The sequence below is a fragment of the Notolepis coatsorum genome, assembly GCF_963971535.1.
Source record: "Notolepis coatsorum genome assembly, chromosome: 19".
Classification (NCBI taxonomy): domain Eukaryota; kingdom Metazoa; phylum Chordata; class Actinopteri; order Aulopiformes; family Paralepididae; genus Notolepis; species Notolepis coatsorum.
The window spans coordinates 85393638-85537816 of record NC_140183.1 but is presented as its reverse complement, the minus strand read 5'-3'; the positions used below and the strand labels follow the sequence as shown (position 1 = coordinate 85537816).

Below are 144179 nucleotides of genomic sequence, written 5' to 3'. Positions count from 1 at the left end.
TCCTACCCAGACTTCGTGGCTGAGCTCCGCAGGGTTTTCCACCACCCAGCCCGTGGCCAGGACCCTGGAGCCCGGTTGGGTACCTTCCGGCAGGGCAGTGGCGGGGTTACCGACTACGTGCTGGAGTTCAGACTGGCGGCTACGGAGAGCGGTTGGAACGATCAAGCACTTCGTCTTACCTTCATGAGGGGGCTCAACGACGCAGTCAGGGACCAGCTCGCGACCCGTGAGGAACCTGAGTCCCTCGAGGACCTGTTCAGCCTCGCCATTTGCATCGACGGACGCCTCCAGGAGAGAAGACGTGAGAGAACCCGACAGGGACCTCCAGAGGCACTCCGGACCCCCCGTACTCGTGACGGTACTGCTGGTCGCCCTGCTCCCAACACGACTGGTGGCTCTTTTCCCTCCCGTTCGGTGCCCGAGGAGGAACCCATGCAGCTGGGACGTTCTCATCTTAGCCAAGCTGAACGGGAGGCGAGGTTCAGGTCCGGCCTTTGCCTCTACTGCGGTCGGGAGGGACACCGTATCGCCAACTGCCCCACCCGGCCAAAAGACCAGGCTCGCCGGGACCCCGGGAGATCCTGGTGAGCCGTTTTTCTCGTTCCCAGAGCCGTGCACCACCTGGCCATCTGATGAGCGTCACCCTGGCCTGGGCGGACCAACGGGCCATGGTGGAGGCACTCATTGACTCGGGGGCTGACGAGAGTTTCCTAGACTTCGAGTTTGCTACCCGGGCCAACATTCCACTTGAGGACCTAGTGAGGCCATTGGAGGTATTCGCATTGGACCAACACCGCCTGGCTGACATCACTCAACGCACCTGCCCTGTCCTGCTCACCATTGCTGGTAACCACGTTGAGAGACTCCAGTTCCTTATCACCAGATCCCCTCTTGTCCCAGTAGTCCTGGGCCGGCCCTGGCTCGCAATGCACAAGCCCCACATCGCCTGGTCCTCCGGTACCATCAAGGGTTAGAGCTCCTCCTGTCATGCCCAGTGTCTTCAGGCGGCGTCCTGTCCCTCGCTCCGGAGATCCATTGGTGAGCCGCCTCCGGACCTCTCGACCATACCCCCTGAGTACCACGACCTCATGGAGGTTTTCAGTAAGTCCAGGGCTCAGGCCCTTCCGCCTCACCGGCCTTACGACTGCGCCATCGACCTCCGCTCAGGGGCTCCCCTTCCCGGCAGCCGCCTCTACAGTCTGACCGTCCCGGAGAAGGCAGCGATGGATCAATACATCTCTGAGTCCTTGGAAGCAGGACTCATTCGGCCTTCCTCCTCTCCTGTGGCGGCCGGTTTCTTCTTTGTTGGGAAGAAGGACGGAGACCTTCGACCCTGCATCGACTATCGCCAGCTCAACGAGATCACCATTAAGAACAAGTATCCTCTACCTCTCATGAACTCCACCTTCGAGCCTCTCACCCAGGCTACCGTCTTTACCAAGCTGGACCTCCGGAGTGCCTACCATCTAGTCCGTATCCGAGAGGGCGATGAATGGAAGACCGCCTTCAAGACTCCCAGGGGCCACTACGAGTACCTGGTGATGCCGTTCGGCCTCACCAACGCTCCGGCGGTATTCCAGGCGCTCATGAACGACGTCCTTCGTGACATGCTGGAGGAGTTTGTGGTAGTATACCTAGACGACATCCTCATCTTCTCCAAGACCCTCGAGGAACACATCCAGCATGTCCGCCGTGTGCTGGAGCGCCTCCTCCACAATCGGCTCTTCGTCAAGGCGGAGAAGTGCCGATTCCACTCCGACTCCGTCGATTACCTGGGCTTCATCGTGGAGAAAGGCTTGACCCGAGCTGATCCTCGCAAGATCCAGGCCGTGGAGAAATGGCCGGAACCCACCTCTCGGAGGGAGTTACAGAGCTTCCTCGGGTTCGCCAACTTCTACCGAAGGTTCATCCGGAACTACAGTCAAGTGGCGGAACCGCTTACCAGACTGACCTCTCCCGCCCTGCCGTTCGACCGGTCCCCAGCGGCGTGTGCTGTGTTCCGCTCCCTCAAGAACCGTCGGTTCCTCCCTGCCGAGAGGAACTATGACATCGGCAATCGGGAGCTGCTGGCGGTTGTGGCTGCCTTGGAGGAGTGGCGTCATTGGCTAGAGGGGGCCGAGGAGCCGTTTACCATTTGGACGGACCACAAGAACCTGACGTACATCCGTGCTTCCAAGCGCCTCAATGGCCGGCAGGCAAGATGGGCCAGCTTCCTCAGTCGGTTCGACTTCTCACTGACGTTTCGCCCTGGTTCCCGCAACACGAAGGCCGACTCCCTGTCCCGGTTACACTCCAAGGGGGCTCCAACCACTGAGGACCCGACTCCCATCCTCCCAGAGGCCAGGGTGGTAGGAGTCGTCACCTTGGGCATCGAGGGGGTGGTAAGGCGTGCCCTACGCTTCCATCGCGCTCCAGGCAATGTACCGGTTCATCGTCTCTTCGTCCCCGACTCGGTCCGGTCCCGGGTCCTCCAGTGGGGCCATACCAGCCGGTTCGCCTGCCACCCGGGCGTTCATCGCACGTTCTCCTTCCTGGCTCGTCGATTCTGGTGGCCCACCATGAGGAACGACGTCAAGGAGTTCGTACTGGCCTGCGCAGTCTGCGCCCGCAGCAAGGCCTCCCACCAGGCACCCTCCGGGCTATTACAGCCACTTCCCATTCCGAGCCGTCCTTGGTCACATGTGGCGCTGGACTTCGTCACGGGTCTTCCCTCCTCCCAGGGGAACACGTGCCTTCTGACCGTGGTGGATCGGTTCAGCAAGGGGGTTCACCTCGTGGCCCTTCCCAAACTTCCCTCGGCGGCCGAGACGGCGGACCTCCTGACACGCCACGTGTTTCGCCTCCATGGTTTTCCCCAGGACGTCGTCTCGGACCGGGGGCCCCAGTTCACTTCCCAGGTATGGCGGGCTTTTTGCAAGGGATTGGGGGCAACGGTCAGTCTTTCCTCTGGTTATCATCCCCAGACTAACGGACAAACGGAGAGGATGAACCAGAGCATGGAGTCTGCTCTTCGGTGTGTGGCTGCCGAGAGACCAGCTTCTTGGAGCCGTTTCCTTCCCTGGGTCGAGTACTCCATCAACTCCATGGTCAGTTCCGCCACCGGCCTCTCACCCTTTGAGGTATCCCTGGGCTACCAACCCCCTCTTTTCCCTGCACAGGAGACGGAGGTGGCAGTTCCCTCCGTACAGGACCACCTCGACCGGTGCCGTCGGGTCTGGGAGATCGCCAGGACCGCGCTGCTCCGGTCATCTGAGCGCGCCTGTCGTGGGGCTGACCAGCGCCGGGTTCCTGCGCCGACGTACCACCCTGGGCAGAGGGTGTGGCTTTCCGCGAGGGACCTCCCACTTCGGTCCTCGGCCAAGAAACTTAACCCCCGGTTCGTCGGACCTTTCGAGGTTCTGAAGGTACTCAGTCCGGCGGCGGTGCGTCTTAAGCTTCCTGCGTCCATGCACATTCACCCCGTTTTCCATGTGTCCCGGGTTAAGCCTGTCTCTCTCAGTCCCCTGATGCCTCCTGCTCCGGAACCACCTCCTCCCAAGATGGTGGACGGTCACCCCCAGTGGCAGGTCCGCCGGTTGATGGGCGTTCGACGGCGGGGTCGGGGGTTCCAGTACCTGGTGGACTGGGAGGGGTACGGTCCGGAGGAACGGAGCTGGGTCTCCCGCCAGCTCATCGTGGATCCCGGCCTGATCACCGACTTCCATCATGCCCATCCGGGCGAGCCGGGTCGGCCTGGTCGCCGGGTGGCTCCCGTGGAGGGGGGGGTACTGTGAGGTTTGGTCCGCTCCCCACCCACACGCTCCGTTCCTTTAAGGTATTTTGTTGATTAATTGCATTCCCCGCCACACGCTCCGTTCCTGTAAGGTGCCGTGTTGATTGGTGCTCTCCCCACCACACGCTTCTGGAGCAATGATCAATTTCATCCCGCAGCTGTCACAGCTTGTCATCAGCGCCCTGTGGCTTTATATACCCTGATCCCCCTAATATCGATGTTGGATCGTTTTGAATATACTCCTGCATTTGCCTGTCTTTCCCGTTGCTGTTCCCTGTCTGTTGCTCCCCAGGACTTTCGTGAAGTAATCCCTGTGGAGAACCTGATTCCCCGTACGAAGCTGCGCCTCGTTTATCTGCCCACTTTACGCGTTGCGCTCTGGTGAGTTTTTGGAAACAGTTCTTTTTGGATCACCAGTTTTTTGTGTGTTTGTGAAACACCGAAGAGATCCCGTTTTTGTTATACTGTTCTCACCTATTTTTTGTGTTGGATTTACACTTTGGATTACCGTATTGTTTTTTCTCTGGACTCTGCTAACTGTGTGTATCACACCGAAGATCAAGTCACTTGGATATTTATTTGGATCAGTCACCTCTCTGTTTCTGTTGTGCGCTGGGCTAACTCGGATTTCTCTCTCTCTCTCCGTTTCCACCTGGAGTGAAAGCTGGGAGGATCTGCAGAGCGGCTTCAGACGTCACAAGCTAATTCCTCTCCACCACCTACTGGGAGAATCTGCAGAGCCGCAACAATCTTCACATGCCAGATTCCCCGTTTGTTCTGTTGCTCAACTTAATTCAACCTTGTGACTCTGAGAATAAATACGCCCTTGCTTTGGCTAACTCTGAAACAACTCTCTCTGTGCCGTTGCGCTTGAGGTCAGTTACAAACCCTAACACACAGAATCAGTACTTAGCTCGGGGCTTCGCAGAGACGTGTGTCTCCCTGCTCCCTCCCTTGCCAATTTATACTGCATGCAACACGTCTAAACAAGGAGACAGACTGTAAACCGAGAACCTCGCTATTTTAGCTTTGTCACAGGTGGTTCATTTGTGAAGGACAGACTGTGGGTCGAATTAGTGCATTTCTATATGGCCATGGCCTGCTTTAATACAGTAAACAGCATATTTTGTAATAGTATACATATTTGTAGATGGTTGTCTATACATTCTTACAATGGATAGATGGAACAATAGATTGATTCTTATAGCATATATTTGTGAATACTGTAACTAGTTTATTTTAGTAGGCCAAATCCTGCCTTCTCTGTCTGTGCTTCCTACCAACAGCTGCATGGCCTGGTCAGAAATAGCTGTTGGTATTGCCACTGAATAGAGACGATTACAACACATAAGAATGATAGAAGAATAATTGTATTTAAGGGTGACAATCCCTCCTTTCACACCAATTTTATGGTGTGAACAACTGAAAACCACAAAACTACCATAATAATTACCAAACCATAACAGAAGTTAATATGATATGCCAAATCCTCCAACCCTATTGTATGAGAGCGAAAACCCCTGCGGGACAGTACGATTTGGTCAAGGGGAAACTCTACTCACCATCTCTCTGTCCAGACGAAGGTATTTTTTAATACACAATGGGTGAGACCGCATAGGCAGTAAAATATAAGGCATAAGCTTCTGACATTGGCGTATGGTTGGCAATTATACATGGTGTAATAACTAATGAAAACATCAATATAAACAACCGTATATTACATCTGCAGTATAAAGAAATAAATATGTGGTGTTCCACACAGAAAACACATCTGCAGCATGCCAACAATGCATTAGTCACATCTAGTAATATCACCAAAAAACGCGGAAAAATGTGAAGAAGGGATGTCGTGCCTGGACGGTCACACTCCATCCCTCCTTTGCGTAGTGCGCGAAAATATAGCAATAAACGTACGAAAAAATCTTCTTATTGCTGGACCCATCTTCTTCACGTGAGTGATCTCGGAATTATTCGGATAATAATTAGATTCTTTGCATTTTATCATTATCACCTTCCATACATTCCATGTCATTCACTCAACTCGTCTTTCATTTTACCAGTAGGGCAAGCTTGATTTGGAAACAATGGCCCCGATTTATTCACTTCCCATCTGGTGTTCTTTCATACTGGTGTTCTTTCATACTGTTTCAACAGGTTCTAGTCATGTTATTAATAATAATAATAATAATACATTTGATTTACAAAGCACTTTTCAAGAACCCAAAGACGCTGACCGTGAGTAAAAACAAAGAAACAAAGAAACAGAGAATCACAGGGAATGAGCAACAGTATGAGGACAGAGGACCTTCAACCACGGGTAAACAAGTAACAGATGCAGAGTCCAGTAGGGGAAACAGTCAGGGAAGTAAGGAAGCCGAGGGGAAGGGGAAGGTGAGGGAGAGGAGTAGGGAAGGGGAAAGGGAGGTGGTAGGTTGGAGGAGGGTGGTTATGGGTAGGGAAGGTTGTATGCTTGGGCGAACAGGTAGGTTTTGAGTCTGGCTTTAAAGGTGGAGAGTGAGGGAGAGTCACGGACAGTCTGAGGGAGGGTGGTCCACAGTCTGGGTGCAGCTCATGAAAAAACCTGGTCACCAAAACCTTTAAGTTTGGATGATGGGACAGTGAGGAAAAAAGTGGAAGAGGACCGGAGGGAAATGGGTGGGGCGGTAGGGGAGAAGGAGATCCCATTATCAGTCAGGTAGGGGGGGGGGCAGGCTATGGAGGGCTATGTTACGTGAACATGCTGATAAACAGGGGTCTTTCCTGGTGATACATGAATACTTTCCTGAATACGGAATGAACGGTGGAGGTTGCTGAGCCCTTTTGACAGGCGGAAATAACAAACTGAGTGAGGTACAATTATAGACGATGGCTTAGTGGTATATCTTCTAACAGGTTAGTTATCTTCTGCATTCCCTTATGGGGTTTAGTGAACCACCAAATCTGGGAAAAGGAAAAGGGCGTCTGGCATGGTCCTTTACAAACGCACTTTTCCTTTTCAGAGAAAACCTGGTCCTTGCCAAAACAAGGAGCTATGATACATGCATCTCTTTTTAAGGTTTGTGTTTTACCCACCCCATCCCAATTGTTATAGTAGGTTTGGTTTCCCTATTTTGTCTTGCTGAAGGGGTCTCATGCTTTTCCATCAAAATAAAAGGCTAAGCCCAAGAGGCCTGATATCACAGCTAGGGCTACCATCCATTTTCCTTTAATTTGCATGACTGAATCTATTGAGGTACAAAATTGCATAACCCAATATGATCGTTAGTAGGCCAATTGTCAGAGACCACATAAAATCCAGTACTATCTGGCTTTGTCTTTTCCCGGCCTGTTGGTCGTGTTTTGTTTGGGGAGGGGTGAGAATTGTGAATTGAGTTATGTCTAAGGTATCTACAGACTCAATATCGTCCGTTTGCGCTGTTTCTGTTAGTTCTTGATCAAGTAGCCAAATTGTCATTACTTTGATTGTTCCAGCACAGCCAAATCGGTTCTAATCTCTCCGACTGTTCGAGAGGGTGCCTGTGCAGGTACACAGTGTGTGAGGTGGTGCCAATGAGCTCCTGTTTTTCCTCTAACTTTCAGGGCGTGGGATGTGTGCTCAACCACTTCCCAAGGCCCTGTCCACCTGGGTTCAGTCCACTTTCTTTTGTGAACTTTAACCCGTACCCAATCTCCAGGCTTAACAGGAGTCTTATCTGCTTCCTCCTGATCCTCCTCGGATCTCTGAACCTGTGTAGACAAGACTTGAGTGATGTTAGTGAGGGCCTTTAGGTAATCTTCCACCTCTATCTCCCATATGTTCAAAGTGGGTTCACAAACTCCCTCTCTAGGTGGGCCTGGCATTGGTCTCCCTGTCATTAACTCATGAGGGGAGAGATGAGTTTTCTCATTTTGAGAGGATCTCATAGACATCAATGCAAGAGGCAGGGCATCCACCCACTTCAGCTTTGTCCCATGACAAGCTTTTGCTATCTTCCTTTTCAAGGTCTGATTTGCTCGCTCGACCAAACCTTGTGAGGCAGGATGGTATACTGCGCCATATTTGTGTTCTATTCCTAAGTATTTTTCCACCTCACCTAGCTTTTTGCTGGTGAAATGACTCCCATTGTCGGACCTTATGAGCCGGCGGACACCTTGGAATTAGTTCGTTTTTTAGCCACTTAATGACCGATCCAGCATCCTCCTTTTTACAGGGGATTGCTTCAACCCACCTGGTGAATCTATCCACCATCACCAGTATGTATATGTAGCCCCTTACAACGTTTTCAGCCCCCATGTCAGTGTAGTCAATACAAATTTCCTTAAATGGTGCATCAGGGACAGGAAACCTTCCCATGGGGAGCTTGTATGTTTTTTTGTTGTTGTATGCATTACAAGTGTCGCAATCTGTAATGTAGTTTTCTATCATGTCCTTCATGTAAGGGTGCCACCATTGTAGTTCTACTTCCTTGGTGGTTCTCAGTCTGCTGACATGGGTGGGGCCATGGGCCTGTTTTATGAGTAGCTGGCATAGTTTTGCGGGAGCTACTAGGCGGCCGTCATGTGCCCTCCAGATTCCTTTTTCACATTGGGCTCCTTTCCTTGCCCATTGATTTTGTTCATAAGGTCCTGCTTCTTTTTGCATTTCTCTAATGCTGTCTTCAGTTAGATCTGGTCTGTTTTCTTCCTGGAGGCTCACCATCTGTCCTGTGTAACCTCCTGCTTTTTTGGCCGCTTTGTCTGCTGCATCGTTTCCCAGGGCTATGGGTGAGGTCGAATTCTGATGTCCTTTGCATTTTATAAGTGCTACCTCTTGGCGGAGCAGTACAGCCGCTAACAGTTTTCTGAGTGCTTCTGCATGTTTGACAGGTGCTTTCTGGGAGGTGATGAAACCTCTTCTTATCCACTGGGGTCCATTGACATGAACGGCTCCATGGCCATACGCTGAGTCTGTGTCGATGTTTACTCTGGCACCTTCACTTAATTCCAGTGCTCTGGTTAAGGCTTTGATCTCCGCCAGTTGTGCTGAGGCTGGTTGTGGTATGATGGCTGCTTCCAGAGTTATTGTTTGGGAACCTTTTTGTTGTACCACTGCATAGGAGGCAATGTTTCCTGTTTCACCCTTGTAGCAGCATCCATCACTGTACATGACCTTTTCTGGGTTTGGTAGTGGTTCCTCTTGTAGATCTGTTCTGATTCTCAGATCTTTCTGGGCGATGTAACTATAGTCATGTGGTTCCAGGTCTTTTGATGTTAGTCCGGTGGCTATGTTCACTCTTCCTGATTCATAGCTGATGTGTGGTTGTGTGAGGGTCTCAGAAACCTTGATTCTTCTGATTGGCGAGAAGGTGAAGGCTTTGGAGCTCAGGAATGCGACTACTCCATGAGTTGTGTTTATTTTGAGGGGGTGGCACATGACCACGTGAGCTGTCGTCTCAATGGCTCTTAGCGAGTGCCGCCAGGTGTCTTGTACATCCTGCTTGACCTTTTTCGATGTTGTCGAGTTTTGAACTATGATATGTTAGTATCCTTCGTTCCCCCTCCTTTTTCTGAAACAGAACTCCGTTTACCACCCCCTCTGTTTCAGAAACATCCAAGTAGAATGGTTGTGAGTAGTCTGGAGTGCACAGGTGAGCAGCCTGTGCTAGGGCTTGTTTGGTCTGGGTGAATGCTTCTTCTCCTTCCAGTGTCCAATCCAGTACCGTTCCTGTTGCCAGCTTCTGTAATCATGTCCCTCAAGGCCTGAGTTAGGGACACATAGTCAGGTATATGGGATCTGCTGTAGCCGGTCAAGCCCAAGAAAGCCAACATCTGTTGCACTGTTCTTGGTTTCCCATGGGTGAGGATGGAGGTTCGTTGAGATGAGGACAGCGTCAGGCTGTTTGCTGAGATGAGCCTTCCAAGGAAAGTAACAGTTCGTCTTGCTATCTGGGTTTTCTCCTTTTTAACCTTGTAGCCAATTTTGGCTAGGAATATCAACAGATCGGAGGTGGCTTTTAGACAGGTCTCACCAGAGGGGGCAGCCAAGAGCAGATCATCCACATACATAATCAGAATGACTCCTTCCGGCAGTGCCAGGGTGTCTAGGTCCTTCTTCAGTGCTTGGTTGAATAGTCCAGGGCTACCCTTGTAGCCTTGCGGCATCCTATTGTAGGTGAGTTGAAGTCCTTTATAGGTAAAGGCAAACATATCTTGAACTTCTGGATCGAGGGGCAGGCAGAAGAATGCATTTGCCAAGTCGATGACGGAGAAGTGGGTATGTGACGGATCAATGTTCTGCAGCGCCACATAGGGGTCAGGCACAGGAAGGTTTTTCTGTTACTGTTGCATTGTTGACTTCTCTTAGGTCATGGACCATTCTCCATCCATTGTTTCCTGCTTTGGGTACTGGCAGTATGGGGGTGTTCCAGGGAGATGTGGTGTGTCTTAAGACTCCAACTTCTAGGAGTCCTCGGATGGTGTCATCAATTCCATTGATCTGTTCTGGTTTGAGTTTGTACTGGGGCCTCCAACAGGGGGTTTGGTCTGGCTTGAGGGTGACTGAAACTTCTCTATTGGCCACTAGTCCCACATCATAGGGGCCGGTGTTCTATAACGTACGTGGGACGTTCTGCAGCCATTCTTCCGTGTCTGGATGGTTAGTATGTTCTCTTCCATGGTCCCGTTCTAATTCCTGTTTTTCCAACTGGCCTTGATCAGTGCCGTTGTGAAGGATTCTCCACATGGTGCCTTCAGGATTGACGAAGAGCTTGGGTGACATGGTGGGTAACCATGTGCTGGCCAGGGCTTTTCTCATCATATGGCCCAGTGACCTTGCTTCTTGTCCCACTGCTACCGCTAGGGTGATGTGTGGGGTGGCTTCTTCATCCAGGACATACCACTGTTGTTGTTCTGGGGTGAGTAGGCATTGTGCAGCGACTCCTTGTTGTCCCACATAGAGGTCTGATATCTGTATCTTCTCAGTATTATTTTCTTTGTCCTCTTCCCAGGCTTGTTGATGCTCCTCATCAGGTCGTCTGAGGTAGTTGTAGGTAAGATGAAGGGGGTCTATCGGGGGCCCAAATGCTCCCAGGGTGTTTATCCAAGGTTTCCATAACATGTAACATCTTTGTATTTCTGGGGTGTCAATACCAGTAGTGAGTAGCTTACTCCAGTAGACTTGAGTGGTTTCTTGTGGGGTGTCCGGAGTTCCCAACATTACTATCCTTTCTCCACTGCTGTGGGTTTTCAGCGCTTCCAGGGAGGCGCAGGATAAGGCCATCTGGAGAGCAGAGGATTACAGCTCCTATTTTGACCAAAAGGTCTCTTCCTAATAGGTTGACGGGCATTTGGGTGCGTGGAGGAAGGAATGGAGGAGAGTTTGACAGCCTACTGTGGTGACCAATGGCATGGTATATTTCTGCATTTCAGATTTTCCCGAGTATCCAACTGTGTTGAGAGTCTTTGTGGAAAGTGGTGGGGACTTTCCCTTGAGGCTGGTGATAACTGATACTGCGGCTCCGGTGTCCACCATGAGCTGTATTCTTTCACCCTCAATTTCACAGGTAACCATTGGTTCTTGGTGGGCCGGTACCGCTATACCTGTGGTTGGATCCTTTGGGCATCTTCATTGTGGTCCCCACTCTTCAGTCTCCCATGCTGACATAGGCAATTGGGAGGCATTCAGCGGGTAGCCTCTGGATCCTTCCTGTTGCAGAGGTCCTCCTCTTCCTCTGGGGCTGTATCCTCCTCTAGGGTTGCCCCTCTGTCCGCCTCTGTTCTGTATGTTCTGACTACAGTCCCTGGCCCAGTGGCCACCATGTCCACAGATGTAACATCCAGTTGGTTGTGGCGGTGGATTGAACCTCCCATTTCCTCTTCCTCTTGGTGGCCCTCTGTTCATTGGAGGCCCGTATGCCTGGTATTGGTATGGGGGTGGGTACGCATAGGGAGCCATGGGAGTGGGGTAAGCGGGCCACTGTTGCTGTGGTGGTGGCATGGGGGAGGGTACAGTGGCTGGAGCTTCCACAGCTTCTTGTTGCATGGGTGGTCCCATGTGACCCATCAACATTTGTTTTTTTCCTCTCTTTACCCTGTTGGCCTCATTCTCACCCACTTGCATTTTCAACAGTCTCTTTCCCAATGTCTTTATCTCTTCATCATTGTCGTTTTGAATTTTCTTGTGCTTGTTGTCATAATGGATGAGGTGGGCTTTCCATTCCTCGTCGTCTTTTGTATCCAGACCCACAATGTCCTCCAATCGGTCTTGCACTGCCTGGGGAAGGGCATGTACCACTGCGTTTCTCCACAACATGGTGGTGGCTTTGGAGCTATCATGTCTTTCTCCTGTGCTTTCCAACCACACCTCTTCACACTTTTTCAGGAAGGCATGTATCTCCTCACCCTGTTCCTTCTTCAGACTGGCTAGGGAGGAGAGAGTCCTTGTAGTGGGGTATACATCTCGGACCCCAGCCCAATATAACTGTCTGTGTTGATTGAAATTATCTTCATCTGGGGAGTTAGTGCAATTTGCCTGGGTATCTATGGTTCTTGCCTTTAGTCTTCCTTCCAATCTTCCCATCAGGGCCCTGAGATCTCCCAGACATAGAGTATCTCCGGCAGTAAATTTCTCAACCTCCATTATCCATCGCTGCCCTCCTTTGGCCAGCGGGGGTAGCTTCGCCACTAAGGCCTCCAGGTCCCTGTGGCACCAGGCCTGGTATACAGTAAGTCCATGATGAGTGGCCACCAGAGGGCACATGGTGTAACCGGCTGCTCCTTGTCCATGATGAGAGGTCACCAGGGGGCACATGGTGTGACCGGCTGCTCCTTCCTCCCTCTCTCTGGCTCTTTCTCTTGCTCTTGTGTGGTGTCCCACTGGCGTGTGTTGTAATAGCATTTCTCCACCGGCTATCTCCAGGGATTTTCCTCTGGGGCTCTTCTCATCACCTCGTAGTTTCAGTCGTCCTTCTAGCACTATGACTTTGTCCACCCCCTCTTCTTCTTTGATGTCATTGTTTCTGTCCCATGGCTCTACATCAGCCGCGTATCCATTCTCTTCTCCCCCACTTTCTCCAGATGAGAGCTCCTTTGAAGCTTGACTAGTACCTGCGCTGGTCCTGTCTGTGTCGCTGACCGGACTGTAGCATGTCCTAGCTTCCACCTTTTTCCTCCTCCTTGCATCTACATTCTTTGGTGTCATGTTTCCTTTTGGGCCTGACAGTCCCTCCTTATCGCTGGAGCTTGCTTGCCCTCCCCTGCAGGCCTCTATTATTTCAGTGGTATTATGGTTGAGGGCTCGGATATCATGGATCAGCTGTGTCAGCTCCCTGTCCTTACTGGTCTCTTCTACTTCCAGGACCCCGTTTGTTATATGGATTATGGGGGCCTGTGTTTGTCCAGGGAAAAGGCATGCATTGGTGGGGGGTGTATACTCTGGGGGTGTTCTGTCTAATAGGTTGGCTAGGTCAGGGTATAGTTGAGGGGCAGAGGAATTTGAGCTTGGAGTGGAGCAAAATTGAGGCTGTAAGGGGGTGAAAATGTCTGACCTGTCTTCTATAGAGACTGGACAGACAGAGACTGGACAGACAGAGACTGCTGACATTGGGGTCACATTTTTAAGGTGTAATAGGAGACAGGTCACTCTTGCCATCTGCTTCAGGGCCTTGTCCAAGGCTGTCTTGGTGGGTCCCATTCTGTGCCTTCCCCTTTTCTCCCATGCAATAGTCCTCAAGGAAAGCTCCCCTTGCTCATGGTTAAACACATTTAGTCTGTCTGCCCCCGAAGGAGCCGGTGCTTCGTTCTGGGGGATGAGGTTCCTCATCTGCCAATTCTTTATCAATTTCTCCTTCCTTGTCTTACTTCTGTCTTGGGGCTCTGTGGTCACATCGAGCCGTAGATACATTTTCTGTAGTACAGATTGGGTGGTTTCTTCAACATCCGCCATCTTGGTTTGATTGGGACTAATGTTGTATACTGCAAATGAGCGTGTGTGGGATATATTATAAGTAAGACTGTGTGTGTGTGTGTGTGTGTGTGTGTGTGTGTGTGTGTGTGTGTGTGTGTGTGTGTGTGTGTGTGTGTGTGTGTGTGTGTGTGTGTGTGTGTGTGTGTGTGTGTGTGTGTGTGTGTGTGTGCGTGCGTGCGTGCGTGTGTGTGTGAGTGTGTGTGTCCTAAATAGCACGTGCTAGACAGCAGGGGGTCTCCTCCTACGTGTGTGTGTGTGTGTTTTATAAATAGGATTTGTGAGACTACAGATGCCTGTTGTGTTTAGATAAAAGTTCTCTGTGTATGTTTTTGTAAAAAAGAAAACTTGTTGAATATCATAAGTAGTAGGGTGTAGTTTGTCAAATATATAGGTCTCAATTAGTTAGTTAGAAATACTATTTATACACAGCCTATGACCGTTGTAGGTCAAATACTTTTTTCCTTGCCAACCCTCTCTGTTTATTCAATTTTAAACTTCCGCGCCAGTCAGCTAATTCTAAAGATTCCCACCCCGTCCACAGTGTAATCTTAAAATTCTTGGATGCTTTTGACTTATTCCATTAATATCTGAATAGTTCAAATAGATCAGGAATGTCTCATTTCATCCAAGTATTTTGTTAAGATCAGCCAAATTTAAGCCACCCACTTTTCCCCCAGATCACTACCTAAACGGCCAGCCAGATTGTATTGAAATTGCATTCAGTCAATCAGCCTTTTTCTGAAAACCTTTTTTGTTACCACCGCAAGGTTTCCATAAGGTTCTCAAAAACATGGACACCGTTTAGGTTTAAAACACACTGCTTTGAGCTACTGCTCACACAATCAAAACATAAATGAAATATAACACCTACCCAGTACTTTTTCCTTTATTCCCTAGTCATGCAGTAAAAATTAAATAGGTTTACAACAGTCTAAGCTTATTTTGCAGACTTGAATTGCAGTGATCCTGAGACAATATAGGAGACTAGTGCCAGGACAAGACAAAGGTAATATTAATCCATATGTCCGTAATCTGCCCATAATCGGTCCTGCATTCAATGTTTGTCTGCCCAATAACTCTGTCTTTACAGGCAGGCCTATATCCTTCTAGGACTTTGGTTTACACTATGTCTTCGGTTTACACTATGGCATATATCTGTCTTTTCAGGCAGGCCTATCTTTCTAGGACTTTGGTTTACACGATGTCTTCGGTTTACACTTGGCCTCTCTTCTAGACCTTTTTAACATATAATACTATTCAGGTATAATCCCCGGCCTTACAAAAGGTCTTCTGGCACTGTCCCAAGAAAATACATATCAGCACATCACAGGGTTATACAGTATCAGAATATAATATTGATTATTCACTCCTTTAGGAAAATGTCAATCTGACTTTAACCAAATTGTTATCCAAATGTTTTGTGAATATAATGGAGAGAACACTCACGGTTTCAGGCACTGGGAGACACTCATACTATTGTTAACCTATGCAGATTTCGATATAACAGGCTATGCTTACCTTTTCTGACGGATCCGTTTAATGAGTGCCGCCCAGCCGCCCTGTCCACGAGTGCCGTCCCGTTCCAAAAGCCAAATACCCGTATTTCGGATATACAGAAGCTACAGTTAAAACTCAAACTGCATATGATCGGTATGATGGTCCACCATGAATGCATGGGGGGGGGGACGTCGTTTCTGATTATTGATTACCAATAACCGCGTTAGCCTCATTAGCCTCATTCGCTGATCGGGTGGTTGGCTATCATAACAAGCCCTGATCAGCATGTAATTTACGTGAAAAAGATCTTACCGTGGGCCGGTTGGATCCCCCAGAGCATTTCCCAGTTATCGATCGCCATCTGGTAGATCCATATGTCCATTGGCTGATGATATATTCCTTTACTGCATAGTGAATTCGGCGTCGCAAAACGTATTCCAAGCTACAGGCTGCACATCCAGAATCCAGCTAACTGGAAACTCCATTGAAAGTCAAAAAAAGAGTGCACCGTTCTGCCACAGGGCACACTGCATTATCGAGACAGCGCCCCTAAGAGGATCTGGCCGGTAATGCACTTTTCAGAATTCGAAGAGGAGGGTAGATCTGCAGTGCAGCTCGGTGACATCGAGTAGATTATTACAATGGAATAAAAGCCAAAACAACCTTGCCACGGACATGTCCGTGGTTGGTCCTCAACCGTTGGATTCGAAACACGGATTTATACGTGGCCGGCCCCGAATGTGTTAAAGTGGAAATGAAGCAGTGCGATAAATACATATTCATAGCATCACATTAGTATTTAGATAAGCCACAGAAGAAATCACGTTATAAAAATAAGCAGTTTCTAAGAAAAAACGATTTGTTGTGTGCATTTCTGAAGCATTTAGCATTATGGGCGCGGCCATTTTGTTGCTGACATCATGGGGGTTGTTTGGTGTACACTGCTGGTTAGCTGCCTATAGTGAATGGGTCAGTAAGTAAATAAAATGTTGCCTACAAAACAACGGGACCGCGGTGGTTCTGTTTGTATTGCTCCTGGCTGTTCAAACTAATTTTACCATGTGAGAGAGAGGAAAGTTGGTTAATTTCCACAAACTACCAGTGAAAAAAACAGTGTTTCAAGTTTCAAGTTTCTTTAATAGTTGTCATACAGAAGTACAGAATACTTTTGTACAAAATGCTTCTTACTGTTGCGCTCCAGAGACTGTGCATGACAAGATAAGTATGAAATAAAAACATAGTAAAAATTAGAAGAAAAAAAAAAGAGGTCACAGTGTTCAGTTTAGACATATGTACAATGTTCGTAGACGTAGTTACCATACAATATACAATACTGTGCAGTGTACTAATATACAATACTATATAGTGCAAGGCATAAATGGACGAGGTGCAGTTTAGGTACAATTCACAGTAGGTGTACGAGTTGTAGTGCAAATCCTTTATCAATAAATATAAAGTGTAAGTGTGTTTGTGTGATCTAAAGTGTGGAGAGTGGGTGCTGCAGTGTGTTGTTTGTTTGAGTGAGTGTGTGTGTGCGTGTGGGTGTGTGTGCTGTGTGCATTTGATGGTTGTTGCATAGTGATTATTGTTCGTTTAGCGATTATTGTTCGTTTAGCAGCCTGATGGCCTGGGGATAGAAGCTCCTTCTGAGTCTTTCTGTGCTCGCCATAAGACTCCGGTATCGCTTGCCTGACGGCAGCAGTTCAAAGAGGCAGTTGTTCGGGTGGCTCGAGTCCTTAATAATTCTCTTAGCCTTCCCCTTGCACCGCTTGTTGTAAATGTTCTGGAGGGTGGGAAGCCCCCCTCTAATTGTGCGTTCGGCTGAACGTGTCACTCTTTGTAGTCTGCTACGGTCTTGTGCAGTGCTATTCCCAAACCAGGAGGTGATGTTGCCGGTCAGGATGCTCTCTATTGTACATGAGTAGAAGTTCCTAAGGATCTTCTGACTGACTTGGAACTTCCTTAGGCGCCTGAGGAAGTAGAGGCGTTGTCGTGCCTTCTTCACAACACTATCAATGTGTGTGGTCCATGTCAAGTCCTCGGATATGTGGGCTCCGAGGTACTTGAAACTGTTCACTCTCTCAACTGGTGCCCCGTCGATGCTGACGTCGTTGTTGGCATGTTGGCTCAGGCTGGCTGCACTCAGGCGGCGTGATCAGCCTGTTGGACAGGGAATGAAGATCCCCAGAGAACACTTCATTGCCTCGGATTATGTTGTTGGGGGTGGAAGGTTTGTCCAGAAGACCACTAATCAGCTGAAGCCTGATGCGGTTCCCTCGGTCTTCGACAGACAGACCGGCGTTAGCTCTCGGGAGCGATCGCTAGCTAGTTGGCACCAGCCGGGGACCGGCGTTAGCTCTCGGGAGCGATCGCTAGCTAGTTAGCACCAGCCGGGGACCGGCGTTAGCTCTCGGGAGCGATCGCTAGCTAGTTAGCACCAGCCGGGGACCGGCGTTAGCAACCGGGAGTGATCGCTAGCTAGTTAGCACCAGCCGGGGACCGGCGTTAGCAACCGGGAGCGTCGCGGAGCATTCAGCCTGCTGGCTACCTAGATCCACTTCAACCAGCGTCACGGAGCATTCAGCCTGCTGGCTACACAGCTTGTCGGTGTGCTAATAGCCTCTGCAAGCTAACGGTAGCTGGCTACACAGCTTGTCGGTGTGCTGGAGCCTCTGCAAGCTAACGGTAGCTGGCTACACAGCTTGTCGGTGTGCTGGAGCCTCGGCAAGCTAACGGTAGCTGGCTCCAGGCTATTAGCACATCGACAAGCTGCTGGAGCTCCCGACGCTCGGCTGGTTGAAGTGGATCTAGGTAGCCAGCAGGCTGAATGCTCCGCGACGCTCCCGGTTGCTAACGCCGGTCCCCGGCTGGTGCTAACTAGCTAGCGATCGCTCCCGGTTGCTAACGCCGGTCCCCGGCTGGTGCTAACTAGCTAGCGATCGCTCCCGAGAGCTAACGCCGGTCCCCGGCTGGTGCTAACTAGCTAGCAATCGCTCCCGAGAGCTAACGCCGGTCCCCGGCTGGTGCTAACTAGCTAGCGATCGCTCCCGAGAGCTAACGCCGGTCCCCGGCTGGTGCCAACTAGCTAGCGATCGCTCCCGAGAGCTAACGCCGGTCTGTCTGTCGAAGACCGAGGGAACCGCATCAGGCTTCAGCTGATTAGTGGTCTTCTGGACAAACCTTCCACCCCCAACAACATAATCCGAGGCAATGAAGTGTTCTCTGGGGATCTTCATTCCCTGTCCAACAGGCTGATCACGCCGCCTGAGTGCAGCCAGCCTGAGCCAACATGCCAACAACACTGTTTTTTTCACTGGTAGTTTGTGGAAATTAACCAACTTTCCTCTCTCTCACATGGTAAAATTAGTTTGAACAGCCAGGAGCAATACAAACAGAACCACCGCGGTCCCGTTGTTTTGTAGGCAACATTTTATTTACTTACTGACCCATTCACTATAGGCAGCTAACCAGCAGTGTACACCAAACAACCCCCATGACGTCAGCCATGACGTCAGCAACAAAATGGCGGCGCCCATGTTGAAAACAGGGATATTATATTTGATTTTTCAGACAAATAAGATAGATTTCACATTTGATTATAGAACCCTGTCTTACACAAGGTACACAACAAACAAACTAGGATCACATTGCTCACTGCTTCATTTCCACTTTAAGGGTGCAATTCCCACAGCGCAATCTATTCTTAGTGTATCCCGCCCTGTGTGTGTCCTCGTTCCCATTTAGACCAGCTTTTATGCATACGCCATCCAGGGGTTTCTGCCACAGTCTTTAGTTACCATGACAATCCCAGCCTTTCGTCAAATATCATGATTCATTTTAGTGGTGCGGCTGGGTAGCGCAGTGGAGAATGCACTCGCCTACCACTGCAGAGACTCTGGGATCGAATCCAGCTGTCAGCGGTACCTCCGGCTTGGTCAGTCGTCCCTACTAACACAATTGGCAGTGTTAGCGAGTGGGAAGCCGGCGGGGTATGTGTCCTGGTCGTTGTAAACTGCGGTTCCTACTGGTCGGTCGGGGCGCCTGTTCAGCAGGGAGGGGATCGGGGGGAAATAGCGTGAACCTCCGCACGCGTTACATTCCCCCAGTGAGAGTCCTCGCTGTCAGGTGAAAAGAAGCGGCTGGCTGACTCCACATGTATCGGAGGAGGCATGTGGTAGTTCTACACCCTCCCAGAATAGGTGAGAACAAAAAAATATTTTTAAAAGAAATTAAATATCATGATTCATTTTAAACATCTTTAAAACTCCTATTTCACGGGGGGTGCGAGCAAGAGCATATGTGTGTAGGGTAATAGATAGCAGGTATTAGGGGTATATCTTGTATAAGACATTTATCTAAATGGTGATTTCATTGGATGTGCACTTAATTAATTAATTAATGCTTGTATATCTAATCTTGTGTCATGTTTGTTTATGTGTTTGTTTAAAAAATAATAAAAAAATAAAATACAAAAGAATAAATAAAAAAAATTCCTATTTCACCTGCAAATGCTGTGAATTATAATTTGACACAAAATCTAAATATCCTATATAGACTCTGGTGAAACACAAAACGTAACACTTGATATATGTTACGGTGGGGCATGATAAATGGTGGATAGAGAGGAACTCATCTCACCATCCACGCCGACCTCCACAAACAGCACGTCTCCTCCTACCATGATGCAATTCAAGCTGCCAAATCTGCCCACTACTCCACCATCATCAACAGCAGCAACCGCAACCCCCGGCCCCTCTTCTCCACTGTCAAGAAACTCCTACAACCCCCGGACAATAACTCACTCTCCTCCTCTGACCTCTGCAACTCGTCTCTCCTCTCCTTCAATAACAAAATATCTCAAATCAACAGCTCACTGACTGCCCGCATCGCCAACTCCCCCACCCTCGCCCCCCCCCCCCCCCCCATCATTTTCCCTCCACCTGACTCCATCCCTCCCACCCCTTTTACTGCCTTCGCCCCAGTCGACTCCTCCTTCATCATGGACCTCATGACCACCTCCAAGACCACTACCTGCTCCCTTGACCCCCTCCCCACTACTCTCACCAAGGCCTGCCTCCCTGCTCTCATCCCCCACCTCACCGCCCTTTTCAACCAGTCACTATCCCTAGGCCACGTCCCCTCCCCCTATAAACTCGTCGCTGTCACCCCTGTCCTCAAAAAACCCACTCTCGACCCATCCAACCTCTCCAACTACCGCCCCATATCCAATCTCCCTTTCTTCTCCAAAACACTCGAACGCATTGCTGCCTCCCAACTCCACTCCCATCTCCAGTCCAACACCCTCTACGAACCCCTTCAGTCTGGCTTCTGTCCTGCTCACAGTACAGAAACTGCACTGGTTAAAGTCATCAACGACCTCCTCATCTCCGCTGACTCCGGTGCCCTCAACATCCTGATCCTACTCGATCTCAGTGCAGCCTTTGACACAGTGTGTCACTCCATCCTCCTCCAAAGGCTGCACCAACTGGGTGTTGAGGGCACAGCACTTGACTGGTTCTCCTCCTACCTCACAGACAGACACCAATTCATCTCCCTCTCCGGCCACACCTCTTCCCCCTCCCCAGTCACACAGGGGGTCCCCAAGGCTCAGTCCTTGGCCCCCTGCTCTTCATCTGCTACATTCCCTCCCTTGGTCACATAAATACCACCTCAACTTCCACTGCTACGCTGATGACACCCAAATCTACATTAGTACACAATCCCCCCACAGCCCACCCCTCAGTCACATCGAATCCTGCATTACTGAACTCGAAACTTGGATGACTCACAACTTTCTCAAATTAAACAGTGACAAGACGGAACTTCTCATCATTGGCACCAAAACCACCCTCACCAGATCCGGACCCATCACACTCACCATCAATGACTCCACCATCACCCCCTCCCCCCTAGTCCGAAACCTTGGTGTCCTCCTCGACCCCACCCTCTCATTTGACCCCCACGTCCGCTCCATTGTAAAAACATCATGCTTTCACCTCTGCAACATTGCTAAAATCCGTCACTGCCTCTCCCCCCCTGCTGCTGAATCCCTCATACACGCCTTCATCTCCTCCCGACTGGACTATTGCAACTCCCTCCTCACTGGCATCACCTCCCGCTCCCTCCATAAACTGCAAATGGTCCAAAACTCAGCCGCCCGCCTCCTCACTAACACCCGGTCCCGTGAACACATCACTCCTGTCCTCCACTCTCTCCACTGGCTCCCGATCAAACACAGCATAAACTTCAAAACACTACTCCTCACCTTCAAAGCCCTCCAGAGCCTGCCCCCCCCCCCCCCCCCTACCTGACTGATCTCCTTCTTCCCTACCGCCCCACCCGTTTCCTCCGGTCCTCCTCCACTGCCGCCCTCACTGTCCCGACATCCAAACTCAAAAACTTTGGTGAGCGGGCCTTCTCTCGCACTGCACCACGACTCTGGAACTCTGTCCCTCAGTCCATCAGAGACTCCCCTACACTCTCCACCTTCAAAGCTCGCCTCAAAACCCACCTGTTCTCCCTTGCCTTCAACCCCCCCCACCGATAACCCCCCTCCTCCAACCTGATTGATGTCTGTCTCCTGTCGCTCTGTCTTCCCCTGTTCCCCCCATGGTCTCATGTTCCTTTTGTTTTTGTTTCTTTGTTTTTGTTTCTTTGTGTTTTGTTTCTTTGTTTTTACTATGTTCCTAACTACTGTCAGCGACTTCGGTCATTGAGAAGCGCTATATAAATAAAATGAATTATTATTATTATTATTATTAACCCAGGTGCAGACCAGCAGAGGATAGACGAAGGCAGGTGTTGAGTATTGAAAAGTGAGCAATGCTCCTTTAATGACATAAAGAGTAGCTCAAAAATACAGAGGTAGAGCAATCCTTCTCATGAGCTAATTGCCCTACAAAACAAAAACACTATAAAAGAAACTATCCTCTGTGACAGGAGCGATAGAGACTTTGACAGGAACAGATCATTTACTTACAAAAAATGTGAACAGTGAACGGCTTGACAACACATGAACAACACGACAGGAACAAGGTAACATGAGTAGGACGCGACAGGGAAGACAGGGAACTCACAGGCATACAGACACTGATTGACACAGGAGGGTAATTGGGTAATTAGACTCAGCTGGGAAGAACAGAACATTACATGGTTGAAATATAAATACACACAAAATAACAACACTAAACTAGATCACAAAACCAACACAGAGAGGGCCGAGGGAGACATTAGACCAGGAAGTGGAACATCACAGACAAGACAGACATCAAATGCACAGACAACAAATCGATAAGGATCACATGGAACAAATGAATAAATAAGGACATGAGCTGCACCACCTGAATTAGTCCATTAGGTGGCGCAGCACCATGGGGAACATTACAGATATATAGACTCTGGTGAAACACAAAACTTAACACTCAAACCACACATTGTGGCTCTCCCATGTTTTTATCCTGGGGATTTACAGCAGTGTTTCATAGTATTCCTGTGTTTTGTTTATTGTGTGTTGTTTTCCTTAGATGGGAAGCACCTCATAGACCCGCAATGTGTGTGTGTGTGTGTGATTTTCCAGTACAAGCAGGTGGAACAGTACATGTCGTTCCATAAGCTCCCATCAGACGTGCGTCAAAAGATCCACGAGTACTATGAACATCGCTTCCAGGGAAAGATGTTCGATGAGGAGAACATTCTTGGAGAACTCAGCAAGCCACTGAAAGAGGTAATATATTTACAGACAGACACGCACGCACGCACGCACGCACGCACACACACAATTGACCTATCTCAAACCCTGCCCTCTTTTCTTAATCTTCCAATCACAACTGAGAAACTAATAGGGAGGCAGCAGTTGAGATCGGAGGATCAAGAAGAGAGGGCGGGTTTGAGATAGGTCCGTTAGACAAACATAACTCCCCCGGTGAGCAATAGAGGGATTCCTAGTCTATGCATCATCAGCCACCTCAAGAAAGACGGTCCAGAGATGGGATATGGCCACAGGTTGTGGGAAAGATGAGTGGGCCACATGGCCAGTGTACGCCTGTATTTCTGGTGCATAATTGAGTAACGTTTCCAAACAAACTGCCAAATAAGCTCTCTGTGACTGTGTGCACCAGTCATCGTTTCACAACCCTGTATTTCTTTTGATCCACTTTTTCTCCCATTTTCTATTTTTCTCCCATCCTAATTTTCATATCGTCCAATTCAACCCTGTCTTCGAACGTTGTTTCTTGCCTCCCACAAGCCGGCTGCAATGTGGACTAAGTCATACATAGCACGAGTCCCCTCCGATACTCGAGGTAACAGCCGTCGCATCTTTCCACCTGCGCGGCTCGATCTTTCAGCATCGGGGGTCTGGGCTTTGGAGGGGCCCCGCCCCCGTCGCTTCTTGATTCTACTGCGCAGGCGCACCAACCGACCTGTAGGAGTCGCTGTCCACAACGCCCGATCCCCACCCTTCAGTTTCCAAGGCCAATGTGTATTACTGTGGACGACCAGCTAAACTGAAAGCAATGTGGAGAGCGGGGGCATCCTGTTCGAGCCTAGTCTCCAGCATTCGTTGCGAGCGCCTTGCCCACTGCGCCACGTAGCCGCCCCACAACCCTGTATTTATAGTCAATCTCAATGTCAATTCCAACATACACCAACAACCGCCCAGTGCCATCTGACCTCCAAGCAGTCTCTCTATCTCTCCTTCCTCTCCAAAGTTCAAGTTTTGTTTTTATTTGTCACATATAAGGTACATGTGCATTACAGTGAATGTGCTTCATACACTAAAAAAAGTAGAATAAAGACCAAACACTATACAAAACTAAAGTACAAAATGCAAACAAAATGCAAATATGACGTAAGAGAGGTAGTGCAAATCTTTTAGTAATACATGTATCAAATATGGTGTGGTGTTAAAAAGTGTTTAAAGTGTATGTTGATGAGTGTGAGTGTTTAAAGTGAGTGTGTCCTCTCCTCCCTCCTCTCTGCCCTCCGCTCCAGGAGATAGTCAGCTTTAACTGTCGCAGCCTGGTGGCCAACATGCCGCTGTTCGCCAACGCCGATCCTAACTTTGTGACCGCGGTGCTGACCATGCTCCGCTTCGAGGTGTTCCAGCCCTCCGACTTCATCATCCGCGAGGGCACCGTGGGCCGGAAGATGTACTTCATCCAGCACGGACGCGTCAGCATCCTCGCCCGTGGCAACAAAGAGACCAAGCTCAGTGACGGGTCATACTTTGGGGGTGAGTACAGAGATGTGGGGGGGGGGGGGGGGGCTGTTTAAAAGGATCCCCATTAGCTGTCACCTAAGTGGCGAGCTAGTCTTCCTGGGGTCCACACAGAAAGACAACAGAAAACACAAAACATAACAACATAAGGTGGGGTTCTCACTTTATTCACACGGCCACCATATTGGCACACTCCTACGCAGAGCTGTCTCTACTGCCTCCCCCCTGCCCAAGAAGGGCAAAGATTGTTACCAAATCGGGACATCCGAGACCAAATTAGTTTGAAAGAAGATATGGCTGTATAACATTGAAGTATCACTAATAACCAAAAATGTGGCTTGTCTGAATATGTATTAATTGAGTTATGCAGTGATGTAGTCATCAGAAAAGTAAACGGACAATCTTTTCTGCATGAGGAAACCATTACCTTTATGGCTGCGTTCATCATTGTTTCCATGGACACAGTGAATAAACAAGACTGCACAGACACTGTGAAATGTAATTATTGAACTTTTTTCTAAAATAATTCAGTTCTTATTTACAAAAGAGACATAAAACATAGGGAGAAGAATAATATGATATTATTTATTCAATATGTTGTGGGAAAATCATACGAGTAAAGGTAGCACCGGTTAGTTCCTCTTACTTCCTGTTTGGGCAGAGATGTTTGACAGTGGAACATTGTCCAACCCTCTGCCTAAGAGAGTGCCATATTGGTTGATCGTGATGTAATATTGTGTGTGGAAACGCCTATTTACTTCAATATTAAAACTATGATAAAAGTACCACTTAGAGAACAATAATAATCAAAACAACAGACACACTGTCATAATTATATCTTAATAGTGAATTCTGATCTGGCATCAATGAGGGTTCAGGTCTATCATATGCACAGCACTGTTTCTGCTATTACTTTGGTTGTGAATGACATTGTCAATGCCTTGGATGAGAAGAAACATTGTGCTGCCATCTTTGTGGATCTCTCCAAGGCAGTTGGACAAATTCCTTGCTTTTACATATTTTACGTTTATTGTTGTTTACTGTTTAAAAGGATCCCCATTAGCTGTCACCTGCTAAGTGGCGAGCTAGTCTTCCTGGGGTCCACACAGAAAGACAACAGAAAACACAAAACATAACAACATAAGATACATATGACAATCACAATTAACACATTAACTGCCACAGAGTTTGCCCGTCTCATACCACTCTCTGCCACCACTCTAAGCCTATGGAGATGTTTACCTTCTTCGCAGGGCTATAACTTTTTAAATTGTATTGCTAAATTGACATTACTATGGCCCATTCAACATCGATTATCTATCGTTCAGGATGTAGGAACGTTATACTTTTTCATTCATAGATTCATACGAAAATACCGTCTAGAATATAAATATGTTTTTATCGTTTTCGGCAGTAATTCCTAGAACGTGAGTTATAGGCATAAACGCATATATAGATTATCAACTGCCCAGTGGTGGCCGGTGGGTACTTCGCCACTAGGGGCGCTATACCAAACATTTTGCAAAATGCAAACATGTACAGTACAGTACCACGCAACAGACTCATGGCAAGACGTGAGCGATTCGACTCACGCTCACGGCAATGAATCGGCTCTTATGAACGAGTCGCTCAGCTGTTACTACAACAACACACAACCGGCAAGACGTGAGCGATTCGACTCACGCTCACGGCAATGAATCGGCTCTTATGAACGAGTCGCTCAGCTGTTACTACAACAACACACAACCAGTCAAATAAAGTATAGTCTAGACTCTAATTCACAACTTGAAACACAATATATAAATAGAAAAGTTAGAAACAAAACTCGCCCGTCTCCAAACACAGGCAGATCTCTCCCTCTCTCCTTCTCTCTCTCACACACAGCGCGACGTGGAATCGATTCGTTACACAATCAGACCTATTATATACCAAGAATAACTTCAGTATGAGTACAGGGCTGTACACATATTTTGCATATTGTTAAACGAGCCAAGGCTAGCTATTAAACTATCGATATGAATCGAAAATCTGGGACCCTGATGTAAACAAGACAAACGTCTTTCTCTGGTCTGCATCCCCTTAACAATTGTGTGTATTGAGCCGTACTGTATTGTACCCATTCTGCAATCTGTTAATAAAGTTCTCATTCATTCATTCATTCAAACATAGACGATATTGAACAAGCCATAATCCACGTATTTTCAATCCGAGAGAGCTGCAGTAGTTAAATCAATGAGCCATCGACATAGTCAGTGTGGTAAGTAACGTTATTATTGCATCCAAGATTGATACACGGCTGGCTAGGCAGTTGGTAGTCATAGTCTTGTGTTATAAAATAAATAAACAATCAGCAATGTCTCGCTTCATGAATGGCCAGCAGTAGCCTAACAGTACTGCTCCTAAAAAAAACTATTTACAAACGTTAACGTTAACCACAGAGAGAGAGAGAGAGAGAGAGAGAGTAGCTCGTTAGCACAACACAAGTACATTCCTTTGTCCATTTCCGCTCGAACAGACTGCAAACTACCTGGCGTTCTATCGCCATGCTCTAAGACAAACTCTAACCTTAACCAACTTTGAAAGAGTGTCTAAGCTTAACAGTCTAAAGAACTTGCAGTCACGGCACGCTCTAAGACAAACAACCTAGGACCAACCTAGGAACCAACCTAGGAAGCTAGAAGCTAGAATTGGAACATTAGAAATTGGGATTCGGCCAATCAGAGATCGTCTCTGTGAAATTCTGCTACGGAAAAAAATACTGGTGTCGGCCAATCAGAGAGCGTCTCCGCGAAATGCGGCTACAGATATTCTTGACGCTACTGGCTAGACCGCTTCAAATCGCGCCCGGATTCCAACATAATAGTCATATTTCAACGCACAACGCGTTATGCACTGATTGGCTGTGACGGATACAGCGATCAAACTGTGACGCGCACTCAGAGCGCTATCGCGTATAGCCCGGGCCGAGAAATACGAAATTTTTTTAAAAATTAAAAAAACGTGATGTCACTTCCTGCTCTGGAAAACGAGTGTTTTTTAATTGCGATAATAACGTTATATTGTGCATTGGAAATACAAACATACTTAAAATGAGTAAATATTATTCATTTTAAACATGTTTATATTATTTATAGGGCTATAAAACAAAAAACTAAAAACTTATTTTTCTTGTTCTCTCATATAACCAGGGTAGTTCCTGAGGGGGGGCGGCGCCCGAGCGCCCCTAGTGGCGAGCCGCCACTGCAACTGCCGTTTGTTGCCGATACACGCTATATTAAAAATTTCAACTGTACATGATCCTAAACGTTATGACTGATCATGCACGGATGAACGGGGGGGGGGGTCGTTTATAATTCCGTGATCGTCAGTAAATGCTTTATGTAGTATGGGTGATATATTGATCAGAGCAGTTTGCATTAATAATAATAAACAATCACGCTGAAAATGACGTCAGCGTCCTCTTACCGTTCGCCGATGAGACTGGAGGAAAAAGATCCCACTTATTTGACGTGGATCGACTAGATCCATTTCCGGTTTGTATAATAATAATAAACGCCCAAATCATATCGATTATTGAGTTATGGCAGCGATCCATATGTACGGATGTGTGTCTAGAGTCCCGCAACAATATGTGAGTGCCGGACGCATTTCCCCGGTGCACGGAGATCACCAGAGATCCATTTCCGGTTGTAACTCGCCCGATCACCACCAGGCGGCAGTATTGAAGCGTTGCAGAGTTGTGCAGGCTCCCATTGTATCAGCCGAGGCTGGGTGAGGGCATTATGAATACCATGGCGAAAAAATGAAATATGATCTCAATAACGTCGTACGCCGTGGAATGGCAGAATTAGCATGACCTTGAAACACGTTGTACGACGTTATTGGCGCCAGATGTGTTAACAATGATAATCTAAAAACAGTAAAACATTGTAGACATCATTATCAACATCATAATATTTTGCTCACATATTTAAGTAGTGCATTCTCAGGTGGTATTTGAAAGACACTTTACTATTCAATTTACTTATGTTCAGTGGGCAGTTATTCCAATGATTGATGGCACGATAAACAACAGTCCTCTTTAAAGCATTTGATTTTGGACGTGGTAACATAATCTGTCCATCATCAGCTGACCTAGTAAAATAAGAATGAACCTGACTGCATCTGACAATTAGTTTGTATAAGAAAACAGGTTGAGACAAAAAGACAGTGTTCCTGAAAAATGTAACTGTGTTGAAAACCAGCCTATTCTCTACCGTTAACCATGAGAGTTGCCGGTGCATAGTGATGGTGTTTGTTCTCATGGAACAATGTAAAACTAACCTTGCAGCTCTGTTCTGGGCAGTTTGCAATTTATTTAGTTGACCTTTGGATGCAGAGGACCATACTGGTGCACAATAATCTAGGTGACATAAAATTAAAGATTTCGCCACCTGTCCCACAATATATGTAGGGACATAAGAAAGACATTTCCTCACCATGGAGATACCACTCCCCATCTTCTTCACTATGGTATCAATGTGTTCTGCCCATGACAGCTGGCTATCAATTATTATGCCCAGTAATTTTACTTTATTTACCTGTTCTATGGGTTCGTCAGACATATATATATATATTACATCATTTTAATTCAAGTGTTTGTGCATGGTTCCAGAATTACCTGTCTGATCGGCAGCAGTCTGAGTTTTTACCAATAACTAAGGGTGTTCCACAAGGATCAATTCTAGGTCCAGTTCTTTTTACAATTTCTATTAATAATATGAACTAATCTCCTTTATCTCAAGCCAACTTGATTACTGTAATGCACTCATCACCGGCCTCCCAACAAAAACACAGAAACAACTCCAACTCGGCAGCTAGGCTACTAACTACAACCAAGAGGAGAGACCACATCAGTCCAGTATTAGCTACCTTCCGGTAACATTTAGAATCGATTTCAAGGTCCTCCTCCTTATATACAAAGCACTAAATGGAACAGGACCAAGCTACATTGCAAATTCTCTAGTCAACTATGTGCCTTCTAGAACATTGCGATCATCTACTACTGCTCTATTGAAGGTTCCAAACCACAGCCTAAAGAGAATCTGGCATAGTTTGCAAACTATGCACCAAAGTTATGGAACACACTACCTATGGACATTAGGGAAGCTAGATCTCTTAATATGTTCATAAATAAGCTAAAAACGTACCTCTTCACCATAGCCTTTTGCATACACTCTGCTGCTGATTGTACTGTAGATTGCACTATTTTACTCTGTCCATTCCATTTTACTTTGTATTGCACTGCACTGTTGCATAATTTTACTGTCTATTGATCTATTCCAGGAGTAGGCAACCCTAGGCACGCGTGTCTGCATAAGGGGAATTTTCATAGGCACAGGGGGCAGCTTTGAAATATTATAGTGAAATATTTTGCACTGTTGTCGCATTTATCTTGTTGAAATCCTCCCACAGGTTATTTTTACTACCACATATTTAATTGAGACCCTTTATTTGTTTATTATTTCAATTTAGCTGGAAATACATTGCTACATCATTCAGTAACATTTGCAGAGCCTTATAACAAAAACATTATTACGGTCACCATTGTGACCAGTGGGATTAATCAACAAATTTTATTATTTATTTTTCTATTTCATTGAACATTGCACATGTTAAAAGCCATTTTTTTTACTCAAAATGTGAGTATTACCAAGTCAACTTGTGTTCTTAAAACAATGACAATAAACATAGTTTTATTAGGTTGAAATAATTTGGTTGTGTACTTATTTTTCTGTTAACTTATTATGGATTGAAAACTGAAAACCTTAATGCACAGTAACTGAACTCAATATTTTTAAGTTCTGGTAATTTATTATTATTTATTTTTTTACAGTGTAGTCTTGCAATCAATTATTTACACGATATACCTCACATTCACCCTCCATTCACATCCTGGTGTTCTCCATTAGGCCTGTAGGTGGAGCTATGACAGCACACGTACATGTGTCCAAAAATGAATGGGCAAATGTGAGTGAAATGGTCGCACTGTATGCAGCTGTTTGTCTGCATTGCATTCCCCCCCCCCCCCCCCAAACTCAGATTTAGGGTTGATACAACCATCATAATAATATTGTTAATAATAACAATAACAATAATGATGTAATAATGTAAAAATTATCATTAAATAGACCTGATTATGAGAAAAAAAAATTACGATGCATGGCATATTGTTGAGGCACACTAGTTACAACTATATTTCAAACAGGCACTCCATGTCAAAAAGGTTGCTGACCCCTGATCTATTCTATTCTACTATTTTATTGCACTGCACAAAAAGGCAGCTAATTAGACCCAGGCAACTACCGCCTTGTTTCTATTCTTACCTCCATCTCGAAATCTGGCTTCAGAACATCCCACTCCACTGACACATGCCTTCTCTATTTGAACGACCACATCAAACAAGAGGTGGACGCGGGCAAATACTGCGGCATGGACTGGTCATGCTGGACCTACAAAAGGCCTTCGACACTGTCAATCACTCCATTCTGATTGACAAGCTAAAAGCAATTGGTTTTGATAGTTCATCAGTGAGCTGGATGCAATCCTACCTGGAGGGGAGAGAACAGATGGTGGAGGTAAACGTAATACCCCCACCCCCCCCCCCCCTCCCAGTGAGCTGTGGTGTTCCACAAGGAAGCATACTAGGACTGTTACTGTTCCTAATTTATGCAAATGACATGTCATCAGCTTATGACTGCAACTTGTTCCTGTTTGCGGACGACTCAGCCCTGCTGGTCTCTGACAGGGACAAGTTGCAGGTTGAAAAAGCCCTCAGCTCGGAACTCGGCAGAATCTGCACCTGGCTCGCTGATAACAAACTATCATTACACCTGGGTAAAACAGAGTCCATTCTCTTTGGATCAAATAACAAACTCAGAAAGGCCAACGGCTTCTCTGTTACAGTGGGTGACAATATTGTCACAAGGAAAGATGAAATTACATACCAGGGCCCTCATTTATCAAGTTTCCTCAGAAAATGTTCTATTTCCACACGTAAGCACAGAATTTAGAATGTGTGCACGCACAAAAAAAACGGGATTTATCACACGTGCGTACACAGGTCCTACGCACACCTGTCATGATAAATATCACCTTGCTTCTACGCTAAGGCTCGTGCACACTTTCACGTATTTGCATACCAAAACCGCCCCAATTAACCATATACGGTAATGGAACACCCCCATGAAATGTGGAAAAATGGACTAAACCGAGGGAAGCGTGTTATGAGACAGGCTGACAGACGTGTACACGTACGGTGATGTCGGATATGATATCTATTAACCATTGCTGCCTGGGCAGCGCAAACACTAATAAAGACCGTGCTGGAATATGACTGCCTTTTTCCGTTTTGTTTGATTAATACCCAGGGATTAAAGTTCTCCTCAATTTTATTCCAAATCGCGATGGATTTTCCGTCAATTTTCTACCTGCTGCATATGATTTCTAGAGGCATACAATCTATTTTGATGTCAGTATTGGGTAGCCTATCTAAACAATAATACGAGAGCATATACAAGAACAATGAATCTCACTGCCATGTATGATGTAGCCTGCCTATGTGATCAATACAAACTGAATTCCATCATGTTTGTGTGCGGGAGCTCACAAGGCTGTTGTCACAATGGGTGGTACAGTAATAACAGTCTACACAATATCACGATGGACCATGCCATGTAGCCTATGTTCTATTATGACATGATCTGTGACGACAAATGTTCTAGAATGTTTGATTATGACACCATACTCTGACAGCATGCCTATGATCAATAAAAACGCGAACTTGAATCCCATCATCATATTTACATAGTCTGTCCACTATCTTTATTACTTTGTTATTCATCTATGTAAAGCGACCTTGCATGGGTCTCTTGAAAGGCGCTATGTAAAATGAAGCTATTATTATTATTATTGTTGTTGTTATTATTATTATCATGTCTGTGTGCTGAGCTCAGTGAAGTTTCAACGGAGCGAGGTAATCTATTCTAATCAACAAATTGAAGTAGAAAGCATTCCGTTGTGGCCAATCTTATTTGGAAACATGACACAAAATAATAGTATGTCGCTTTTTATTTGAAACAATATTTAATCGTATGATTATAGATATTTTTAGAGAATAAATAAATCCAATGAAGTTGCCAAGTTCACAGACAACTCTGCGCTCTAATGCCTATTATGTGCGCTCGTCATGAGCCCGTTCTGGTCAGAGTCATAATGCCTTCAGTGGATAACTATGATCTGCATTTAAGTGAATATGAATGAGACTCCGGCCACCGGCACATTATCAGCCAAAATGCGCATCGCAGATTATCTGTACATTGACCAAGTGGAATCCCGTTCACATTACTGATTACTGATGGAGCAAACTCTGAGAGATTGTTCACAGAGGCGCTGCCGAACCAAGATATAATATGATGTGTATAATATAATGTGTGTAGAGGCATATGATACAATCTATTTTGTTGTTGGTATTAGGCAGCCTATATGAAGTACATATAATAGCAGCCAGCCCATAGCCTACATTATGCAACAGTAACTTGCGCATATAATAACACACAGCCCTGCGAAGCCTGCATACAGTAAACTAACTTGATCATTAATCTAGCTGTTGTATCTTTACGCTTATGAAAACATTAAATAATATGTATAGGCTATAGGCCGTCGCTTTAGCCTATATTTTCAAATTGCATTTAATGGCTGAATGAATGAATGAATGAAAACTTTATTTAACAGATTGCAGAATGGGTACAATACAGTACGGCTCAATACACACAATTGTTAAGGGGATGCAGACCAGAGAAAGACTTTTGTCTTGTTTACATCAGGGTCCCCCAACTCGAGTCCTCGATATCCTCGCGGACGGACCAGTATACCTTTATATCATATCATATTCATATTCATATCATAGTTTACTCTATCAGCCTACCAGCATGTAATACGTTCTTTGTTAGAACTCAACTCGTTATTATTTTGCGCATAGATTGCAGAAATACGGGGACGTTTTGATTTAGGCTTTGACACAGAATAAAAGTCATGATATCACCCACACGATATATGCTCTGTGTCCAGAGCATGTATGCTTTTCAATCATTTAAGAGACATTTATTGCAAGGGTTTTGTATACACATACACTCAACAAATAACCTCTGTCTGTTCTCGTTGCAATGCGTTTATATCGTGGGTGTTCATATGACTTGTATTCTGCTTACAGCTTCGGGGTTCCACTTATTACGTTTAACAATGGCAAAGCCTTTTAAATATAATCAAAACGTTCCCGTATTTCTGCAATATATGCGCAAAATAATAACGAGTTGAGTTACGCGGAGCGCAGTCAGTGCTTATTTCCGCGTTGTAAAAATATTCTACCACCGGGCGCCAACTACGCATGGTCTGACCTGTGCTTAAATATACGCACAAAGTCAAGCACAAGTTCAAATAGATAAATCCCACACTTTGCTTAGAAATGGTCGTACGCACGGATTAAGCACATATCCGTGCGTACGTCACGTTGATAAATGAGGGCCGGGTTCCATCCTAGAGGCAAATCTTTCCTGTGACAAAATGGCAATCAATGTAATAAAAAAAAGTCAAACAACGAACAAGATTATTGTACCGGATCTCCTCTCTGGTAAACAAGAATACCCTGAAGACTCTGGCAGGGGCACTCATTCAAGGGTACTAAGACTATGCTTGCACCTCATGGTACCAAAGCACCTCAAAGGCACTAAAAACAAGATTACAAACATCACAAAACAACCTGGTCAGACTACTGCTTGACCTTACTCCTAAAACCCACCTCACCCCTGCCCATTTTGACAACCTAGGATGGCTTAGACAGAGTACAGCACCTTGCAATGGGCCTGGTCTACAAGATACACTACACCACTAAGGTACCCATGTACATGTCGAAATACTTCCCAAAGGTCAGTGAATACCACGGCCACAACACCAGAGGGAATTCCACAAATCATGTTCAACCCAGATTCTGTCTAATTGTATATTTGTATATCTTGTATGTCATAAATGTCTGGACATAACAGTACTGTCTGTATATCTGTGTATGTGTATGTCATAAATGTTATGATGAATTGAAAATGGGGGACCCTGATGTAAACAAGATGAAAGTCTTTCTCTGGTCTGCATCCCCTTAACAATTGTGTATTGAGCCGTACTGTATTGTACCCATTCTGCAATCTGTTAATAAAATGTTCAATCAATCAATCAATCAATCAATCAATCTATCTATTGCACTATTTTACTCTGTCTATTCTATTTTACTCTTTTTATTATTGTCTATTTTTTAAACTGAATCAAACCATAAACAAGGTGACCTATTGGGATGTTAGATTTAATGTGAAAAACTGATTTTATTTGTCTGCACTTTATGTGCTTATTTTGTCTTTTTTCTGTTGTGAAGCACTTTGAGCTGACATTTTTGTATGAAAGGTGCTAGACAAATAAAGTTTATTATTATTATTATTATTATTATTATTATTATTATTATTATTATTATTATTATTATTATTATTATTATTATTATTATTATTATTATTATTGTATTGCTGATTCTGCTAAGCTAGTTGTGGATAATTACTTTAACGTCCTCCAAGGTGCAATTAATGTTCTTAAACGTGTATTGAATGCACATACAGTTTATGTTGTTCTCTAGAGCTAGAAGTATTGGTAGCAAACACTTTTATATTTCTTTAATATTGAGAGAGTTACAAAATATGAATACCTTGGTATCTGGATGGATGACAAATTCACATTCAAATATCATACATATAAACAAATTATTGAAGCTGTGCCTCTACTCTTAAATTAAGCCCTTGGATGCTGTTTATCATTCTGCTCTCGTGTTTATTATTGGTGATGTTTATAGCAGTCATCGTTGCATCCTGTATGAAATAGGTGGGTGGTCTTCTCTGTCTGAGAGACGGGATAGACATACAGTATGTATTTGTTTATCTACAATGCCCTTATAGTTGACCTCTTATATCACATCTATGCTAGATTGGTCCTCTGGTCCAGACCACACACACTTTCACTGCAGGTCCCTCACGTTAGTATTGACCTTGGAAGATCTGCCTTTAGTTAGTTTCTATGCTCCGACCACTTAGAATTATTTACAAGACGCCTTACAAATGCTTTGACACAGAATAAAAGTCATGATATCACCCACACGATATATACATTGTGACCCTTGGTCATTCTAAATGTCTGTTTGTACCCGTTTTAATAGATTTTTGTATCTTGTATATTTCATTAACTGTTTTATATCCTTGTTTTAATTGATTGTTTTCTTTATTTTGTATCTATCTAAGTTATTTTAAACTGTCTCAACATCGTTGTAAATGAGGGCCAGCCTTCAATTATATTTTTGATAATAGATTATGGCAATATGTATGTATGTTCATTCAATCTTTATTTATACTCGAGAAATACACTGAGTAGTTCAACTAATTTACAGTGTCGTCGAGATGTTACATTCACAAGTGTCACAGTGCGTTCATAAATATAAAGACATCAGACAATCAGAATAATTAAGAGCACATTTTAAAATACATTTAAAAAAATATTTTTTAAATGTAAATAGCAAAAGATTAAAACAGAGGTAATCTTTTAAAAACAATTACATGTTGTGGTGACCTGATTGGTCATTAAGGTTCTACCCATAGACACTACAGTGTCTAGTTTCAGAGTTTTCTGCAGGGTATTCCATGAGGTAGGGGCAGAGAAGCCAAAAACAGATCTACCAATTCCAGTACAAACTCTAGGCACTCTAAGTGTAAGCCAATCCCTGGATCGTGTATGACAGGGTCCAGTGGTCCATTCCAATAAAGAACTAATATAATTTGGACTATCTCTAATTATGGCTTTATAAAGAAAAAGATTCCAATGCAACTTACGTCTGTCTCTCTGTCAGAGAGGCCCACCCAACCTTATTATATAGGAAACAATGGTGAGTACCATAACTATCACCGGTGATAAATGGTAAACAGAGTTTAGGGCTTAAGAGTCTGTCTGTCTGTCTGTCTGTCTGTCTGTCTGTCTGTCTGTCTGTCTGTCTGTCTGTCTGTCTGTCTGTCTGTCTGTCTGTCTGTCTGTCTGTCTGTCTGTCTGTCTGTCTGTCTGTCTGTCTGTCTGTCTGTCTGTCTGTCTGTCTGTCTGTCTGTCTGTCTATCTGTATGTATGTATGTATGTATGTATGTATGTATGTATGTATGTATGTATGTATGTATGTATGTATGTATGTATGTATGTATGTATGTATGTATGTATGTGTATAATGTATGTATCTTCCTTAACTGTTGTTATCTCCTTCACATTCTCCTTCCTCCTCCTTTCCTCCACTCCCTCCTTCCATCATCTCTCCATCCCTCTTTCAGAGATCTGCTTGTTGACACATGGGCGGAGGACAGCCAGTGTCCGGGCAGACACGTACTGTCGTCTGTATTCGCTCAGTGTGGACAGCTTCAATGAGGTGCTGGAAGAACATCCCATGATGAGGCGGGCCTTTGAGACGGTGGCTGTTGACCGATTGGACCGCATTGGTACTGCATTAAATCGTGATTGGCTCATACATTCTTCTCTCAATCCTTTGCATGCGATGACTTGCCATTTTCCATTCCGTTTTGGGGATTTGTTCAGTGACCTTGCCGATATTTTTTTTGATTTTCAGCTCCAATTAAGCTGTATTACTAACATTTTAGCCCAACTTAGAGATCCTGATGCATAATTTGAGAGCAAGTAGAGGGAATGAAAAGATGGTTGATAGCAAAGAAACACTTTGATCAAAACATGTTTGGTTGCGTGCTATTCGTCAGTATTTGAATTCCACCACTTCATAAATCGCTTCCCTGTTCTCCTCTGCAGGCAGGAAGAACTCCATGCTCCTGCGGAAGTCCTCCCAAGGCGGGTCGGTGGCGGGGGGCAGTATGGGCCGTGGTGGAGGTCGTGGCGGGGGGGCGGGTCCCGGAGGGGGCCTGGCCATGGGGGGTCTGGGCTCCTGCGACAGCATGCTGGTGCAGCAGATCGTCAAACACGACAGCATGCCGGCCATGCAGGACGCCATCGCTGCCGCTGCTGCTGCAGGAAGAGGAGGAGCTATGGGAGGAAGTGGCACCGTGTCCCCCAGGTCCCGGCCTGTGATCTGGGCGCCGCTGGTCCACGCCCCCCTGCAGACCGCGGCGGCTACCGCCAACGTAGCCATCGCTCTCATGCATCACCAGCAGCAGCAGCAGCTGCAGCAGCTACAGCAGCAGCACGCGCTCGGAGGCGCCATGTTCCTGCCCTCCCCTCTGATCTCTCCTTCTCCCTCCGCCTCGTTCCCTCTCTCTCCTCCGCGTGCCCCTGTGCTCCAGCCCCTGCGCCCCTCTGTGAGCTCGCTCATTGGGATGATGGGGGTGGGCGGTATGGGGGGCTTGTCTCCCAGAGGAGGGTTCCCTGCCTCTCCCTTCCCCATGGGCCTCCCCGGGGGCCTGATATCACCGCCTGTTGCTAAAACCCCACCCGCCCCAGCTGTCCCGGCCTCCATCCAACCAGGAAGGGCACTGCATTACAGTCTCCGCCTCCACACTGACCATCCCTCAGTGATTGGTGGATCCCCTGGAAGCTCCACAGGAGGAGGGGCCACAACTCCACCCCTCCATAAATTGCCCCAAACAAATGCCTCTGCTGCCTCTGGTGCCTTGTGCGATGGCCGCAGTTCCATGATGGGCCAGCAGGGTGCCAAGGAAGCACTGTTACGTCATGGAGGAAGCATGACCCAGGGCCTGCCTGCACTGGGCAGACTCACCCAGGAAGCCAGGCTGCTGTCTGCCTCGCAGCCCACTCTGCCTCACCGTTCCTGGGCAGTGGTGCAGCCTCACCCACCTCTCCACCGGAAGGCTTCTGGGGGTAATCTGCTGACTGCCCCCTTCCTGGTAGGGCAGCTAGCTAGAGGAGGGAGCGCGGGAGTGTTGAGCTCTCATTCCAGTGCTCCAGTACAGCCAATGCCCCCCTTCAATATACAAACACATGCACAGGCCTTGGGCCCTGTTCAGCCCACCGTAGGTCAGTCTATTTCCACATCTACAGCGCCATACATACAATCTGGCCCTCACTCTGCCCCTATACCCACACATGGAACCACACAAACACTGTTTTCAGCAGTTTCCCTGCCCTCTTCTAAGCAGACCCCACTCTCCTCCACCACCCCCTCCCCCTCCCCTGCCCCCACCCCGTCCTCTCCAACCCCGTCCTCGCCAACCCCTGTCCTGTACCACACACCTCGCTCAAAACCAATCCCCACCCCCCCCTCTCACTCCTCCTCTCCTCCTCCCTGCTCCACTCCTCCTGCCTGCTCCACTCCTCCATCTACTGGAACAAGCCCACTGTCTCTGAGTTCAACCCCTCGGCCCAAACCCCTCCATACACCTCCCCCCCGTTCCTCCTCGCCCTCTCCCTCCTCCACTCCCCCTCCTTCCTCTGTGTCTACTCCTGTCCCCATTCCTCAGACTTATGGGCCTAAATCTTCTCTCACCTCCTCCTCCTCGCCTCCCTCCTCCTCTGTCACCCCCTCCCCCTCCCCTGCCCCCGCCCCGTCCTCTCCAACCCTTGTCCTATCCCACACACCTCGCTCAAAACCAATCCCCACCCCCCCCTCTCACTCCTCCTCTCCTCCTCCCTGCTCCACTCCTCCTGCCTGCTCCACTCCTCCATCTACTGGAACAAGCCCACTGTCTCTGAGTTCAACCCCTCGGCAAAAACCCCTCCATACACCTCCCCCCCGTTCCTCCTCGCCCTCTCCCTCCTCCACTCCCCCTCCTTCCTCTGTGTCTACTCCTGTCCCCATTCCTCAGACTTGGGGGCCTAAATCTTCTCTCACCTCCTCCTCCTCGCCTCCCTCCTCCTCTGTCACCCCCTTCCCCTCCCCTGCCCCCGCCCCGTCCTCTCCAACCCTTGTCCTATCCCACACACCTCGCCCAAAACCAATCCCCACCCCCCCCTCTCACTCCTCCTCTCCTCCTGCCTGCTCCACTCCTCCATCTACTGGAACAAGCCCACTGTCTCTGAGTTCAACCCCTCTGCCCAAACCCCTCCCTACACTTCCCCCCCGTTCCTCCTCGCCCTCTCCCTCCTCCACTCCCCCTCCTTCCTCTGTGTCTACTCCTGTCCCCATTCCTCAGACTTGGGGGCCTAAATCTTCTCTCACCTCCTCCTCCTCGCCTCCCTCCTCCTCGGTCACCTCCTCCCCAACCCATCCCCAAAGTCCCAGAGCCCAGCTGCCCAACACACCTCCCTCTCCTTCTCCTCTGTCTGCCAGTCCTGCCCTGACCCCCATCCCGTCTCCAACCCCGACCCCCACCCAATCCCGTACCCTCACCCCTACCCCGTCTCAAACTCCTACCCAGACACCCAACCCCATCCCTGCACCCAGCTCTCCAGCTCCTGCTCAGAGCCTAGCCTGGGGTCAGATCACACCCCTGGTCCCGGGCCCGAGCCCTCTCCACCCTGCTGTCTCCGGCTCAGCCAAAGCTCCGGCCCTGACTCCCACCTCCACCCTTCCCCCTTCCCAGGTCCCTAAACAAACCCCACCTTTGCCCCCGGTCCAAACTCCCCTTTCTGCCCCAACACCTGCTAGTTCTCCCAACAAAATAACTTTCTCAGTGCATCCTGTAAAACAAACCTCACCCCTTCCTGCCTCTAGCACCATGCCAGGGTCAGGCCATGCCACCAAACTGACGCCAGCAACAACCCCAGCCTCGACCCCAACCTTAGCACCCGCTACTAGCCCCTCTCTCACCACCTCCACTGCCACCCCCTCTTCCAGTGTCCCACCTGCCCCTACCCACCCTCCAAAACAAACCCATGCTGCTGACTCCTCAAAACTCAGTGCCCCTGCCAGCCTCGCTCAGACCTCTCAGGCATCCGTCCCTCCACCCGCCCGGTCAACCCCGGCTGGGTCCCTTCGTCATACACCCTGTCCCACAGACACCCCTGCCATGTCCACCTCCGCTAAGGGGGGCAAGAAGGACCCTCAGCTGCCCCTAACCAGGAAAGACTCAGAGGGACTCAAACATAAACAACCTGCCAAAATGTAAGGAGGAATAGGATCCGATTGGACGATGGACTACTCTGTGGTCAGGGCTGATCGGCAGAGCCATGGATGTACAGAGTTGTATCTGTCACACCGTGGGCACCAGACATTCCATGGCGGAGCACCGTGTTCTCATGTGGACAGTTTATCATTTATTTGCATCCACACTAGAATGCGATTGTCTTAGAACATCAGGGTGTCAAATGGTGATTTTACACAAAGTCATCAATCACGTGAAACTGAAAGACTTCCTATAGAGGTCTGTCATGTGGGGCAGGCTATAGGGTAGAATCAAAGTGAACGTTCAAATGTATACATACATATCTGTGTTAGTGATTGTTGGAGCAAGCAGAGGAGCTGGAGTGGAAATATATCATAGCATGGAAGGGCATGTGGGCTATAGCTTGAGTCAAATGTATCTTAAAAGTCCTGTATCTTAAAGGAACATGCCAACTGTCCTTTAGTTCACATATAATACGAGACGGAGAGCATGTGATCACGTTGACTCTTTACTGGGAGGTGAGTCAGGAAGTACCTTGCAACATACAAACATGTCCGTGTAGCAACACGAGCCGAACCCTTACAGGACATCTTCCCCTTTTAGTGAGAAACATCTCCCAGTCCCTTAACACATTCCCTGCCACGGTTATATCCATCAATGTAGGCTCACTGCCACCACTCTTAGCCTATGGAGATGTTCACCTTCTTTGCAGGGCTATAACTTTTTAAATTGTATTGCTAAATTGACATTACTATGGCCCATTCAACGTCGATTAGCTATCGTTCAAGATGTAGGAACGTTATACTTTTTCATTCATAGATTCTTCCAAAAATACCTTCTAGAATATAAGTATGTTTTTATCGTTTTCTGCAGTAATTCATAGAACGTGAGTTATAGGCATAAACGCATATATAGATTATCAACTGCCGTTTATTCCCGATACACGCTATATTAAAAAATTCAACTGTATATGATCCTATACGTTATGATTCATCATGCGCGGATGAAAGGGGGGGGGGTCGTTTATAATTCCGTGATCGTCAGTAAATGCTTTATGTAGTATGAGTGATATATTGATCAGATCGGTTTGCAGTGAAAAGAATAAACAATCAAGCTGAAAGTAACGTTACTGTCCTCTTACCGTTCGCCGATGAGACTGGAGGAAAAAGATCCCACTTATTTGACGTCGATCTACTAGATCCATTTCCGGTTTGTATGGCGCAATAAACGCCCAAATCATATCGATTATTGAGTTATGGCAGCGATCCATATGCACGCCAGTGTTTGTCTGTAGTCCCGCAACGATATGTGACTGCCGGACGGATTTCCCAGATGCACCGATGGCCACTTCCGGTTGTAACTCGCCCGATCATCCACCAGGCGGCGGTATTGAGGCGTTGCACTATTGTGCAGGGTCCCACTGTATCACCAGAGGCTGGGTGGCGGAATTATGAATGCCATGGCGAAAAAATTAAATATGATCTCAATAACGCTGTACAGCGAGGTCTGGCAGAATTCGCATGGCCGGCAAACACGCTGTACAATGGGATTGGCGGGGAATGTGTTAATAACAAAACATAATTTGTTCAAGTATTACACCACAATAGGCATCCAATATTTGCATAACATTTTCAAACAATAAATCTCAACAAGACTCTTGTCTTGCTTCTCTTACTGAGATTATGAACACATGCAAATCACATCATCTTTCCTCTCTTTTTTTTATTTTATTTTATTTTTTCATGAACAGTCATTCACCCCCCCCCCCCCCCCCAGTCTCTCACATATCCAATCTAACTGGAGGACGTGACACTCTGCCAGAGGAGGTCACATAGGGCACTTTGGTGTTATCAGAATGTCTGTCATTTCTAATGTCACTGGCACTTTGAGCTGGCTGGTATGGGTGTGTCTCTGAGTTACCTTGTTCCACAGTTGGCTCAGGTACCTCAAGTGTTGCTGTCTGTGGAGCAGGTTGCTGAAGAGAGCGCAGGTGAGCACGATTTCTTCTCAACTGTCCTTCGTCCGTCTGTACGATGTATGACCTGGGAGTTGTCGCCTGCTGTATGACAGTCCCTCCTCTGTTCTCTTTGGGGAGCCACACATTTTGGCCACACTGCAGTGTAGGTAAGGGACGGGCTCCGTGACGCAGATTGTAGCGATGTTGTTGATCCTCTTTTGCCTGCATCTCCGACTTCCTGAAGTCTCTGATGTTTGGCCAGCGAGGGAGTAGAGTCTTTGGGAGTTGTGGTATGTTGGAGCTAATCTGTCTCCCCATGAGGAGCTGTGCAGGGGAATAACCGCTCTCCAGGGGCGTGGTGCGGTATGCCAACAGCGCCTTTGCCTTGTCGCCTCCTCCTTTCCACAGCCCCTTCACTGTAGCCACGGCCCGCTCAGCCTCTCCGTTTGCCTGCGGATACCGTGGACTGCTAGTCACATGGGTGAAACCATACTCACCAGCAAAGCTCTGGAAGGGTAACCCACTGTATTGGGGCCCATTGTCAGAAACCAGGGTCTGCGGGGTCCCGTGACGGCTGAACACGTCTTTCAGCGCAGCCACGACTGTCTCCGCCGAAGCTACCTTAAGATGGGCAACTTCTATGTATCGCGAGAAAAAGTCCACAATCACCATATAAGTCTTCTTCTCCCAGAAAAACAAGTCAGTAGCAACCCGCTGCCAGGGCCTTTCTTGCACTGGTGTGGGGACCAAGAGCTCTCTGCGTTCTGCCCTGTGTTGTGAACATGTGTCACACTTTTCCACCAGCTGATTGATGTGTACCAACAGTCTGGGCCACCAGACTGACTGGCGTGCTCTTGCTCTGCACTTGACAACTCCTTGATGTCCAGCGTGCAGGTCATTAAGCACCTCCTGTCTGATGCATTGGGGAATCACGATCCTCTGACCACGCAGCAGTAGCTCACCAGCCAGTGTGAGGTTCTCTCTTTCTGGCCAGTATGTCCCCAACTCCGGTGGGAGGTCATGCTTCTCAGGCCAACCTGTCTTACAGTATCTGATGAGCTTTGCACAGACAGGGTCAACACCCTGTTTCTCCTGTATGCTCCTCAGCCTAGCTTCCGTGGCTGGGAGGCTTTGCACAACTGCATCCACGAACACTTTGACTTCTGTTTCCCTGTCCATTTCTTCTTGTGCGAACGTGTGCTTGACAGGAGCTCTCGACAATGTGTCTGCTGTTATCAAGCACTTACCGGGCACATGTACAATATCGTATGTGAATCTCATCAGTCTCAGCCGAAACCTCAGAACTCTGGGTGGGAGCTCATCTAGTGCTTTGTTACTCAGCAATGGCACTAGTGGCTTATGATCAGTTTCCAGCCTGAATCTGACCCCCAGAAGGTAGGATGACAACCGCTCACATGCCCATGTGGCTGCCAACGCCTCCTTTTCTATCTGGGCATAATTCTTCTCTGGGCTTGACAGGCTCCTAGAGATGAACACGACCGGCTTCCATATCCCATCTGTCTGTTGTTGCGTCAGAACGCCTCCAATACCGTAGGACGAGGCATCGGCCGATACGCACGTCTCTGCTGTAGGTGAGTACGGGGCTAACACCCGCGGGGAAATTAACTCTGCTTTCAGTCTCTGAAAAGCTTCTTTTTGTGGGGCCTCCCAGACCCATTCATTCTTCCCGCACAACAGGTCTTTGATTGGGCGAGTGTACAAGGCCAGATGAGGTAAGAACTTGCCTATATATTGGGCCATCCCCATCAGTCTTTTCACTCCTTCGACGTCGGTAGGCTCAGGCATCTCCAAGATTGCTCTGACCTTAGCTGGATCCGGGGCCACCCCGTCTGCTGTGATGCGGTGACCCAGAAACATTATGCTGTTTTTTGCAAACTCACATTTTTCACTGTTCAGTGTCAGGCCTTCTGCCTGCAGTGTCTTTAGGACCCTGTGCAATCGCTCATTATGCTCCTGTATGTCCTTTCCGTACACCAGTATGTCATCAGCATGACACTGGACACCTGTGCAGCCTTCTATCATCTGTGACATACGGCGTTGAAAATGCTCTGGGGCCGATGAAATCCCAAACAGGAGGCGATTGAATGCATACCGCCCGAACGGGGTGATGAAGGTTGTGAGTGGTTTGCTTTCCTCTGACAGCGGGATTTGCCAGAAGCCAGCAGTAGCATCCAACTTTGTGAATATCTTCGCCCCTTCAAGCGTGGCAAGTGTCTCATCCACCGCTGGGAGGATGAGTCTCTCTCTTCTGACATATTTGTTCAAAGGTGTCATATCTACACACAGCCGTATTTTTTCTTTCGGCTTGGGAACCACGACTATGCCTGCGCACCACGGTGTGGGTCGTGTCACTTTGGAAATCACCCCCATCTTCTCCATGCGCTCCAGTTCTGCTCTCACTGTCTCTCGCAGGGGCAAGGGCACACGACGTGGAGTTGACAGGGCGTGTGGGACAGCATCGGGCTCTAGCTCAATTTTGTAGGGCTCCTTTAGCTTCCCTAAGCCTGAGAATACTTTGGGGTATTGAACCTTGACATCCTCTTGCTGGGCTGCGACTGTGTGCAGCCGCTTTATGAGTCCAAGCGCCTCTATTGCAGGAAGGCCTAGGAGGGGCCTGGTTAGTTCTTTCACAACATAGATTATTTGTGCTGTTGTTCTCTTTCTAATGGTTAGCTCACCACTGAAGCAGCCTTTTGTATTTAACTTGTATTTTCCTGGTCCATACAGTACTTTTTGTGGTGGCTGTAGATTTCCATGTTTTTCAACTGAGTGCATGCTGCTCAGCACCGCTGTGACCTGGGCCCCTGTATCCAGCTTGAATATGGCCTCCTGTCCATTCAGCTCTAACAGTTCCAGCCATTCATCTTCAGGTTCCTCTAGGTTTACTACGTTCAGGAACGCAAAGTCCTCCTCTTCATCTTGAGAAGTCTCTGTGTGTGCCAGTGTGATGTCATGGACCCCTTTTCCTGTTCTGCATGGTGCAAAGTGTCCTTTTTTATGACACACTCTACACTCAGCATCCCGGGCAGGGCATTCTTTCCACATATGTCTTTTTACATTTCCACATCTGCCACATCCAGGAGACTGTGTGTCAGTTCTGTATTGTTGTGCTTTCTGCCATCTATTTTTTGTATGGCCTCCACCTGTGCAGCTGCCTGCTGCTCAGTGCCTCTTAAGACGGGCTGTTGTTTCTTTATTGCTGAACTCTGCTTCACTTTAGTCATTGCCTTTTCCAGAGTTAAATCTGCATCCATTTGCAGGTTTTATGATAGCTTGGCATCTCTTATGCCTACTACAATCCTGTCCCTTATCAAGTGTTCAGCCAGTGTGTGTACAGCAGTGATAAAGGATTCAACATTCTCACCCGGTTCTTGGTTCCTTCTGTTGAAACATGCTCTTTCAAATATGACGTTCCTCTTACTGACACAATGTGCGTTGAACGCATCCGTGACGTCCTTGTGTTTCTTTTTCTGTCCCTCTGTGAGCGGCAAAACACTTAGTATGTCTTCGGCGTCGTCTCCCGCCGCATACATGAAGGCATTTACCTGGAATTCTTCGGACTGTTTATCCAATCCAGACGCTATTCTATAGCGTTCAAATCGCTTCATCCATCTCGGCCAGTCATTAATGTTATTGAAGTCGAATCTGCCTGGCGGAGCCAACTGTGGCAGCGACGGCAACGGGGCTGCTTCTTCTGCCATTCCGTCATCGTCTTTCTCTTTTTTAATACATTTTTTTATTTTGTATAGTTCGTCTTCTTACTAAGTGACCCCACATCTGACACCATGTTGTGTAAACCTTGTACCTTTAGTTCACATATAATAAGAGACGGAGAGCATGTGATCACGTTGACTCTTTACTGGGAGGTGAGTCAGGACCTTGCAACATACAAACATGTCCGTGTAGCAACACGAGCCAAACCCTTACAGGACACCAACTTTTTGGGAAATTCGTTTATTTTCCATCTACCCTGGAGTTAGACAAGCAGATACATACCCTTTTCTTCTCTGTGCATGCATTAGGCTTAGGGAACAGCCGCACAGTTAGCCTAGCTTAGTGTCATTTACTGGAAGTAGGTGGGCCAGTGTAGCCTAGTTCCCAACAGTCACGAAATACACTCCAAATACAACTACAAAACGTTCCTGTAAACATGTTGTGACCTGTGTATTTACCACGTGGAGAAATAAAAAAGAAAATTAGACATTTTCGTTTCCTAAGCAGATATATACTCTGAAGTATTTTTTTGCCGAACCACTGCTGCCTGGGTGCAGTGATTTCATCACCTCAAAAGCCCTGTTTTACAGGCTAACGGTGCGGCATTTCCCTAAGCCTAATGCATGCACAGAGAAGAAAAGGGTATGTATCTGCTTGTCTAACTCCAGGGTAGATGGTAAATAAACAAATTTCCCAAAAAGTTGGCGTGTTCCTTTAAGCAATATACTTTGCTTTAGACTTTTGAGATACACTCAAAGTAATGGTGAAGATTATGACGAGGAGAGATGAAAAGAATGGTCTTTTGTCACGTTTTCCCAGCCCTCGTCAACTCGTAAAGTATGTCATGTCTGCATTTACCACCAGGGAGTTGCACTCAAACGGTCAACCAAGTCGTAAATACCAGTGGTACTCAGGCGAGCTCCGTGAACCACAGTTTACGAGAGTTTACAAGAGGTTATGAGAGTTCATCAAACCATTAATCAAGAAAGGAATGTTGAATAATCTGGCTGAATTTTCTGCCTTGGATGTGATTGGTCCTGGTTTTCTAACCTAGTGCACCCAAACACTATCATCTCATATATGATTTGGTCACATGATACATTTACAACTTTACGACGTGACGAGTACCGCCACTTTCAAAAAGCAGCCAATAGGAAAGGCACTTCCTGGTTTCCAGCTCCACCTCCCTCTTGCCTCCCATTCTTCACCAAAGTGTAATATTTTCTCATCGGAATAACGATTATAAGGACATAGAGTTTAATGATAACATGTAAAGTTAATTAATTACCATATAAACCTAAATAATTAGGAGCAGTCCGCTGGTCGTTTTGTTGTCTCCGGTGTGTTGTGTTTAGTTTCGGACAAAGACAAAGTCTTAAACCTACATGTTCACACGCTAAGAACTACTGTAAAATGTGTATTATTTTGTGTGTGTGTGTGTGTGTGTGTGTGTGCGTGTGCTCAGTTTGCTCATGTGTGTGCGTGTGTGTGACACTCCTCCCCTGTACATGTTTCGATGTGTTCCACCTAGCTCCCTGTAGATATTTCTCTCTCTCCCTCTCTCTCTCTCACCCTATCTCCATCTCTCTCTCTCTCTCTCTCTCTCTCTCTCTCTCTCTCTCTCTCTCCTAAACCCTGCAATATCCCCTTTCCACCAGCCTCTCATCTTCTTTCTCGTCACCCTCCCTCCTCCACCGAAACCGTCTTAAAACCATGTCCAGTAATGTTTGATGTTTTGTGTCGGTAGCAACAAACTCGTCCCCGTCTTAACCCCCTGATACCATGTTGCCTAGACTGTATATTTAAGGACCAAATGTTTAATTTTTTATTTATCACAGCTTTTTAACAAGATAAACTAGCTAATGATGCTGTTAATAATGATGATGATGATGGCAATGAAGATGAGGATGATGTTGATCATGACAACCATTGTGATTTGGTTGAAAGAATAAAGCAGATTTAGATATCAGTTGGTTGAGTTTTTGGCATCACAGGATCGTGTGTGTGTGTGTGTGTGTGTGTGTGTGTGTGTGTGTGTGTGTGTGTGTGTGTGTGTGTGTGTGTGTGTGTGTGTGTGTGTGTGTGCGTGTGTGTGTGTGTGTGTGTGTGTGTGTGTGTGTGTGTGTGTGTGTGTGTGTGTGTGTGTGTGTGTGTGTGTGTGTGTGTGTATATGTGCCCTGTGTATGTGTGCTAATTCAAAAGTATACATGACAGTAGTATATCCAAGGCAGTCTATATAATAATATAATTTCCCGTCATGATTGATTGATTGATTGAAAAGTTTATTAACAGATTGCAGAATGGGTACAGTACAGTACAGCTCAATACATACAATTGTTAAGGGGATGCAGACCAGAGAAAGACTTTCGTCTTGTTTACATCAGGGTCCCCCATTTTCAATTCATAACATATATGACATACATGACATACAGATAGACAGTACTGCTACATCTATACATTTATGACATATCAGATTTGCAAATACAGTACTGTTTGTGATACAAAAGTGTCCAGAAAAAGAGTGTATATACATTTGATGTAGAAACTGTACATTCGAGGAGGTTGGGTGGGTGGGGTGGGGTTGGGTGGGTGGGTGGGTGGGGGCTGTACATTGGAGGTGGGGGGGGGGGTTGGGTAGGGGGGGGGGACACACATTGTACACTGTACATTGGAATACTGACAAAGCCATACTTGGTAATTTACTGTACAACTAGGTTAGGACATTTGTAGGGGCCAGTTTCAAATTGCAGTCTCCCGTAGGTGTTTTTTGAGAGTGTTTTTGAAAGTGGGTAGTGATTCACATTCCTTTACAGCTTTGGGTAGGGCGTTCCACATTGATGTGGCATAATTGCGAAACGTGTTTAGTCCCTTGTTTGAGCCGAATCTGGGTTTAACATGATTTGTGGAGCTCCCTCTGGTGTTGTGATCGTGGTATTCACTGACCTTTGGGAAGTATTTTGACATGTACATGGGTACCTTGGTCGCGTAGTGTATCTTGTAGACCAGGCCCATTGCAAGTTGCTGTACTCTGTCGTCTACTCTAAGCCATCCTAGGTTGTCAAAGTGGGCAGGGGTGAGGTGGGTTCTAGGAGTCAGGTCAAGCAGTAGTCTGACTAGCTTGTTTTGAGATGTTTGTAATTTGTTTTTTAGTGCCTTTGAGGTGCTTTGGTACCATGAGGTGCAAGCATAGTCGTAGTACCCTTGAATGAGTACTCCTGCTAGAGTCTTCAGGGTATTCTTGTTTACCAGAGAGGAGATCCGGTACAAGAATCGAGGTCGTTGGTTGACTTTTTTTATTACATTGGATGCCATTTTGTCAAAGGAAAGATTAGCCTCTAGGATGGAACCCAGGTAGGTAATATCTTCTTTCCTTGTGACAATATTGTCACCCACTGTAACCGAGAAGCCGTCGGTCTTGCCGAGTTTGTTATTTGAACCGAAGAGAATGGACTCTGTTTTGCCCATGTGTAATGATAGTTTGTTGTCGGCGAGCCATATGCAGATTTTGCCTAGTTCCGAGCTGAGGGCTTTTTCAACCTGTAACTTGTTCTTGTCAGAGACCAGCAGGGCTGAGTCGTCCGCAAACAGGAACAAGTTGCAGTCACAAGCTGACGACATGTCATTTGCATAAATTAGGAATAGTAGCGGTCCTAGTATGCTTCCTTATGGAACACCACAGCTCACTGTGAGGGGGGGGATAGGGTACCGTTTACCTCCACCATCTGTTCCCTCCCCTCCAGGTAGGATTGTATCCAGCTCACTGATAGACTATCAAAACGAATTGCTTTTAGCTTGTCAATCAGAATGGTGTGATTGACAGTGTCGAAGGCCTTTTGGAGGTCCAGCATGACCATGCCGCAGTATTTGCCCGCGTCCACCTCTTGTTTGATGTGGTCGTTCAAATAGAGAAGGCATGGCTGATTGTTCCCATAGTTGGGGGTTCCAGGGGGTTCCCAGGATAATGTGGAATAGTTTAATTTCACTACTTCATTCAGTAAAGGATAAAGAATATGAGAAAATATGATTCTGATCACAGGTTTTACTTTCTCCACAGGTAACTTATGTCCACAACTACAGTATAGACACAGTTATGGAATTCAGACTGGACTTAATCGTATCCAACAACAAAGGTCTGTTCACATGGGGGTCCCAGAGACGTAATCTCATCAAATGGGGGTCCACTGCTTTATACGTATCGATTTGGGGTCCTGGACAGGAAAAGGTTTGAGAACTACCCCTATAGTTGAGATGTTCCTATCTTGGCCTTGAGGCCCCTCTGTCTCCCCTGTTTAATCCTGTACCTTTTAGCAGAGGGCAGCCAGGCTCATGTCCAAGGGTAAGCCTGTGAATGGAGGGGGGGGGGGCAGTTAGATCTATCCTGCTCTTGACCGGAGCTAAATGAATATCCTCCTGCATGAGCATGGATTACATTGTCTCTGAAATACTGTACTACTAGCCCCCCGCCCCTCCCCCCTGCCTTCACACACACTTCCTCTCCCCCTCTCTCCCCCTTCACTCATCAGGTCTTCAGCAATCCCCGAGCCCACGTAGGCGATTATGATAGGATTATTTTTTCACCTTTATGAGGGTTAGGACTGGAGGCATTAACATATTGGATTTCCTCTTGTGATCATTTGCACTCTGTTTAAATAACCCTGAGTTGGCTTGGTGTCTGATCCTCTGTAGCCTATAGAGTTACATAAGCTGTGTGACTGTAGGAGAAGGATTAACCACAGATGTGAAAGGTTACTGTAATAATGATTCTAATTCAAGGAGATTTATGAGATTGTGGACTGAAAGCAAATAGTAATTTGTAAGACACCGATATAGTAATTTGTAGAATCCATATTGCGTTCTAAAGTAATTTAATAATATCAACCTATATTTCCCAGAGAGCTGATCATGATGCAAGTGAAACAGATTAAGGATGGAAGCGCACAGCTGAGTTGCCCCTATGGGACGCGTGAATATTAAAGGCAACCAACTTGTGTTCAGCTTTTCGTTCAGCGTTTCTCTGATTGGCCACACGGCCACGTGACCGCCCGCCCCCTTTTGCCACGAGCGCGGCAGAGGTCCCAAATGAAATGAATGAAGCGCGGAGCATAATGTATAATGTTATTTCGCGGAGCATAATGTATAATGTTATTTCGCGTTTGTAACGTCATAACATCAGTGGAGGCTGCTGACTGATTAATAATAAGCTCTCTTTATTTCACGGAGCATAATGTATAATGTTATTTCGCGTTTGTAACGTCATACCATCAGTGGAGGCTGCTGACTGATTAATAATAAGCTCTCTTTATTTCGCGGAGCATAATGTATAATGTTATTTCGCGTTTGTAACGTCATAACATCAGTGGAGGCTGCTGACTGATTAATAATAAGCTCTCTTTTTACACCCATGGGCCATGTGGAACACCTTTCTAAAAAGTTGAAAGTAAAAATATGTATAGAAACAAATCATGCTTTTCTGCTGCCAGTAAGAAGACCATTGTACAATAATCCACAATTATGTCTGTATTTGATTATCGTGAAATTATGTACATGCATGCCTCTCCCTCCACCTGAAAGCCCATCCACGCTGTGTATCATAGAGCACTGGGTTTTATCACTGGAGATACATTTCTCACTCACCATTGTATTTTATATGAAAATAATTGTAAGTAGGTGAATTCTACACATCTGACAACGCCATCTGACAATATCATAATGATGTGTTTTCTATATCATTCATCTAAAAAATTGTATGGGCGTAAATACATTGTGACGTACCTGGGTACGTGGGTTGGTCATTACCATTATTACTGTATTTATGACACCTTCTGAACATCAGGTTAGTATATTTAATGTGTTGTGTTTTGTATGTGATGTGTGTGTGTGTGTGAACATGAGAGCTAATGCTGTCTCTTTTCTCTCCCTGTCAGGTGCTGCCCGTCCCTACACTGAAGAGTGCTGATTGCCTAATGAATGACAGCTGATGGCAATCACCTCGAGAGGGATGGGTAGCCAAATACCTGACAGCACACACACATCGGGGCGCCTCATTCTGTCAATTGCCAGTGACCAGAGTAGAGTGAGGTTGCCATTGTTTGCCACTGTGGTGGAATTGATACTGTGCTTATCTACTGCTTCGTGTGGACTAAAGTACTAGTATATGTATATAGATATTGTTGGCCGCTGCGCCACTCCTCCATTGGAGTAAGTATTCTCTTGTTGGCTTTAGGCCTAATTCCACTGAGTGTGGAATTGTACCTTTGGTACCTTTGCTGGGGGTTTTCCCAGTACCAACCTCTGGCTGGTTGGTGAGTGTCTGTGGGCGCTTATCTAGTTTACTTTGTATTATACTTACCTTGTGTGTTCTCCCTTTATCCCTCTCCCTGTTTGTTAATTGTTTGTGGGTTGTTTTTTCCCTTTGTTGCCTATTTAAATATCAGTGGAGGTTTAAATCCCTACCCTGCATAATAAATATAATTTACTATTTTTGGAACAACGTCTTGTGTTTATTATTACCTACCTGCCCGGGACTGTTTTGAAAGCATTTACTGAGATAGGCTGCTTTTGCTCATGTGTAGCCAGCTCCAGTTATTATTCTGTGTGGTCCTTAGACCTTGGTACATGACATGGGGGCTCGTTAGTTTGCACAATTGTATAGTTCCTTGTTGTTATGTGACATGTGGACTTGTCGATTGGAGCGTGTCAGGTAGGTTGCGTTTTTTCATTTGGTAAGTTATATTATTATATATCCATTTTTCTGTGCTGCACACTTGACTGTTGTAAACCATTGTTGTAAGTTATGCTCTTAACCATTCCATTTTTTTCCACATAGGTAAAGGGTGGATCACCTGCATGGTTAGGGGGAGGGGGGCACGCGTCGTCTATTCCGGTGGAGTGCGCAATGAAATCGGTAAGCGACTGAAGATATGTGTAGTCCTCATTCCGCTAGGGAAGTAGTTTAGACGGGGTAGTTAGTGTTACCCAGTGTGATCCTAGTTAGGTGGTTAGAGCCGACATTTATTGTTTTCATGAATGTAAGATGTGGATATTAAATCGAATTGGTCAGGTTGTCATACTGCATAATGTGGCTGTTGAGTGTTGCACAGGGACATTATTGAGTACTATAGGTGAGTGGCTATTTTGTGGGGCTTATTGAAGTCTGATTTGTTGTAGTATTGTGGGTAGTATTGTGTGTTGCTACGGCAGTATACTTTCTTTCATAAACTGTATTCAGAGTGCAGAGTACAGAGTGCAGAGTGCAGAGTGCAGAGTGCAGAGTACAGAGTGCAGAGTGCAGAGTACAGAGTGCAGAGTACAGAGTGCAGAGTGCAGAGTGCAGAGTATAGATTTTTCATGAGTAGAGCTATGGAGGTTTGTGATCAGGATGGTGGTGTGTCGGACCCTGAGAGTGTTGACTCTGCACTAGGTTCAGACCATGGTTCTACTGCTTCTTCTGGTAAATTGAGCGCACGCTTTAAGCTGCGTTTATTCCATCTCCAGATGGAGGAGAGGGAAAGAGACAGAGAAGAGAGGAAGGAGGTGGGAGACAAGGAGGAGAGAGACAGGGAGAGAGACAGGCTGGAAAGAAAGGAGGAGGGAGACAGGCTGGAGAGAAAGGAGGTGGCTGATAGGGAATTTCAATTGGCGATGAGGAAACTGGAGTTGGAGTATGGTGACGCTAAACGTAGCACCATTTCCTCTCCAGTACTTTCCGACCCCCAGGCACCCTTTGATATTAGCCAGCATATATCCTTGGTTCCCCCCTTTCAGGAGTCTGAGGTGGAATCATTTTTCTCTGCTTTTGAGCAGATGGCGTGGGCTTTGCATTGGCCAAAGGATCAGTGGGCGACTTTATTGAAATACAGACTCACTGGTAGGGCTCAGGGGGCGTGCGGGTCGTTATCGAATGAAGACAGCGTGGTATATGAGAAAGTGAAAAGTGCTGTCTTGCGCGTGTACGAAGAGGTACCAGAAGCATACAGGCAGCATTTTCGCAACCGCCGTAAGTCTCCTTCCCAAACCCATGTTGCTTTCTCCCAGGAGGAGAGACTTAATTTTGATCGGTGGTGTTCTGCGTGTGAGGTAACAGACTTTGCATCATTGAGTGAATTGGTACTTGTGGAGCAGTTCAAAGCCACCCTGCCAGTCGAAGCTGTGCTCTATTTACATGGGCAGGGGGTGTCAACACTCCGACAGGCTGCGATTTCGGCAGATGAGTTTGAATGGTCACGAAAACGTGTTTCTGTACGTCCTAATGTATGTGGTGAAGGTGGCTCATTCACTCCTCGTGAGTCGGCGTTCCAGCCACGCTCACCGCCGTCTAAGAGACCGGTGGTGTGTAATTATTGTAAAAAAACGGGCCATGTGGTAAAAAGATGTCATACGCTGAGGAAGCAACAGGAGAAAAGAGGGTCAGCCCAGAAACCAAAATGTGTGGGGGTTGATTTTATCATGGGGAACGATATCGCTGGGGAGAGTGTGATCCCTGTAGTGGGGGTTGAAGACGCTCCGTTGACTGACTTGTGTTGTGAGTTGATTAATAATCACCCCAATGATTCCTCCCTACCAAGCTGGTTGGCACGAGTGGCAGCGGCCAGGTATGCTGGTAGTAATGTGAGTCTAATTTGAGTGACTCCATTTTGGATCCTGATCATGTTATTTTTACTGACGCCATTTTGGATCCTGACCATGTTATTTTTGTGACGCCATTTTGAAAGGAGATGGGCGCTGTGATGGTGCCAGGGCAATGTGCTGATTTTTGTTTCCCTGTGTGCTGTCCTGTTAAGCGCGATGAGATGATTTTTTGTGCTTTATTTGTTTTCCCAGGAAGTTTCCAGTTTGTTGTCTCCTGTTGACAGGACGGTATCGGCGGAGCGGCCTGTCAAAGTAGAGGTTGTTGTTGTTTCTGTTTTCCCTGGTGTGTGGTACTAATCGGATGTTGGGTAATAAGTAATAATGTTTTTCTAACCCTACAGGTTCGCTCTTATGGGGGGAGGTGTGACGTACCTGGGTACGTGGGTTGGTCATTACCATTATTACTGTATTTATGACACCTTCTGAACATCAGGTTAGTATATTTAATGTGTTGTGTTTTGTATGTGATGTGTGTGTGTGTGAACATGAGAGCTAATGCTGTCTCTTTTCTCTCCCTGTCAAGTGCTGCCCGTCCCTACACTGAAGAGTGCTGATTGCCTAATGAATGACAGCTGGTGGCAATCACCTCGAGAGGGATGGGTAGCCAAATACCTGACAGCACACACACATCGGGGCGCCTCATTCTGTCAATTGCCAGTGACCAGAGTAGAGTGAGGTTGCCATTGTTTGCCACTGTGGTGGAATTGATACTGTGCTTATCTACTGCTTCGTGTGGACTAAAGTACTAGTATATGTATATAGATATTGTTGGCCGCTGCACCACTCCTCCATTGGAGTAAGTATTCTCTTGTTGGCTTTAGGCCTAATTCCACTGAGTGTGGAATTGTACCTTTGGTACCTTTGCTGGGGGTTTTCCCAGTACCAACCTCTGGCTGGTTGGTGAGTGTCTGTGGGCGCTTATCTAGTTTACTTTGTATTATACTTACCTTGTGTGTTCTCCCTTTATCCCTCTCCCTGTTTGTTAATTGTTTGTGGGTTGTTTTTTCCCTTTGTTGCCTATTTAAATATCAGTGAAGGTTTAAATCCTTACCCTGCATAATAAATATAATTTACTATTTTTGGAACAACGTCTTGTGTTTATTATTACCTACCTGCCCGGGACTGTTTTGAAAGCATTTACTGAGAGAGGCTGCTTTTGCTCATGTGTAGCCAGCTCCAGTTATTATTCTGTGTGGTCCTTAGACCTTGGTACATGACATACATGTTAAGATATTCAAAATCGTCACAGCAGTATAGTTTGTTTATACTTCAGAAGTATGATATTTGAACGCGGTCCCCAAAATGAATGGAAGCGAATGAGGCACCTGACGCCTGACACCTGGGAGGAATGGGGGCGTGTTGCAGCGTTGGGGATGTTTAAAAAATATAATTTAATATATAATATAATAATAATCTGGTCAGCAGCCTCCACTGATGTAGCGTGATTCAAACCCCCTCAATGTGCAGTTTCTAGTTAATCAGTCAGTTACGCAGCCTCCACTGATGTACAGTGACGAGTGAATCTGGTAGTTGGTTTATGACGTTACGAGTTAATCAGTCAGCAGCCTCCACTGATGTTATGACGTTACAAACGCGAAATAACATTATACATTATGCTCCGCGAAATAAAGAGAGCTTATTATTAATCAGTCAGCAGCCTCCACTGATGTTATGACGTTACAAACGCGAAATAACATTATACATTATGCTCCGCGCTTCATTCATTTCATTTGGGACCTCTGTCGCTTGCAGGGACCTCTGCCGCGCTCACGATTGGGATTGAGTTTGCTGCTGGTCGAGGCGGAAATGGGCGCGGCACGCGATTGGGCGCACATGTCACATGACCAGAAACGTCCGTGGCCAATCAGATCGCACCAGAAACGGCAGTGGCCAATCAGATTCGCAAAACGCGAACGCGGAAGCATGAACCGGTTGGTATGCGTTATTTTTTTTCCTAGCCGCATTTCTCGGAGACGCTCTCTGATTGGCCACTGACTGACGCTCTCTGATTGGCCACTGACATGTTTGCCCAATCGCGTGACGAGCTGTGTCTTTGCCCATTTCCGCGTCGAACAGCCTGCAAACTACCTGGCGTTCTATCGCCATGCTCTAAGACAAACTCTAACCTTAACCAACTTCGAAAGAGTGCCTAAGCTTAACCGTCGAAATAACTTGCCGTCACGCTCTAAGACAAACTCTAACCTTAACCAACTTCGAAAGAGTGCCTAAGCTTAACCAGTGTAGAAACAGGCGTCGGCCAATCAGAGAGCGTCTCCGAGAAATGCGGCTAGGGAAAAAAATAACGCGGTTGGTATTCTAATAGACGCACGCGGGCCGCGTGTATGCTTTTACCAACGCAGTTGTGTTTCCGGGTTCCAGTTTTGCGCTCTGATTGGCCACTGACCTACACGTACGCCCCCCATCGCTATCGCCTTTGGGGCGTGAGATATGAAGACAGATTTAAGTCTGCGACAACAACCGAATAATAAACACTCGAAACAGCTATTACCAGACAATTACAACAGCAGTGGTGCCTGCTTCAAATGTCATGTATTATAGGCTATAAACCCGTGTAGATCTATTCGGAATAATACACATATACACCCTCTAGCAAAACATGACACAATGTGATCCTATCTCCGATAGACCGGCTGGTCGCAGAGACGCGAGTTGAACGAACACATCGGGAGGAGAATGAATGAATGAATGAAAACTTTATTTAACAGATTGCAGAATGGGTACAATACAGTACGGCTCAATACATACAATTGTTAAGGGGATGCAGACCAGAGAAAGACTTTTATCTTGTTTACATCAGGTTCATTCATTCATTCTCCTCCCGATGTGTTCAACTCGCGTCTCTGCGACCAGCCGCTCTATCGGAGATAGGATCACATTGTGTCATGTTTTGCTAGAGGGTGTATATGTGTATTATTCCGAATAGATCTACACGGGTTTATAGCCTATAATACGTGACATTTGAAGCAGGCACCACTGCTGTTGTAATTGTCTGGTAATAGCTGTTTCGAGTGTTTATTATTGGGTTGTTGTCGCAGACTTAAATCTGTCTTCATATCTCACGCCCCAAAGGCGATAGCGAGGGGGGGCGTACGCGTGTAGGTCAGTGGCCAATCAGAGCGCAAAACGGGAACCCGGAAACACAACTACGTTGGTAAAAGCATACACGCTGATCCTGATGAATTGAAAATGGGGGACCCTGATGTAAACAAGACGAAAGTCTTTCTCTGGTCTGCATCCCCTTAACAATTGTGTGTATTGAGCTGTACTGTATTGTACCCATTCTGCAATCTGTTAATAAAGTTTTCAATCAATCAATCAAACGCATTCGGGCCCTCAGCTTGTTCTGCAGTCCCACAATGTGACCACTAGATGGGGCTCATCCACCTAAATCTGCCCACAAGCGGTTGTCCAGCAAGACTGGGCTATTTAGATAAGATCACAATTTATGTTGTTAGTCACGGCACTTATTACCTTTTGTCATGCGTGAACAAGATGGCCCGTTAACCTGGTGAGGTAATGAGCGGACTGCTGACAAGGAGAAATTGGCCCGTGGCGTATGAGGCAGCATGTAAGAGGTTAACGACTGCAGGCCAGCCGGGATTACCGTGAATAGGGGGGGAAGAATAAATAGGACTATAATTGCTGCCTGTCACTCTGGCTCTGAAATAGACTCACGGCCGGGGAAGCCCTATTCTAAGACTGAATTGGAAATGGACTGGTCTGCCATTGTGATCCAGGGGCTAAGATGCCACATGGACATGGTTAAAGGGGCAGTTCACACAAAAAAAAAAACTTTTTTTAAATACATTTCCCCCCGGAGTGCTATCTATCCATCCAGATAGTTTTGGTGTGATTTGCTTAGTTTTGGAGATATCTGCCTGGGAGATATCTGCCGTCACACCAATACAATGGAGCTGGCCTGGATGGCACTCTGCTTGTGGCGCTCAAAACACCAATTTTTTTTGTTGTTGAAAATATCACGTTCTAGAAATCATGATCCGGTTACTCAGGATAATACACAGACCGTGCAGTTTCATGTACAGTAGAAGCAATTTTCTACTGAAGATTTATTTGTTTGTTTTTATCATTGGTGAATTGCCCCTTTAAGAGAGCTGAAGTCAATGTTATTACAATGTTATCTGGTAACTATTACAACAATGTGTTATACATACTGTAAATATTGACAATGTCTGTGTATAGCCTAGTGAAACATGTGTTACTTTCTTGAATTTGATAACTGGCAGGCTATTTTATCCCATTCATACAAGTCCAGAAGTGCCTTTTTGTAAATTGTGTCTCTTGCTATTCATGTACAGTAGCAATACGTAATTATTATGTAAAGACATACTGTGTGGGCTACTTTTCTAGAAGTTCATGAAAGTTAACTACCTCTGTCTCTACACACACATGCACACGACAGTCGATCAAGACAGGTAGCAAGACCACAGAACCGAGCGCAGATTTAAGGCTAAGTCAGATGGGATGGGTGCACCACAACATTATATTTAGACTTCCTGTACCCTGAGTTAAAAACCCACCAACACACACTACTGAGGATGGCAGGCCTAGGCTTACTCAAAAAGCGAGACTGAGATTCAAACATATAAAAAGGGCAAGGTAATTCCTATACATCTGGTACCTAAACCACTTCAAACGGTAAGCATAAGTGTTTGTTGTTTGCTAGAAGGGGGCTTAACGATAAGCATTTGTGTGCTTGTGTAACAAGACATCTTTCACACTTGTGAGTCTTTCTTCTGGAAAATATTGCTCATAGGCGACTGTGTTTTGTGTTTCATCTGGCCTTGTCTCTTTTTCTTGTCAACTGTGAATCACAAAAAGGCACTTCTAGAGAAAGTCCCTCTCACTATAGAGTTGGTGTCACTGATTGCCTTGTCAAAGCAAGACACATGGGCTACACACAATATTAGTACATTGTGTCCATGTCTCTGCTGGAATGGGGTCAAATCAAGTCAGTTCCAGACAGTGAAGCAGTCTAGAATATAATTTAATGCACCTGTTTTTGAGGTGGTGTAGGATGTAAGGTGCAGCTCGATAAATTAGAATATCGTGGAAAAGTTATTTTATTTCAGTAATTCAATTCAAAAAGCTAAACTCTCGTAGATTATAGATTCATTACACACAAAGTGAAATATTTCAAGCCTTTATTTGTTTTAATTTGGATGATTATGTCTTACAGCTCATGAAAGCCCAAAAGTCTGTATCACCAATAAAAAAATTAAAAATAGATGTATTTTTATTTTGTATATAGAAATGTCGGCCTTCTGAAAAGTATGTTCATGTATGTTCACTCAGTACTTGGTTGGGGCTCCTTTTGCACAAATGACTGCATCAATACAGCTAAATATATAGACTTTTCCACGATTTATTGAGCTGCACCTGTATGTTGGTTGCCTCCATCTCACCTTCAGATATATGATTTGGAAATAATGCTGAGTCATATTAGGAAGACAGCGGTTTACATAATCTATTTCCAGTGAAATGCCGTTGCATTTGGCAGGCAAGCTATTATGCAGGTATCCTTCATCATCATCCCGCTTCTTTCGTTGCCCGCTGTACCCCCCTGCCCTGCTGCACAGTCGCGCAGTGATGCCCAAACTCTGTCCTCCTGCCTGGCTCATCGTATCTGGGGGGGGACCCGCCCGCCCTAGCCCTCCTCCTCCCACTCTCCTCCCTCCTTCATCAGAGCGACAGACACCACCGCTGGCCTATCGCGCCGTTGCCGACCCCCCCCCCCCCCCCCCCCCGGTGCCCAGGCCGCCCGCCCACCCGCCCACCCCAGCGGTCCCTCTCCTGCCTGCCCCGCCGCCCAGAGCCAATCCGCGGCGGGGTGGTAAGTAGGGCAAGCCGCTTCCTGGTTGTCAGAAACAGGAGGAGTTGGGACTCGGGAGGGAGTTGGAGAGCGGGCCAGGCAGCGGAGTCAGTGAGCCAGGCAGGGGGGAGAGCAGAGCAGCGAGCCCGGCGGTCTGCAGGGACACACACAGGAGTGGGATCAGAACGCCGAAGCGTAGAGAGAGGGAGGGAGAGGTTGGATTGTAAAGATAAATCTCCTGGGTGTCATTCGGGTTGTTGTCGGAGCTCTTGGACGAGGAGCCGGACGAGAGAGCGGTTGACCCCCGGGAAAGAAGCGACGGGACGGGGGGGAAGGAAGGCAGGCAGGCAGGCGGGGTGGTACGAAATTATTATCCAGGAAGTGTCTCTAGAAGCCGGTCAGGTGGGGAGGCGAGGCGTCAATACAGGTGGCACTCACACCACCGGCACCCAGGTAACTACTCTCCCGCACTGCTCCTCTGTTTATGGCAAAACTATGGCAGACATAAATTAGAATATTTGTTTCATTTGCCATGTCGTCGCCACTCTCTCTCTCTCTCTCTCTCTCTCCCTCCCCCGGTTCTGATCAGGGTCACGGGAGGACTATAACCAACCACGTCATGGGTATTCGGTAACTCCCGTGTGACGTGTCGACTATTATTATTTCTCCCTATAATTTCGAGCTCTATAACCACAGAGCACTTTTTTTTTATCATAAACGCGCTGTATTTCTTGAAGGCAATAATGAAGATAAATAAAATCAACGGGAAATGTTTACTGCAGGTGCTGAGCTTCTCCTGCTTTGTGTGTGTGTGTGTGTGTGTGTGTGTGTGTTGGCTTGGATACCTGTATGGAGGTGGCCAGGTGAGTGAGCAGGGTCGACGGGTACATTTCTGGAGACTTGGCTGCTAATTATAGCCGCGAACACCCGGCTGCTGACATCCAAAACCTAACCTGCTCTCTCTCACGCACATCACCGGCCTCTGGGCTGTTCACAAAAGCCATACGTTCGGATCTAGCCTATACTTCAATTCATATCTTATAACCTTCCCTCAAAAACACCTCAGTATAGCCGGTCAGTCACGAGTCATGACACCCCCTGACTATAATAAGCTTAATGCAGTTTAGCACCTGTCTCATTGTTACATTGTCACTGGCTGTATTCTATAGCATATTAAAATTGGATTAAAATAGCATCTGACCACACTGGATTACATGTTTTTATTTGTTCTAACTCGTGGGTGGGGGACTGGGGAGGGCCCATGGCAGTGGGCTTGTTTGTATTTGTGTGTGACTTTGCAGAGGTGTTTGTGTTGCTGACTCGCCCCTGTGACAGACCGGCTTAACCAGCTCAACTGGCTCGGGTTTGGTCTGCCTGTCTGGCACATAGCTTGTTTGGTTAAGGCTGCCGTCGTCCGTGGTGGCAGTTATGTTTAATGTACTAAATGCCTTCCAGGTACAGTACCCTCACGAGCCAGGCTCAGGTGTTGTCAAACCCCCCCGCCTGCAGGCAGCCCGGGTCTCTTGAGGGGCCTGGGTGTGAGGCGGTAACAAACATCCACTGTTTGCCTTGTATAGAGAGAGACGAATGTCTCTGTTTGTAGGCACCCTTCTTGCACTTTCTTTCATTGAGACGAAGACGTGGTCCTATAAGATTATCAGCAACAGAATCTCCTCCTTTCTCTGTCAGCATCAATGTTTCTTAATTAGAACTGTCATGTAAAATGTGATGGAGGTGTTCTGCTCTCCTTCCCTCTCTCTCTCTCTCTCTCTCTCTCTCTCCGTCTGTCTTGAAGTGTTATAGCACACCATTCCCAAGGGGAGACATTCTCACTTTTAAAAAGAATGATGTTCTGGCTCTGTTTGTCCCAGTTTTGTCTGCAACATAATTAGATGACGTATGTGTGCTTCGTCCCAAATGTCCTATATTGTTTCTGATTCCACTCTCCTCCCTCCATCAGCTCTACAGGCCAGTTGTATTTAATGTCTGTCATTCCTTCTGCCACGTCCATCCATTTATATATCTAGTCTCTCCTGTTCTATACATACATACATACATACATACATACATACATACATACATACATACATACATACATACATACATACATACATACATACTGTAACATACATATATACATACATAACCTGCCCCCCACAAACACACAAACATACTTACTCACTCACTCACTCACTCAATACTACTGTACATTAATACTTGTTCATATTGCCACCATTGCTGCATATTCCTTGAAGAGCAGCAATTATAGGGAGAAATAAATACAATAATTCTACTAATTCTGTACTAATACCACAACTCTGTACATACATCTGATTAACACTATTACTCAGTAGTACTAATTTATATATTTGCTATCCAGTTTAATAATCACCTGTACATTGTATATTACTATTGCACTTTACTGTTCCATTTGCACTCTGGTTGGATGCCCAACTTGTTTTTTCGTTGTACTATACTTGTGCTGTATGATGATAATAAATTAGAATCTAATCTTAAGAATGGAAACCTGTAGCTACTCGCACTACATCAGTTTTGTGATTATCAAGAACCACTGTGTGTGTATAATATATGGGCATGCCCTCCTCTGGGTCTTTGTTGTCATACTTCTGTTCTGCAGAAGTTAAAGTGGGAAGTGGTCTCAGACTCCCCTCTCTACTCTGTTTTCTTACATCTAATACATCATATGATTGTCAGTGGCCAGGTGGTTTTCTATGTTGGAATATACAAAATATGTAGGTAGTAGTTACTACATAGCCATCTTCTTGCATTAACTTGATGTCATGCTTTCTGTCTATACCTTGTTCTTTCTTTTTCTACTATCCGCTCTCTTGCCCTCTGTCTCTCTCTTTCTCTGTCTCTTTTGTCATCTCTCTCTCTCTCTTGCCCCCCCTCTCTCTGTTGCCCTCTCTCTTTGTCTCTGTCGGTCTCCCAACTTTGTTGTGAAACGTGTTAGCTAGCTGTCTGGCTGTTAGCCCTCTGGGGATGAATAAAGTTAGTTGAAACTCGTGTTGTGTAACGTCCTTAACTCTCCTCTCAGGCTTTGGACCCCCGCTGCCCTGTGGCCTCTGTTGAAGAGCAGAAACAGAGGAGGACGAGAGAGGGAGAGAGAGAGAGAGGAGGAGGAGGAAGCAGGCATCCATCTTCTCTTGAGTTTATGGACTGGAGGTGAGAGTAAGTGCACAGGAAACATTACATCTTTCTGTCTCAATCTGTTTTTATTTGACTTTATTTCACTCTTTTGATCTAAACTTATTTTATTTACTGAGACCCTATTGGTGCTGCATGACTTACTTGACTTAATCCTCTTTACCCCGTTGGGGGGCATAGGGCGTCCACCAGAGCTCTCCATCTCACTCTCTTCTGGGCCAGGGCCTTTGCTTCTTGCCAGCTCACTCCGATGTTCTTTAGGTCTTGGAGTGTGGAACGTCTCCAGGTGTTTCTCGGCCTACCGGCTTTCCTCTTCCCCTGCGGGTTGTAGTCCAAGGCCTGTCTAGTGATGTTGTTTGAGTCCTTCCTAAGGGCATGCCCTATCCAGTTCCACTTTCTCCTTTTGATGGTGGTAGCTATGCTGTCCTGGTTGGTTTTGATGGGCCACCACAGCTTGAGGATGTAGCGCAGGCATTTGTTGACAAACACCTGGATCTTGCTTGTGAGGCCCTCGGTAGTCTTCCACGTCTCAGAGCCGTAGAGCCGTTGGTGCTGCATAGTGATGCCTAATACATGTACCAGTACTGATATTTAGTGGTCAAGTAAACCGGTTCCATTCAGCTTTCCTATGGTGAGATGGGGGGGGGGGGGTGGAATTGGAAAAGTGAACAGCGATCAGAAATCGACATTACTGGCCGGTGACGTGGAGTGATGGGCATTGACATGACTAATCGTGACATTTAATAATGTTTTTATTGGAATTTCTCTGTCGACTGCTGAAATCCTTGCACGGTGTTGATATTATGGATTCGTTTAGGGGACCAGTTTGTATATTCACATTTAGTAATTTTTGCTGGCGCTTTTATCCAAAGCGATTTACAAGTTCTGTACGACAAGTCAGCAGGAAGGCTACAACTCTTACAGCTGAGTAACGATGATCATCAAACAGTGTTGAAACTTGTGTTGAGTGCACTGCATAGTAAAATTACTTAGTAATACAAAGTGAAAAGTAGGAATGGGGAAACAACTTGATTCTCTAGTTGATTAACTGGGTGTACTATTGATGCAAGGACTACGTCTAGACGAGGTAATTATTTTATTTATTTTTTATTTTAATCAAATAAATTTAGAACATTTGTTTCTCAAAAATCTATCTCATGTATGGACTTGTGAACGTACTTCCTGCACTTTACATTTAGTCATTTAGCTGACGCTTTTATCCAAAGCGACTTACAAGTTTTGTACAACAAGACAGCAGGAAGGGTACAACTCTATCAGCTGAGTAACAATGTTCATCAAAGTGTTGAGTGCTACAGTGTTGGTTAGTATATTAGGACAAGTGCATGACAGTAAGGTTAGTTAGGGTTAGATTTTTTTTTCATAAGGATGTGATAATGAATGTGCATATACCCCACATTTATATGATCCAAAATAAATCTCAAGCGCTCTCTTTTCTTCATCCTCCAATCACAACTGTTGTACCATCAGGGAAGCAACAGTTGTGATGGGAGGATCAAGAAAAGAGGGCGGAGCTTGATATCTGTCTCTTGGGGCTTTTAAAAACAATTTGCTGAGAAAACTACAGGGAAATGTCTTTGTCTGCTCATCTGCATATTGATGAGCCACCCCCACGCCATTTCAGACAAACGATCGATTACACTATCGTTATGGATGATCCTGTCCTGGTGTCAAATGAAAGAAAGAATTATAACAATTGATGTATATACTATAGATAATCATTATATATCAATGAGTAGGCATTTTCTATTTTTAAAGTGCTATCTGTTGCAGCTGCACTGTTTTCCATGAAAATACCACATTTGGATAAGTTTGACCTTTCTCAAAAACTGAAAATCATAATTTTTTTTGATATGTTTTGGTAGCTTTTTCATTTGTTTATTGGACAAGTCCGACAGAGAGGAAGGATGGGAGAGAGAGATATGGGGGAAGACATTCGGCAAAGGTCGCCGGGTCCGGGAGTCGAACCCGGGACGGCCGTGCACCACCCTGGCACCCTGAAAATCATTATTTAATAAAACACAGAAAAGGATCACCAAGTTACTCTGGATAAAGAACCCCTTTACAGACAACATTGAGACAAAGCTTCCTGACACATCTCCATCCAAACTCTTGGAAGAACTCATTGAAATCTCATCTGATACCACCTGGAGAGCTGGTTTCAGGGGCCTTTCTCACTCACCCATTCGGTTCCGTTCCATTCCGTTCTAGTCCGTTCCGAGATCTGATGCGAACTCCCCTCTCCCCCCTCTAGTTTGTGTACACACTCAGTCTTGGTGCGCTCTGGGTTTTGTTTACGGTTTGCGTTTTGAGCTTGTAAGCTTGCCGTAAGCGATGATGTCACGCTCGAAAATGTAAAGTTTCAAGTTTCTTTAATAGTTGTCATACAGAAGTACAGAATACTTTTATACAAAATGCTTCACTGTTTCGCTCCAGAGACTGTGTTAGACAAGATAGTATGAAATAAAATAGTATAGCATGTAAAATAGAAGTAAAAATAGAACAGGAAGACACGGTGGAGACTGGATAAAATAAAACAAATAACCAATAAATATGAAGTTATATTTGAACCTCTGTTGTCAAGCCTTGTCAATATAACCCACCCCCTTTTCTCACGAATGGATGGTGTTGTAGAGTTCGCTTTTGAGCGTTTCCCAGGGCTAACGCTAGTTAGCTTAGCCTAGTACTAGTCTAGTATAGCCACTGTAGCACTTATTTTTCAGCAAAGAACGTGCAATAAACAAAACGGATACATTCACTGTGTTCTGCCTCTCATTTGTTGATGAAACAAAACTAACATCAACACAATTGAACACCAAAAGCGGAGTTTAGTCTCATAGGCGCTGATTTTGTTAGCTTACATGCTAACGTGAATGGAATATGCCAGTATAATAGTATAGCATTGTGGCAAACGCTAAGCTAAAGGCTAACGCTAGTTAGCTTAGCCTGTTCAGCAGCTACTGGTCGACCACTGGTCTAATAGAAATAAATGCATTTGAACATTGTCCAGTTGTTGCCGTGTGTTTTTATCTGCCCAAAATTCAAGCAAGCATGAAGCATGACAGTAACGACGCTGTGTGTGTCAGCACGTTGATACAGAAGCCTCCCGTGTTTTGGTACAAGCTTGTACACCACGCCCCCCGCTCCCACCGGCGCGCACTCGAAACCACCTATTTCAAGCGTCCCAGGTTCACCGCCCCCGGGGACGAATCAGCGGGGGGCGGGGACGGTGGTGAGCGTTCCCACTCAGACAGACACACCCATTTTGGGCGCGACCCGGCGCTGATTCGGCCCGGAGTAGTGAGTGAGAAAGGCCCCTCAGTGAAGTGCCCCTGGAAACATGTTGGTCTGAGTGTGGAGCTGAGTACCAAGTATCTCATGATGCAGCAGTTAATAAGGTGTTGATACCATTCAGCACCACATATCTGTGTGAAGCTGGCTTTTCATCCATGACAGCTCTGAAAACAAAATATAGGGCCAAGTTGACCCTTGAGGATGACATGCGTGTTGCCTTGTCAAAGATCTCCCCACGTATTGACCGTATTATTAGCCAGCAGCAGCAGCAGACCTTGCATTGAGCTAGAAATGTCCACTGAGTGAACGAGTGCTTATCTTCTGTATTTATTATATTTTTTGAGAAATGGTAACTTGGTGACCCTTTTCTGTATTTAAACGAAATACATGATTTTTGAGAAATGGTCACACATATCCAAATATGCAATTTTAATGGAAAACAGTGCAGCTGTAACAGATAGCACTTTAGTGATAATTTTCTATTTGATATGCTATTTGATTTACTACTACAATCTGTGTAATGTCAACAGTACTAAGCCATTTAGACCTGAAACGCCATTTAGACCTTATTTTGAAAGCAAGCACTTTTGTCATCATTGTAGCAAAAATATTTATTGGACACAGGGGTGCCTTGGCAGCAGAAAGGTTGAGAACCCCTGGTGTAGGGGACACATTAGTGTGACATGTCATGTGATGAGTGTTTTGCTGGAGTGTGACTGGTGCGTGTCTGTGAACTGGTGAGGAGGGGAAGTAACATTGAGTGGTCTGTCAGGGGGAGGAAGAGAGACACACACAGACAGACAGACAGACAGACAGACAGACAGTTCCAGTAAATGTATGAATTAGGGCATGTGAGCCCATATAAATTCCCCTGTTCACACATGGGTCTTTCAATTTCATACCGAAAGTGGGAGGCAGAGTCTTGAGTGGGAGGCAGAGTTCTAGTGGGAGGCTAAAGTAAGGAGCTGAAGTTCTCCTTCTCTTTCTTCCCATCTGTCTATTCCCTACACCCCCCCCCCCCCCCCCCCCCCCCGTCATCGCTCCATTTCTTTCACTGATTCCACATTTCATCCGAGGCTTTGCACGGAATGTTTGGAATGGCCGTTTTTATTACATGTGACGGAGACAATGATTTCTATGTGCAAAAATATGGTCGATATATATACCACCATATTCCTCCATTGATTTGCATTTCATTAGAGTGTTCGGTTCTATTATGTTTTCACCATATATGGCAACAAGCCTTCCTCCTTCGCAGATAATATACTGATTAATTGGTGCATCTGGCAGCAAGGCAGTGGCACTCTAGTCTACTGTACTACAGTTGAGTTTGCCCCCAGTCGATCTGTGTCAATAGAGGAAGTTGTGTATCTGCCATTTCCCCTTTTTTGGTCGTGAAGTTTCTGTGACATTTGACAGCCCTCTCTCGCTCTCTCTCTCTCTCTCTCTCGACCACCGGCCTACCACCCCCCGCTGTGAGTCGTTTGGTGACCCCCATCAAGTGACATTCACACACTTTATTTTATCACTCCAAGCGTGCAATGTGATGTTTGTGTCGAGTGTTGGGTGGTGAACGCCCATCCCTCCCAGCTCTGAAGGGACAAACGGCATTGTTTTCGGTTCGAGGTGGTTTCCAGTAGACATCCACCGGTAAACAGGGTTATCAATCGGTCCAACCTCAATACCAAATGTTGTTCTCGGCTCACTGGGACCTTCCCTTTGACGCCACGGTGGTACTAGATGTGGTAGTCATGGGCTAATCCATCACCTGAGCCGCCATTTAGGTGACCCCTCCCTGAATCTCTCTCTCTCTGGAGTCCTTTTTCAAAACCAGTTTGTGGACTGAAGTTCTGGTAAGTAGCCTACTCCCTCCTTCATGTTGCTACAGTGTTGCTAAGCCGACTCGCCAAAAAAAAGATGACGCATCTTTCACCAACTGTATGTCCTCACAGTGTCCGTCTCCCTCCTTCCCTCCATGTTGTGTCTTTTAAAAGTTTTCACATAATCTCTACTGGGTCTTTCTCTTCGTGGCTGTTTCTACTCTTCCCCGTCAAGACTGTCTTGTCATCCCTTTATCTCGGCCATCTCTTCTCGTGGTCGTCGATCCTTCTCACTGAGCAGAGGAAGAGGAAGCTGATCAGGATCAGTTAGTTTTGCGACACGTGTGTGTGTGTGTGTGTGTGTGTGTGTGTGGGTGCACACTGGTGGTATGCTGCACACAGTGTGCTCTACATGGTGTTATGCATTAAGCAGTTTTGCAATGTTTTTCTCTGAACTTGGGAGGTGGTGTGTGTGTGTCAGAATGGTTGAGAATGATTGCGATCCTCCCAGTGATGTGGCAACTTAATCCAGCAGACAGACGTGCCTTAATGCCTTAACACACATACGCACAACACGCACATGTACACACTAGGGCTGACCTTCGATTTTTTTTTTTGGAATTCGAAGCTTCGGGGGGGGGGGGGGGGGGGGGCCGAGATTCGATTTTAATTCGAAGCTTAAATAATATATATATATATTTATTGATTTTTTTTTGTCAGTGCTGTAAAGTTTAAACCTTTTAAATCTTAGACAAACTAAACACTTTGCTTCCATGAAATATTGTAAGCCGTCATTTGAGGCTTTATAAAAGCAGCACAATGAACACAAATCTGTCAGTGCCGAGTCCGACCTCATCTTAAATAACAAACGGCATTGCTTGTTGTAGTTAACAAAGAGAGCAGTTGATTTAGCAAAAAATATATATATATATAATTTTTTTTTAACGTAATCGAATTTATTTTCATATTCGAATCCCATGCCCATCGAACGAAGCTTCGAAGCTTTGAAGTATTTAAGACAGCCCTAATACACACATACATACACACACGAAAGTAACACACTCGCACATAATAAGAACCCAATCCAGAATCTAAATATAACGACACCCATGCTCCACATGTTCATCACTACAGGCTTTGGTAATGTTCTCTTCTTGGAGCAAAGACCCTCTTCCACGTGATGTTACAGTATGGGAAGAATAAACATGCAACTTTATATTGTTTGTCAATGCTGCCTTTCAACAATTCATACCGCCTCCTCTTAACTTCTTAAATTCACTGAAAGAATTTCATAATTTCCACTGTCTAAAGTTCAAAAGTAATTGCTAGGTGGTTAAACTGTATATCTCCAAACCCAGCCTGTTAAGTTCATTACTCCTCTGTATTCATGTGAATTGGTTTTTCTTATTGATTTGATTCGAAAGAGCTGCTATATGAAAAGCTTGGATTCCATCTTTATTTCGTTTTTAGACTAGATTTATTTATCAAATTGATTGATTGATAAATCAAATTTATCAAAGTGGGACTGAAGTGGGAGTAAGTCACAAGTAAGTCCCTCGAGTCTTAAAGTCTTCAAGTCTCGCATCTCAAGTTCAAGTCATTGCTCAGTCAAGCAAGTCACAAGTCAAGTCACCACGAAAGAAATTCTTAAAACAAAAGAGAAAGGGGTGCAATGACAAAAACGGCTCCTGTTAGTTAGTCCCTATAATTGGGGATGGGTATAGCTAGGATCAATACCTTACTTACTTACTTACGCCTTTTACCCCGTTTGGGGCATAGGCCGTCAACAAGGGTTCTCCAAGCATCCCGGTCCTGAGCCAACCTCTCAAGCTGGCCCCAGGTGTGTCCCATCTTCTTGGCATCATCTTCGAAGTCTCGGCGCCAGGTGTTTCGTGGTCGGCCTTTCTTTCTTTTCCCTTGGGGGTTCCACCTGAGAGATTGTCTTGTGATGCTCAGGGATGGTTTACGGAGTGTATGGCCAATCCATCTCCAACGCCGTTGGAGAATCTCTTTCTCTGCTGGCTGTTGTTGTGTTCGTTGCCACAGGTCTTTGTTGCTGATGGTGTTAGGCCAGCGAATCTGGAGGATTCAGCGCAGACAGGTGTTTAGGAAAACTTGTAGTTTATTGATTGTGGTGACAGTGGTCCTCCAGGTCTCAGCGCCATAGAGTAGGACTGACTTCACGTTGGTGTTAAAGATCCTGATCAATACCAATGCCACTATTGATATTGCTTATCAAGTCCAATACTTCAATCAATACTCTTATCGATACTTCCTAATTATGAGTACAAAATACATGTTAAAAGAATGATCAATACTACTTTTATATTAGTTTGGGCTAAAAATATTTATAAACAAACTGGTTTTATTGATAATTTAATTAGGCCTTCCATTGAGGATAGTGAGGGATGTTAAAATATAGTTGAAATGACTGATATCATGGTGTGGAGGGTGACTAGCATGTCTGAATGATCGTGGCACGTTTTAAATCTTTATCTAAGACTCTTTGAATTCCAAAATAGATTATTATACCTGCAACAGTTTCCCACTCTGTATTTATTATGTAGCACACGTGAGTACCTACTGTATAGACTGAGTACCTACTGTATAGACTGAGTACCTACTTTATAGACTGAGTACCTACTATATAAACTGAGTACCTACTATATAAACTGAGTACCTACTGTATAGGCAATTGTTAAAATTGTGCGAAAACTAAACAACTATCCGATGATTACTATTTTCTGCTGTGGATTGTGTCAACTAATACAAATTTAGAACTCTGACGTTTTTAATCCTCAAGAAAAAATACCATCTTATTTGCCTGATGTCACAGGATTGCATTCATCACACAGTTGATTAGAGAGAGAGAGAGAGACCATTTAGCTGTGGTTGAGTTACATTGACTTTGAACTAGTGAGGGAGGGACCGCGAATGATGAATCTCTGTCTTGGAAAAGCTGTCAATTCATACGCAGTCTTGTCTAAAAGTCACCCGATCATGTTTCAAAACTGAAGCCCAGCGGTTCATGTTGAAGACACTAGACTAATGCTAATTAAGGCTATTCAGCTTTACTAAAGAAAACTGCAGAGTCCTTTCCAGTCATCTGCCTCAAGTCAAAGACGAGTCATGAAGTCGGTAATGAAATCTGAAAACATAATGTGACGTTCGAGGTTAAATCATTCCCTTTAACCCATTTTCCTGAGCAGATGCAGTATAACAGAGTACAAACATCTCGAGCGCAGCACATGAGTCGCCCACACACACACACACACACACACACACACACACACACACACACACACACACACACACAGTGTATTGGGGGGAGGCTGAAACTGCTGAGATAAGGAGGTAGAACAGTGTGTGAAACCTCTCAGTCAGCATGATGATGCTTGTGAAGCCCTGAATCCCCCCCACGTGTGAACACACACATACACACAGGCGTCTACACACACACGCACGCACACACAGATCATACAGATCAATCTCTATACTCTACACACAGTATGCCGCTGTCTTGCATCTGTGTGTGTTCTCCATCTTTGTGAAACTCCCTTTTGGTGCTGCTAATGATAGAGTTGGCTGTCACCACATCTCCCCCTTAGACATCTGCGCACACACACACACACACACACACACACACACACACATACACAGATACATACAGTACACACACATACACATACATACAGTACACACACATACATACATACATACATACATACATGCATACATACATACATACATACATACATACATACATACATACATACATACATACATACATACAGTACACATACACACACCTGCAAGGACTCTTGCGACTTCCTGTGGCTGTGTGTGCGTGGATGCACCTCTCTCTATCTCAATCATCACGTTGCTGTTCTTATCCCCTCTCTTCTTGCCCCCCCCCCCCTCCTCTGTAACTCAACTCTCTCTCCTCGTCTTTCATTTCTCCTCGCTGACACAGATTGTTTCGAGGTTCAGACTAGATTTTCCTGTCTTGTCTCTACCTCCCCTTAATCTCTCTTTTATCTTCCTCTTGCATCTCAGCACCCACCCACCCCTTACTCACTCGCTCACTCACTCACACAGCCACTCACTCACACAGCCACTCCGTCATTTACCTCTCCTCTCCCACTCTCTCTCTGTTGTGTTTCTAAGAATGCAAGTGTTTTTTAGAAAACAAACCTCCCTCGGTTTTCTTTTTTTGTTGTCACTGTTCAAATCTCCATTTCCAACCTCATATTTATGTCCCGCCCCCTCTTTCCCTGTGGTAACCATGGCACACATTTCTTTCGTAACCTTTTCTGCATTGTATGGCACTCTACAGTAGCCTATATAATCTTTCAGTAGAGCCTTTTACGAATTGTCTGTGTAAAACACTGACGTCAAGTCATTCCAGTCTTCTAAAGGGGTATTCCACTGAAATTTGCTTTTAGGTTGTAATTCTACAAGATTTCCCCAAAATGTGTCGAACCTTTTTTCTCTTGTTTTATGATCAAATAGCATTTACTGAGATGGTTGAAAGACATCTCTTGTCAGTCATGTACCTACATTAAATATCAACATGTTTCTGAAGATAAATCTAATTCTAGATGGTTAATATAGGTACGTTAACTCTGTCATCCAAATCTAAACAAAAGGGCGGGGTTCAAAACGAGTGATTGGAGACATTGATTGACGGGTCTCTTAATGCAAAGACCAACTCTAGACGGCTAATATTAGTTTTTAATGTTTTGTCTGCTGTAATATGTTTGTTTACATTGGTAATGTTTATAAACATCAGAGTAAAACCAACGTTATCATAAGACTCATTTTCCATCTACAACTCAAACTCTTCAATTATGAACCTCAAATTGATATGGTGAAAAACCATACAGATTATGCCTTTAAAGATGCTTAGTTGACCGAGTAGTTTTGAGAAGAAAAAACAACTATTTACAAATGCTTGAATATTGTTTATAATCTTGACACAAATCCAAAAGAAACACTTTGAAATGACGTGAACCAGCATTGCACTTAGAGGACGCTTCTTTGTATGTTAAAGGTGGCGGGATAACCGATCATTTATACTTTCAAAACATCCACCGTTTCATCTTGTAACACTTTACGTATTCATTACAGACGTATCATATTTTATTTCACCTTTCAGGTTTTTTTTTTCTTTTTTTAACTTTCAAAACCCGGCGCAGCTTTAAACGGGTAAATTACATTACGAACCTTTTCCAATTGTAATATTTCAAGTGTTTTTGTTTTTGCAGACGGCCTCGTTGAATTAAATAATCCATATGAGACAATGCGTGTCTCTAGGAATACCGACATACAACCAGGACATGTGGATTTAGTAGTAACTAAACAAGAGAGGCTAAAGCCACTATAGTGAACATGACAACGGATCATGGTCAAGTCTACACGGTTCATAAGGTGAACTGCCCCTCTTGTCAGTATGACCCTTTGGCCCGGCAGTGTCTTTTGAACCTGAGGTAGAGCAGATTCCCATCAGAGCTCAGGGCTAGCATGCAAACGGCCTGCCAAGCGGTGTGGAGTGTTGTGGCGTGGGAGGGCTAGGATAAGGGCCTCCGCTCTGCCAGCCAAATGAATAATGTAATGTGTTCTTGGAACTAAGACCACAATGTGCGCGTGTGTGTGCGCACACATAGACACACACAAAGGCATACACACTCGCACACGGCTGCCCCAGTTAAGCACACAGTGGAGGGCTTGGGCCTAACAAAAATAATAGTTGGTTTCAGGTTGGTTGTCAGTTTGGCCATGGGTAGGTAGGGAATTTATTTTATTTTATTTATTTATTTTTTATTCTTTCCCACGGCGACTATGGATAGGGAATTTCTTTATTTAATTAACCCTTTCACTGCCACACGACAGAAGGTTAGCCCTTTACTATCACACAACCGACGGCGATGCTCCATCATTAGCATCATTAGCTCCGCATCCGCGGAGCTAATGATGCTAATGATGGAGCATCGCCGTCGGTTGTGTGATAGTAAAGGGCTAACCTTCTGTATTGTCACAGTGAAAGGGTTAACCGGCTGTCGTGTGGCAGTGAAAGGGTTAAAATGTTCACAACAACATGGATGCATGTACTCTGCCAGCATGTTTAATATCCATAATACTAAATGTTTGACTAAGATTTCTATGAAACTTTATTCTAAAAAAAAAAAAAAAAAAAAAAAAAAAGAAAAAACGGATTTTTTTTTTTTAATATATAATTTTTTTTTAAAACTCATAAAATATATTGGGTCGCACCTAAATCGGCAGGGTCGGTCGGCAACCTGAAACCAACTATTATTTTTGTTAGGCCTTGGTTGAAGGGGCTCACGGGGCTAGTAAAAACAGGACCCCTCTTTCAGACTTGCCTTTTGTTTCCTGTTAACTCCGCCTGGTAACATAAGCGAATGAGCCTTGTATCTCTCTCTGTCCAGGCAAGGGAGCCATGGTTGTAATTACCATGATGCCGTCTTGTCTTTTAACGAATTCAAATGGTGATTCAAATTCGCCTCCCGGGCCGCATCTGTCTTTATATATCTGGGGAAGATGCAAATGTCCAGTTCAGAGGGGAGCTATCTGCAGTGGGGAGCTATGTGCCTTTATTGCGCTGCGGAAATGTATTACTAGAAAACCTGCAGGTTGCAGTTTGATGTGTGCAGTGAGCAGTCATGGCTCCTTGATAGTGTTCCTCTGCAGTGTGATGTGTGCAGTGAGCAGTCATGGCTCCTTGATAGTGTTCCTCTGCAGTGTGATGTGTGCAGTGAGCAGTCATGGCTCCTTGATAGTGTTCCTCTGCAGTGTGATGTGTGCAGTGAGCAGTCATGGCTCCTTGATAGTGTTCCTCTGCAGTGTGATGTGTGCAGTGAGCAGTCATGGCTCCTTGATAGTGTTCCTCTGCAGTGTGATGTGTGCAGTGAGCAGTCATGGCTCCTAGACATAGTGTTCCTGTGAGCAGTGAGCAGTCATGGCTCCTTGACATAGTGTTCCTGTGAGCAGTGAGCAGTCATGGCTCCTTGACATAGTGTTCCTGTGAGCAGTGAGCAGTCATGGCTCCTTGACATAGTGTTCCTGTGAGCAGTGAGCAGTCATGGCTCCTAGACATAGTGTTCCTGTGAGCAGTGAGCAGTCATGGCTCCTAGACACAGTGTTCCTGTGAGCAGTGAGCAGTCATGGCTCCTAGACATAGTGTTCCTGTGAGCAGTCATGGCTCCTAGACACAGTGTTCCTGTGAGCAGTGAGCAGTCATGGCTCCTTGACACAGTGTTCCTGTGAGCAGTGAGCAGTCATGGCTCCTTGACATAGTGTTCCTGTGAGCAGTGAGCAGTCATGGCTCCTAGACACAGTGTTCCTGTGGTGCCGAGTCCTGTGCTAACACTCAGGTGGTCTTGGACGAAGTGGCGGGGGGGAGGGGGGGGGGACTATATTGGGCTGAATGTAGCTTTGTCTTGGCAAGGCATATGTACGCTCATCTCCTGCATCCTCTTCTTCCCCTCCCTCAGTCTTCCTCAGAAGATGTCCCAAAACCACACTCCCACCCCCAATATGTGAGGGGTATATACAGGGACTGGGGGAAAAAAGGGCGTATGGCCGAAGTAGAGGCGGTAAAGAGAGAGGTGGGGGGGGGGGGGCGCAGAGGGAGAGACGGAGGAGGAAGGTAAAGAAGCCATGAGCGGAAGACAAGCGCGTGGAGGAGAGACGGTACGAACTTGACTGTTACTTTCTGTCTGTTAAGGCAGCAGTGTTGTTTTTTGGGAACGTCGATTTGTACAATGATTTGTTGTGTTGTGAATAGTTTCACATCTAAGAGTTTTCTCTGACTGGAAACTCTCCCGAATAGGGGGGGGGGGGGGTGCGCGCGCGTGTGTGTGTGTGTGTGTGTGTTTTTTATATAGAACGGTCATGTACATTAAAACAGAATATATGTTGTGTATTGTAACGCAATGCAGATTTTCTCATTTATTTTCTAATTACAAAATCTGATGATCTATAATATTTTTGGTGAGCTTCTCAATTGAAAGAGTCAGGTCTTCTGTCATTTGAGAAAATGTAGTGTATGCTGACAGAGAGAGACACACACACACAGGCTCTTTGGAAAACATCTGACATCAGAATTCATAAAAGTATTTCTCCTTCTCCCTCTCAGCCACAGTTTTCTGTGAATAGCGTGAAGTCACATTTTCCCTCTTAGGTCTGGGGCCTGATATAATTGAGGTGGACTGGGAAAACGTACAGGCCTTAACGGAAAATAAGAGCCATAATAATAAGAACACACTCACCCATGTGAGAGAGGAGATGGTGTGAGCACACATTCACAGGCTATGCAGTAGAATTTCACCATATTGACCACAGTTTCTAACCCTTTCACATTGAAGGACACATTTAATTTTTGTGTCCATTGTAAAATATGTAGCCATGTTTATTTATTTTCTCAAGACTGGCCCATATACTAGGGGTTGAGCTACCAAACTATGATGGTATATACTGTAATGAAATAATTTAAAGGAACACGCCAACATTATGGGAAATGTGCACTGCTTACCGTCTTCTCCAGAGTCAGACAAGAAGATGGATATGAAATTCCTTTGTGTGTGTGTAACGGAGGTGGTCCGTGAGTAATATCCACAGTCACGATGGACGTGTGTTGTGAAGTGACTGTGGCAGTAAGCGGTACTGCGAGTTAAACTCGCTTCCCCTTAAAAAGAAACGGACACGTTACCGAGAAGTGAATTCACCTCTTGGTATAGTGGTCTATGCTGGTCGACCCGGGTTCGAAACTCCCTCGGGGCATCGAAATTAATACACAACGCAGACGAGTCGCATATACGATCGGTCACATGTGTTCGGTATAAAGCTATCCGGCTGCAAGCTAGCCTAGCTTAGCACAAATTAATGGAAGCGGATACGGAGCACTAGCCTAGCTTAAAACTCTTGGAGAGGTTATTTTTGGCCAACAGTTAGGCTAATGGTCCATATCAGCCTCCATTCATTTGTGCTATGCTAGGCTAGCTTTCTACCGATGCACAGAGAGGAAACTGGTATCTATCTTCTTGTCTCTCTCTGGGGACGACGGTAAGCATGTTTTCCATGATGTGTTCCTTTTGAAGACATTGTGCTGGATTTCACGTTTCCACTTTCTTTCATTTCATTTCCCTCCAAAAATTTTGATTTCATCTCAGACGCTGGGCCGTACTACTGAGCAGCATGTGTTGAGCCTAGCCGTAGGCGCACGCCAGGAGACTTCAGTTAGTACATGAGAATAATGATGATTACAGATCTTAAGCATCACCGATACGTTTTATACCTATGACTAAATCCTCCCAAGACCCGTTGTGAAGAGTTGAGAGGAACAGGGTGATGAACGTAGTGAAAGTGAGGGATGAGGAAGCCATATTACATTTACATTACATTTAGTCATTTAGCTGACGCTTTTATCCAAAGCGACTTATACGTTTTGTACAACAAGACAGCAGGAAGGGTACAACTCTATCAGCTGAGTAACAATGTTCATCAAAGTGTTGAGTGCTACAGTGTAGATTAGTATATTTTTTTATTTAAAAAAATTCTTCAAGGGCGGCTGATTGGCGCAGTGGGCAAGGCGCTCGCCTCTAACGCAGGATACGCTGGGTTCGAGCCCAGCTCTCTGCGTTGCTACCGGCTGGCCGGTCGTTCATACTAACATAATTGGCAAGTGTTAGAGGGTGGGAAAGCCGGTGGGTGGGGATTTGACGTTGTGGACAGCGACTGTAAGAGCCGAAGCTATATATATTTCGGTTATTGTATTACGTGAAGGTTTAATATTGATTGGATTTAGATAGTCATTGAACCATCGTATTTGTCATAATAGGGCCTTCTGGAACCTAGAACCTTCTAGAGCGTTGTGGTGATGTCATAATAGATCTTTCTAGAACATAGAACCTTCTGGAACGTTTGTGGCGATGTCATAATAGAACTTTCTAGAACATAGAACATTCTGGAACCCTGGCGTGACATCATGATGGAACGTTCTGGAACATTCGTGATGTAGCTGTATGATGTCATAACCGAACATTCTAGAACGTTTGGGTCTCTATATATAGCCACGATTCTCTCTCTGGGGCAGTTACATTTTCGACCGGACTGGATGGACCCGAAAGGATGGACTCAACAAGGACCTGAAGTCAGAAACCAGCAAGTAGATTTACGGCTTGCGCACTACTAAGGAATTTTCCTGTGTGGAGCCAGCTGTGACTTTGGAGACTGGGAAAATACAGTTTTCTTACCTTGTAGTAGTATTGACAGGAATATTCAGGAAAGTAGATTTAGGACCACTTCTGTAAAGAGAGACTTTGCAAATAAACCATTTGGCTATCTTTACTTTACCCTGTGGACCTTGCTTTTTTTTATCAACGGACGTACTACTCACGAGTAAGTAATTTGACCAGTGAAGTGGAGCCCCGGCCCGCACAGCGACTCCTACAGGTCGGTTTGGTGACGCCGGTGCGGCGGAAGCAGGAAGTAGCGGGGGCAGCGTGAGCCTCCCACGCGTTACTCCTCGCCACAGAGTTCGAGCTGCTGCGGTGAAAAGATGCGACAGGCTGCCTCCTCGTGTACCGGAGGGGACACGTGATGCAAGGCATCTGTCCTCACTACAACCGACCAGTGGGAGGCATAGTCTAGCAACGTCAAGACAGGGGAGGGAAGAATTGGATAATACGAAATTGGGATGGGAGAAAAATAGAAAATGGGGAGAAAAAGTGGACCAACAAAAAAAAAGTTTCTTAATTTCAGATAATGATTGAAGAAGTGTGTCTTTAGTCGACGGCGAAGAATAGGCGACTTCTCTTTGATGACCCTCCCGGAGCTCGGATAGGAGTAGGTCTGAGGCGGCCAGAAGATGCAGAGCGTAGGGGTCTTGAGGGTGTGTAGTTAGAGACCATTGACCGGAGGTAGGCGGGAGCCGTTCTCTTCGCTGTACGATATGCCAGGTCAAGGGCCTTGAAGCGGATTCGTGCGGCAATGGGGAGCCAGTGCAGGTGCCTGAGAAGTGGGGTGACATGGGCTGACTTCGGTAGGTTTGAGATCAGGCGGGCCGCTGCGTTCTGAATGAGTTGAAGAGGCTTGGTGGCAGTGGCCGGGAGGCCAGCGAGCAGTGCGTTGCAGTAGTCGAGGCGGGAGATGACTGTTGATTGGACGAGGAGTTGGGTGGCTTCTTTTGTCAGGAAGGGGCGGATCCTTCTGACGTTGCTCAGGAGGAATCTGCAGGTTCTGGTTGTCGCTGCGATGTGAGCAGAGAAGTTCAACTGGTCATCGAGGACAACACCAAGGTTCTTGGCGGTCGGGGACGCAGTCACAGTTGAATTCTCGACTGTGATGGAAAGGTCGGTCAGGGGGGAGGATTTGGCCGGCAGGTGAAGCAATTCTGTTTTGCTTAGGTTTGAGGTTGTTGGTCGTCATCCAGGCGGAGATGTCAGACAGACGGGCGACAGGTATTGTCGTAGGGGAGGTGAGTTACTCAACTGTCGACCCGAGAGTGGGAGGCGAGTCCAGTCTGCAAAAGAGAAACGTCTATAGAATAACATTAAAGGGCAAAGAATAAAAAAAGAAAAGAAAAAATGGTGGATGTCAGAAAATGATACTAGTATTTTTCATGGAAAGTACTGCGTTTGTAGTGTTTTTTTAGGCTCACATTTAGTCAGGATTCAGAAAAGCAGTACTCTATTTATTATTTGCCATTATTAACTTAGTTTCTATATTCATTTATTTTCCATGAACAAACTTGGGAAAAGCATGTTCAGGATTTATTAGGTGAAGTGGATTTTATTCAAATATGAAAACATAAAAAAGATTAACGCCGCTGCAGTTCTCGCGCCTCTTGACAGCGTTACTCTTAACGGTTGCGTGAGCCGCTGCGCGTGTCAACGTATTATTTCTGTACGCATATCAAAACGTGTGGGTCCATGTGCCGTGACAGCCATGTGGTATTTTCACAACGTGTGACATGTGCAGACTTGGTCGGTGAACGAGCAGAAACAAAGTGAGATGAGAGGAATAGAGGAAGGGGGATATGAACCGTATGCAATAATGTTGTGTGTGTTAATTTCAGGGTGTGTCATCGTTATTAAGTGACTCACAGCCGTTCAATTGACAGGAATCTCTCCGTTTTTCCGAACACGTCCCCTTTCTAAGGATTCGGCCTAAAATAACACCCTAGAACCTCCAACCACCCGTCACAGCTTTTCTTTTTCTTTTTTTCGTCTTCTCTGCTGGAAATTTAATGCAGGCTGTCGTGTCCTGCGCGCTCCTCCTATACCCCCTCTTTCTCTGTGTCTTTCTACCCTCTCTCTCTCTTTCTCTTTGTCTCTCTACCCCCCCCTCTTTTTTTGCTCTTTCACCAAATGTTTCCAGTCTTTGCCTTTTGTTGACAACCCCCCCCCCCCCCCTAAAAAAGGAAATGTTAGGAATGTACCAAAAGCACCAAAAGTTGCCATGTCTCCTGTATTTATGCTCACCGTAAAGCTGCCTGTACTTCCCTCTCACACGCACATTTACGTACTGTAATATTACAATTCTAATTCACAGCTTTCTACTTAAAACATAGTCTTATGAGGTAAAGGAACACACACACACACACACACACCAATGAAGCCCCCTAACTTACCCCATTGAGACAGAGGTGGTGTTTTTTCCAGTGGGATTTTGACCTTTCTCATATTGTCGACTCCGCTTCAACGGCTTTTTTCAGCAGTTATTTTACATCCGTGTACGAGCGTAGGAGATGAATCAAACAAATCTCCACTCCACTTCAAAGTGCCATCAGAAGCACCCCACTTTGATGGAAAAAACTAAAAGAAATACATGATATTTTGATGATGCATATTTCTTTTGGTTTGGAAAAGGATCATAGTTCATGATGATGTTTCATATCCTATAACCACCAGTCCATAAAGTTCAACCTGTCTGGGCGGCTACGTGGCGTAGTGGGCAAGGCGCTCGCCACGAAATCTGGAGACGCTGGGCTTGCCTGTTCGAGCCCAGCGCTCCACATTGCTTTCAGTTTAACTGGTCGTCCGTACTAATACACATTGGCCGTATTAGAGGGTGGGAAACTGATGGGTGGGGATCGGGCGTTGTGGACAGCGACTCCTACAGGTCGGTTGGTGCGCCTGCGCAGTAGAATCAGGAAGTGTCGGGGGCAGCGTGAGCCTCCCACGCGTTACTCCTCGCCACTGAGAGATCGAGCTGCGCAGGTGAAAAGATGCGACTGCTGTTACCTCAAGTACCGGAGGGGACTCGTGCTATGTATGACTTAGTCCACATTGCAGCCGGCTTGTGGGAGGCAAGAAACAGCGTCCGTGACAGGGAAGGGTTGAATTGGATGATACGAAATTGGGATGGGAGAAAAATATAGAAAATGGGAGAAAAAGTGGACAAAAAAAAAGTTCAACCTGTCTTTGTTTTCAAAGTACGGTAGCTGGCCGCCACAGCAGTTTGAGCCAGCCTCTGTGGTAATGGTTTAATATGAGTTTTAACTCTCATTTTGAGCCTACCTGGGTGTCTGTGCGTGGGTGTAGGTGGAAAGGCTCTTCCAGGAGGGCAAAGCCAGAGATGCCTGGAAAGGTGTCAAGACACTTGCTGGCCTGCAAAACAACAGACCCCCGTCCCATTTAAGAACAGCGGAATGTGTGGAGTTTGCAGATAACCTGAACAGCTTCTACTGCAGGTTTGATACACACACCTTCACTCAGGAGAGGGAGGAGCTGACCACCAATCTCCTGTGTAAAGCAGCGACTAGCACCAACCTAGAGTTTCACCCTAGGGAGGTGGAAAGGGTGCTCAAGAGAACAAACCCTCACAAGGCCCCAGGTCCTGACAACATCAGTGGGCGCTTGCTGAAGGTCTGTCATGAGCAGCTGGCTGAGGTCTTCTGTAACCTCTTTAACCGATCCTTGTCTGAACACTCCATACCAACCATATGGAAGTCCTCCATCATTTGCCCAGTCCGGCAGTCCCTAAGAAAACTAACCCCACCTGCAATAATGACTACCGCCCTGTAGCTTTAACATCTCTGGTGATGAAGAGCTTTGAAAGGCTCATTCTACCTCAGCTACAGAGGGAGGTTAGTGAGCACACAGACCCACTCCAGTTTGCATACAAGCAGCAGAGAGGTGTGGATGATGCAATGATAACCCTCCTGCATCACACCTACACACAGCTGGAGAAGCCCAAGTCCTTTGTCAGGATGGTATTCGTGGACTTCTCAAGTGCATTCAACACTGTGCAACCTCATCTGATGGGACAGAAACTCCTCCGGATGAATGTCAACTTCCACCTCATACTGCTCATTCTCTCCTTCCTCACAAATAGACACCAGACTGTTCGATTCAACGGCAACTACAGCTCCAACAGAACGGTATCCACCGGGGCACCCCAGGGAACTGTCATCTCACCAGTCCTGTTCACTCTGTACACCGACGACTGTAGCAGCTCAGACCCTGAGATGCTCTTCATCAAGTACTCTGATGACAGTCATGGTTGACACCACCAACTCCAATGACCGCATCATTGGAGAAATGAACAGGTTCGCAGAGTGGTGTAAGAACAATTTCCTGGACCTAAACCCCAGCAAAACAAAGGAACTGCTGGTGGACTTCAGGCGTGACCCCACAACTCCCCCAGCTCTGGAGATAAATGGCCAGAAAATAGAGCGCGTTGAGGAGTATAAATATCTTGGCACCACCATCGACCATAAGCTCACCTTCAAGACCAACGCAGATAACATCCACTCTAAGTGCCAACAGCGACTGTTCTTCCTCAGGAAGATGAGGAAGCTTCAGGTGCGACCATCAATCCTGCAGGCTTTCTACAACTCCTTTGTGGAATCGATAATGTCCTTTAACATCACATCATGGTTTGGAGTGATGCGTGCCATCAACCGGAAACCTCTCGACAGGGTCGTTAAGATCAGCGGCAAGATAATTGGGAAGGACCAGGAGCCACTCAAGCAGCATCCACAAGAAACGGACAGTTAAAAAGGCCTCCCAAATAGTTGTAGATAACACACACACCCTTCACACCCATTACAAACGAATGCCCTCAGGCCGTCGATACAGAGCTTCATCACTGAACAAAAGGGGCTTAGGTAGCTTCATGCCAACCTCCATCAGACTGCTGAACACCTAGGTCTGGTGGAGGCCGGACTGCCCCCCCCCCCCCCCCCCCCCCCCAAGGACTTTGGACTACTTAAAATATAGACTCCCCCTTCCACCTGACACATACTATGTACCTGTACTACTATTATTTATTATTTATATACATACAGAACTGCTCCACATGGTTTTTTAATATATCATGCTTTAAGTACTGTAGTTTTAATGTAGTTGGTGTGTTTTTTTTTTATATCGTGGTCTTTTTATTGTAGTTTTAACTATTTTTTATATATATAGTGGTGAGTGTCTATGTACTGTGACTGTATGTTTGTCTTTCAACCACTGAAGCACAAATGAAGTTCCGAAAGGAAAATAAAGTAGTTTGAAGTTGAAGTTATTATGACCCAGAACAACAATATGATTTTGGCTCTTTCATGGGGGTTCAAATGTTGACTAAAATTGGCTAAAAAAAACATATGAGGTTAGATCATTTGTATGTGTTTTGAGTGGCGTCTTCTGGTTGTTGTTGTTATTGTTGTTTTCTCCGCCAAAGCCAAGAAAGTTCACCTAACTTGTTTTACTTGTTTATTCCAATGAACATAAAAGATGTGAAGGAAACGAGGTCAGAAAGGAGAGAGGAGACTCTGTCGGTCCGCGTCGTCTGAGCCGGTGCTCGCGTGTCGCAGGAGGACGGGGACGTCAGGAGATCACCTTTAGGCCTAACAAAAATAATAGTTGGTTTCAGGTTGGTTGTCAGTTTGGCCATGGGTAGGTAGGGAATTTTTTTTTTTTTTTTTTTTTTTTGGTTATAATTCTTTCCCACGGCGACTATGGATAGGGAATTTCTTTATTTAATTAACCCTTTCACTGCCACACGACAGAAGGTTAGCCCTTTACTATCACACAACCGACGGCGATGCTCCATCATTAGCATCATTAGCTCCGCGGATGCGGAGCTAATGATGCTAATGATGGAGCATCGCCGTCGGTTGTGTGATAGTAAAGGGCTAACCTTCTGTATTGTCACAGTGAAAGGGTTAACCGGCTGTCGTGTGGCAGTGAAAGGGTTAAAATGTTCACAACAACATGGATGCATGTACTCTGCCAGCATGTTTAATATCCATAATACTAAATGTTTGACTAAGATTTCTATGAAACTTTATTCTAAAAAAAAAAAAAAAAACGGATTTTTTTTTTTTTTATATATAATTTTTTTTTTAAACTCATAAAATATATTGGGTCGCACCTAAATCGGCAGGGTCGGTCGGCAACCTGAAACCAACCATTATTTTTGTTAGGCCTCAGGAGATCACCTTTACTAAGTGTTCGGGAAATGGACTGTTGCAAAGAAAGAGAGAAAGGATTAACGGCGTACGGATCTGAGAGGCCTTATAGGAAGTTACACCTCCAAAGAGGAGGAGGAGGAAATAGAAAGACGGGGGGGAAGAGAGCGAGAGAACTTGAAAGACGCTTAAAAAAAAAAAAAAAAAAGACGTGCCGTGATGACGGATGCTGAGCCTCGCCCTCCGGCTGCGTGGCGGCTCCCCTGCCCTCCGGCTGCGTGGCGGCTCCCCTGCCCTCCGGCTGCGTGGCGGCTCCCCTGCCCTCCGGCTGCGTGGCGGCTCCCCTGCCCTCCGGCTGCGTGGCGGCTCCCCTGCCCTCCGGCTGCGTGGCGGCTCCCCTGCCCTCCGGCTGCGTGGCGGCTGCCCTGCCCTCCGGCTGCGTGGCGGCTCCCCTGCCCTCCGGCTGCGTGGCGGCTCCCCTGCCCTCCGGCTGCGTGGCGGCTCCCCTGCTGCCCATGAGGACGGGAAGCCTGAATTCTTTTACTAACGGATTTCCAGTTCCGCGTTCTGCGCTCTGATTGGCCACTGACGTTTCTGGTCCCGCCAATCGTGTGACGGCAAGTTCTGCCACCGGTTAAGCTTAGGCGACTCTTTCGAAGTTGGTTAAGGTTAGAGTTTGTCTTAGAGCAGGGCGATAGAACGCCAGCCCTGATTCCAAACCTTAACCAACTTCGAAAGAGTCGCCTATAAGCTTAACCAGTGATAAACTAGGCGTTAGGTAGTTTGCTGCTGTTTGAGGCGGAAATGGGCGCGTCACGCGATTGGGCACACATGTCACATGACCAGAAACGTCAGTGGCCAATCGGATCGCAGAACTGGAAATCCGTTAGTAAAAGAATAGACGCAGACGGGAACGGTAGGGTCCCGTTTCAGACCTCTGCGTCGTGGATGGCCGCGGGGGGGGGGGGAGGGGGGTATTTAAGGTGGATGAGAGGAGGGTGTGAGAGAAGGTTCAGGCTGCAGGGTGTGAGAGAAGGTGCAGGGTGAGAGAGAGAAGGTGCAGGGTGAGAGAGAGAGAAGGTGCAGGGTGAGAGAGAGAGAAGGTGCAGGGTGAGAGAGAAGGTGCAGGGTGAGAGAGAGAGAAGGTGCAGGGTGAGAGAGAGAAGGTGCAGGGTGAGAGAGAGAAGGTGCAGGGTGAGAGAGAGAAGGTGCAGGGTGAGAGAGAGAGAAGGTGCAGGGTGAGAGAGAGAGAAGGTGCAGGGTGAGAGAGAGAGAAGGTGCAGGGTGAGAGAGAGAAGGTGCAGGGTGAGAGAGAGAGAAGGTGCAGGGTGAGAGAGAGAGAAGGTGCAGGGTGAGAGAGAGAAGGTGCAGGGTGAGAGAGAGAGAAGGTGCAGGGTGAGAGAGAGAGAAGGTGCAGGGTGAGAGAGAGAGAAGGTGCAGGGTGAGAGAGAAGGTGCAGGGTGAGAGAGAGAAGGTGCAGGGTGAGAGAGAGAGAAGGTGCAGGGTGAGAGAGAGAGAAGGTGCAGGGTGAGAGAGAGAAGGTGCAGGGTGAGAGAGAAGGTGCAGGGTGAGAGAGAGAAGGTGCAGGGTGAGAGAGAGAGAAGGTGCAGGGTGAGAGAGAGAGAAGGTGCAGGGTGAGAGAGAGAGAAGGTGCAGGGTGAGAGAGAGAGAAGGTGCAGGGTGAGAGAGAGAGAAGGTGCAGGGTGAGAGAGAGAGAAGGTGCAGGGTGAGAGAGAGAGAAGGTGCAGGGTGAGAGAGAAGGTGCAGGGTGAGAGAGAGAGAAGGTGCAGGGTGAGAGAGAGAGAAGGTGCAGGGTGAGAGAGAGAAGGTGCAGGGTGAGAGAGAGAGAAGGTGCAGGGTGAGAGAGAGAGAAGGTGCAGGGTGAGAGAGAGAGAAGGTGCAGGGTGAGAGAGAGAGAAGGTGCAGGGTGAGAGAGAGAGAAGGTGCAGGGTGAGAGAGAGAAGGTGCAGGGTGAGAGAGAGAGAAGGTGCAGGGTGAGAGAGAGAGAAGGTGCAGGGTGAGAGAGAGAGAAGGTGCAGGGTGAGAGAGAGAAGGTGCAGGGTGAGAGAGAGAGAAGGTGCAGGGTGAGAGAGAGAAGGTGCAGGGTGAGAGAGAGAAGGTGCAGGGTGAGAGAGAGAGAAGGTGCAGGGTGAGAGAGAGAGAAGGTGCAGGGTGAGAGAGAGAAGGTGCAGGGTGAGAGAGAGAGAAGGTGCAGGGTGAGAGAGAGAAGGTGCAGGGTGAGAGAGAGAGAAGGTGCAGGGTGAGAGAGAGAAGGTGCAGGGTGAGAGAGAGAGAAGGTGCAGGGTGAGAGAGAGAGAAGGTGCAGGGTGAGAGAGAGAAGGTGCAGGGTGAGAGAGAGAGAAGGTGCAGGGTGAGAGAGAGAAGGTGCAGGGTGAGAGAGAGAAGGTGCAGGGTGAGAGAGAGAAGGTGCAGGGTGAGAGAGAGAAGGTGCAGGGTGAGAGAGAGAGAAGGTGCAGGGTGAGAGAGAGAGAAGGTGCAGGGTGAGAGAGAGAAGGTGCAGGGTGAGAGAGAGAGAAGGTGCAGGGTGAGAGAGAGAAGGTGCAGGGTGAGAGAGAGAGAAGGTGCAGGGTGAGAGAGAGAAGGTGCAGGGTGAGAGAGAGAAGGTGCAGGGTGAGAGAGAGAAGGTGCAGGGTGAGAGAGAGAGAAGGTGCAGGGTGAGAGAGAGAGAAGGTGCAGGGTGAGAGAGAGAAGGTGCAGGGTGAGAGAGAGAGAAGGTGCAGGGTGAGAGAGAGAGAAGGTGCAGGGTGAGAGAGAGAGAAGGTGCAGGGTGAGAGAGAGAGAAGGTGCAGGGTGAGAGAGAGAAGGTGCAGGGTGAGAGAGAGAAGGTGCAGGGTGAGAGAGAGAGAAGGTGCAGGGTGAGAGAGAGAGAAGGTTCTGGGTGCAGGGCGTGAGAAAGAAGGTGCAGGGCGTGAGAGAGAAGGTTCTGGGTGCAGGGCGTGAGGGAGAAGGTTCTGGGTGCAGGGCGTGAGAGAGAAGGTTCTGGGTGCAGGGCGTGAGAGAGAAGGTTCTGGGTGCAGGGCGTGAGAGAGAAGGTTCTGGGTGCAGGGCGTGAGAGAGAAGGTTCTGGGTGCAGGGCGTGAGAGAGAAGGTTCTGGGTGCAGGGCGTGTGAGAGAAGGTTCTGGGTGCAGGGCGTGTGAGAGAAGGTTCTGGGTGCAGGGCGTGAGGGAGAAGGTTCTGGGTGCAGGGCGTGAGAGAGAAGGTTCTGGGTGCAGGGCGTGAGAGAGAAGGTTCTGGGTGCAGGGCGTGTGAGAGAAGGTTCTGGGTGCAGGGCGTGAGAGAGAAGGTTCTGGGTGCAGGGTGTGAGGGAGAAGGTTCTGGGTGCAGGGCGTGAGGGAGAAGGTTCTGGGTGCAGGGCGTGAGGGAGAAGGTTCTGGGTGCAGGGCGTGAGAGAGAAGGTTCTGGGTGCAGGGCGTGAGAGAGAAGGTTCTGGGTGCAGGGCGTGAGGGAGAAGGTTCTGGGTGCAGGGCGTGAGGGAGAAGGTTCTGGGTGCAGGGCGTGAGGGAGAAGGTTCTGGGTGCAGGGCGTGAGAGAGAAGGTTCTGGGTGCAGGGCGTGAGGGAGAAGGTTCTGGGTGCAGGGCGTGAGGGAGAAGGTTCTGGGTGCAGGGCGTGAGAGAAGGTTCTGGGTGCAGGGCGTGAGGGAGAAGGTTCTGGGTGCAGGGCGTGAGAGAAGGTTCTGGGTGCAGGGCGTGAGAGAGAAGGTTCTGGGTGCAGGGCGTGAGAGAGAAGGTTCTGGGTGCAGGGCGTGAGAGAGAAGGTTCTGGGTGCAGGGCGTGAGGGAGAAGGTTCTGGGTGCAGGGCGTGAGGGAGAAGGTTCTGGGTGCAGGGCGTGAGGGAGAAGGTTCTGGGTGCAGGGCGTGTGAGAGAAGGTTCTGGGTGCAGGGCGTGAGGGAGAAGGTTCTGGGTGCAGGGCGTGAGAGAGAAGGTTCTGGGTGCAGGGCGTGAGAGAGAAGGTTCTGGGTGCAGGGCGTGTGAGAGAAGGTTCTGGGTGCAGGGCGTGTGAGACCTGGCCGGTAACGACGGCTCCTCTGAATGGAGGTGCGAGGCGCTCTTGGATTAACTGAACAAAACGAAACCTTTTACTGAAGTAAATCCACGCGAGGAGTGTCGTCTGCAGTGTGTGATTTACATACACAGCCCGGCATTAAGATCAACACACCACAGGCTGATTATAACTCTGTGTGTGTGTGTGTGTGTGTGCACGCGCATGTGCGTTTGTCTCTGTTCTCGTGTGTGTGTGTGTATTTATTAAGGGTATGTTTGTGAGCAGGTTAGTCAGGTGAATGTGCCGTCGCTGTGCAGCGCCCTCTGGGTGCTATGTGAAAACTATTATTGGATGGCCAGGGGGGGCTGCCGGTTGCTATGGGAGGGAGAAGAAACAGGAGGGAGGGGGGAATCGGGGGAGGCGGTTGTTTGTGGAAAATCAGGTCTGCTCAGGTGTGGAGGAGATATTGTTGAGCAGGTCGGGTGTACTGGCAGGGTGGGCGCATGGGGAGATAAAGGAGTGTCACTGTGGGCTAGATCCACAAAGAATGGATTGCACGGTGCTAGTTGCACCCTTACTTACAATTCATTATGAGAGACTCCAAGGTGCCGACATCTCCCCCCCAGCCAGCCAAAACAAGGTTATTATTACTTCCCCTAACTGGGAACCATTTTTATTTACTTTCATCATCATATCTGTTGTTATGTTACTGTGTATTTAATGTACGTCTGACCAGAGCTCTTGGTCACTTTGCCGGTCAGATTCAGTGTGTGAACACATGTCGTCTCCGACTGTAAACTGAACTTTCATTTTGTGGCCACAGATGACATAAACTGTTTCTATTTTTAATAACGACTCGGAATGATTTATATAAACGGCTCATCGTTTTGTCCTTTAATATTTCCCATTACAATAGCCTTCTATTTAAACAATGGGTTAACTTGTGGAATGTCTTCGATGGTACCAAAAAACACAATGTTGATGTCATACAGTGAGACGATTTCACTAGTTACTGTCTGTATGTGATGTAATACAGTGGTACAAGACAATGTCATTAGTTATTGTCTGTATGTGATGTAATACTATTGTCTATATGTGATTTAATACAGTGGTACAAGACAATGTCACTAGTTATTGTCTGTATGTGACATAATACAATTATACGAGACAATGTCACTAGTTATTGTCTGTATGTGACATAATACAATTATACGAGACAATGTCACTAGTTATTGTCTTTATGTGTCGTAATATAGTGCTACAAGATAATGTCACTAGTTATTGTCTGTAGGTGACCCTTTCCACACCTAATGCCTATTGACTCTACCATCAACCTGTGTGATCAACATAATGTAATCTCGTACCATTCGTTCTTCCTCATTCTCCCCCCCCCTACCTCTTGTAGCTCATCCCTTCCCCCTTTTCTCATTCTCTCAACCCCCCCCCCCTTTCTCTCTCTAATTTTCACCTCACATCACCTTTGTCCCTCCCAGTTTCGTCTCCAGGTATTTCAATCAAATGGCTAATGCTATAAAGGACTCACATGCAGATTAACCCCGTGCCCTTCCCCTCCCCCAACCCCTGCCCCTTCCCCCCCACATCGCAGCATCGCCTCGTTTTAGCTCTCGTTCCCATCATTTCCTTCTTCCCCAGTAACTTCCTCTCTCTCTCTTTCATTTTGACTCCCTAGGCTCTGTCCCAGTCGTCCACCCTCTCTGACCCCCACCGCCAGCTTGCCAGCCAAAATCGCCTCCTCCCCGATTTAGTAATCTGGGGTGAAAGGGCAAGGCAGTGGGGAGGGGAGGATAAGGGGGAAGAGAGGGAGCTAAGCCCCTGTTAAAACTGTCCCTCACGTGAAGCAGGACTCCTGGTGTCGGTCACGCTAACGTCAATTTGTTTCCTCCGCACATAAGCCGCCTACCTGCCTCTGTAGTTCCAGACGTCAGTCAGACACTCGCTCTCGGGAACCGTAAAAGTCTTATTTCACTCTTGTGATTTTGAACATAGAAGAGCCCCGTTTCCTGCTATCAAACTCAATGAAATGTAACCGCAGAACATCCTGCTTCGGTTAAACACATTGAGTCACTCGGCACAAGCACAGTCTCCTACCGTTGGCTACTGAGCAGCTCTACTGAATTGCCTTGCTCAAGGGCACTTCAACTGTAGTTGTTGAGGGAAGGGAGAGCTAATTATTTAACTTCCCCTCCTACATTTCCCTGCTGATCTGGGGATTCAATCCAGCAACCCACCGGTCACAAGCCTGTGTCTCTAACAAGCTACAGCTTGTCCCCCTTTAGGCTACAGCTTGTCCCCCTTTAGGCTACAGCTTGTCTCCCCCTTTAGGCTACAGCTTGTCCCCCTTTAGGCTACAGCTTGTCTCCCTTTAGGCTACAGCTTGTCTCCCCCTTTAGGCTACAGCTTGTCCCCCTTTAGGCTACAGCTTGTCTCCCCCTTTAGGCTACAGCTTGTCCCCCTTTAGGCTACAGCTTGTCTCCCCCTTTAGGCTACAGCTTGTCTCCCCCTTTAGGCTACAGCTTGTCCCCCTTTAGGCTACAGCTTGTCTCCCCCTTTAGGCTACAGCTTGTCCCCCTTTAGGCTACAGCTTGTCCCCCTTTAGGCTACAGCTTGTCTCCCTTTAGGCTACAGCTTGTCTCCCCCTTTAGGCTACAGCTTGTCTCCCCCTTTAGGCTACAGCTTGTCACCCTTTAGGCTACAGCTTGTCCCCCTTTAGGCTACAGCTTGTCCCCCTTTGGGCTACAGCTTGTCTCCCCCTTTAGGCTACAGCTTGTCTCCCCCTTTAGGCTACAGCTTGTCCCCCTTTAGGCTACAGCTTGTCTCCCCCTTTAGGCTACAGCTTGTCTCCCTTTAGGCTACAGCTTGTCTCCCCCTTTAGGCTACAGCTTGTCACCCTTTAGGCTACAGCTTGTCCCCCTTTAGGCTACAGCTTGTCCCCCTTTAGGCTACAGCTTGTCTCCCCCTTTAGGCTACAGCTTGTCTCCCCCTTTAGGCTACAGCTTGTCTCCCCCTTTAGGCTACAGCTTGTCCCCCTTTAGGCTACAGCTTGTCCCCCTTTAGGCTACAGCTTGTCTCCCTTTAGGCTACAGCTTGTCTCCCTTTAGGCTACAGCTTGTCCCCCTTTAGGCTACAGCTTGTCTCCCTTTAGGCTACAGCTTGTCCCCCTTTAGGCTACAGCTTGTCCTCCTTTAGGCTACAGCTTGTCTCCCTTTAGGCTACAGCTTGTCTCCCTTTAGGCTACAGCTTGTCCCCCTTTAGGCTACAGCTTGTCTCCCTTTAGGCTACAGCTTGTCCCCCTTTAGGCTACAGCTTGTCTCCCCCTTTAGGCTACAGCTTGTCCCCCTTTAGGCTACAGCTTGTCTCCCCCTTTAGGCTACAGCTTGTCCCCCTTTAGGCTACAGCTTGTCACCCTTTAGGCTACAGCTTGTCTCCCCCTTTAGGCTACAGCTTGTCTCCCTTTAGGCTACAGCTTGTCCCCCTTTAGGCTACAGCTTGTCCCCCTTTAGGCTACAGCTTGTCCCCCTTTAGGCTACAGCTTGTCTCCCTTTAGGCTACAGCTTGTCTCCCTTTAGGCTACAGCTTGTCTCCCTTTAGGCTACAGCTTGTCTCCCCCTTTAGGCTACAGCTTGTCCCCCTTTAGGCTACAGCTTGTCTCCCCCTTTAGGCTACAGCTTGTCTCCCTTTAGGCTACAGCTTGTCCCCCTTTAGGCTACAGCTTGTCTCCCCCTTTAGGCTACAGCTTGTCCCCCTTTAGGCTACAGCTTGTCTCCCCCTTTAGGCTACAGCTTGTCCCCCTTTAGGCTACAGCTTGTCACCCTTTAGGCTACAGCTTGTCTCCCCCTTTAGGCTACAGCTTGTCCCCCTTTAGGCTACAGCTTGTCTCCCTTTAGGCTACAGCTTGTCCCCCTTTAGGCTACAGCTTGTCTCCCCCTTTAGGCTACAGCTTGTCCCCCTTTAGGCTACAGCTTGTCCCCCTTTAGGCTACAGCTTGTCTCCCTTTAGGCTACAGCTTGTCTCCCCCTTTAGGCTACAGCTTGTCCCCCTTTAGGCTACAGCTTGTCTCCCCCTTTAGGCTACAGCTTGTCTCCCTTTAGGCTACAGCTTGTCTCCCTTTAGGCTACAGCTTGTCTCCCTTTAGGCTACAGCTTGTCTCCCCCTTTAGGCTACAGCTTGTCACCCTTTAGGCTACAGCTTGTCCCCCTTTAGGCTACAGCTTGTCTCCCCCTTTAGGCTACAGCTTGTCTCCCCCTTTAGGCTACAGCTTGTCTCCCCCTTTAGGCTACAGCTTGTCTCCCTTTAGGCTACAGCTTGTCTCCCCCTTTAGGCTACAGCTTGTCCCCCTTTAGGCTACAGCTTGTCTCCCTTTAGGCTACAGCTTGTCTCCCCCTTTAGGCTACAGCTTGTCTCCCTTTAGGCTACAGCTTGTCTCCCCCTTTAGGCTACAGCTTGTCCCCCTTTAGGCTACAGCTTGTCTCCCTTTAGGCTACAGCTTGTCTCCCCCTTTAGGCTACAGCTTGTCTCCCTTTAGGCTACAGCTTGTCACCCTTTAGGCTACAGCTTGTCCCCCTTTAGGCTACAGCTTGTCTCCCTTTAGGCTACAGCTTGTCCCCCTTTAGGCTACAGCTTGTCCCCCTTTAGGCTACAGCTTGTCTCCCCCTTTAGGCTACAGCTTGTCTCCCTTTAGGCTACAGCTTGTCCCCCTTTAGGCTACAGCTTGTCCCCCTTTAGGCTACAGCTTGTCTCCCCCTTTAGGCTACAGCTTGTCCCCCTTTAGGCTACAGCTTGTCTCTCCCTTTAGGCTACAGCTTGTCTCCCTTTAGGCTACAGCTTGTCTCCCTTTAGGCTACAGCTTGTCTCCCTTTAGGCTACAGCTTGTCTCCCTTTAGGCTACAGCTTGTCTCCCTTTAGGCTACAGCTTGTCTCCCTTTAGGCTACAGCTTGTCTCCCTTTAGGCTACAGCTTGTCTCCCCCTTTAGGCTACAGCTTGTCTCCCTTTAGGCTACAGCTTGTCCCCCTTTAGGCTACAGCTTGTCTCCCCCTTTAGGCTACAGCTTGTCACCCTTTAGGCTACAGCTTGTCTCCCCCTTTAGGCTACAGCTTGTCTCCCCCTTTAGGCTACAGCTTGTCCCCCTTTAGGCTACAGCTTGTCTCCCCCTTTAGGCTACAGCTTGTCTCCCTTTAGGCTACAGCTTGTCCCCCTTTAGGCTACAGCTTGTCTCTCCCTTTAGGCTACAGCTTGTCCCCCTTTAGGCTACAGCTTGTCCCCCTTTAGGCTACAGCTTGTCCCCCTTTAGGCTACAGCTTGTCTCCCCCTTTAGGCTACAGCTTGTCTCCCTTTAGGCTACAGCTTGTCCCCCTTTAGGCTACAGCTTGTCCCCCTTTAGGCTACAGCTTGTCCCCCTTTAGGCTACAGCTTGTCCCCCTTTAGGCTACAGCTTGTCTCCCCCTTTAGGCTACAGCTTGTCCCCCTTTAGGCTACAGCTTGTCCCCCTTTAGGCTACAGCTTGTCTCCCCCTTTAGGCTACAGCTTGTCCCCCTTTAGGCTACAGCTTGTCCCCCTTTAGGCTACAGCTTGTCTCCCTTTAGGCTACAGCTTGTCTCCCTTTAGGCTACAGCTTGTCTCCCTTTAGGCTACAGCTTGTCTCCCCCTTTAGGCTACAGCTTGTCCCCCTTTAGGCTACAGCTTGTCTCTCCCTTTAGGCTACAGCTTGTCCCCCTTTAGGCTACAGCTTGTCTCTCCCTTTAGGCTACAGCTTGTCTCCCTTTAGGCTACAGCTTGTCTCCCTTTAGGCTACAGCTTGTCTCCCTTTAGGCTACAGCTTGTCTCCCTTTAGGCTACAGCTTGTCTCCCTTTAGGCTACAGCTTGTCTCCCTTTAGGCTACAGCTTGTCTCCCCCTTTAGGCTACAGCTTGTCTCCCTTTAGGCTACAGCTTGTCCCCCTTTAGGCTACAGCTTGTCTCCCCCTTTAGGCTACAGCTTGTCCCCCTTTAGGCTACAGCTTGTCCCCCTTTAGGCTACAGCTTGTCTCCCCCTTTAGGCTACAGCTTGTCCCCCTTTAGGCTACAGCTTGTCTCTCCCTTTAGGCTACAGCTTGTCTCCCCCTTTAGGCTACAGCTTGTCCCCCTTTAGGCTACAGCTTGTCTCTCCCTTTAGGCTACAGCTTGTCTCCCTTTAGGCTACAGCTTGTCTCTCCCTTTAGGCTACAGCTTGTCTCCCTTTAGGCTACAGCTTGTCCCCCTTTAGGCTACAGCTTGTCTCCCTTTAGGCTACAGCTTGTCTCCCTTTAGGCTACAGCTTGTCTCCCTTTAGGCTACAGCTTGTCTCCCTTTAGGCTACAGCTTGTCTCCCCCTTTAGGCTACAGCTTGTCTCCCCCTTTAGGCTACAGCTTGTCTCCCCCTTTAGGCTACAGCTTGTCTCCCTTTAGGCTACAGCTTGTCTCCCCCTTTAGGCTACAGCTTGTCCCCCTTTAGGCTACAGCTTGTCTCTCCCTTTAGGCTACAGCTTGTCTCCCTTTAGGCTACAGCTTGTCTCTCCCTTTAGGCTACAGCTTGTCTCCCTTTAGGCTACAGCTTGTCCCCCTTTAGGCTACAGCTTGTCTCCCTTTAGGCTACAGCTTGTCTCCCTTTAGGCTACAGCTTGTCACCCTTTAGGCTACAGCTTGTCTCTCCCTTTAGGCTACAGCTTGTCTCCCCCTTTAGGCTACAGCTTGTCCCCCTTTAGGCTACAGCTTGTCTCCCCCTTTAGGCTACAGCTTGTCTCCCTTTAGGCTACAGCTTGTCTCCCCCTTTAGGCTACAGCTTGTCTCCCCCTTTAGGCTACAGCTTGTCTCCCCCTTTAGGCTACAGCTTGTCTCCCCCTTTAGGCTACAGCTTGTCTCCCTTTAGGCTACAGCTTGTCTTCCCCTTTAGGCTACAGCTTGTCCCCCTTTAGGCTACAGCTTGTCTCTCCCTTTAGGCTACAGCTTGTCTCCCTTTAGGCTACAGCTTGTCCCCCTTTAGGCTACAGCTTGTCCCCCTTTAGGCTACAGCTTGTCTCCCTTTAGGCTACAGCAAAAGGGTACAGCTTGTCTCCCCCTTTAGGCTACAGCTTGTCTCCCCCTTTAGGCTACAGCTTGTCTCCCCCTTTAGGCTACAGCTTGTCTCCCTTTAGGCTACAGCTTGTCTCCCTTTAGGCTACAGCTTGTCTCCCCCTTTAGGCTACAGCTTGTCTCCCCCTTTAGGCTACAGCTTGTCTCCCCCTTTAGGCTACAGCTTGTCCCCCTTTAGGCTACAGCTTGTCTCCCCCTTTAGGCTACAGCTTGTCACCCTTTAGGCTACAGCTTGTCCCCCTTTAGGCTACAGCTTGTCCCCCTTTAGGCTACAGCTTGTCTCCCCCTTTAGGCTACAGCTTGTCTCCCCCTTTAGGCTACAGCTTGTCTCCCCCTTTAGGCTACAGCTTGTCCCCCTTTAGGCTACAGCTTGTCCCCCTTTAGGCTACAGCTTGTCCCCCTTTAGGCTACAGCTTGTCTCCCTTTAGGCTACAGCTTGTCCCCCTTTAGGCTACAGCTTGTCCCCCTTTAGGCTACAGCTTGTCTCCCTTTAGGCTACAGCTTGTCCCCCTTTAGGCTACAGCTTGTCCCCCTTTAGGCTACAGCTTGTCTCCCCCTTTAGGCTACAGCTTGTCTCCCTTTAGGCTACAGCTTGTCCCCCTTTAGGCTACAGCTTGTCTCCCTTTAGGCTACAGCTTGTCCCCCTTTAGGCTACAGCTTGTCCCCCTTTAGGCTACAGCTTGTCCCCCTTTAGGCTACAGCTTGTCTCCCTTTAGGCTACAGCTTGTCTCCCCCTTTAGGCTACAGCTTGTCCCCCTTTAGGCTACAGCTTGTCCCCCTTTAGGCTACAGCTTGTCTCCCCCTTTAGGCTACAGCTTGTCACCCTTTAGGCTACAGCTTGTCCCCCTTTAGGCTACAGCTTGTCTCCCTTTAGGCTACAGCTTGTCTCCCTTTAGGCTACAGCTTGTCACCCTTTAGGCTACAGCTTGTCTCCCTTTAGGCTACAGCTTGTCTCCCCCTTTAGGCTACAGCTTGTCTCCCCCTTTAGGCTACAGCTTGTCACCCCCTTTAGGCTACAGCTTGTCTCCCCCTTTAGGCTACAGCTTGTCTCCCCCTTTAGGCTACAGCTTGTCTCCCCCTTTAGGCTACAGCTTGTCCCCCTTTAGGCTACAGCTTGTCTCCCTTTAGGCTACAGCTTGTCTCACCCTTTAGGCTACAGCTTGTCCCCCTTTAGGCTACAGCTTGTCTCACCCTTTAGGCTACAGCTTGTCCCCCTTTAGGCTACAGCTTGTCTCCCCCTTTAGGCTACAGCTTGTCTCCCCCTTTAGGCTACAGCTTGTCCCCCTTTAGGCTACAGCTTGTCTCCCTTTAGGCTACAGCTTGTCTCCCTTTAGGCTACAGCTTGTCCCCCTTTAGGCTACAGCTTGTCTCCCTTTAGGCTACAGCTTGTCTCCCCCTTTAGGCTACAGCTTGTCACCCTTTAGGCTACAGCTTGTCCCCCTTTAGGCTACAGCTTGTCCCCCTTTAGGCTACAGCTTGTCACCCTTTAGGCTACAGCTTGTCCCCCTTTAGGCTACAGCTTGTCCCCCTTTAGGCTACAGCTTGTCTCCCCCTTTAGGCTACAGCTTGTCTCCCCCTTTAGGCTACAGCTTGTCCCCCTTTAGGCTACAGCTTGTCCCCCTTTAGGCTACAGCTTGTCCCCCTTTAGGCTACAGCTTGTCTCCCTTTAGGCTACAGCTTGTCCCCCTTTAGGCTACAGCTTGTCCCCCTTTAGGCTACAGCTTGTCCCCCTTTAGGCTACAGCTTGTCACCCTTTAGGCTACAGCTTGTCTCCCTTTAGGCTACAGCTTGTCTCCCCCTTTAGGCTACAGCTTGTCTCCCCCTTTAGGCTACAGCTTGTCACCCCCTTTAGGCTACAGCTTGTCTCCCCCTTTAGGCTACAGCTTGTCTCCCCCTTTAGGCTACAGCTTGTCTCCCCCTTTAGGCTACAGCTTGTCTCCCCCTTTAGGCTACAGCTTGTCTCCCCCTTTAGGCTACAGCTTGTCCCCCTTTAGGCTACAGCTTGTCTCCCTTTAGGCTACAGCTTGTCTCACCCTTTAGGCTACAGCTTGTCTCACCCTTTAGGCTACAGCTTGTCCCCCTTTAGGCTACAGCTTGTCCCCCTTTAGGCTACAGCTTGTCCCCCTTTAGGCTACAGCTTGTCCCCCTTTAGGCTACAGCTTGTCTCCCTTTAGGCTACAGCTTGTCTCCCCCTTTAGGCTACAGCTTGTCACCCTTTAGGCTACAGCTTGTCCCCCTTTAGGCTACAGCTTGTCCCCCTTTAGGCTACAGCTTGTCACCCTTTAGGCTACAGCTTGTCCCCCTTTAGGCTACAGCTTGTCCCCCTTTAGGCTACAGCTTGTCTCCCCCTTTAGGCTACAGCTTGTCTCCCCCTTTAGGCTACAGCTTGTCCCCCTTTAGGCTACAGCTTGTCCCCCTTTAGGCTACAGCTTGTCCCCCTTTAGGCTACAGCTTGTCTCCCTTTAGGCTACAGCTTGTCCCCCTTTAGGCTACAGCTTGTCCCCCTTTAGGCTACAGCTTGTCCCCCTTTAGGCTACAGCTTGTCACCCTTTAGGCTACAGCTTGTCTCCCTTTAGGCTACAGCTTGTCTCCCCCTTTAGGCTACAGCTTGTCTCCCCCTTTAGGCTACAGCTTGTCACCCCCTTTAGGCTACAGCTTGTCTCCCCCTTTAGGCTACAGCTTGTCTCCCCCTTTAGGCTACAGCTTGTCTCCCCCTTTAGGCTACAGCTTGTCCCCCTTTAGGCTACAGCTTGTCTCCCTTTAGGCTACAGCTTGTCTCACCCTTTAGGCTACAGCTTGTCCCCCTTTAGGCTACAGCTTGTCTCACCCTTTAGGCTACAGCTTGTCCCCCTTTAGGCTACAGCTTGTCCCCCTTTAGGCTACAGCTTGTCTCCCTTTAGGCTACAGCTTGTCTCCCTTTAGGCTACAGCTTGTCCCCCTTTAGGCTACAGCTTGTCTCCCTTTAGGCTACAGCTTGTCTCCCCCTTTAGGCTACAGCTTGTCACCCTTTAGGCTACAGCTTGTCCCCCTTTAGGCTACAGCTTGTCCCCCTTTAGGCTACAGCTTGTCACCCTTTAGGCTACAGCTTGTCCCCCTTTAGGCTACAGCTTGTCCCCCTTTAGGCTACAGCTTGTCTCCCCCTTTAGGCTACAGCTTGTCTCCCCCTTTAGGCTACAGCTTGTCCCCCTTTAGGCTACAGCTTGTCCCCCTTTAGGCTACAGCTTGTCCCCCTTTAGGCTACCACTGTGCTGTGTCTGACTACTCCCTTGCTGTTCCTCCTATAGGTGGCGATGTCTCCAGGAGAGGACGGTCTGATTGGCATCCCATTCCCGGAGCATAGCAGCGAGCTCTTGTCCCGCCTCAATGACCAGAGGAGGGCGGGGCTCCTGTGCGACCTCACCCTGACCTCCCGCGGGGCACGCTACCCCACCCACCGCTCCGTCATGGCCGCCGTCAGCCTCTACTTCCGCCGGCTGTTTGGAGCAGAGGGAGGGGGGGGGGATGCCGGAGAGGGAGGAGGAGGAGGAGGAGGCTTCAGCGTGTGCCAGCTGGACTGTGTGTCGCCTGACGCCCTGGACGCCCTGCTCGAGTTTGCCTACACGGCCACCCTGACCATCCGCAGCTCCGGCATGAGGGAGGTGCTGCGAGGAGCCCAGCTGCTGGGCATCCAGTGCGTGGCCGACGCGTGCAGAGACATTCTGGGGGAGACGGGGGAGACGGAGGGGGAGGTGGCGGCGGCGGAGGAGAGGGCGCGCCACGCGGAGCGGCAGAGGATGGCGGAAGGAGAGTGCGGGGCAGACACGGGGTCCCGGAGGAAAACGTCCAGAAAAAAGGTGAAGAGAATCGGGTCCGTGGCGGCGCACCATCAACCGCTGTCTCATCACCATCACGCCGCTGTGAATCCATCGCCGTCGCCTCCGGTGTGTCGTCCTTCACCCGCACACGACGCCGTCCACTCGCCGCTCTCCACGCAGCCCCCCAGCCCAGAGCAGGAGGAGCTGCATCATCACCACAAGGCCGGGCAGAACGGGGGTCCCAGGGGGGTCCGGGGTCCAGGGAGGGGAGCCACGTTGAACGGAGGGGTGCACTGGCCGCAGGAGGCCACCCTGGCGGCCCGCCGCCCTCCTCCCCCTCCCTCAGACGAGAGGTTCTCGGAGGACGAGGAGATGGAGGGCTTTGGGAACGACGGGGTGCTGGTTGGAGCCACCTCCATACCAGCCTCTGTGGCTGAGCGAGGGGGGGTGCTGCCAGGGGAGGCGTTGGGCAGGAGGAGGAAGCCGCAGACGCCCCAGCAGTGCCCCGTCTGCCAGAAGATCATCCACGGAGCGGGCAAACTGCCCCGGCACATGAGGACACACACTGGAGAGAAGCCCTTCCAGTGCTCTGCCTGCGGCGTCCGTTTCACCAGGTAGAGAAGCCTCGACTATTAACCCTTGCAATGAAGAACCACTTAAGTCTGTTTTATCTTTTTATGTTTGGCCAGCCCATGTATTTGCAGTTGTAAAGCTAATCTCTTGAGAGTGATATATGACCCAATCTAGAATGCCTTTAGCTATGAATGTAAGCCATACTTCAATTTACAAACTTTAGATATTTAGGTTTTGAAACCTAACACCTAAAACGGGTTCCATTATGCCTTTATAATATGCTTGATATTGATTGATTGAAACCTTTATTTATACTCGGGTGAGCGCTGAGGTGAGGCCACCTCATTTACAGAACTGCTGAGTGAACAACAAGATAAAACAATGTGCAGTGCAATCAGTTAAAAACAAGTTACGTGAATCAAACATGAATCATAGAGAAATTAAATCAGACATTTAAATTCCGTAAGGGAAGGAAGAACTTCCAACTTTAACTTTGACTGAATGTCATTCCAGGACATATAACTATGTCATTCTTTTTTTTTAAACATTATGTAAAACACACCATTTTAATGTATGATAACTTTTGGATGTGGTTTTTTTTTTTTATCCACTTTTTCTCCCATTTTCTATATTTTCTCCCATCCCAATTTTCGTATCATCCAATTCAACCCTCCCCTGTCACGGACGCTGTTTCTTGCCTCCCACAAGCCGGCTGCAATGTGGACTAAGTCATACATAGCACAAGTCCCCTCCGGTACTTGAGGTAACAGCAGTCGCATCTTTTCACCTGCGCAGCTCGATCTCTCATTGGCGAGGAGTAACGCGTGGGAGGCTCACGCTGCCCCCGACACTTCCTGATTCTACTGCGCAGGCGCACCAACCGACCTGTAGGAGTCGCTGTCCACAACGCCCGATCCCCACCCATCAGTTTCCCACCCCCTAATACGGCCAATGTGTATTAGTACGGACGACCAGCTAAACTGAAAGCAAATGTGGAGCGCTGGGCTCGAACAGGCAAGCCCAGCGTCTCCGTCGTTCATGGCGAGCGCCTTGCCCACTACGCCACGTAGCCGCCCTCAACTCATGGATGTGGTTATTATCATACATAATGGTTCCTATTGCCCTGTATCAATAACCAGACAACAATGAGGCAATTTATTACTCACTCCTTGGAGAGACATAACATGTTATAATTAGGGATGCATGGATACTGATACTGGTATCAGATATCAGTCCAATGCCAGGCTAAAATAGGGTATCGTATAGGAGATTTCCCCCAATCCTGAAATCTGATAGCAAGAAATCTGTAACATGCCTGAGATGAAAGCAAAGTGACTTGATTTGCTGCACTTTTAACACATAGAAGCACGACTAATAATGTTGTCCCCAGTTGGAACTCAATGACCTCGGGCTGATCTGCACTGTTCAGTAAAAGTGAAGGATCGGATCGGCACACGAGTTTAGCACTAAGAATTGGTATCGGTAGTTTGCATCGATGCATCCCTAGTTATAATCCTGCAAGAACTTCTATGGTTCAAACACAGTTATAATAACACATTCAAATACACAATAGCTGCTTACTTCAAGTAAAGGGCTGCCTTGTTTCTTTTACTACACCTGGCATGTTTGCCTCTGTGGAGCCTTGGCGGAGGTCATGTGATCTGTCCCGTGTGTAACTGCCCGGGACATATCTCGACAAATAACGCTGTGCACATTCATGACCCCAAGAGGAAGAAACCTATCCGTTTTGGTGGCGACTCCGTGACCTTTCCTCTAGTGTCACCATCAGGCCATGGTTTTCAAATGAGCACATCTCCCGACCCCGTTTGTCATACAGTCACAAAATGTTTTAGGACCTCTAGAGACTAGAGGAAGATGCCTTTTGATGTCGGTGACCCCGCCATGACCCTTCCTCTAGCACCACCATCAGGCCAAACATGACGTCTTGAAAAGTAATGGCTGGATTGCTATGACATTTCCTGTGCACATTCATGACCACCCCATCGGGGTGAAACTTTCCATTTACAAATGCATCTCTCCTGGGCTGTTGGTACAGTCACAGAAAATATGATGTGAACATTCATGACCCCTATAGGAACAAACTAGTGATGCACCGATGTGAAAATTGTGGCCGATACCGATAACCGATATTAATATTGCTGTTCTGGCCGATACCGATAGTTACCGATGTCGATATCTCTGTATAGAAACACTTTTTTATGATAATCAAATAAATTACCATTATAAATTACTTCTCTACCATCCTGTCTTCTATCCTCTGAGACATGTTCTCTGATCGCTCTCTCCTTCTCCACCATCCTGTCTTCTATCCTCCGACATGTTCTCTGATCGCTCTCTCCTTCTCTACCATCCTGTCTTCTATCCTCTGACATCATGTTCTCTGATCGCTCTCTCTCTCCTTCTCCACCATCCTGTCTTCTATCCTCTGACATGTTCTCTGATCGCTCTCTCCTTCTCCACCATCCTGTCTTCTATCCTCTCTGACGTGTTCTCTGATCGCTCTCTCCTTCTCCACCATCCTGTCTTCTATCCTCCGACATGTTCTCTGATCGCTCTCTCTCTCCTTCTCCACCATCCTGTCTTCTATCCTCTGACATCATGTTCTCTGATCGCTCTCTCCTTCTCTACCATCCTGTCTTCTATCCTCCGACATGTTCTCTGATCGCTCTCTCCTTCTCCACCATCCTGTCTTCTATCCTCTGAGACATGTTCTCTGATCGCTCTCTCCTTCTCCACCATCCTGTCTTCTATCCTCTGACATGTTCTCTGATCGCTCTCTCCTTCTCCACCATCCTGTCTTCTATCCTCTGACATCATGTTCTCTGATCGCTCTCTCCTTCTCCACCATCCTGTCTTCTATCCTCTGACATCATGTTCTCTGATCGCTCTCTCCTTCTCTACCATCCTGTCTTCTATCCTCTGAGACATGTTCTCTGATCGCTCTCTCCTTCTCCACCATCCTGTCTTCTATCCTCTGACATCATGTTCTCTGATCGCTCTCTCCTTCTCTACCATCCTGTCTTCTATCCTCTGAGACATGTTCTCTGATCGCTCTCTCCTTCTCCACCATCCTGTCTTCTATCCTCTGACATCATGTTCTCTGATCGCTCTCTCCTTCTCTACCATCCTGTCTTCTATCCTCTGACATGTTCTCTGATCGCTCTCTCCTTCTCCACCATCCTGTCTTCTATCCTCTGACAACATGTTCTCTGATCGCTCTCTCCTTCTCCACCATCCTGTCTTCTATCCTCTGACTCATGTTCTCTGATCGCTCTCTCCTTCTCCACCATCCTGTCTTCTATCCTCCGACATGTTCTCTGATCGCTCTCTCCTTCTCTACCATCCTGTCTTCTATCCTCTCTGACATGTTCTCTGATCGCTCTCTCCTTCTCCACCATCCTGTCTTCTATCCTCTCTGACATGTTCTCTGATCGCTCTCTCCTTCTCCACCATCCTGTCTTCTATCCTCTGACATCATGTTCTCTGATCGCTCTCTCCTTCTCCACCATCCTGTCTTCTATCCTCCGACATGTTCTCTGATCGCTCTCTCCTTCTCTACCATCCTGTCTTCTATCCTCTCTGACATGTTCTCTGATCGCTCTCTCCTTCTCCACCATCCTGTCTTCTATCCTCTCTGACATGTTCTCTGATCGCTCTCTCCTTCTCCACCATCCTGTCTTCTATCCTCTGACTCATGTTCTCTGATCGCTCTCTCCTTCTCCACCATCCTGTCTTCTATCCTCTCTGACATGTTCTCTGATCGCTCTCTCCTTCTCCACCATCCTGTCTTCTATCCTCTGACATGTTCTCTGATCGCTCTCTCCTTCTCCACCATCCTGTCTTCTATCCTCTGACATCATGTTCTCTGATCGCTCTCTCCTTCTCCACCATCCTGTCTTCTATCCTCCGACATGTTCTCTGATCGCTCTCTCCTTCTCCACCATCCTGTCTTCTATCCTCTGACTCATGTTCTCTGATCGCTCTCTCCTTCTCCACCATCCTGTCTTCTATCCTCTCTGACATGTTCTCTGATCGCTCTCTCCTTCTCTACCATCCTGTCTTCTATCCTCTCTGACATGTTCTCTGATCGCTCTCTCCTTCTCTACCATCCTGTCTTCTATCCTCTGACTCATGTTCTCTGATCGCTCTCTCTCTCCTTCTCCACCATCCTGTCTTCTATCCTCTGACTCATGTTCTCTGATCGCTCTCTCCTTCTCCACCATCCTGTCTTCTATCCTCTGACTCATGTTCTCTGATCGCTCTCTCCTTCTCCACCATCCTGTCTTCTATCCTCTCTGACATGTTCTCTGATCGCTCTCTCCTTCTCCACCATCCTGTCTTCTATCCTCTCTGACATGTTCTCTGATCGCTCTCTCCTTCTCCACCATCCTGTCTTCTATCCTCTGACATGTTCTCTGATCGCTCTCTCTCTCCTTCTCCACCATCAGGAACGACAAGTTGAAGATCCACATGAGGAAACACACCGGGGAGCGCCCGTACTCCTGCCCCCACTGCCCCGCCCGCTTCCTGCACTCCTACGACCTCAAGAACCACCTGTCCCTCCACAGCGGGGCGCGCCCTTTTGAGTGCCCGCTCTGCCACAAGGCCTTTGCCCGCGAGGACCACCTCCAGCGGCACCGCAAGGGCCACAGCTGCCTGGAGGTGCGCACCCGACGGCCCAGACGCGGGCCTGGCCACGGGGAGGACGACGGAGGAGGAGGAGACGGAGGAGGAGGAGGAGGAGATCCATCCGGCCCGCTGGAGCCCCTGGGCTCGCTGGCCCACTCCTCGGCCTTCCTCCTCCCCCGCGGGGGACCGGTCGGCGGGGACGTCTCTGGCCTGGTGTTCCAGGGAGAGGCGGAGAGGGAGAGGTCTCTAGCCCTCCAGGCGTTCGCCCGCCTGGGGTCCCACAGGCTTCCGGGTTACCCGGGCCTGCTTCTCCGAGAGCTGGAGCTGCGGGGCGTGGTCAGGGAGGCGGAGGAGGGGGCGGCGGGTGGGGCCCGTTCTCCCGCCGCTCGACGCCACAGGTGGGCAGACGAAGAGGAAGAGGAGATGGGAGAAGACGATGAGGGAGAGGAGTGAGAATGTGTGTGTGTGTGTGTGCGTGTGCGTTTGTATGTGTGTGCGAGTGTGTGTGTGTGGTAAAGCATCCACACTCGGTATAAAAATACATTTAAAAATCCTTACTCAGGTGGCTGGACTAATGGCCTGCTGCTCACTCCTAGAGAGCGCTTAAAGAAAAACTAAAAGATACGAGAAAAAAAATGGGAAAGAAACGGGTTTTCAAAGATATTATAGTTGTCTGGGTTTTTTTTTTCCTGGCTCTTGGCATTTGATTTCATTTGTCTTTTTTTTTTTTTTTTTATCTTTTCAGTTTGTTGAATTATTTTACTGCATTTTAGGTGTGTGCTACTCCTTTTGCTGTACATGCGCGTGACATGTGTGTGGTTATTGGGATGTTTCTTTGTCACTATGCAAACTTAAGTCCAGAGCTGAGAAATGGAGGAATGTTTTGAAAACGTACCTATATTTCATTTAAATCACAAAGTACGGATGCAGGTGCAATTCAGAGGTCATATCAGGTAGATGACATTGAGTTCCACAGTTTTGTGTGCCCACTGCCCTCTGCTGGTTATTGGTGGAAATGCAATCAACTTTAAACTGGCTTGCGTGCAGTATGCGCGATCGTGCTTTATGTCTCCTTTCTAGTTAAGTCATCAAAATCCTCCCTTTTGTTGGGTGCTTTATACCAAAGATTTTATTTTGTTTCAGTCTTAACATCTCGAGTAAATGTGAGAGGAGGTGAATTGCAGCCAAGGTTGGGTTTTGAAGATCATTCCATGATTCTGCCCAACTGTTTTTAATAGCCATGAGAAAGGAGAGGGACTGTGTGTCTGAGCCTTAGTGCTTCAAGTATAATGCCTGACCAAAAAACACGACAAAGTCTGGGTCAATGAGTAATTGTTGATTTAAAATATATGGGTCGCATTTACCTTTTTATGTTGTTGCTGTTGTTCTTGACAATGCTTCCTTTCCAAAGTCTGTAATTCAGTCTTCCAATGCACTCTTAATTTGTCTTGTTTGCAAAAAAGAAAAAAACTAAAAACAAAAAAGGGAGGAGTGGAGGGAATGAAGTGGATGGCGTGCCCCCTTTTTTCTGTATTTATTTATTTATTTGTTATTATTTATTGTGGCTTTTCTGTTGAAACGTGTTGCGAGACCTTAAACCAGGGTTGGACCACAGTGGTCCGCAGCACCAAGGTCCAATGCCGAATCTGGCTCTAATCCCCTTTTGAGTCTTATTGAGAGAAGAAGCTGCATTGTGCTTAAAAATATTTTTTGGTTACAACATCTCCATGTGCATAAAAAAAAAGGCCCGTCGTGGGCTATGTGTCTTCTGTTGGCTTTTCTTTCTATTCAAATGCATTGTTTTGCACAGGTAACCCCGTCAGGTACTGCAATAATACACAGGCACATTCCATCCTTCGGGGTAGAGAGAAGGGAACAGAGTGGAGAGGTCAGAGAGAGAGTCAAAACTCTATTTAAGTAGCTAGAACACAAAACAACTGTCACAACTTTGCCGTTTTTGAAATTTCCAAACGTGGTACGTAGAGCAGCACATCATGTCCAGTTGTTAATCCAACATATACAGTACTGTATGACTTGTCACGGCATGACGGGTCATTTAGTTTGCCCTCTGCTAATCTGGAGATGGGGCCCAATTCATGTCTAGTTCATCATCTTGCATCTTTGACTAAAAATCTTTATTTTTTTGTTGTTGTATCATGCTTTGTACTCTGGATAACCAAGAAGCCAGCAACCATTGAGGTCTGTTGCAGGGAGTAAAGTTCCACTTTGCATTACGATAATCACTTCTTCTAAATGACAGGTTTTTATTTTATTTCCAATTGTCTTGAAACCCTTGTAGCTAATCCTACTGTAGCAATAGTACAGGTCTGGACTTGTGTGCACTATCCAATCCTTGCTGTGTAGAAGAAGATTTTATGTTCCTGATTTATTTGCACTATTAAGATTTCAGAGCTTCAAGCTTTTTTTGTTTTGTTTCACCTTCCTCTTCGATATCTATTCCATGAACTCACTCAGTATCATTTATGATTGTAAGATTGACACAAGATAACTATCAATCCTTAAATTCTCAATTACATTGAATATTCTTCCTACATAGTAGTACAGAGTTATATTAAAAAGATAGTATATAATGGGGTGAAGTTGCCTTGGATTTTTGTTTTTTTGTTTTTTTGCTGCAACTATTCTCAGGAAATCTTGAGCAATGCACTAAGTGATTATACACAATACCACGAGAAGAAATTGTATGCTTGAGGGCTATTGACACCCTTCATATGGCCTGTATTTTCAAAGTATCAGATTTCGATACAATTTGAAGTGAGAAAACGAAATGAATTCAGATGTTAGACCCACTGGGGAATTTTGAAAACTATTGGCTATATTAGGACCTGTCGTATATGAGGGTTTGTGTTGTACATGAAGGGTGTTGCTACTCCCAGTTGGAGCTTTGTGAATGAATGAGGTGACCAGATGCCAGCTGTGAAGCCTGTGTTTCTATATGTGAGCTGTTTGTTTTCTTGGCTTTGGTGAAGGGACATGGGGTCTGGTCTGAATAGAGACCCCCTATCAGGGATATACATTTTTGTCTTTCAGTTTTTAGTGGACCTTCTCAGAGTTTAATTCATTTTCCCACCATTTGTTTCAGATAATGTAAAGAAAACAAATAAACAAATATATCTATCTATCCAGGTCTTTTGTGTGGTTTCTTTGGAATAAAATCCCATGATAAGAAATTGATTCAATGTTAAATCTTACTGCTTTTAAAATAAATAAAGATATTCCTTTATTGACCCCCTTGTTGTTCATTTTGTGATAAAAGCACCACATTTGGCAGATGTGTTGATAGATATATTGGGAACAAAACTGGATATTGGGGCATTACAATGGCCACCAGCGCTTGGAATAATGGATATAATCTAGATCCCACTAACCCTGAGAAGAACCAAATAAAATACTCACTCACCATTCTAAGGACATTTACAAAATAATTGGTAGTTTCATTATATTAATATATAGTGACGTGAATTAGTAAAACAGTTCTCGCAGCAGGCTGTTATTTCCTGCAACTTAAAGACATAATTTCAATATTATAGCATACTAAGTGCAAATGTTATTTATTTAAGTACAGTGTATGAGGTATAGGCTCCAAGATTCCACTGCAAAGGCAAAAAAAAAGCCACCCGCACTCTCTGATGGAGGAAGATTACAACTTGGGACCAAGAGTGACCTTCTGAAATGCCTGGAGGACCTGTGAGACATGTGGCTGGGAGGGAAGCCATACCAGGAAACTGGCACAACTTTCTCCGGGTTGACAGTAACACAGAACTATTCAGCTTCTTATCCAAGGTCCTCCTTCAGGTGTTCCGTGAGGAAGACAAGGAGGTTGTCCTCACTGGTGGGATGGGGTGCTCGGCACACAGCCACTGCAGGATCTCCACACCCTGGCCCCATGTAGCCATGAAGAAGCAGATAGTTCTATTGTTGTGAAGGGCCAGATTAAAGCTGAGAATCTACATTTATTGTTTTATATACATTGTATATTATTTATATATACACAGTATATCCCTTTAAGCCTGCGTTCGAATCATAGTAATATTCGCTCTCCTTATTGGATAACGCCCGTAGGCGCCAGCCCGCAAGCCCCCAAAGTCAGGTTCAAAGACAAGCCCAGGCATGTCACAACATGCCCGGAGACAGCGTATTGATTCGAGACAAGAACTGAGGTTTGGGACTAGATAATCACTTAAGTATATATACGGCGCAGGTGCGCACAGCAGCAGTTCGGTAACAGTGAAGTGAACAGCAGTGCGTCTAACAGAGCGTTGAGAACCACGTGCGAATTGAATAGTAAAGTGTCAGAGTTTAATGCAGTAACGTCAAGTTCGACTTAGTCTAATGTGAAGTAAATAGTCGTTCATTTATTGTATATCGTGCCAACCACAGTTCGTTCGTGTGTAGCATTACCCAGCGGTTCGTTCGTGTTAGCTAGTGGACCTTAGCCAGTGCGCGTGGACTAAATACCTTAGTACCAGCACACGAGGAGGCCTAGTCGGAGAACCTGCTGGACATGTGCACAGGAGAACCAGCGGCGGCGATTGCAGAACCATTACTGGTTGGATTATATTGATTGGATTATATTGATTGTGGAACGTGTTACCCGGAGAAGAGCATCGTTAATCTCCACTGTCGTTTGGGATTTAACCTCGTGAGGATTTACATTCGGGCTGGCCTCATGGACCGAGGCTAGCCGGCTATCATCGTTTGCTATCGAGCATTGGATTACAGTTATTGCTTTTGTACACTGATCGTTGGATTTACAAGGACTGGCTTCTGTACGTGAACCCCCTTATTCTTCATTGAATCAGACTGAGTATCCGAACATTCCTCTATCCTCCAGACCTTACAACTCTGGGAGGAACCCAGTGTCTCCAGGCGGTACCAGCGTTGCCTTCTATAATTGCTATTATACGCCAGGTGGCGTCAGCCTAGTACCCATCGTAGGAATCATTCTATTCCCAGTGACTTATGCTACTGACTGACTTTATGCATATTCTTCGCCATACAAGCGCAACCTTAATTCTCATTCTGTAACCTAATGTTGCATAATAATAAAATACCCTCAAATACTATTTCTTTGTCAATGCCGTGTTATTATGAGTGTCCACCATATCTATTCGATGTACTGTCTGGCCAGTAATTAAAGTACATACCTAGCAGTGGTTTAATCTATCACAATCTTTAATACAGTCAGGGTTTTGTAACCCCTCAGTTACACCTATGCTACTGCATGTAGTATCACACGCTGCACTGCATGGCCACCACCAATTGCTCATTCATACTGTTGACACTGGTGTTGTGGTCTTGGCTGTGTTTGCCATAACACAACTACCAGCTGGATGTGAACTGTGGCTAGCATTCGGAACTGGCAAGAGCTTTCGCTACCTTGCATCCCACCAAATAGATGCGTGCCTCGGACCAGAGATGTCCTGTGCCCTTCCAATGTTCCATGCTTTGACAGGCTGTATCCAGTTTTGAAGAAGGCAGCATGGTCAACATAGAAGTCACTGCCGGACCTGACAGATGCACTACTGATGCTGGCAAATGGACCAAAGGAGATCCAATGATGATGCAATGAACATTATTGAGATGTTTGTCATACTTATTTTTGACATAACCGGCACCTGTACCAAGGTGGACCAGGCAAGAAGGGAACTTTCCACGTAAAAGCTTGGCACAGCAAATCCCGCCTACCGGAGCTGCTCTGGTGGAGCACGTCAAGAGAGCAGTCTACCAGGGTGGTCACATCTGGGGGAAGACACTGCTTCCAGACCCTGTGCTGCCATCACCAATTGACTGGGGGTGGGTGAAGACAGAAGGAGTGTACGAGCCCCACTGGACGACATTGCCACAAGCATCACAACCCTGCCTCGAGCTGATCTCTTGTGGCTGCAAGAGTGGTTGCAAAAAGTGCTGCAGGTGCAAGAAGGCTGCACAGACCTCTGCTTCTGTGATGGAGAATGTGTCAGTTGAACCCTGTAATTGCTACAGTTTAATTGGGCAATAGGCCAATCACCATTTTGTGGGGGGGGGGGGGGGGGGGGTTGATACCGTTTTGTAAATTGTTGAAATACACATATCATTTTTTTTTATATTTCTTTATATAAAAGGTATTAAAAGAAATATTGATAAAACATGTTCTTCTCTTTAACTTGTATATAAATACTATTTGTGTGGTGTTAAAAACATGGAGACAATATAGCTTTGGTGGCCAAAGTGTTCTATGCCAGTAACTGCTGGCAGCCATTTTTGGAAATGGTTACCATGGTCACCAGAATGCCAATCTGCAATGCCCCAATATCCCTATTTTTTCTAAATATAGGGGAACTATTTTACTATTTATTTCACAATTTGGGCACTTTTACACAATTCCTGTGAGTCTATGGAACACCTCTGTTTTGTATTTCTAATCAAGTACTCAAAAACAGCCTTTTTCTACCTCAAGATCTTAAGCCGTTTTGAGGCTGGACTCCAACCACTGTGTGGCCTGGTGCCAACTGCCACATCAACTGCCACATTATTATGCAGCTGAGAAACCTCTGACATCACAGATAGGCACATTTTCAGATGACTCAGTTCAGTGAGGGTGAATATTGTGAGAGGAGAATTGGAAGAATGCGCCAATATGAGAATTAGAGACATAGATCCTATTAATATAAGTCCACATAGCTAGGAAACAATGGTAAACACTGAAAAAGGCCATTTATAGGATAGTTCCCCTTTGTACCCAATTTGGTTATTTTATCACAAATTGAAAAATAGGTTAGCAGCTGCTATGCCGCCCCACTATTGGGGAAATTCGGGATTCAAAATTGTAGGCTGTTATGTTATGTTACTGCAATGAACATGATGAGGTTTTATCTTTGAGTTTTGGCCTATACTCTCTCGGCAATCACCGGCGCGCTGGACACCTGCCGTGCGCTGCAACAAGAGCACGTGGGACGATGGGACGTCACGTGCTAATCCTATTAGTTTAGTTAAGCTAAACAACTAGCCCACTAGCTCCGTTTACAGAGGAACACACGGGGTGTCATTGTGTCAACCATCGCTTTTAATTTAGAAGTGTGTAACCCGGTCAAGTGGAGACTCGAAGTGGGAATCTACAGCCTGCCAAGAAGGACACCTCTGATCTTTCCTTTCCTCAGCAACATCTGCGGTATTTCAAGGTGAATAACGTTGGCAGATCAGTCAAGTAGACGTTCGTTTCAGCACACTAGCCTAGCAGGTGCTGCTGTAGGTTAAACTAGACTCCAAAATGAAGGCTACATGTACGATGTGAAATAGTTCACTGTTCGTCTTTTTGCCATTAGGATGCTGCTGCGTCGGGTGTTTGGGTGCGGCGGCGCACGCTCAGCCGTGGCGCACAGATACACTCCTCCACTGGCCCTGTGCCACAGCACTGCAGCACAGCAACGGGTATCTATCTCCAAGCTATGTCAGAAGAGTCAGAAGAACAACATTAGACCGTGATTCAAGCCCATATAGGACTTGGGCTTGAAGGGCCAAGTCATAAATGTATAGATAGTACTGTCTATCTGTATGTCATGTATGTCCTGATGAATTGAAAATGAGGGACCCTGATGTAAACAAGACGAAAGTCTTTCTCTGGTCTGCATCCCCTTAACAATTGTGTGTATTGAGCCGTACTGTGTATTGTACCCATTCTGCAATCTGTTAATAAAGTTTTCAATCAATCAATAGGGGTTAGATTTAAGGCAGTCGGGGATCTGTGGTAATCCTTAGGCTCCAACATGTATGATCGGTATATATCCATGAGTGTGACGGTTTTGAATATAATTACATGCATCCATCTTTGTATCGGCATTACTGTGTGCAAATATTGTCTGAACCACTTCCTACCATTTTCCTGCCCCCAGGAGAAGCCGAAAAAGACCAAATTTGGTCCTTTAAGTGACCAAGACAGGATATTCACAAACCTATTTGGCCGTCATGACTGGAGGTAAATTCTACCCTTACAAAAATCTATTGTGGTACTTTGATGGTAATTTCAGTTTTACCGTGGTACTGACCATTGTATAAGTAATTGACCATGGTACTGCCATGGTAAACAGCATGTATCACCATGGTACCAATTTTGTGCTTAAATAATACCATGGCATAATCCAATTTAAACTATGTTACCAATGGTATTGGCATCATCTTTGGTAAAAAAAATAATAATGGCAATACCGTGAAACCTTTTCATATGGGTCTTCAAGACAACTTCTCTAATGGTCTGGAGCCCAGTAGAAATGCTGCTTTGGATCTCCTTCCTCACAGACTTAAGGGAGCGCTGAGGCGGGGAGACTGGTACAAAACGAAAGAGATCATCCTGAAGGGAGAGGACTGGATCCTGAACGAGGTGAAGACCTCCGGTCTCAGGGGCCGGGGGGGAGCCGGCTTCCCAACTGGCATGAAGTGGAGCTTCATGAACAAGCCCGACGACGGCAGGTACGACCGCGGAGGCCAGAGGAGGGATGCCGGCTGCCTCTATCGACATGTTCCACAAGGCCAACCCTCCATATTTGAATTACATTTTTTATTTGTATTCTATTTATTTTGGGGGCTTTCTGTATTTTTCACCCATCCCAATTTAGTCGTTATGCCAATTCCCTTCCTGGCCGTTGCGCGCATTGCCCCCACTGTCGGCCTGGGGAGGGTGTCGAACTAACGCATGCCTCCTCCGATACATCTTTTCACCTGACAGCGAGGAGCTTCACTGGGGGAATGTAACGCGTGCGGAGGTTCACGCTATTTCCCCCAGATCCCCTCGCTGCTGAACAGGCGCCCCGACCGACCAGTAGGAGTCGCAGTTTACAACGACCAGGACACACACCCCACCGGCTTCCCACCCGCTAACACTGCCAATTGTGTTAGTAGGGACGACTGACCCAGCCGGAGGTACCGCTGACAGCTGGATTCGATCCCAGAGTCTCTGCGGTGGTAGGCGAGTGCTTAGTCCACTGCGCTACCCAGCCGCCCCAACCCTCCATATTTTAACGCTCTGTCACAGACCACACTAACATCGCACCATGTGGTGCTCCATACCACTGGTTTCCCAAGTGGGTCCCCAGCGAAGTTAGGATGAGTTTACTTTCACTTTTTCTCTATTTCATTCACTGGAAATTAGTGCAATGAAAGTATACAAATCACCATTTCAATCATAGGTTTTACCTCCACTGTTTACCCCATCTTTAATATAGTATAGTACTATACCGTGTGTGTAACTGTGTATATAGACGGTTGTGCAATTTTGGCCGGGTCCTGTGCACAGTAGCTCAATGGGTGGATCATGGCACCTATAACATGCCCCGAATTTCCCCAAGGGGATCAATAAAGGAATATCTTACTTTATCTTAACAGGAAGGTCAGGGGTTTGATTCCCAATGGGGCCATCCATGCATACAAATGTGTGCTTTGGATTCAAATCAAATCAATCAAAATGCCTACAGTATGTGGACATATCCAACAACGAAAAACAGATGGGGGGGGGGGGGGGGGTGTTCCCTTTACGTATTTTGGTAACCCCTGCTCTACACCCCCTCCTCCCCGTGTCCCAGGCCTAAATACCTGGTGGTGAACGCGGACGAGGGGGAGCCGGGGACCTGTAAGGACCGGGAGATCCTGCGTCACGACCCCCACAAGCTGGTGGAGGGCTGCTTGGTGGCCGGCAGGGCCATGGGGGCCCGCGCTGCCTACATCTACATCAGAGGGGAGTTCTACAACGAGTCGTCCAATACGCAGGTACGGACGCTCTCAGGGGAATGGCTAATGCGGCAACTGGTGAGTCTACGATTGACTTCCTGTTACAGTGCTGGGATTCTGAGAAGAGGATGGGTCGCACATCTTCAGTTTGTTGGAAGATTTCAGGACTTTTTCCTAAAAGATTGGTTCTATCGCTCACTTTGAAAATGGATATGAAAGGATTTGTGGACACAAAATAGTTTATGGAAAATGTTGGCTTGAATTTCTGTTTTTTATGATTTCTTTGTTCTGCATCAATCACATCCCTACGCAGAGAGCGCACACACTTATACTACACTACCCAGAAGCTCCAGTGCTTAGACCTCTAAACTACCCAGACGCTCCAGTGCTTAGACCTCTACACTACCCATCCGCCCTGGTTTATGTTCTCAATTTTAAACCGTTTATATATATATACACTGCCCTACAAAGGCAAAAAGCAGTAACTTCCATTACTGCCTTTTGCCTTTCTGCAGCAGAGTACCCCTTTACATGCATATCAATACCACTATATCTGTGTCCCTCTAAACGTGTATGTGCTAGACCACTTTATCCGTAATGCCCTACAAAGGCAAACTATAATAACTGAAGTTATTGTTTTTCCCCCTTGTATGGCAGTATACTGCACTAACACTGGATCTGTAGACCATCTGCTGGTCCATGTCCCACGTCGGGATCTGACCTGGTGTGTGTGTGTTGGGGCTGCTCGCCACTCTCTCTTCTAACAGGTGGCGGTCAACGAAGCGTACCAAGCCGGGCTGCTTGGGAGAAATGCGTGCGGCTCGGGATATGATTTTGACGTGTTTGTGGTGCGAGGGGCAGGAGCATACATCTGTGGGGAGGAGACGGCCCTCATCGAGTCCCTGGAGGGCAAGCAAGGGAAACCCCGCCTCAAACCTCCCTTCCCCGCTGACATAGGTGAGAGACGGTTCGGCCATGGACACTTCATCTTTACAGCCCCGTCCCTCCTCTTAACACGGGCAGTTTAGGATTCGATGGCTTGGTTGTGATTAAACAAGAGGCTTACGCTGTAATTACCGGTAGTTTCAGATGGTTATTGTGCCACTTGTGACTTCCTGTTCCTTAAGGGGTGTTCGGATGCCCGACAACAGTTGCTAATGTGGAAACGGTCGCCGTGGCGCCCGCTATCTGTCGCCGAGGTGGAGCTTGGTTTGCCAGCTTTGGGAGAGAGAGGAACTCTGGCACCAAGTTGTTCAACATCTCCGGTCACGTCAACAACCCGTGCACGGTGGAGGAAGAGATGTCTGTTCCCCTCAGGGAGCTTTTAGAGAGACACGCAGGTGTGTGTTCCATCGCCATCCATTGTGTTGATTTTTTTTTTTAATAGTGTGTTGGCATCAACTTGCGCTCTCCTCTTATGATTGGTGCAGGAGGAGTGAGAGGCGGCTGGGACAACCTATTGGGGGTCATCCCTGGGGGATCCTCCACTCCCATCATCCCACGCCATGTGTGTGATGATGTTCTGATGGATTTTGATGATCTGGTCCGGGCTGAGACTGCTCTGGGCACTGCTGCCGTCATCGTCATGGATAAATCGGTAACTAAATCCTAAACTACAGTGCATGCATTAAACTATATATATTTTCATCAGAACATTGATCTGTCAAATAGCTTGTAATGTTCTTGCTACCTTAATGAGAATATATTAAAATGTGCTTTGTTCCAGACTGATGTGATCCGAGCCATTGCCCGTTTGGTGGAGTTCTACAAACATGAGAGCTGTGGCCAGTGCACCCCCTGCAGGGAGGGTAAGGCATTGCCGTCCTCCTTGGTCTATAATATCATTATTGGTAGTATTTTCACAATTGTGGAAGAGGACATATTGCTTAACCATCTGAGACCGACGGGACTGTCTTACAGAGGCTGTAGTGGGCTGAAGTTATGGTGGAGATACTGGTATCATGTGAAACTAGACGAGCATGGCAATTTACAAGGCAGTACCAGCCCCTCCATTAGTTGGATCAACAAGCACATCGGATCACGACGCCATCTTGCTTATCCCCGCCTCTACCGGCAGAGATCAAGTGACGCTGTCGTGTCACGTGAGGTAAAGAAGTGGTCCGACCAATCGGAGGCCACGCTACAGGACGCACTGGATGACGTCGACTGGCTGATGTTGCAGTCGAGCTCCAGTGACGTCAGTGAGTTTGCTGATGTTGTGGGGAGTTTCATAAGACCACTAGCAGATAGCATTCTACCCACGAAGATGGTTCGGGTCTTCCCAAACCAGAAACCGTGGGTTGACAATACTATCCGAGTGGCCCTGAATGCTCGCACCACTGCTTATAACCTGGGCAGAGCGTCAGGAAATATGGATGAGTATAAGGCTACAGTCTATACTCTGCGCAAGGCCGTAAAGCTTGCTAACAGGACATACGCTGGCAAGATGGAGGCACAAATGGCCCAGAACGACACAAGAGGTTTATGGCGAGGACTACGGACGATAACTGACTACAAAGTCAGCGCCCCCTCAATCGGGAGTGCCGACGCCTCTCTCGCGGATCAACTCGACTCCTTTTACGCGCGGTTCGGTGCAAACGGTGGCGACGCTAGCTCACCGGCACTGACGCACCGGCCGTTGTGGGGTGGGGGGGTACTCTCTCATTGACGGAACACAGTGTGAGAAGAGCATTTATGTGGGTGAACACCAGAAAAGCAGCTGGCCCAGATGGGATAACAGGACGGATACTTAACCAGCTAGCCCCAGTGTTTACCACCATATTCTATCTATCCCTGGCTGAGTCCGTGGTCCCTGCCTGCTTCAAGGTGTCTACTATAATCCCGGTACCAAAAAAATCCTCTCCAGCAGGTCTTAATGACTACAGACCGGTGGCACTCACCTCTGTGGTCATGAAATGTTTTGAGAGGCTGGTTAAGGACCACATTTGTGCCTCCCTCCCCAGTGATATGGACCCTTTGCAATTTGCATACAGGTCAAACGGGTCCACTGACGATGCGGTCTCTCAGGTACTACACAACACCCTCTCTCACCTAGACAGCCAGAAGGGGGGCTATGTGAGACTGTTGTTCATTGACTATAGCTCAGCGTTCAACACCATAGTCCCCACCAGACTGGTGGACAAGCTGATTGAGCTGGGTCTGAGCTCCGCTCTGAGCGCCTGTATACTGGACTTTTTGAGTGAAAGGCCTCAGGCGGTCAGGGTGGGGGGGTCAGACCTCCAACACCATCACCCTGAGTATCGGGTCCCCCCAGGGCTGTGTTCTGAGCCCCCTACTGTATTCACTCTACACACATGACTGTGTGGCCAAGTTCAGCTCCAACTCCATAGTGAAGTTTGCGGACGACACAGTGGTGGTGGGGCTGATCTCTGACAACGACGAGAAGGCCTACCGGGAGGAGGTTGATGTACTGGCACGCTGGTGTCAGGACAACAGCCTGCTCCTGAACATTGGTAAAACCAAGGAGCTGATTGTGGATTTTAGAATAACACAGCAGGGGACACACACACCACTGTGGATAAACGGGGCTACCGTGGACAGGGTGAGCAGCTTTAAGTACCTGGGGGTCCACATATCAGAAGACCTGACATGGACAACACACATAGACTCAGTCGTAAAAAAGGCGAAGCAGCGCCTCTACCACCTGAGACAGTTAAGGAAGTTCAGAGTATAGGGGAAGATACTCCAGTCCTTCTACTCCGGAGCTGTAGAGAGCATCTTGACTGGAAACATCACTGCCTGGTATGGAAACAGCAAGGCACAGGACAAGAAGACCCTACAGAGAGTGGTGCGCTCAGCTGAGCGTACTACGGGTATTGCACTACCACCCCTGCAGGTCTTATATAACAAGAGGTGCAAATCCAGAGCATGCAGAATAATGAAAGACCCTCACCACCCCAACAACAGCCTGTTCAAGCTACTGCGGTCAGGCAAATGCCTGCGCACACCAGCAACTAGGACAGAGAGACTTCGGCTCAGCTTCTTCCCCCAGGCCATCAGAGTCTTGAACACTGAACTCTCCAAGCACACATGAGCACACACACAACACACATACTGTATACGCTCACACACGAACAGACACTTTAGCACAAACACACACACGCTGCACACGCACACACTCAACGGTCACTTTACACAATGAAAAGGTCACTTAATAAAAAAAAAGGAGTGGTTCTTGTATAGTAAATAGATGGATATAGCAAGATAGTATAAGGATATATAGTATATCTGTATATTGTATAGTAGTGTACATAAGACCCAGTAGTGCCTCATGTCATCCCTAGCTAACACTGTATTGCACTATCGCAGGACCTTAGCATGTCTTTTACCATGCTTTTTGTAAACTTTATGTACATTATACCAGTTATGTCTTATTCTTATTACTTGTATTATTGCACAATCGCTGCGGGCATGACCACCCGCATTTCACTGTATGCTTGTATGCCGTGACAAATAAAGCTCTTGACAATCCATAGGTGCCAAGTATGTCATGTTAGCTCGTCAGGAAGGGGGCTAAATAATTCTCCAAACTTGGAAAAATAGCATGGCCATTTTCAAAGGGGTGCCTTGACCTCTCAAAATGTGCTCCATGGGCCAGAGTCTCCCCTTTACAGACATCCACACTTTATGCTAATCCCAAGCGTTTTGCATAAAGTACAAAATGTGTTAACTTATTACAACTTTAGCTTATTAAAAAAAAATTGTATTTGAATATCTCTGCATACTGGTGTCCCTAAACAGTCTTGGAATTGCATGATTAGATTGTGTATGACATAGAAAACAGTCTTGTGGATCCGATGAGCCCAACTGTATTCATGTGTGATTTATGTTACTTCCTTTTTTTTGTATCCTGTCTTGAACGTTGCTAGACTATGCCTCCCACAGGTCGGTTGTAGTGAGGACAGAAGCCTTGCATCACGTCTCCCCTCCGGTACACGAGGAGGCAGCCTGTCGCATCTTTTCACCGCAGCAGCTCGAGCTCTCAGTGGCGAGGAGTAACTCGTGGGAGGCTCACGCTGCCCCCGCTACTTCCTGCTTCCGCCGCATCGGCGTCACCAAACCGACCTGTAGGAGTCGCTGTCCACAACGTCCAATCCCCACCCACCAGCTTTCCCACCCTCTAACACTTGCCAATTGTGTTAGTATGACGGCCGGCCAGCCGGTAGCAACGCAGAGAGCTGGGCTCGAACCCAGCGTCTCCTGCGTTAGAGGCGAGCGCCTTGCCCACTGCGCCATCAGCCGCCGATTTATGTTACTTCCATCATAATTTTCTAAGCCCTTATACACTCCAAACTTTCACATTTGGAATGGGTGCCAACAAAAAACGCAATGTTTATTACAGATTTATGGATGGAAACGCTGAGCTGCAAAAAAAAAGAAAAAGACAGAAATGGGTCTATGTGGGTCTCTAGCGGTTAAACTTTCCCTCTTCTCCCGCCAGGAGTGGACTGGATGGATGCGATGATGTGGCGGTTTGTGCGCGGCGACGCAGCGGCCTCGGAGATCGACATGATCTGGGAGCTGAGCAAACAGATAGAGGGCCACACCATCTGCGCCCTGGGGGACGGGGCCGCCTGGCCGGTACAGGTGAGGGCCACACCATCTGCGCCCTGGGGGACGGGGCCGCCTGGCCGGTACAGGTGAGGGCCACACCATCTGCGCCCTGGGGGACGGGGCCGCCTGGCCGGTACAGGTGAGGGCCACACCATCTGCGCCCTGGGGGACGGGGCCGCCTGGCCGGTACAGGTGAGGGCCACACCATCTGCGCCCTGGGGGACGGGGCCGCCTGGCCGGTACAGGTGAGGGCCACACCATCTGCGCCCTGGGGGACGGGGCCGCCTGGCCGGTACAGGTGAGGGCCACACCATCTGCGCCCTGGGGGACGGGGCCGCCTGGCCGGTACAGGTGAGGGCCACACCATCTGCGCCCCCTGGGGGACGGGGCCGCCTGGCCGGTACAGGTGAGGGCCACACCATCTGCGCCCTGGGGGACGGGGCCGCCTGGCCGCGTGAATATTAAAGGCAACCAACTTGTGTTCAGCTTTTCGTTCAGCGTTTCTCTGATTGGCCACACGGCCAATCAATCAATCCACTAGCACACGCCCTCGCGCAAAGAGAGACGCGGCAAAAGCGCTGGTCGAACCAGCGGTGTTCTGTTGTGTGACTGTACTCTACAGCGGTGTTCTGTTGTGTGACTGTACTAAACACTTCCACCACATGACCGACATTTGACATACAGTACACCTCCTATCTATGTTGGGATTATGTTTGGTCATGACAAAACAATAAAAATCGCTACTGTTAGTAAGCTGCCACCACCCACTTCAATGACAGAGCTCTCATATTTGCGAATGCATAAACTATATCTTAAATTATGGCGATGTGTCTAATATGGCTGTCGCGAAGTCATTGATAAGCGACAGCCATATTAGACACATAGCCATAATTTAAGATATAGTTTATGCATTCGCAAAATATGAGAGCTCTGTCATTGAAGGGCTTCGTTCTACAACGGAGCACGGTCGCTGCTGCTGGAGCTGGACCGAGTAGAGCCGGCGGCGGTGCACGGAAGCCGGGGACTAACCACCGCATCGCCCCGCTGACGTTAAAAACGCGAAATAACGTTACTGATGTACAGTGACACCCAGAGTTTCTAGTTACAGTAGTGACGCGTGAATCGAGATAGTCCTAACACTAGTCTGTAACAGTGTTTATTATTAAGAGTCAGATAGTCCTAACAGTGTTTATAGTCCTAACACAGTGTTTATTAGTAAGAGTCAGATAGTCAGTGTTTATTATTTCATAACTGTATGGGCTTTGTTTATACATGTACAGTGACGAGTGAATCTAACTTTGGTTGTTAAAAACGCGAAACATAATAATCAGTCAGCAGCGCTCCACTGCTACCGCAGCCCAACACAAGTGCGTTGGAACAGCAGCCCAACACTACACAAGTTGGTTGCCCGCGCTGCCGCACTTGCTCTTTGGATTTCATTTGGGACGTGGGACGGCTGCGCTTACCTGCGCGTGGGGGCGGGGGGGGGCGCGGCCAATCAGAGAAAAGCCGAACACAAGTTGGTTGCCTTTAATATTCACGCCGCCTGGCCGGTACAGGTGAGGGCCACACCATCTGCGCCCCCTGGGGGACGGGGCCGCCTGGCCGGTACAGGTGACGCCTCTCGGACCCAACTATAACCTCTAAATTACTTCATCCAATCAAGCGATTGAGACCGAGATATGAAAATGATGATGAGTCATCTTAGAAAATTGATCACTGGCCTACAAATCAAGTTTCAAATTTCAGGTTATTGAAAGGGAACCATGTGTTCTTTTGTTTTGGTGACGTCTGTTGGAGATAATTGCTGTTGAAAAGTCCTGCCAACTACCGAGTTCATCTTCTATTTAATCCCAACAAAACACTGTTGCTGCTGGTGATGTTAAACGCAGCACTTACCTGCAGGCCAGACAAATCTTCCCTGAGAACGTCCTACCAGAAGCTGGTGATTTGACGAGAAGGTGTTCATGAACTGGGTATAGGTAAATCGGTGATTGATTGATTGAAAACTTTATTAACAGATTGCAGAATGGGTACAATACAGTACGGCTCAATACACACAATTGTTAAGTGGATGCAGACCAGAGAAAGACTTTCGTCTTGTTTACATCAGGGTCCCTCATTTTCAATTCATCATGACATACACGACATGGATATATATCATGACATACACGACTTACAAATATACAGTACTGTTACATCCAGACATTTATGACATACAAGATATACAAATATACAGTACTGTTTAAGAGACAGAGATCCTAAAAGAAAATATATACATTTGAGGGGGAAGAAACTGTACATTAGCAGGGGGTTGGGTGGGTGGGGTTTGGACATTTTACGGGGGCCAGTTTCTAATTGCAGCCTCCCGTAGGTGCCAAGAGCGGTTTTGAATGTGGGTAGGGATTCACATTATTTTGCGGCTGTGGGTAGGGCGTTCCACATTGTTGTGGCATAATTGCGAAACGTGTTTAGTCCCTTATTTGAGCCGAATCTGGGTTGAACATGATTTGTGGAACTCCCTCTGGTGTTGTGGTCGTGGAATTCACTGACCTTTGGGAAGTATTTCGACATGTTTTTTTTTTTTACTTAATGTTTTATTTTCAATTTTGATTTACAAACATACAGATACAAAATACTCATACAACATTCACAATACTATTAAACAGACGGAAACAATAAAGAAAAAATTATAATATCAAAAAGAAAACTGAAATAAAAGACAGGGTGTGACATGGGGTCATTTCTATCTTTACATTTTTTTATTTACATTTCAATTTATTTTCTTGTTTCCTTTTCATCCTTCTGTGATGTCGTTCCTCTTCTTCCTATATTCCTCCCACTTTTCCCATTTTGACTCAAATTTCTCCTCTTGCAGCCTCAGCATATGCGTGATTCTCTCCATTTCCTGTATCCCCTCTATTATCTCTGTCCATTGTTCCTTCGTCTGTGCTTCTACCCTGTACCACAGCTTAGTCAGTGCTTTCTTGGCTGCTACTAATAGTATCTTAATCAAATATTTGTCTTCTCCCTGAATGTGTACATGGGTATCTTAGTGGTGTAGTGCATCTTGTAGACCAGGCCCATTGCAAGTTTCTGTACTCTGTGATGGCAAGTAATAAATTGGACATTTATTTATGTTATTGCTTGAAATTCTGATTGATCATAGCATTTAGGAATGAAACTCTTGATGTATCTATGGGGCTTATCTGGGACTTGTACCATAAGTATAAGCACTGATCTTTAAATTATAACCCCCTCTTTCCACTCTTCCTGCGCTTTTCTCTACAGGGGCTGATCCGCCACTTTCGCCCAGTCATGGAGAGTCGCATCTCTGAGTACAACACCAGGAACCCTCCGAGAGAGCCAGCGATTGAGATGGTCTGAAACTGAATTCATGTCAGTTTCCAGCACTCAATACTTGTATTGCTTGGTGACTTGTCCATAGCTCGTCATGCTGTGCAAGAGTATATACTTATTGCATACTGCTCAGACTACTTTAAATGTACATTATATTTGCCCTCTGATAATGTGCAATATATAAGTGATAAATGGACAACCACAGTACACACAATTGTTCCCTCTAACTTGTCTTTGACATTGTGTCTAATAATTGCAACAATTATTATACAACTCGGCTGTTTTTGACGTGTGAATGACTTGTTTTGAGGTAAGACCATTTGTATTCAAATGTATATTTAAAATGTATTAAGATTTGTATTAAATCTTCTATTATTGATTCATATTATATTCTGCCCAGTGTACAATGAATAAATACTAAGGACAAAGAATACAAGTAGCCTACAATAAATAGGTATAAGGCCACATACACACGTCTACCGATACCAACCAGATCTTCTTTATTTGGATAAATGAGTAAAATCAGTCGGCGAAAGAAACGCAGGCTGGGGAGGAAAGTAGGCTGTGAAAAGATATATAATGATAATAAAGACCATAAACAAGGAAAGCACTTAATATTTCTGGCAAATAACATTCATTGATGCTTGATTCTTGTCCTCCAAGCAATGTTTCAAATACATTTCGTATTTCAATTGTACTTCTTATTCTTAGTAAATGTATAAAATTGGTCCATGCACTAAATGTACTAGTTAAGTGACTTGCACATAATGATTCATAGTTTTAGAAGAATTGCCTATGTCAAAACAGTAGATATAAAATAAATGTATTGTATGAAATAATTCAATATAGCATCTCATTAACGCCTGCAGGGTAAAAAGAAAAAAGTATTCTATTTTTGGGGTTTCTGTATTTTTCACCCATCCCAATTTAGTCGTTATGCCAATTCCCTTCCTGGTCGTTGCGCGCTGTCGGCCTGGGGAGGGTGTAGAACTACCACATGCCTGCTCCGATACATGTGGAGTCACCAGCCGCTTCTTTTCACCTGACAGCGAGGAGTTTCACTGGGGGAACGTAACACGTGCAGAGGTTCACTCCATTTCCCCCAGACCCCCTCCCTGCTGAACAGGCGCCCTGACCGACCAGTAGGAGTCGCAGTTTACAACGACCAGGACGCCTGTATCAGTTCCGCAACCGTTTCCATTTCCGGGGGGAGGCCTGATTGGCAGCGACAGGCACGTGACCCGCCGCGGCCACGCCCCGCGGCAGCCCCAGGACCCGGCAAGGCGAGGCTGCTGTGTTTCACCGCCGCTTTCCGCCTTCAATGGCGCAGCAGCAAATTGTCATCACTTTCCCCACTGAGTTACCATACGCTATACAATATACTATGCAATGTACTAATATACAATACGGCTCACTTTTCCCACTTCAATGACCGAGCCGCTGTTTAATAATATTGTCGCGGCGGAGCTCCGTCGCGGCAGCATTATGTAGCTGTAATCTCCCCTTTTTTACCATCGACAACTAGCTCAACTGGCAGCGCTGCCTTGCTGTGGATCCTGCGGTCCATTTGCTGGCAAGTTCGATTCCCTTAATTTTTTTTCTTTTTTTTTTAACATGCATTCTTTTGATTGTTTTGATGTGAAAAGTGATGCTGCATAAGGCGTCTGCACTTAGCACTGACTGAGAAAGTACATAATGCTTCTTACTGTTGCGCTCCAGAGACTGTTACTGTACCATACAATATACTATGCAATGTACCAATATATAATACGCTATAGTGCAAAGCAGAAATGGGATGAGGTACAATTTACAGTAAGGTGTATGCGTTGCAGTGCAAATGCTTCTTACTGTTGCGCTCCAGAGACCGTTACTGTACCATACAATATACTATGCAATGTACCAATATACAATACGCTATAGTGCAAAGCAGAAATGTGATGAGGTACAATTTACAGTAAGGTGTACGCGTTGCAGTGCAAATGCTTCTTACTGTTGCGCTCCAGAGACCTGCTTTGGTCCAACATTAAAACGTCAAAGTAGAACTATTATGTACTTTCTCAGTTTTACGCGCGCTCGCCAGGGGCGGATTTAGGATTGTAGGAGATCCGGGGCTTAGCCCAGATGGGGCCCTTTTTTAAATTATTTTGTTTCCTTTTTTTTTTTTTATATATTTTTTTGGCAGGCAAGGGGTGGTTTTACAGATTTTTTTTGAATTTAATGAACCTGTACGTGTAATTTCCTGCAATATAGAGCCTTCAATCTTGACCAATAAAGCTGCTCTTTTCACTATAAAACTCAGTTAACCATAACGTAGTTATGGTTAGATTTATATATTGGGGGGGGATATATCATATTTTTCATATAATCAAAAAGTGGTGGAGCAAGATCATACCTTTGCTCCCCCAAGTTCAATAGTGGGAGAGCAGAGATGCTCCGAATGCTCTTATGGCCAGGCGTCTATGATTCACTGATACAAAGTAAAATAGTGCAGTGCAATAAAATAGTTAGTAAAATAGAATAAAATAATGCAATAGTGCATTGCAATAAAATAGTTATCATCGTATTTTTTCGGGAGGCCGGTAAGGAGTGCATTACAGTAGTCGAGTTGGCTTGAGATAAAGGCATGGATCTGGTTTTCAGCGTCCTTTTGATTTATAAATGGCCGTACTTTAGCTATGTTTCTAAGGTGGAAGAATTAAGTTTTTGTCAACTTGTTGATTGTGATTTAAAGCTTAGGTCTGAGTCTACCATAACACCAAGACTTAACTCACTCAAATACAGTTAGCAGCTGGATAGACCACAGATGGAAATTAGCTTCTGCTAAATCTGGTGCAAACATATTTTCATGTAACAATGATGAATTGTAAAAAAAAAAAAAAAAAAATTTTTTTTTTTTTTTTTTAAATAGATTCGGGGCTTTTCAGAATACATCCGGGGCTTGAGCCCAGGTAGCCACCCCCTAGCTCCGCCCCTGGCGCTCGCATTCACTGGGGGCCTTCGAATACATTCTTTCATGGGGCCCAGAATCTGGAGCTACACCCCTGGTCGTACCTGCTTTAGCAGTCAATAAGGGGGTCTTGAAAAACCTACTAATGACCTTCCATTTATATTCTCTCCAGGAATTAGAATTAGTCACCTTATGTGCTTCAGTACAAACATCGAACCACTCCTCTTGTGGAGCTCAGCCTCCCACTTCAACTTAATGCAGGGGTAGGCAACCCTAGGCACGCGTGCCTGCATTACTACCACATATTTAATTGAGACCCTTTATTTGTTTATTATTTCAATTTAGCTGGAAATACATTGCTACATCATTCAGTAACATTTGCAGAGCCTTATAACAAAAACATTATTACGGTCACCATTGTGACCAGTGGGATTAATCAACACATTTTATTATTTATTTTTCTATTTCATTGAACATTGCACATGTTAAAAGCAATTTCTTTTACTCAAAATGTGAGTATTACCAAGTCAACTTGTGTTCTTAAAACAATGACAAACATAGTTTTATTAGGTTGAAATAATGTGGTTGTGTACTTATTTTTCTGTTAACTTATTATGGATTGAAAACTGAAAACCTTAATGCACAGTAACTGAACTCAATATTTTTAAGTTCTGGTAACTTATTATTATTTATTTTTTTAGTGTAGTCTTGCGATCAATCAAAACTTATTTACACGATATACCTCACATTCACCCTCCATTCACATCCTGGTGTTCTCCATTAGGCCTGTAGGTGGAGCTATGACAGCACACGTACAGTACACACACCGATGGTGTGTGATGTGTCCAAAAATGAATGGGCAAATGTGAGTGAAATGGTCGCACTGTATGCAGCTGTTTGTCTGCATTGCATCCCCCCCCCCCCCCCAACTCAGATTTAGGGTTGATACAACCATCATAATAATATTGTTAATAATAACAATAATGATGTAATAATGTAAAGATTATTATTAAAAATACCTGATTATGAGAAAATGTTTACGATGCATGGAATATTGTTGAGGCACACTAGTTACAACTATATTTCAAACAGGCACTCCATGTCAAAAAGGTTGCTGACCCCTGACTTAATGTATAGCGAGTCGTTGGGGTTCATTGATATTAGGTTTTGATATAATTTAGAAAGAATCTTTTGTATTGAAGCATCAATTTGGATATTATATATTAGCTATAAAGTGTTCTATAGCAGAAGGGTGTCAAATTTTGTCCCAATCTTCCTGGTTTTCTAAAAAATTTCTTAATTGGAGACATCTGAAAAAGTCAGTACTAGGAAGGCTAAACACTCTGAGTTGTTCGAAAGATTTAAGCTGGCCGGAGTGAATAAATTGGTGAACAAATTTCAGACCCTTTGTCCTCCATCCACTGAATCCTGCATCCAAAGTTGATGGTGTAAAGTCCCCAATGAAACCAATTGAGGTCAGGCCCGATGTTAAAGGCAACCTGAACTCTTTCTGGACCTCTCTCCATATTTGTATCGTAAATCTGGACCACACACCTATTGAGTCCTCCCTTATCTTATGTCCAGAGAATAATAAGGTAGTAAGTTGTTTCTGTGTAGATAAGTCTTTTTCCATTTTTAACCATCTTGATGACGAATGAGGTTACAAGCCTAGGTGTCATCTTGGACTCAGACCTGACCTTTAAGTCTCATATAAATAAGGCCATGAAAACGTCATTCTTCCACCTAAGAAACATAGCGAAAGTAAGACCTTTCGTAAATAAAAAGGATGCAGAGACACTTATTCATGCTTTTGTATCAAGTCGGCTTGACTATTGTAATGCACTGTTCACTGGTCTTCCCAAAGCAACCATTGGGAAGCTTCAGCTTATCCAAAACTCTGCAGCTCGATTACTAACTCATACAAGGAGAAGAGAACATATCACTCCAGTCCTAGCCACTCTGCACTGGCTTCCAATAACTCATAGAATTGATTTTAAGGTCCTTTTCCTAACATATAAAGCTCTTAATGAGCAAGGCCCAAAATACATAGCAAATTCCCTAGTTAGTTATCTGCCCTCAAGAACGCTACGGTCATCCACTACAGGTTTACTAGACACGCCCAGAAACCAAAAGAGGATAGGAAGTATGGCATTTGCCAACTATGCCCCAAAACTATGGAACACACTACCAACACACATCAGAAACGCCAGCTCCATACACATTTTTAAAGGAAAATTAAAAACGTACCTATACAGTCTAGCTTACAAATAGTTATGGCTTGGAAAAACCTGATGGATCCATGAGGCTAGGATAAGCCTTGTGGACCCAACTTTTTAGATGAAGGAACGGGTACATACGCACACAATACACGACCACTGATGGATCCGTAAGGCTTGGAAAAGTCTTGTGGACCCAACTCTTTAGATGAGGGAACGGGTACATACGCACACAATACGCGGCCACTGATGGATCCATGGGGCTTGGATAAGTCCTGTGGACCCAACTCTGGCCACTGACCACATGAGGGAACGGGTACATACGCACACAATACACGGCCACTGATGGATCCATGGGACTTGGAAAAGTCCTGTGGACCCAACTCTGACCACTGATAAAAACGTAACTACACTAGCGTTATAAGAGCTAAACATTGCTACCTACCGTACAAGTGCATTGGTTTAGTGCACTTCCGGTTGCTACTGAGCGGACATGTTTGTGCGGACCTGTTCTCCCAAACTGGTAAGCAAATTACTGTTTTCATTTTTACGTTATTTTCATTTTTACGTTATTATTATTATTATTATTATTATTTTTTTTTTTTTAAACATTGATCTTAACTGATCACTGTGACTTTATTGCTTTTATCGTTATATATGCCTATATTTGTGTACAGCACTTTGAGCTACATGACATGTATGAAAGGTGCTTTATAAATACTTACTTACTTACTTACTTACTTACAAATCATCTGTAATCCAGGTGTGCAAGGGTCTAAATTGAGCAGCCCAAAAATAATATTTGAGGTTAGGGAGGGCCAAACCACCAGCAGTTTTGGCCAGCTGTAATGTTTTGAAGCGCACTCTAGGTAATTTCCCCTGCCATATTAAGCGTGAGAGTAATCGATTTAGTAAATTAAAAGTGGGGTTATCAATTGGGATGGGCAGCATTTGAAACGGATACAGTAGTCTAGGGAGTATGTTCATTTTTTTTTATTGATATTTTTCCCCCTCCATTTTCCTCCGATTTTCTCCCATCCCAATGTTAGTCGTTATGCCAATTCCCAATCCCCTTCCTGGTCGCTGCGCACTTCATTCTGATTATTTGCACCCTCCTTATCAAGGAAAGTCAAGTCAAGTCAAGAGTTTTAATTGTCACGGCATACAAGTATACAATGAAATGCGGGTGGTCTTGCCCGCAACGATGTGCAATACAGTGGTACAACATATAATAGAATCCAATAAAAAACAACATTGTGCAATAAACAGGTAACAGGTAACATGGTGTGACATCTCGGTATCTGTACATAGTTATTTACAGAGCATATAGGACATGCTAGGTAGCTTTGGTAGTGCAATACACTGTTCCTGTTATTCTAATTTAAAGTGGCCTTTCCTTTTGGCCATACGTGTGCGTGTGTGCGGCATGAGTGTGTGCCCGCTCATATTAAAGTGTTACATTAAGGAAAGAGGCAGAACAGTCCATCTATCCACATCCTCTCTGATCTTATTGATAAGCCTTGTGTAGTTGGCTTTATACAATTGGTCAAATGTGGGTGTTATGGTAATGCATAAATATTTAATACCAGTGCTTGGCCATTTAAAAGGGAAGAGGGATCTGGCCTGTTGAGAAATGTTCCCCCCAATAGCCAGTGCTTCTGTTTTGTTAATGTTAATTTTATATCCAGAGTAATAACCAAATGTTTTAATTTTACTCATAAGGCATGGAATCGACCTCACTGGGTCGGATAGGTAGAGGAGGACATCGTCTGCATACAATGAAATCTTATGTTCTTCCCCTCCCACGTTCACTCCCCTGATATTCACCTCTTCCCTTATCAACTGGGCCAGCACTTCTATTGAAATATCGTACAGTAGAGGAGAAAGACTGCAACCCTGCCTAACTCCCTGTTGTAGGCTGAAGGGAGTAGAAATGTTGCCATTCACACACGCACAGAGGACTTCAAATCTGAATATAATACTCTAATATAATTAATAAATATTGGGCCAAAACCAAATTTTTCTAAAGTTTGAAATAAAAATTCCCATGAAACCCGGTCAAAAGCCTTTTCGGCATCCAGCCCTAAGACCATTGCTTCATCCTGACCCTTCTGGGAAAACGCCATCACATTCAAGAGCCTTCGTATATTATTACCAGAATATCTGCCTGTGATGAATCCTGTTTGATCAGGGTGTATAATTTCTTTTATAATTGAGTTCATCCTCCGGGCTAAAATGAATGAATGAATGAATGATGAATGAATGAATGAATGAATGAATGAAAACTTTATTTAACAGATTGCAGAATGGGTACAATACAGTACGGCTCAATACATACAATTGTTAAGGGGATGCAGACCTGAGAAAGACGTTTGTCTTGTTTCCATCAGGGTCCCCCATTTTCAATTCATATAGACATATATGACATACATGACATACAGATAGTCAGTACTGCTACATCTATACATTTATGACATACCAGATTTGCAAATACAGTACTGTTTGTGATACAGAAGGAGTCAAGAAAAGGGAGTATATACATTTGACGTAGAAACTGTACATTGGAGGTTGGGTGGGGGGGGTTGGGTACATTGGGATATTGACAACCATACTGGGTAATTTACATTGGAGGTGGTTGGGGGGGGGGGGGGGGGCGGGGGGCATACTGTATAAACAAGTAACACTGTACATTGAGGGGGGGGGGGGAGGAGACACTGTACAAACAAACACAATTGTACATTGAACTATTGACAAAACCATACTAGGTAAATGACTGTACATTGGAGGGGGTTGGAATGATTGGGTTAGGATATTTACAGGGGCCAGTGTTGAATTGCAGTCTCCCGTAGGTGTCCCTTGAGAGAGGTTTTGAAAGTGGGTAGTGATCCACATTCCTTTACAGCTTTGGGTAGGGCGTTCCACATTGATGTGGCATAATTGCGAAACGTGTTTAGTCCCTTATTTGAGCCGAATCTGGGTTTGACATGATTTGTGGAGCTCCCTCTGGTGTTGTGATCGTGGTATTCACTGACCTTTGGGAAGTATTTTGACATGTACATGGGTACCTTGGTCGTGTAGTGTATCTTGTAGACCAGGCCCATTGCAAGTTGTTGTACTCTGTCGTCTACTCTAAGCCATCCTAGGTTGTCGAAGTGGGCAGGGGTGAGGTGGGTTCTAGGAGTAAGGTCAAGCAGTAGTCTGACCAGTTTGTTTTGAGATGTTTGTAATTTTGTTTTTAGCGCCTTTGAGGTGCTTTGGTACCATGAGGTGCAAGCATAGTCGTAGTACCCCTGAATGAGTGCTCCTGCCAGAGTCTTCAGGGTGTTCTTGTTTACCAGAGAGGAGATCCGGTACAAGAATCGAGTTCGTTGGTTGACTTTTTTTATTACATTGGATGCCATTTTGTCACAGGAGAGATTAGCCTCTAGGATGGACCCCAGGTAGGTAATTTCATCTTTCCTTGTGACAATATTGTCACCCACTGTAACTGAGAAGCCGTCGGTCTTGCTGAGTTTGTTATTTGAACCGAAGAGAATGGACTCTGTTTTGCCCATGTGTAATGATAGTTTGTTATCAGCGAGCCATATGCAGATTCTGCCTAGTTCCGAGCTGAGGGTTTTTTCAACCTGTAACTTGTTCTTGTCAGAGACCAGCAGGGCTGAGTCGTCCGCAAACAGGAACAAGTTGCAGTCACAAGCTGACGACATGTCATTTGCATAAATTAGGAACAGTAGCGGTCCTAGTATGCTTCCTTGTGGAACACCACAGCTCACTGTGAGGGGGGGGGATAGGGTACCGTTTACCTCCACCATCTGTTCCCTCCCCTCAAGGTAGGATTGCATCCAGCTCACTGATAGACTATCAAAACCAATTGCTTTTAGCTTGTCAATCAGAATGGAGTGATTGACCGTGTCAAAGGCCTTTTGTAGGTCCAGCATGACCATGCCGCAGTATTTGCCTGCGTCCACCTCTTGTTTGATGTGGTCATTCAAATAGAGAAGGCATGTGTCAGTGGAGTGGGATGTTCTGAAGCCAGATTGGAATTCGTAGATTAGATTTTTTTCCGCTAGGTACTTTTCGACCTGTTCGTAGACTATTTTTTCCATGACTTTCGAGATGGAGGTGAGAATAGAAACAGGGCGGTAGTTGCCTGGGTCTAATTTGCTGCCCTTTTTGTGCAGAGGGGTCACCCTCGCAATTTTGAAGTCCTTGGGGACGTGTCCCTGTTTTATGGAGAGGTTTATTATGTGTGTGATGATTGGTGTGATGGCGGCTGCTGAGTCTCTGAGGAATTTGGAGGGGATGTTGTCATGGCCAGTGGCCTTGTTAGGTTGGAGGGCGCTCAGTTTATTGAGTACCTCATCTGTTGTTACCGTTTCCAGCTTGAAGTCGTCCTTGCGGACCCCTAGGTTTTTGTAGAAAGCTACTATGTGTTCTACCCCATAAAGCCCTGAGTGGGAGGGTAGTTTGTTTACCAGTGTTGTGGCTATGTTTGTGAAGAAAATGTTTAAGTAATTGGCTACATCCAGCTTGTCTGTGATGAGCGTGTTGTCAGTTTTTATGTTTATGTTTGAGAATCTGGTTTTAAGTTTTTTACTGCATCCTAGTTGATTATTGAGTAATTTCCAAAGTTCACGTGGTTTGTTTTTGTTTTCCTCAGTTTTGTCATTGATGAAATTCTTTTTTGCAGTTTTGATCATGGAGTTTACGTCGTTTCTTAGTCTGTTTCTTTCTAGTTTGAGTTCAGTCACGTGGGCTTGGAGTTCACTGCTCGTGCTTTTAGTAAGCTTTGACTGACTTTTACGAAACTCAGAGCATTTTTTGTCTCTGGTTTTCATAGCGGCCAGTATTTCGGAGTGCATCCACGGCTCAGCGCGATTTTTTACCCTGGTGGTTCTTAGGGGGGCCATGTCGTTTAGTATTGCTGAGAATTTGGTTTTGAAACCAAGCCATGTTTCGTCAACCAGTGTACCATTGAGTTCATCTGACCAGTCCAGACTCTCCAGTTCAAGGTTGAAGGCCTCGCTAGAGTAGGTTTTGAGGTCTCTAGATGTGACTGTTTTGTGGCAGCCAGCCTTTTGTTTTAGTTTTTTTCGGGTACAGAATATCATATAATGATCACTTAACCCACATGCTATAACCCCTTTATTTGAGATCTTGGACTTGTCGGAGGTCAGAATGAGGTCAATGGTAGTCTGAGTTGATTCACATACACGTGTGGGTTGGGTGATTAGCTGGCTGAGGCCATGCAGATCACAAAACCTACTGAAGGCCTTGAAGACGGGTGCATCTTTTCGTTGCATATCCGTGTTCCAGTCTCCAATAAGAATTTTGTCTACATCCTCAACTCCAGCTAAACACCCATCCATTGTATCATAAAAGCCACTATGATCTGGCGGCCTGTAGACTGTGCCAACCAGTAGGGATTTCGCCCTTTCGAATAGGATTTCCACCCATACAGTTTCAATTGATTTATGATTCAGGTCATTTCTGTTGATGAATTTGGTGTCCTTGTGTATGTACATACAGACACCACCTCCATGTTTGTTCCTATCATTCCTGATTATTGAGTAGTTCTCAATCTCTATCTCTGGATCTTTTACAGAATCGTCGAGCTTAGTTTCTGAGAAGCACAGTATGTTTGCCTTACCATTTATGAATATTTGCTTGATTTCATCCAATTTGTTTTTTAAGCTGTTAATGTTAATGTGAAAAATGTTCAGTCCATTGGCGTTGGTTATTTCATTTATGTTGGCAGGTTCGAAGTATTGTCCGTTTGTAATCTGTTCCTCTGTGTTGTTGTGGGTGGGAAGGGGGGAGGGGGGCGTCGGGTCCCGCGCCGTGTTGGAACAACAAAGAAGGGGGGAGGGGGGTGTCGGGTCCCGCGCCGTGCCGGGACAACAAAGGACTCGTTCCTGGTTGTTTTTGTTGTTAGCTCTGCTAGCTAGCCGGCTATCGGGCGTCGAGATGTTTACATCCCGCGTCGAGATGGTCGTCATGGTTTCGACCCTCGGTTCACCTCCTCTCGTCACTGCCTCACGTGTGCTCGTCTGCTGCGGCGTCATTGGGGAAGTGTTGCCGTCCGCGCAGTAGATGTAGCCACAGGTTGCGTTGTTGATGTTGTTGGTCGCGATGGGAACCTCCATCGCTTCTTGCTGTAGTCTCTGGTTCCGTGTCATTACGGGACCAGGGTTCTGATGTATGTCACCCGACATGAGCAGATATAATAAAAACATTGATCTCTTATTACACTTGCCTGCCGGGGGTAATTTCTTTCGTTCCGGATTTGCAGTAAGTACTGCGTGGATCGCCGAGGCACCGAAGGGTGGATGTTTCCTCTCCGTGCCCGTTAACAAGTAGAAGTCGCAATGGGACTGTTGATTTACGTTTTCGCTACCCTCCACTTCTGTCTGGAGTTGCTGCTTGAGTTGTGAATTCAGGTACAAATCCATAATCCACAGGAGGGAAAGTAGAAAATGCGCAAAGTACTTTGTTGTTGCTCTGTTGCGTTGGCTGTTGCGTTGATTACGGGAGCTACGTAAAATGCGACCGTCCATGTTGAAGCCGGAAGTGAAATAGTGGTGAGCACCTTTAAATCACAGTTGAGCAAACTTATTGGACGGTAGGACCCACATAGTGTTGCGTCTTTCCCTTCTTTGTGTATTACTGTGATAATAGCATTATCACAGATGTGGATTTTGGGTAGTTCAAAACCAAAAAACAGGATTGGGATCACTTTGATATCTGATAGGATCAAAGGAAATAAAATCCAAGGTTTAATCTGGATCAAATCTTCAAAACAGGTAGTTCAAAACAAATACATATGATTGGGATCAGTTTGATCCAAAGAAAATCTGGATTATCTTGATCCCACTGGAGGGGTGGATTTATAGTGGATTACCAGAGAATAATGTAAAATACAATTAATTTAAATAAGATGGAAGTTTGTAAATGTAATTAATTTATAGCATTTATAGTTAATGGATGTTCTATTTTTGTCATGTTTGCAGTGACCTAACTCTCAGAACAGTGTATTCAACCAAATTGTGATCATAAAATTATCTCAAAGATTGGCAAGTAGAAATGTAATTTTGATTAATCCAAAAAGCAACCGTTATGGAAAATAGAATTCATTATATCCTTAATAAATGACTCTAAATTGCGGGGGGCGGAGCTGAGCGATCATGGAGTAGACGTGTTTTCACATGAGCTCCCTTCTACCGTGCTGAATATACGTTTCTCCCCATTAGTCTTTATTTTATTTTTATTTGTTTTTTATCTGTTTGCTAGGTCGTCGTGTTTAGTATACATTCATCAACTTTTTTCGACTTTCTACGATGGCGGGGGTGGAAACCAGAGCCATGAAAGAATTAGGCACGACACCGACACCGCCGAGCATGGCCGTACCGTCTCCCGCTGTCGGGGAGTTAAGCGAAGCTGTGCTCTTGGTCATGACCAAGCTACACGCAGACTCTGAGACACGCATCGCTGAAGCACAGAAGAAAGTACACGCAGACTCTGAGGCACGCATCGCTGAAGCACAGAAGAAAGTGTTGGCGGATTTCTGTATCAGCCTCCGTCGTGAGATATCAGAAGAAATACGGCTGGCGGTAGTCCCGCTGACAGACAAGATGGAGACGATTCACGCTGCCTCATCGGCTAATGCTAACGAACTAGCCATGCTAACGACGGAGGTATCATCACAGTGTGAGAAGATGGCGGGTCTTGAATCCGCCCTGCTGGCTAGGCAGGCTGAAGTCAACAAACTACAGTCGGCGATGGAGGAGATGCAGTCCCGGGATAGACGCCACAACGTCAGGATTGTTGGAGTACCGGAGACCAGCGGTGAAGGCCGTCTCTCTGAGACCATGCCCGAACTGCTGCAGAAGATACTAGGGACGGACGTCCTCCCCTCGCCTCCTATCTGTGAGTCGGCCTACAGAGCGGGCAGGTTTTCTCCCGGCGTGAACAAAGAACCGAGGCCCATCATAGTCAAGCTGAACAGACTCCAACAGAGAGAAATCATCATGCGGTCGGCTCGTACCAGAAGGGGTACTCTGAGGCTTGGCGATCACAAAGTGGCCATTTTCGAGGACTTTACACCGGAGGTTCAAGCTCAGAGAGCCGAGTACAAGGTGGTCCTGACTAAGCTATGGAGACTAGGCCTGAGGCCCACGTTATTCGCTCCCGCGAAACTATCTGTGTTGGAGAAGGTCGGTGGTCAGCGTTTGTTTTGGTCGTTGGCTAAAGCGAAGGAATATCTCGCGAAGACACCCGAGTCTGTTGCTTGATATCTATGGAGGGTGAGTGACTTGGCGGTTTGGGCCTATATACATTGATTAGGTCGACTATTCACAAACACTTGCTGTCATGCCCAGACATGCTAACTGTCCTCTGCCCATCCAACTAGCGGGGCTTCCCAATGACTTCTGTTACTTGCTAAAGCTGACCTCATGGTCGTACTTGTGTATCGCCTCTTTGGAAGCTAACGAGCTAGCTGAACAATGTACATAGTAGGCTAACGTGCTATCCGGATTCGTCACTAGCTTACGCGCTAGCCTCGGGCTAGCCAGCGGGCTTCGACTATGGTCTGCGCTGAGACATTCGTTAATGGTTACGTATTTTGGTTGCTGTTGCTGTTCAAAGGGACATTGGTTTGCACAGTTCAAGAGTGACCGAGTCCCTAACTAACTTCTGGTATGCTTTTTATTTTTATATCCAGGTTGTTTTGAGCTTTGGTGATCCAAAGTAGATGCCAAGGTCGGTTGAATATGCATAAACAATATTTGATAACAGGTTGGGTCGGGTATGGCTTGCACTTAATGGCTATATGGTTATATGGCTTGCACTCTAACCATTACCCTCTCTTCCTTTCTTTTTTCTTTCCTATTGTCGCTGTTTTTATGTCATCTATATGCGCGATTTAAATGTGATCCGGTTCTACCTTGGACTAACTGCTGACTCGCCTTAATTTTGTTTTGAATTTTCCGTGAGGCACTTATGCTATAACGTTGATACATTAATATGCAGACTCCAAGGTAGATGGTTACAGGTTGATGCTGAGTAATTATATAATAATTAGTGTCGCTGTTTTAAGGGCAATTGAATGAGCAATTAACCTGTGACCCGAACCTGCCTTAGACTATCGGCTGGGATGCTTTAATTTAATTTTGTATTGAATTTTCCTATATGTTTTAATGGCATTTGAATGAGCAATTTAACTGTGATCCGATCCTACCTTGGACTAACTGCTAATCTGACTTAAATGGGTTTTGAATTTTCCGTGATCCACTTATGCTATAACGTTGCGACATTAATATGCAGACTCCAAGGTAGTTGGTTACAGGGTTGATGCTGAGTAATTATATAATAATTAGTGTTGCTGTTTTAAGGGCATTTGAATGAGCAATTTAACTGTGATTCGATCCTACCTTGGACTAACTGCTCCGACCGATATCTTTATTGAAACAATGTATGATGACAGGTGGTGTCAGGTGTTGCCTATTACCATCCCCGGATTGATTAATGAATGATTGTGTTTAATTCTATTCTTACATAGGTTAGGTCATTTCAGCCGTTGTGCCTGATCAGAGGGACGGCTAAAGGGGTGCACTTTGACCATAACCCCTTTTTTTTTCCCTTCCTCCTTTTTTTTGTCATTGTTTAATTGACACTGTTCACACAATTTTGCACAATTAACCTGTGACCCGAACCTGCCTTAGACTATCGGCTGGGATGCTTTAATTTAATTTTGTATTGAATTTTCCTATACCTTTTTGGGCTATAACAATGTGATGTTGAAGCGCAGATTCGGAAATAGAGGGCTGCAGGTTGATGCGGAGTTATTATTTAATAATGGCTATTTTTACCATTATGGTTGTCTCATGTTGGGGCCAGGGCTCAGGTGGTTTTCGACCGATATCTTTATTGAATTTTATTTTATTATTATTTGTGTTTATTGGACTAGTGGGGGTTTACTCAGGGGTTTATCTAGAGGGGGGTGGGAGTGGGAAGCGTCTTATTGATCCATGTCTCTAGTGGGAAGTGATAGGAAGATGACCATCCTCAGTGGATGGGGCATAGGGTGGGGATTGGAGAGTGGGTATAGAGGAACTTATAGTAGGACGGGTGGGTTAGGGTTTAGAGTAGAAGGAGGGGGGGCTGTAGCTGGGGTGGTATTTTTATGTGTTCTATGTACTGTTGTCTTATATATGTGTAAGTGTTCCTCCTCTGAACTCCTGGGATTGACCGTCCGGGCCCGCCGGGATCGGCACCTCTGTACTCAGCCTGGCTGCACGGGTATGTTCTCTACGCACTTATACAAGCTCGACCATGGCTAAATTGAATATTTTAATTTGGAACGCAGGAGGGCTTAACGCCCCACACAAGCGTGCCAGTGTCCTTTGGCTATTGAAGAGGAGAAATATTGACCTTGCTCTCCTTAGTGAGACGCATTTAATGGTAGGTGACGTGTCAAGACTGGCAAATCGGCAATATCACGTTATCTCCGCATCCTCAGCCGATGATAAGACGAAAGGAGTAGTCATAGTTACAAGACGTAACCTTGATATCAAAATCTTGGATGTATGGTCGGACACGGAGGGAAGGATTACTACAGCAAAAGTTGAATTCTTGCATAGGAAGATGGCTATAATAGCATTGTATGCTCCTAACACATTTGATTCAGCGTTCTATAATACAATCACGAAGAATATGTTGGAACTTAATGGATACGCTCTCATTGTGGGTGGCGATTTTAATGCGTGCTGGGATGCGGAGATGGATAGGTCTGGGCCCTCTGAAACGAGCGACCAGAAACGGGCCTCTAAGGCCCTCAGGATGTGGGCCAAAGACACGGGGCTCACAGACCTCTGGCGCTTATGCAACCCCACCCTCAGAGATTACTCTCACCTGTCAGCCAGACACAAAAGCTTCTCTCGAATTGACTATGCATTCGCGTCCCCTAATATGTTTGATAGTTTCGATGTCTCATTGGTTCCCTTGGCTCTCTCAGACCACAAGGGGATTTTCCTTACGGCAACCTTTGGCAGGCTCTCCGCAAGAGCTCCCAGATGGCGTTTTAATTCGACCTTGCTAAAGAACAATGACTTCTGTTCTGAGTTCAGGAGTAAACTAGCTGAATTTTTGCAGATCAACGTTGGCACGGTAGAAGACCCTAGGGTCCTGTGGAACGCATTGAAAGGATTCATCAGGGGTCATGTCACACTATTTGCCTCCAATTTGCGAAAATCCCGGTCAAAAAAGCTAGAAGGACTGGAATCTTTATATGCGGACCTATACGCATCCTTGCAAACTGACTATAATGAACGACTAAACACACAACGTAAGATAGTCAAAAAAGAAATAAACTCCATACTTAAACAACAGTCTGAGTTCTTGATTCATAGGACAAGACAAAATTACTATTTTCACGGCTCCAGACCTAGCCATCTATTGGCAATGAAAATACGCTCAAATGATCATTTCTCAGATATCCCCTCGATTAGGACGAGCCAGGGTGCAGTCACTACTGATTCGAAAAAGATCAATGACACTTTTAAAGAGTTTTACTCACAGTTATATAGCTCAGAGGGTAATCTGGATGACTCTAGATTTGAATCGTTCATTGGCGGGCTTGAGATACCCCACATTTCTGAGGAAGAGGCCAAGGAACTGGGGAGACCGATTACTCTCGTAGAATTGAGGGAGACTATTGTTGAAATGCAGAGGGGTAAGGCGCCAGGCTGGGATGGTATTCCACCCGAAGTGTATTTAGCTTTCTGGGACCAACTGGGTCCATTGATGCTCGATATGATCAATTACGCTATCGAACAAGGGGAGTTCTCAAGAGATGTCAATATGGCGTTGATTTCTTTACTTCTCAAAAAGGACAAAGATCCCAATGATTGTGGTAGCTATAGACCCTTGAGTCTTCTCGGGGCCGATTTAAAGGTGTTTGCCAAGGTGCTGGCCCGTCGCCTGCAGAGATTTATGTCTGTATTGGTACACTGCGATCAAACTGGTTTTATCCCGGGGGCGTCTGGCTGCAGATAATCTTAGGAGGCTGTTGCATGTAATCGATAACAGTAAAGACAATACAACTCCATCCACAGTTCTGTCTTTGGATGCCATGAAGGCGTTTGACAGACTTGAGTGGTCATACCTGTGGAAGGTACTTGAGGTCATGGGTCTTGGAAAGAGTTTCATTCATATGATTAAAGTCCTGTATGCCTCGCCGTCTGCGATGATACTGACAGGCAAAAACTGTTCCACACTCTTTCCAGTCTCCAGATCTTCTAGACAGGGTTGCCCTCTGAGCCCGGGACTGTTCGCGCTTTCCCTCGAACCTTTGGCCCAATTTATTAGGCAATCGGAGGACATCGTCCCCATAATGGTCAACAATACTCCACACAAAATTGCTCTCTATGCGGATGACCTGCTGATTTTCATGGACGACCCCTCCCGGTCGGCCACAAAATTATTGAGGATAATCGACGACTTTGGTAAATTGTCAGGTTTTAAGATTAACTGGAACAAATCAGCCTGCCTACCTCTTAATGAACTGGCCAAGGCGGTACGACTACCAGCTGATATCCCCATAGTAGAACATTTTAAATACCTGGGCATAGAGATATTCCCCACGCTGAACCAAACTACTAAGTACAACTTCACGGGTACTTATGATAAAATACGCCAGGATCTAGACAGGTGGTCGTCCCTTCCTAACTCCTTACAAGCCCGGGCTTCCATAATCAAAATGAACATCCTGCCTAGGATAAATTTTATTAGCTCAATGCTCCCCCTGCCCCCTCCAATAGACCACTGGCGCAAGGTACAATCGATGGTATCTAAGTTTGTCTGGAATAACAAACGCCCGAGAATCAAAAGGGCTACTACTCAACGTAGGAAACAAGATGGGGGCCTCGCAATCCCTGATTTTAAACTTTATTTCTGGTCCTTTTCACTGAGACCTCTGATGTGCTGGCTAGACCCTGTAGAGGCTGTATCGTGGCGCTCCTTAGAAGCGGCGGCGGTGTCTCCGCTAAGATTGCAGGATGTAGTGTACTCCACTGTCTCTATTGCGAAATGCCGGCTGAGGTATGGACCGATCATTACTCACGTGATCCAAACGTGGCGTAATGTACAGAGGTCGTGTGGGGTTAAATGCCCTTGGCACCTGGACTCTCCAATTTTTAATAACCAGCAATTACTTGTTGGACACAAGCCGGTTAATATTCCTCAATGGCAAAGGAGGGGAGTGCATACTCTGGAGGATATTTATGATAAGAACGGCCTCCGTGCGTTTCAGGACTTAAGAGAATTTTATGATCTTCCCGGCGAGTCCTTCTTTCTTTACCTTCAACTAAGGTCAGCACTGAGGGCGCATGGCGTACCGTGGGCTCAAGCTTTGCAACCACACCCCTTCCTCAGGCTCATAGTGGACAGAACGACATCCAGAGGGTTTGTCTCAGACTTTTATACGCTCTTAATTCAATCCACGTATAAAAATTTATCATTGGATACAATCTGGCGTGTGGATATCCCGGAGTTGGACCCCGAGTTTGACTGGGATGATGTTTGGGCAAATGTGGCATTATCTTCCCGCAACCCCAATCACCAGCAAATTAATTTTAATTATATTCATAGGACCTATCTTACACCTAGGAAGCTATTTGCTATGGGACTGATAACCGACTCTCGGTGCACTTTGTGCTCTCAAAAGGCCACTGGCACTTATATGCATATGTATTGGGATTGCCCACCAGTGGCCCGTTTCTGGAGGTCAATAACGGACAAACTTTCAGATCTGTGTGGCTTAACTATCCCATTCACAGCTGTTACGCTACTCCTGAACGATATAACGACACTACCCGCGTCCGTACAACTGAAAAGGGTTGTCCTAGCGGGCGTCACAGCAGCGAAGAAGCTTATAGCAATGAGATGGAAGGAGCCTGAGAAGCTGACAATGATCAACTGGTCCCTAACTCTATTGGATGTGATTTATCTTGAGATATCCACGGCTCGGGTGATTGGGGTAGGGCAGGCTGGCATTGACCTGTGGTTCGCAGCAGCTGAGAAGGTAAAGACCGCCGTGTGCGGCTGAGCGGGGTTGGGGCGCTTGATCGGGGGGGTCCGGCGGACTCTGGGGAGGGGGAGGAGGAAATGTCTTGTCTGTCTTGGTTTTTGTCTTGTCCTTCTTAACTTTGGCTAGGGGGATTTTAGGGGGGGTTGGTATTTAGCTATTCTGCGCTATATGTCAATTCACATGCCATCTCCCCAAGGGACTAATATTGGCAGACTGATTGACCTGTCAACCAACTTGGAAGAGGAATTTCTTTCTTCTTACACTTTACCGTCTGCGAGTTTGGCAGTCTTGAACATGTGTAAGGGACCTAGGCTATCTACAGTAAATCTGCGACAACACTCTCATAAACAATCTTTTAAGTCACTCCACTTTGTAAAGGTGGGGAAAGGTTGCCATGTCTTGAAGACCCCTTTTTGTTATTGAAGTAGCCACCTATATTTGATAGGTTGGACGCTGTTTCTTTTTCTTTTTGTCTTATAATTTATTATTCTGTATTATTATTGTTGTTATTCTCCTGTGAAGTTATGTTTTTTGTTACTGTGGTTATTGTGTTGTCCTGTTTCATGTAATTAATAATAAAAAAATTTTGATCAAAAAAAAATAAATGACTCTAAATTGCTATACTGTCCGTCTTCCATTATGTTGTTCTTCAGAGGAGAATCTTGAACAATCTTAATCTGGATCAAGGTGATCCTATCCTAAATTGCTTTGAAATACTAGGACAAAA

General features: G+C 46.5%; 3 protein-coding genes across 4 annotated transcripts in view; all 3 read left to right on the top strand.

The window, feature by feature from the left end:
- Positions 1 to 40222, top strand: part of LOC311246605 (uncharacterized protein) — a gene marked incomplete at its 3' end in the record, with an annotated part of 135360 nt that extends 95138 nt beyond the window's left edge. The window contains exons 5-11 of the mRNA XM_084336755.1: positions 22768 to 22914; positions 24183 to 24423; positions 36837 to 37001; positions 37324 to 38502; positions 38625 to 38918; positions 39001 to 40007; positions 40139 to 40222. Coding sequence (XP_084192881.1) covers positions 22768 to 22914; positions 24183 to 24423; positions 36837 to 37001; positions 37324 to 38502; positions 38625 to 38918; positions 39001 to 40007; positions 40139 to 40222 — 3117 coding nt within the window. The remainder of the gene's footprint in view (positions 1 to 22767; positions 22915 to 24182; positions 24424 to 36836; positions 37002 to 37323; positions 38503 to 38624; positions 38919 to 39000; positions 40008 to 40138) is intronic.
- Positions 40223 to 60826: 20604 nt separating this feature from the next.
- zbtb7b (zinc finger and BTB domain containing 7B) lies at positions 60827 to 108797 on the top strand. Of its 2 annotated transcripts, none has more exons than XM_084335758.1 (4): positions 60827 to 61153; positions 63759 to 63886; positions 99817 to 100940; positions 105369 to 108797. In XM_084335758.1, the coding sequence occupies exons 3-4, from the start codon at positions 99823 to 99825 to the stop codon at positions 106000 to 106002; spliced, it is 1752 nt and encodes a 583-aa protein (XP_084191884.1). In that variant the 5' UTR covers positions 60827 to 61153; positions 63759 to 63886; positions 99817 to 99822; the 3' UTR covers positions 106003 to 108797. The 2 variants fall into 2 exon arrangements, with proteins under 2 accessions (XP_084191884.1, XP_084191883.1); XM_084335757.1 differs by having other exon boundaries at positions 63759 to 63892.
- Positions 108798 to 112875: 4078 nt separating this feature from the next.
- On the top strand, positions 112876 to 124230 carry LOC311246604 (NADH dehydrogenase [ubiquinone] flavoprotein 1, mitochondrial-like; the record flags this gene model as incomplete). The annotated part of the gene is made up of 10 exons (XM_084336754.1): positions 112876 to 112980; positions 113442 to 113524; positions 113845 to 114015; positions 115125 to 115308; positions 116037 to 116226; positions 116397 to 116609; positions 116700 to 116866; positions 116996 to 117077; positions 120731 to 120876; positions 124135 to 124230. The coding sequence occupies 10 exons, from the start codon at positions 112876 to 112878 to the stop codon at positions 124228 to 124230; spliced, it is 1437 nt and encodes a 478-aa protein (XP_084192880.1).
- Between the last annotated feature and the right edge of the window lie 19949 nt (positions 124231 to 144179).

Bases quoted from the DNA above. Each gene is read 5' to 3' on its own strand.
- zbtb7b (XM_084335758.1), top strand. From the start codon at position 99,823: ATGTCTCCAGGAGAGGACGGTCTGATTGGCATCCCATTCCCGGAGCAT. The intron at 100,941-105,368 runs GTAGAGAAGCCT...CTCCACCATCAG, and splicing joins TGCGGCGTCCGTTTCACCAG to GAACGACAAGTTGAAGATCC.